We start from the raw sequence: 144,179 nt of genomic DNA, 5'->3' as shown, positions 1-144,179 counted from the left end.
AATTCCCTGGAGACCTCTTGCTGATCCGCACATTGCTGGGCTCCATTAACTGCTTATCTGGGATTCCCACAGAGTGCTCCATCTTCCCTAAACTCCGAGGCGACAGCAAATGCCAGCCGAGCCCCCTGAAACCTCTTCCTGCTTTGTTTCCTTCCTGTGGGATGTTTTTTCAGGGATCAGTGATATATATCTTTGCATACATCTTTAATTGGGCTTAGATTCAATCTGTCAGCAAAATATTACGTTTATCAAAATATATAGGTGAGAAAACTTTGCAGAATTAATGGAAGCACTCAACCTCTTCTAATTATACACCGCATTAAACTTTTATGAGAGGAAACAATACAAAAATGCTTTGCTTGGAGTATATTCTTAAGGCAACTGATTTAGTTTGGTCAGTTAACTGCTCAGCCTAATTGAACAATGCCAAAATAAATATTCATGGAAGGGTGAAATCCCACATTAATTTCTGAGCAAAACCAAAACAAAAGCTGATTAGTGGCTCCAAGAGGTAATAAAGAATATACTGCTATATCATAAAAAGGTCTTCTAATTCTAAAGCATAAGGGCACAACTAAGGCACTACTGCCAAGCATGCATGTCTTTTGCTCCTTTTATATATCTCTCTTTGATACATAAGTAAATGATAATGATTTTAACTTATATCTCTCCATTTTTTGATGCAGCCCCAACTCAGATCCTTGTTCATGCTGTGCAGTACAAGCACCTACATAAGAAACAATCAAATCTATTCCAGACAGCAAAGAGCTTGGGAGCTAAAGAGATGAGACAACAAAATTGCCAGAGAAAAGGAAGAATGCTCACTGCACAGGTGGGGAACTGAGACACAAGACGATACAGGGCATGACCATGCACGGCTAAGTCTGAGGGATGTTTCTCACAGATACCCCTATGGATAGGATTGCATTCTGCATGCTGTGCCCGAAGAGGTATGGAACACGTGTGGCAGAAGGGAGGACTGAGCCCCAATCTGCTGCGGGCCTCTCAGAGACGCTGCTACTTTCTTTGGCCATTATCAAGGAACAAAATACCTCTCAAAAGTATGAATACACACATTAAATATGCATTACATATAGTATATATTACACGTATTATCCACATTATATATCTATTATGCCATTTATAGTACAGTGTATGCGTAGCATATCATGTACTAGTTTTCCAGTGCTACTTGAACACACACAAACACTCAAACAAAAGAGCAGAGCACTGAACCTGAATTCAGAACACCTGAGCTCTGTAGCAAGCTGAGCTAAGAGCCTGAGAAGTGACTAACTTGTCCATGCCTTGGAGCCACCAGCCATAAAACAAGTAAAAGATAACTGCCTCATTGGTGATTCATCAGTGAAAAGTGTCATTTAAAAGCAGATACAGTATTATTAGCATTGCTACTAATTACATGACTTTCAATTTCTATTAATAACTAGAGTTTAAGCAACAAAACTTCAATCCAAACATTCACTTTGCAGATCAAATTTTGCCTAATATCAAGGCTTAAAATATCCTGAGCTTGAGATTTCAGGTGTGTATGGTAACAAACATATCATTTTTCTTTAAAGGTTGCTAATATTTTATTTTAAGATTGAAGCAACACTTCTTATTGTTTTAGCTAAAGTGGGCTAAATTTTCACTTCTAGCATTTCTGTGACTGTGGCCCATTCTTGTAGAACTTGCCAGTGCCTGGAACTGGAATTTAGAATACAGCAAAACATACTTCATAGAGAAATCAGTGGTAAAAGTAGACGAACTTGTTCTCAAGGGAGTTTTGGTATGTACCCTTCGAAAATTATATGCCCAACCATTTACAGCTGCAGTGAGTCAGAGATGAGAACTGGGCAAGGCAGAATCCTCAGATTGAAAAATGACTCACCAGAATCTGCTCAGACTGGAACTCCCTGGTCTTGCCTTCCTTGTAATAAGAAAGAAAAATACAAGAGATTTGGAGACGCTCGAATGAAGAAATATTTGCCCCAGTGTGCCCACTTTTTTCTGCTCCTTCATCATCCACTTTAGTTGGTAATTTCTTTTTCGTGTGTGGAATTTCAACATGAGAATTTCTGATCTCACCGAAAGGGTGAAAAGGGTTTTGTATTTAAAATGCATAGAAAGAAAATGCTGATAAAATGCATGGCAAAGTTCACTAATGCTATTAGAAACTGTTGCAATGTTATTAATAACCATATTAGCAATTACTCAATGGCCTGTATTAATGTTATTAGAGGGAACAGTTTCCAATATATGGCTGCCATTTCCATTAAGCAATGTGGTCCCTTGACTCAGAAATGCCAGCATCCTCCCCCACACAGTGTGCTGCAATCACAGATACACAGGGTTGATCTTAGGTTTCTGACCCCAACTCAGCAGAGATTACATGAAAAAGTTAACTTTGGAAGTATATGGTTTTTTCTACAGACTCACTCGAGGACAGGAGCACTTTAAAGCCCTTATCAAAGCACCCAGACTGAAGGAAGGACTTCACAGAATGGTCTTAGCACAATCAGAGAGGGACTGGGAGGTGGACCATTATGTAGAGAATCATTATCATTCCCTGCTCCATGAAGCAATGCACAGTAACGCCCATAAAATAATACCCCCAAATTTCACTATTCTATTCTTGGTGCAATCTCATTCATTCTAAATACTTTCCTTGCACCCCCAACTCTTTCTTTCCAGGGATTTTACCAGTGCTCCTTTACTATGCTCCTTCTTGATAACAGCAATCTGAGAGTAACTGGAGTGGGAGTAACTCTTCCATTTTATAAGAGGGACAAAGCAACACTATCACCCAGGTTAGCAGCTAAATTTTAGCGAGGTGCTTCCGTGGGCCCCTGAATTCTTGTTCTGCAATGAAATCCAATTTAATCTCATATGACCCCAGCCATCTTGAAAAATACTGCACATTTCAAACTGACACTCAGGCCTAGTTAAAATCCTTTCAAGACACATTTTTTTTTATAAATACTTTTTTTTAAGTAGTCAGAAATTATTTATGCATTGTTTGCAGGGTTGATAGGCAGTTTATTATATTATCAGTATTAATCAAGCCACTTCAGTTTCCTGTTGCTTAACAGCATCCTGACAGATTAAAAAAGGGAAAAGAGAACACCAAGTGCCCCTGCAGGAGACTGCCTGTCCTGAGTGACATTAATGGCAGAGATCTGCTGAATCTCAATAATTCTCTCAAAGAGGTTCACACAGACTATGCCTGAGGAGAGCAGAGCACGGAAATGACAAATAGTTCTCGGCTTTTACACTGTTTCGGTCAGCATTTCTCCCTTTGCTCAGAGATCCCAGTCACCTGTATATGATGCTTTTTGAAGTCACAATTAAAAATGGCTATCATTTATCAGCAAACACCCAAGCAGAAATTGTGAGTCAATGACAGAACTATGAATCTAAGGAAGACATGCTTTTTTTTAAAAAAAAAATATTTTCCCGGAATATATGCTGACCTTTACAACCTAATTGTTTGTCCCATCATTAAAAATGTAGACAAATATATCAACGAGTACAAATATGACACCTTAATTAAGCTACATACTATATTTATATTTACATACAAACTGTATTTATATTTACATATCATATTTCATTTTAACTCAAAGCAAGCCCTTAACAGTTGTTTTACATGTAAAAACATCAATGAGATACCAATAAGGTCTGGCAGAAAGTATTTTTCATGAGACAGTTTGAAGCAATCTTTTGTGTGTGTGTGTTATTTTAAGCAAGCTTCTAATAATTAACCAGAAACTTCTCATAGACACTATAGTCATTGATATTTATTTCTTATTTCTTTCACTATAATACTTAGGAAGCCCAGAAAAGCACCAGTGTCTCCATTATGCAAGGAGCTGTACGAACACAGTATCAAAAGCCCTCAAAGAGTCAACACCTGAACTACAGTCACTAGCTTAACCTGAACCAAAATCAGAACTGACAGGCAAGCAAATTTATATGAAGGACAGCTGTAGGCTTTAGACATAAGAAATTAGGTTGTTAGAGAATCAGATGTATTTGGAAAAGAAGTGCAACTTGAACTGATTTGGCCTCTTTCTGAGCCAATATCCTCCAACTGATTTTCCTGTTTTCTCAGCCTCCTGAAAGTGATGAGTAAATCACTTATTTTGCATTGCTGCCATGCAACAAATCTTTGCTCCCGTATCTCTACACCCCGCAGAGGCCATAGAGGAAGCTTTTAGCTAGTGCTGTGAAACTAACTGTTTATTTGGTAGCTGGAAAAAAAAAAAATGGAACACAGCCACCTGGAGTGCCTAGTCACTCTTTTCCTAGTTAAGCAAAGCAGGACACTGTAAACTGTTCTCCCACCTTGGAAGGGCTATTCTTTCTTGCTACTACAAGTAAATGTATTTACATGCAAATCGTTCTAAACTGGAAATCTGAAACAGTTAATGAAGAAAAAAAAAATCCAGCCTCTCTTCTTTCCTCTCTCCCAAGCTCACCATTTCTTTCTGGCAAATAAAATTCCAGTTGTTACCATTCACAGCCTGTCCAGAGTGGCCTATTCATATGCATACCTGCCAGAAATTAGGACTCATGTCCACATAGTTTATCCATTTGTTGTCAGGTCTCTAAAATAATGGTAGAAAAGTGAGGAAAAATAGCAACCAAGAAACAAAATAGTCCTGATGGGTATATTAATTCAGGGTCAAGGGTTGGAGCTGAGAGGTCCTAGGGAGCTCACTATGACGAGTTATTTTAAGTGGAAACAGATAAAGGATTCCCCTTTGTGCAAGAAGATGGAAAACTGCTTTGTTCACAGAAAGGGAGAAGTGTAAAATAAATGTATCCATGCCTTTTAACTATAAAACTGTTTCATGTTATTACTGTTTAACATTCAGTGGCAGGAGTGCCTCGTGGGATAAGTGCTCCCTGCTCTCCAGAAGGTGGGTGTTCCTGGCTGCGATCTGCCCATCCTCGCTAGCCTCGAGAGAGGATTGCGGGTGGATTCCAGACCTGTCACTCCAGGCCGAGTGTGATGAAGCAGATAACGGGACACCAGTCTTCATCACGATGAGAATTACAGTGTATACCAATAGCTCCTAGAGCAGCCCAAGGTTTAAAGGCCAAAGTGAAGTCCCCTTTCCGTTGCTTGCAGTACAAGAGACAGCGCGAGCAAGCAAATGCATTTAGGCACCATTTGAGATTTTCCTGAAATAGCACTGGGAATAGCTCCAGGAAGTCAATGAAATTACGTGAGGGATTCATCTGCTTGACAAGCAACAGCTCTGCAAGATTTAACATGGCAAACAGAAAGACACCCTCAGCAACAGTAAAAATCTATTTCTGAACAAAGCCCTAGTAAGAAAAATATTACTAGTGCCTCAAAAAAAAGAACATGAAACCTCAAAACTTATGCCCTTTGGAAGCTTTCAACTGTCCTCTGATATTAGGGCAAGTGGATTCACATTTTCAAACTTTTCTTCATGGCTGCTATGACTAGGAGTTTTATTTAATTAATGGCTAATACTCCCAGGCTATATCTAACTTAAATAGAAGACTTTATAGTCATGAGACCTCTGCAGTGATACCGGGGCATCTGTCTACTCCCCACGGCTGGGCTCACTTGCATTGAAGACGCAGCAGTGAGGAGAAACAGCAAACATAAGGTCTTAGCCCAACACAGAGCTCGGGCAGGCTCAGGATCCATGCACAGGCCCCTGAATTAGGAAGTTCTACTTGGTCTTCTCATTTAACTGTTGCTTCTAATAACAGTCTGAAAGCAATTCTGATTTCAATTGTAGGGATTAAATAGTTAATGTAGAGTGTAGGGAATGTAGGGGTTAAATAGTTAATGTAGAGTGTACTAATAAGCTAGTCGATACTTAGTCTCAGAGTGCAAGAATTCTTGATAAATGGCAAGACAGGTGGCTCTGCATGGAGGGGTTGCCTATCTGCAAGGACTCCTGATATATGGCAGGTCAGGACGTTCTGCATGAAGGGCTTGCCTGTCTACAAGGACTCCTGATATATGGCAAGACGGGATGATCTGCATGGAGGGGTTGCTTATCCAGAGGGGTCCCAGTCAGCAATAAAATATAGATAACATTGACATGAAAGAAGAACAGGAAAACGGGAGGGGGAACATTTTGGGGGTAAAAACAGTATAAAAAAGGGTCGACCGAAACAGTCGGGGTCCGTGGTGTGACCCTTGCATGGGAAAGCCCGAACCCCAGCTAGCTGGTAATACCTATTATCTTTCTCCTATTATTAAAAGCACAATATATTGATGGTGTTTGCCTCTTTCTCCGCCGATTCGAAAACCGGACCTAACACAATGTTACAAATTATTTGATTTGAAAATTCTGTATGATTAAAATTTCAGTCTGTTAATAGCTTAAGCACTGCTTGTGTACCCAGATTCTGCAAAATCCCCAGTTAAGGGCCAGGTAAGGTGTTACAAATTCTGCTTTCTTCACCTTTGAAATAAACTTAATTATATTGGCAAAGACAACCCAGTCTCTTGAATCGCCAACTTCCTAATCTATAGGTTGACACTGAATGTTGATATTTCCTTTAGCTTTCAAAGATAAATCAAAATCTAATGAAAATATGAAGACTACTTAAGCAAAAAGGAAATATATCTATCTATTGCCGCATGTTTTGCTGCTCTTGCAATATCCTAAAATATCAGCTTCTTGTCCTGAGTGTATGAGTAAGTTATCTGGTATTACAAAAGTTGAACAAAGGGTTGTCACAATTCACCCCTACTGATCAGAATCACAAGGATTTGCAAATGTCCAAAAAACCTGCATCAAATACTCCTAATCTGTATTCAATCCCATTGCTGTGATAAAAAATAATTTAAAAGGTGAAAAAAGGAAATTAAAAGGAGAGGAGAAATGTTTTTCTTCATTGTATTGTAAGCATTCCTCCTAAAGTTATTGCTGACCTCCAGCATTTCCTTTACATGAAACTGCATCACTGCAGCATGTGCTGAAGCTCAGCTCTAGTTTGGAGCAGCAGCAGCACCATGTACCACACTATTTTAGACTCACCACTCTAACATTTCTTTTTCCTATACCAAATATAGAAAACATGGCTACCTAACTCTATCTGTGAATTTTGGTTTCTATTCTCATCTTACTCTATGGAGGGAAAATGGACTGAGAGATTTTTTTTTTTCAGGTAGATTTTTTAAGTGCTACCAAGTATTAAAGCTAGAGAAGGTAAGTATATGAACTGCATGTTATATTTGGAATGGAGAAGGAGGCTTGTGTCAGTCTAATTTCTATGGGCATTTATTTCTGCGCTTGACTGGCCTGAAAAGCACCTGGCATCTGAATACAGCAGTTCTACCTCTAGAGACTTGCACTCTGCCAGGCAAAAAAAAGATAGTGCAGATGGGTTTTTTATCTTGAGGTTTTTGTTTGTCTTATAGATATATCATGGTAGATGTCGAACAACGGGACTAAAGCAGTGAGATAATTCAAAATGCAACGGGAATTTTAGCACAGATGGAGGGAAGCTCAGTATGGCCTGGTGGTCTGTGTGGCTGACCACAGTTCTCAGGACGCTCCGTACTGGACGTGCCCGAGGGCGGCAGCGTGTGTGCAGACTTGTTGCAACCCAGCACAAAAATGATAAAGGAGGCAAGAATTGATGCTGGATTAAGAGGGAGTCTTTTAGCTGCCCATTGATGGTGTTTACTCGCAGATGGAAATGCACACCTGGTTTGCTCAAGGATCACACTCTTCCATCACACAAAAAGCATGAACCAGCTACTTTCCTTTAGGGAGTACCCAAGAGAGCCTGTAGTTTGTTAGTCCACTAGTGTTGTCTCTCTTGGGAGTCCTACAACCTACGATATTCTTAGTTCCTGTCAATGTAAATGAGATCAGAATAAAATTCCCCTTTATATGTCAATGTATGTGAACATGGGATTGAATAAAGTGCTATGTACCACAATGCCAGTTATAGTTGTTCAGACCAACATCTACGAACTCTTTCCCCACCCTCCAAACGGCAAAGAGACACATAAGGGGAATAACATTTTAACCCTCCTGGTAGCAAAACAGCAACAGATGCACATGAAGTAGGAACAATATGTTTCACTTTGGTGGTGCAATGCCAATAACGCATCCTCCGTGCTGTGGAAGTAATGCTGCAAAGCCGGAACATTAGCAAGCTAGCACTGAAAAAACCCTGATATTTAGAATGGCAACAAGATGAACAAAATGTTCCATGTACTAAATGGCAAAAGCCCAGCCCAACTCTCTGTGAAGTCAACTGGAAAATTCCCATAACTAGATGTTCTGCAACCCTAGAAACAAGTTGCAACCATAGTAAAACTATTCTTAAGGAATAACTCATTTTCTGACATTGACTCTCTCTGAAAGAGAATAAAACACTACATGAAAATGAAAAATCCTATTTGAAATCAGGTCAGACAGCATAAAACTGCATTCATACACGCTGACAAGCTGATACGGCTTTCAACATCTTTTGTCAACTACAGTGGTAGCTAGACCAAAGGCATAAACACTTGCAGAAACCTCCTTACTTCAGCACACTGATTCTGTAAAAATGCTTTGGTGGCCAAAACAAAATCTAATTCTAGGCAGGTTAGCTTTACTGCATTTTAATCTGGTACTTGTCTTTTTCACAGAACTGGCAGTTCTTTAGGAGTCCATGCTGGTGACTCTCATATTCTCATCATTTATTGAAAAGCTGCTTGAAGGCTCAACTCACATGCATGACAGCAGCACTATTTATTTACCAGCATGTTTTACTCTGCTATTAGAATTGCAGCACTAGCAAAATCGAAACAATTTGCAGAGCAAATCAAGAGCCCCAGCAATCCCAAATAAAACATGACTGAAAGTAGGTAGCACAAATAGCTTATGACTCACTGGGAGATTTTCACAAAGTTGTGCCTCTACTACAATCCTTGGCTGGATAAAATCCCCCACACACTCTTTTCTTCCATTTCCCTGTTACTGGGTCTGCTCACAATCTATGGAAGTGTTTATATATTTCCCTCACCTCCCCATTTTCATGCATTGTCCTCCAAAGCAATCTGCAATTCGAAATTTCCAGATATTTCGCTTAATTTTCACGCCTTTCCTGTTCTATCCAGCTTCCATACGTTTTATTTTAATCAGCTAAGTTAGCAGTGTCATTGCACCACTTCAGGGCCTCAGCTGGGCCCAAAGAGCCTCCCACTCCCCAGCTAAATGAAGTCTTGGTTATCTTTCTATTAAATAAATGTGAGGACTGCCTGAATATTTTTATTAGTTAGACTTCTGTACCTGTTTCTTATTATACCTTGGTCACTACACTTTCTTTTCCTCTTTCATTGCTTGTTATCAATGAGATCAGGCCACAGTTTGGTCGGAATGCCAGTATGCTTCAGTCCTCATTCCCCTCCTGCTATTCTGTTGAGCAGTTAGACCTTCGCTCATTATTGAGAACACAGAAAGAAACGGACTGCATGGACAGCAAATTTAACACATCTAAACTGGAACTGGAGAAATATCTCTCCATTCAAACATTACTTTGCATTCTGTCAGAGACACGCAAAACATGTCTAAGAATTACTTTCCCTCTGGGAAAGGAAAATGTTATGTCCAAAATTTACTAAGGTCAGCTCTTTTGAACACTTTACTCAGCTTTGATTTTTTTTTTCTGAATACATTTTCAGTACAGGCACATAAAACACACACACACACACAAGGATTGAAATCTGCCATCATTACAAAGTCTAAATAAATATTTCATTTTCCTTCTTTTCCTCATTTCTTCATTTCCATCTTTCAGGTTCTCAGTATCTTCAAGGCAGATGCAGACATGGCTGCCGGGCGGAAAGTTATGAATTAGCAAGTTGTTAAGATTGAAGACTGGGATTTTAGCTCAGATAGATCCTTTCTCTGAAGGAGATCCACACACAGCATTGTCTTGTGAATGGCTACAAGCAGATACCACATGCTTGAAATCGCAAAGCATTGAAAATAACGACTCTCTCCAGGCAGCCTTCAGGCCTTTTACGTAATAAGAGACAATAGAAGATACTTATAAAATAACCAGAATGTCAACAGGCAAATAAAATAGCTACATTGGCTCTATTTTAATGATTTCTCATCATCATAATCTCTTCATCTTTTCCTAGTGCTCTTCTGCTTCTTTTCATTGTTGGCCAGTATCCGCCATTTCAAACATAAATATGGGTACAGAAGTGGCAGCACAGTGTAAATGGAAAGAAAGGTGTTTTTCTCTGGTAAGATCCTCAGTATGGAATGAAATTATTCTCCAAACATATTCTGCCTTACAGTAGTCATTACGTTTTCTTGTCAGGAGCTTTCTAGGTTATTAGGTTAACAAAACTTGAACTCAAATGCATAAAGCTTTCAAAAAGTAATTTCCATCGTTGTAGGATGTACACAGTACAAGTATATATTCCCGGATTTAATGGAAGAGTTTGAAAAATGCATGATGACCTGGAATTATTCATACAATAAAAAAGCTACCGGTTACTTGCTTTTTAAAAGCAAAAGCTCTTACTATGTTTGGAGGAAAAAAGGTTATATAACTACTAAAATGCAGCAAATTGCTTTTAAAAAAAGAAAGATACTTGATCTTTAATCTGCATTCAGTAAACAAATATTCTATCTATAGCTGAAATAAGTATATAACAAATAAACAATATTCACCAGTACCTATAAGAATTTAAAAGGACAGTGTCTGATAATGCACTCCATTTTTCTGATACGAGAAAAAGTAAGTTTTACCATCACGTTCCACTTTGTCCCAACTGCCACCCATGGACTAATCCAGAACCAAATACCAAATACAACTAGAGTAGGACTAGTTCCATGTCCTCCCAGAAAATGATCACTTTAGATCATTACTTCTTTGAGGTTTACATGCTATCCAAGTTGGTGGCTATGTTTTTGCTTTAGGCTCACTAATCTACTGGAAAACATTAGCAGACATTTAAAAAGAGTGTCTTCCTAGCCCAACTAAAAGCTGTGGCTATCAACACTTCAAGGCATTGTATGGGTAATCATCTTTGCTTTTGGTGATGACCAGTTATACAAATATTGGCACACTAACACAGAATATTCTTTGCCATTTTTAAAGGACTTTGCCTGCTCATGCGTTTTGCCGTAGGATTCATTTCATTCTAGTTCAGGAAAGCTTTGAGAGGCTTTCTCATATAAATGTAGCACTGAGAAGCCTGTCTGATGAGTTTTATGTGCTGTCCTTGATAAATGCAAAACCAAGGAAGCACACCTTTGTAAACACAGGTTTGGACATGACTAGATTACCTGCCAGAAGCTACCAACTTGAATGTTGTCCCTCTGCCTCTGTTATCCCAATTTTGGCATCTACCAAATTATTCAAATGTATCTGAATGATAAGAAACATCTAGAGTGCCAGACACTAGGAAATCACTGAACTAGACAGAATGAATAAAGAAGAGTTAGACAAAAAAAAAAAAAAAGAGCTACAGATGAAAAAATACATTGCTAACTTGAAAGTGTAGGTCGTTGAGACCTACTGTGTACACTGTACTGTGTACCTACTGAACAACTACTGAACAACTACAACTATTGTCTCAGATTTGTGACAGGAAAATGAGGGCATATCCAATCTAGCAGAACGGAAGGTAAATTCCCAGCTGATTGAACTATGTTTTCACACAAGGTGAAATTAAACTAAGGAACTCCCTGCAAGAGGTTGTCAGGTATTTAGTAATGCCCAGAAGTTAGATGGAAAGTATGCATTGCATAACTGGTAGCACAAAATTGATAGAGATTTCAGAAAGGACATTAGAGTTGCTATTTCACAGACTCGCCAGTTTCTAAACGGCTGAGATCAGAGGCCTCAGTGCAGGAGGGGACTGCCAAGCTCTTTGCCTTTCTCTAAAGGACTAGGCACTGTCTGTTTTGATGAAGAGTTAAGTGACATTGGGCCTAAGCCTGAGTGGCAACTCCTGTATTCTATCCAGATTTGCTAATTCTGCCCCTAGGACACACCCCAGAGACATGACTGCCAGCCACTCATAGCCTTCCCAGGAGAAATATTCTGGGACATGATCTTCATGACAAGTTCGATCTCTGCCATCCACCTGATGTGCTAGTACCAGGCTAAGCAATCACTTATCTGCATGAGCAGATCTTATTCAGAGCAATGTGGAGATCAGACCAAAAACTTTGAGAGAATGACTAAAGAATACATTCACTACACGAAGCTACTTTTAATTCTTTTGCAAAAATAGCTATAAGGACATTTAAATTCAGACTATTTATGTGTGGAAACACTTAAGAACTCCTGCAAAAACAGTTAAAACATTAAAATTGGTATGATTGCTTTTCCCATGTACATGTAGTGCAGGCTCCCTTATTTGAATATTTTGCTATTTTGGATAACAAACTATTCATCTCATTTGATGCTGATGATATTGAAAAATTGGCTAATGAAATTCAAAATGACATCTTTCCAGAGAACTGAAATAGAATAAGATTAATTACAGGCATTCAGCTAGGAGATCTCAGATTTAACAGCCTTCTTTTGTACTATTCTTAACGCCCACTTTCTGTCATTGCTGGTTTTGCTCCTTTTCTGTGCTTCTACGCATGACTCATTGTTGCTTGCAAGCTGAAGCATTTAATTTTAGACGATGTTTCTCTTCTGGGAATCAGTCATAAATGACTATAAGGAATTATAGTCTTTAAGCACAAATGTCACCTTCCATCAGAAACACTGGGCCAGATTCTCCACCCACTTAACCATGTATTACCCCATTTATTTCTGCAGTTAGTCTCAGTTTACATCAACCTCAGTGAAGAATCAATTCCTTATTCTTAAGACTCAGGAGAGACAGAACACTGCTTAGCTAGTAAGAATGGATCAAACTTATTTGTGCTGTAGTGTTGCTGTATTGCTATTTTAAATGTTATTTTAAGGCAACTTGCAACTCCTATGAGAGAAGTACTCTTGATTAAGAAATAGTAAATTGTAGACCAAAGAGACAAAGAAAAAAAATATCCAGCTTTAACATTTTAAGAATAGGGGGAAAAAAAGAAAAAGAAAAGCTTTAAATGTATTGGGTTGAATGGTCCAAATACTTGAGTATTTGCTTAGTAAACCATTTTAAATTAGTTTTCCATATCATTTTCTTTCCAGTGGCTTTCTGTTTTGTTTTGTTTTTTTTTTTTCCTATTTTGCTATCCAGCAAATAGCCAGCTAAGATACTACAGCTACTGTGGAGCCCCGCCAAATGAGTTGGCCCACACAGAAAAACTTGGGTCGGTGCTGTCATATGAAATGATCTTAATGGCTTTTTTTTAAAAAGTACATTTTTAATCACAGTGCGCAAGTGCTTCCTGATGATATATATGGTCAGGCTGAATACATACATGCTTGGAGAAGAAATAGAACTCCATGAATACTCAGATAATTATTTTAGATACTCTTCACACCAGCTCAATACAGATTAATCTGGCTGCTATAATATACATATATTTTATCCCTTAAGGATGTAGCAATATCCTCATAATCTTACCTACAACATAAGTAAAAACACCTATTCTACTATTCTGGTTCCTTCATCTACTCTGTGATTCCCTGGAAACATTCTGACCAACTGACTGTAATCTGTTAGTTAGGAGGATTGTCTGGAACAATCAGCTCAGGGAGTGAAACCTGATAAAAATGGTGAAGCACTCACATTCAATGCAAATATTTGGCTGTTATTGTTGTCTTGATGTTGTTTATTTTTCAGTAACAAAATGAAATGGTGACCTTTGGCTGTCCTGTGCTGCTCAGGTAAATTTTCCAAAAAGGAAAAAAGACAGGGATGGAAATGTGGTTGAAAAGCATACAGTTATCAAATCTTCAGTTTTGAAAATGCATGATGCAATCTAACTTTCTGCCTCCTGCATTATTAAGCATGTTTAGCATCCTCCCTGAATGACTAGACAGGTCTGCCCTGCTCCTTTGAACTCTTGCAGAACTCTTGCAGAGGATGCCAGAGTGCATCCTCTCACATTCTCTTTGTGATTGCTTTGCAGGATTTTATCACTGCGTTTCCTACAAGCCCCCACCAACTGTCTTAACAATGTAAAAGGGAAGAAATAGATGACCTGATTCTATATGCACCCTATGGCAACATTGTGAAGCAAAGCTGGCACAGTTACAGCTGCTAAGTTAATACATAGGCATGTATCTGATCTTCAGTGAAGGTGCTGAACAAAGACCCAGTCTTTGCCTACATGACTCTGTGTGCCTGCCAAAATGGTGCAACCTCTAGCTGGGGCATACAGACCTAACTGCAATGCAGATACTGTCAGGGGCAGTATTGTTAGGTCTTTGAGTAGAGCATGAGACAGCAGGTTTGATTTGAGCATGCTAAAACTTATTTCAAATTTCTTCCTCAAGCAACATCCATTTCATGCTGTGGTGGTAGCTCTGTACACGGCAGCTTGCAGGTCGTCTTACTAAGCAAGACTGAGAATCCTGAAAAGATGTTTAATCACCCAAACGTACGCATGGCACGGCTTGTGTGCACAGTCTCAAGTTGATGAGCTCACATGAGGGTGCAACAGGCTTTACCTAGTCCAGTTAGCCAGGCTGCATGCATAGCTGCTCTAATACTTTTTTCTCCTCTTCCTTCAAACCAGCATATCATGCTCTGTAAAGTTAGTCCGCTGAAGCAGGTGAGCTGGTCAATCCATTCTCAAAATGTCAGTGCTGCACTTGGGTCTCTGGAGGGAATAATCTAGGGGATATCATGGGAAAAATACCTTCTTGTTGCTTGTTACGGAACTATTGGTGGTGCAGAAGGGTATTTAGCAATAAGTGACTCGAGAATTGTGAGAACATCAATAAAGACATAAAATTTAGACTTGCAGTAAAACATTTCTGCTCTAACACTACCTTTCTGCTCTAACACACACCTGAAGAGCGCTACCAGATAGCTAAACATAGATGTACCTGTAGTGTTCAATATCACCAAGCCAGCAGCACTAAAGCTACAGTAATATAGGAATCACTCCAGAGGCCTGCGTATATATTGTAGCCAACAGAGAATGCTGAAAACTCCAGTTTTGTCACCCATATGGGCTAGATTAAAGTTATAAATGAGATGTCAATCAGTCTACAAATAACTTTGCTATAGTCAGCCCCACTAAGGGCAAACTCAGGCTCAAACTTCAAGTGTCTTTTCAGCCTAGTGGGATTCTTTCCATTGAATCCAGCAAGAGCTGAATAACATTGGACTGAAGATGACAAGGTTGGGTTATAGTGGAATATATTCTGACATTAAACTGAACTGCTATGAGATGTTAGACATGAACTTCCTGATATAATACTTTGAAGACAAAAATTATTGTACACATATTGATAAGGAAGAAGAGGAGAGAGTTTAATATTGTGCAGAATAACTGAAAGTTAGAGTTCTCCAAAAACTGCAGAAACCAAAATGTTATCTAGTCACAACCATATTTAGGTGTTTGGCAGCAGGTGAATCTTGAAGACTCGGCAAACGCAGTACGCAGGAACAGCCCACACAGCCATCTCCAGCACACTCACACAGCTATGCCAGGGAATAGCCAACTACTCTCAAGCGGAGAAATGAGAGCCCGATAAAAGCCTCTTCACATACTGTAGCTTAGAATAAAACCCATAAGTGCAGCTGTATTAACAGACTTAATATTCTAACGGGTGGGACTAGAAATAGTTCTAACAAATTTTAAGCACAGATTCATGCATGTTACCATTAAATGGAATCACTCTTAGTGAATTCAAATAAGCTTAGCTCTGACTTTTTTTTTTTTTTTTTTTTTAATATTTCAGGGCTAGACTGATCCCATGATCCCAACACCCATGAAAAGTATCCTTGCATCCTTTAGTCTGCTGGAACCAGAGCTGAGCTCTAATGAACATCTGGGCCCGTGAGCAGGGGCTGGAGGTGAGAGTCCAAGCTGAGTCCTATTAGAGCCCTCAGGACCAACAAGTTGGGTCTATGTTTGTTGATCAGCCAAAACCAATCCAAAGATTCACAGCACAGTTACAGTTCACATGTAATAAGCCTACATTAATATTTTTTAGAAATTTCTAGTCAAAGGGCTAAGAATAAGTACAACCACAGTCAGTAACAACTAAAAGAATTATCAGTATCAATTTAATTTTGATTTTAAAATGAGAGATTTAGGACCAACTTTGTGGCTATCATTAGCTTGCTTAGGAGGTTAAAATCCAAGCCATGTTTTACAAAGAAAGGTTATGTTCTCTCTTATCCATAAAACACTCTTACCTGATACATATGATAGAATTGCAGCTTTTACAATAAATGCCTTTGTTACATGTATACAGCTATTTCTTACGTCTGTATATTTATCTTTCACTACTTCAGCTGCCAGACTTATAAATTTTCTATGAAATTGTGATATTGCTGAAGTCAATAAGGATTATTATTATTCCCTTTTTTAAAGTTGGGTTTTCAGTTTTTCACTCCTCAACATTTTACTGGAAATCATCAGATAAAATAGGCAACTCTAACTACATTATAGATTCATTTGGCTTGGGGTTTCATTGAAATACTGTTACAATATTAGACAGATGGATTAACTTAGACCAAACATTAGCCCATATAAACTAGCCCTACAATCATGAAATAGTTGCCAGTGAAAGCTCTCTTTCACACATGCTACTATAAAGTCTTTGTTAATAGGAATTCCACTTCTTGGATACTCAAAATGAAATATTATTCATTGCCAGATGGCTCATATTAAATACAAGGAAACAAACACAACACAGTCATTCTTTGACATTTTAATGACTACAGACCAGCTCCTACTGGAGGCTGCTCTACTAGCTGATTACAATCAGTTAAAAATATAAACTTCATTTCTAGTCTAATTTCAGCTCCAATCCTCTTTGTGTAAATTTTGTGTTCAAATTTTGCCTTGGGAAAAGTTATTTGTATTATTGGTAGCCTTTAAATACCTCAGCTGAGATGATGACCCCATAGGCATTGTATAATTGGACTATATGAGAAAGTTCTTGAATAAATTAATTTAATTGATTAGGCAACAGAGAAAGAAAAAAATGCTGAAAATGAATGGAGATTTGAGAGCCTCCAGTTTAGGACAAGTTGTTTTCTGCTTTAAGGACAAATGTCCTTGTACCACCCAGAAAGTAAAGCTTGGTCCACACAGACTAAAGGAACACAGTAACTCAAGTCATGTGAAAATTGCTGCATGAGGTAAGAACAGTGACACCATCGCATTGCTGTTAATCACAGTATCAGAGTATGACTAGATGATCTCCCAGAGATCCCTTCAACCTCAACCGTTCTGTGATCCTGTGACTACCTTGCAGTAGAAGAGATGTCCTGTGTGATGAGGAAAAAAAAGGGGGGGGTGACACAGTCCAATTTTATGCGAAAGGGAAATAATAAACCTTGGTGTAGGCACAGACTGAGCTTGTTTATCACAGAGATAAGAGGCTGAGACTGCTAACATACCAATAGTCCTAATAGGGAAATCTATCCTTATCCTTCTCTATAATTCTGCATTCAGTGGTAAATATGTACCCTCCCTCTAAGGAAATGATTTTGACATTTTTTTTTTCCATAGAAGTCTTACATTATTTTTAAGTAAAACCAAGAAAATGCAAAAGATTACATCTTGTCTTCAGAAAACTTTCGAAAAGTTAAGTATATACCTCCAAAGAACACAATTACTTTCAGACAGTGACTTGTACAGGCATGAAATGTTAGTTAACTAGAGATGATGCAGTGAATGAACATTAAAAATGCAAGCTAGGTAAGAAACAGGCTAAATCGAATAAAACAAATGTTACTGAAAGAGGAACTACAGGGTTGGGGGAGATATTTCCAAGGATCATTTGAATGGATCTTCACCATCCACTTTAGTATGAGTCTTGCCTTACTGTTTTTCATTGATGACATAGACACAAAATTTTCATTAACTAATTAATGCTTGCTGATACTAAAAACTGGGAAGCAGTATCAGCCTGGGCAAGGACCAAAACACAAATTGCTGTTTGACTTTCAGGACTGAAATAAACAAAATTGGATACCCAAGATACACATTGGATACAACCGTGAAAAGACACACAAAATCCCATGTTTTTCCAGGAATTATTCCCAGCAAAGACAAAGAAGTACTAATGCCATCACATCAAGCATTTTTGATGCTACAGCAGAAATGCAGTCTACATTTACAACCATCTATGTTCAGAAAAGAAACTTTCAGGCTGAATCAGATGCAAGAAGTTTTGTGGGGTAATAAGGGCACAGAAAGATTCCCTTTCTTTCAAGGGGAGGGACTGGCCTGCTAACCCTGGGCAAGAAGAAAGTTATCCATATGACTGCACATCAAAAAAATGAGCACTAGCAGGGAAAGACCTCAGTCAGGTAGACATCAGTACTGGCACAAGAATAAATGGATTCATACGGGCCACAAATTAATCTAGGCCAGAATTAGGAAGAGATTTTTAGTGTTAGGAGAGGCTATTTGCTTCTTCCAAATAGTAAAGCAAACTTGAAAATAGCCTCTCCTGTCATCTAAATGACTTTGTATGTATCTTCTCTCCATCGTAGCACAGACTGTGACTAACTATATCAAAGATTTTAAATACTTGATGCAAAACAAAGAAAATGTAAGAATGATAGGACATCAATCCTGCAACACTGCTTTCATCCTACCACTCTCCTCTTGTTTATGCACCTAACAAATAAACCATAATAGTAACTGAAAAAATGACCTTTCTGTGGGGGAAAAAAAAAAAAAATCAGATCTTCAAAGCTTTACTACTTTCTAAATTACTGAAATGTTTCAAAACTGGTAGATACGTATATGGAATGTAAATGTCCCTAAGCCTAAACACAGAAAGAATGAAGAATGTACCCATAACAAACACATACGTCCATGGTTGCTGTATATCCTATCATACAGAAAACACTGTGAGACACACACGAGTGTATGAAAGAGTGGTTAATTTTCTGCCAGAGTTATTTATTGTTTAACTTGTGAGTAAAAGTTTGAGCAAAACAGAAAAAATAGGGTTTTTTAAGAAATTATTTTCTGTAGTAAAGCTTGTATTTTTTGCATTCTTTCTCTCCAAATATTTCCATCTTTTCTGTGATAACTGCAAAGCCTTCACAATTCCATGACAAGCAGGTATCTTCTACGTTTAAATAATGAAAACTAAGCTTATGAAGAGAGTTAAATGTTTATAAGCATAGCAAAATAACTCAGAAATGCTAGAAAAATTTATATGGAAAGTCAGGAAAATTAGCCTTGATATAGCTATAACTTGATATAGCCTGAGATTCTTTAAATGTAAGGAGTTTGCTCATCTAGAAAGCTATTAAATCAATCACTGCCTACACAAAAATGTCATTTCAAAGACCCAAGGAAGTCCCACAATGCTGCAAATGAACAGTATGGAAGGCAAACGCAGACAAGTAATATGCAAGTGTCCATCAGAAAGTAAAATATTGTTCTTACAGCAAATTACATAGTGTATTTTCAATAACCCAAACAAACAGCATGCATTTACATCCACACTCAGTAAATCATTGCAGGAGGGAGAAAGATTGCTTCAGATCAAATGTATTTTTATTTATATTCTCTGAAAAACTATGTATGATTCCTTGAGAGTCTTTATTAATACTGCATATCTCTGTATTAGTTTCCTTTAAAGGAAAATTGAACCACAAATACAATCCTGACTGTTTTAACAGCCCGGGAGATGAAGTTAGAACATTGCCTAAGTAAATCCATTATCAACCAAATAATTTCTCTCTTTAAAAATTATCTACTAATAGATAAGGAGGAGATACCAAAATATTATTAACTGAGATAAAAACACCAGTCTATGAACAACTTGGGCTTCAGACTGAAGTTTGAGGATTGGTAGAAGAGCTTTGAAGAAAAGAGACTGTTAATAAAAGAAAATCTTGGCTATAAAGCAGTTTACCACCATGGCTGTGCTAAAACAGTATAATTTTACAGCTTCTCGAGTAGATCAGTCTTTTACATAATGATTTAAAATACTTTTCATAGCACTGTTATTAGCAGGGCTCTTTTCTTGAAAATAAAAACCTTTAAAATGTTCCCTGAATAGCTCAGATTTTCCATTAAAAAATGAAAAGGCATTTTTAGTTTTTTTTTTTTCCTAATAGAAATTAATATTTTGTCCCTTGTCCATTTTTGGCAGGATGCAGTGAGCCCAAAAGCATTTCTTGCAGTAGAGAAACTACACAAGGAGATTGGTTCTCAAGATCTACAAACCCACATGGGTTGAGGTTCTTGAACACTTGAGGGAGTCACACACTGAAATTGCTTGTGCATCTTTCTGAAGAGTGGGGACATTGTGATTAAAATAAAAAGATTAGGGTTGACAGCACATTTCTGTGTTTGAGGTGACAACTCAGATTTCTTAACAAACTTTCCTTTTTCCTTTACCACCTCCCTTTCTTGTCCCCAAATATCTACAGAACACTTATTCTTACTTTGAAGTTAAGAATTAAGTTTATTGCCAAGGAAAAATCCTTCCAGCTCTGTAATTTGACCAAAATTACAAGGAGTATACATGAATTGTACATACCAAAAATAAGTATGGTAAAAAGGCATAGTATTGTCTTTTTTTTTTTTTTTTTGCCACTTCATAAAAATGGGAGGAGTTGGAAAAAGACAAAAAAAGAGCATTCATTCAGTTCACAGCACAAAGTTTATATCAGAAACACTATCCTGGCAATAACATCCTAGCATAACAGAACAAAAACACTTTGCCAGACGTCTCCAGCATCTATTACAATTGCTACCAAAGGAAATAATCCATCCTTCTCAACATCCTGAAAGAAGGACTGAAAAGGAGGATGGATTCAGTCTATACATATTTCCAGAATATTTTTACAAATACTATTATTTCAATTTGACCTTTAGTCATGAAGATTTTAAAAAAAATATATAGTTATTTGGGGAAAATGCTTTCTTACATATAATCTGTTACAGGTACAGAACACATTTTTATGAATTTAAATCTAATTTCTCCATTATGGTTCTGATACCATGGGACCTGAGAATACATTAAATTTCTGACATTAAATGCTGACCAGAAAACACAGGTACACAAACTTTTTGGAGAAATTGCCAATAACAATGAACTCTAAGAACATACTCTAAGAACATAGCCTATCATATGGTTTTGTTAAAAACACTGTAAAGATAATGTAAGTAAATTAAAGTCTTTGTTTCTGCAAGCCAGCAGCTGACTAGTTATCGTAAGCTAACATACTACAGTCTAGGTCTCGCCAGTGTGGAAAATATTTTATGTACTTCCGCCTTCCTACCTTTCAAATTGTCCTGGCTTGTTTTATGCAGAAGTATCACAACTGAAATATTGAAGGTATACAGTCAAATTTCCTGCTTTCTGAAGGCTGTCACAACATCTAGAAAAAACTATTCTTGGCTTAGTTTGCAAACAGGGAAGAAACACTGTCCATATCATCTTTGTACATGGTGCAATATTATCCAAGGAAGTTAGCCCAGATCCTTTCCTCACCCTGCCGTAGCACATGTGCTAGCTTATCCTCTGTTCTATTTTTTTTTTCTGTTGGTACTGTAGTTTTTCACTAAGTTAATACTGGCTTAAAGAAATGATGTTTAAGTAGTCTCAGAGAGTACCAGCCACCTTACTGGATCCATTCGTGTGCCTTAAGAAAGCAGATATTTGTCCAAAATTGTATAATAAGCAGTAGCTTTGCAGAGCAAGGAAAAGAATCCATCCTTTTGAAAGCGTCTTCATCTCTCTCTATACATAGACACACACATATATATCTCCAAATTTTTAGTATTTTTGTTTCCAAAATACTGTGTTATGCTAATACAGTTTATGGGGGTAGAAGACATATAAAAGAGTTACAGTTTGTCTGGGCCCCATTTGCTCTGCACAGATTGATGTGCTCTCCATGTCATATGACAGAGGAAACACTGTGCTGTTCAATAGCACCCTTATTCACATCCTGACTTCATCCAACCCTGATGTATAGCAGTTCTGAGTGAACAGATTGTTTTCATGACAGTTTTGAAACTCAGGAGGAGTCAGTTTGAAATACAATTTCATTTTTAACCATCCTACTAGTAACCTTTATAATCTAAATCACAACCATATCCAACATGATGCTAAGCACATCTATGCAAAAGTGCCAGTGTAAAGAAGCGCAGAGTTCTGAAAGGTTACGTTATAGACCTCATACAGCTTTAAAAGGCAAGCCATGACCCTGCAGACATTCGGAGGCCAAGAATTCAGTTAGCAAACAACCCTGGCATTTATTTCTTTTCAGTCCCCATCTTCTTGCTCTTGAGAATACCACGTAAAAATAGGAAATTTGCAAACTCCTCCAAAAACTGCATCAAGGACACTTGGGCAGCTTAAATCCTGTTTTTTGGATAATCAAGAACATAGTATGACTCAGAGGACACTATAAGCTTTCCAGTCATCAGTTCCACAAATGCAATTCAAGTACTTTTAAAACAATACCTCATGGGAGGGAGTGAAGAGGATGGGGCCAGCTTCTTTTCATTGGTGGCCACCAACAGAACTAGAGGTAATGGCCACAAGCTGAAGCACCAAAAGCTCCACAGGAACTTAAGGAAAAAAAATTTAACAGTGAGGGTGATGGAGCATTGAAACAGGCTGCCCAGAGAGGTTGTGGAGTCTCCTTCTCTGGAGATCTTCAAACCCGCTTGGACGCAGCCCTGTGCCACGTGCTCTAGGTGACCCTGCGTGTGCAGGGGGTTGGACTAGATGATCTCTAGAGGACCCTTCCAACCTTGACAATTCTATGCTTCTATGATTTTCCACTACAATCGCATGATCATTTTAGCACTTTGCACTTAATCTGTGAAATATTCCAATTAAACAAGACTAGTTATCCATATTCTTTTTGTACAGGATGACATTTATCTCAAGTGGTGTAAGTGGAGCTTTGGTTATGTGTACACTCTGCAATGCAGTGTAATACCAAGATACCCAAGCTAAGAGGAAAGAACATGATCATGATAATTATTCCAAGAGTGTATGAAAGGGAGGAGAACCTGGAGAAAAGCTCTCTTCCACAACAAAACCTTCTTTAGCTTCCACACTTGGACTCTTCTAAATGGCATAGTTTTATCACAAAATAAATCACAGTGCTATGCAATAACTGTTTTTGAGGGACAAAAAAAAATATTTATAACTCATTATAGGCTCCTATTACAGAAGCATTCCTTAAATCACCTGACTCTATGCACTTTCACTAGATAGAAGCTCAAGTTTCACAAAGTAACTGGCTACCTGATTACACAGTCTCCAGAATGAATACTGCCTGGATACTAATTATCCCATCAAGGTTTCCCCACCTTTCTTTGCTCATGATGGACCCCGAATAGAGTAGTTCATTTAAGGTGAGAGGAAACATTCCAGTTCAAAGGCAGTTGTAATTAACTTTCACTTTCCATTTTATCCTAGCTACTCTGAAAGGATTCTCCACTGAATTAAGACTTCTGTACAGTGTAATCCACCTTTCATTTGTGGAACCATTCAACAAAATCCAAATTTACTGTCACAATGGAACAGGAGTAGAGAAGAGAGTGAAAATAAATGAATTTCATGGAAATAAGTAACTGACTGTAAGTGCCAGATAACCGTGTCACTTACCTTTTTTTCCTTTTTTTTCCAGAAAGCATTTGGATTCATTCATCAGCTGTGCTGCATTCCATTAGAGCCACTATCACAGATGGAAAGATAAACCATTCTGGAGAACAATTTCTGAAAAACACAAGGAGTAAAGCAATTAGCTACAAATTGCTAATTTAATTAACGAAGAATATAAAGACAACAGTAATTAATCTTGGGATAATAGACTGATTTAAGAATCACTGATAAGTACGTAACCATTAATAGTTGGAAATGCTGCCAGTTCATACAGTAAGAGACTTACTATGTCATTTGCTCCAGAAAAAAATGATACTGTTAACTGGTTAATGTTCTTTTTAGCTTAAAAAATGTTAACTGTTTACCTGCTATTTCCATTACAGTAGTACGATTAAATCATCATGTTTTATTTTAAAGAAAGAAATACAAGCAATGCCTTTAGGTGTTCCACTCCCTAATTTTTCTCAAGCCAAAACTCTATATCAGGGCACATATGTGTGTGGTGGGGGGTGTTCTGTACTATGAGAAACCTTGCATCTCCATATCATACTACGCCTATAGTGCCTGCTAAGATTACCACAAATTCTACAGAAGGTTGCAACAACAGCTACCCACTACCCTGCTCTACAGGTGTTCTCATTATATTTGCAAATCTTAAAAATAGAGATCCTGCCTGCTTAAAGTTATGTTTCTGATGACTTCAAAGACTATTTTGCATAGATTATTAATTGAAAAATCAAGAAAATTCACACAGCTGGAACACAGGGATAGAAATAAAAAAGTATTAGTCATACCACAAAGCAAAACTACTATGGTGAATACCAGAGAGAATAGTTAAACAGGGGCTTGAAACAAAGCGTAACTCTCTTATTTTCTACAGAATGCTCACTTCTCAGATAATTGCCTGGAAAGGAGTTTCTGCTCCATTGGATCAATTCCAGCTCCAACTCCTATCTGAACTACCAGGCAAAATGTTTGTGTTCTCATTAGTTTTGGCTTAATTAGGAAGTAATACGTTGTAGTGTTTTCAGCCTTCTCATTTGCCTCTGGATATTTCACTCTTCCCCAAGGGATGTTTTATAAGAATACGGTCCATAATAATAAAAATTGTTGACATAGCGAAAACTTGATATGGCATTAAAAGGGCTAATCTGAAAAGAAAAAAAGGAAAAAAAAAAAAAAAAGGAGGACTTTTTTTTTTTAGGGAGTGATCAGACTCCTCAAATTGCTGAAACTACAAACTGTGCAGTAGATTCCATAAATCTAAACTATGAGTTTGGTCGTAAAGAAATCTGATCTAGAAATATGTCCAGTATACAGAATTCATATTGAACTGACAGCTGAGACCCTAACCTTACAGATCCAAACTATTCTAGGAAAACAGAATTTATTTTTAGGAGGTCTGACATTTTTGCTTAAATTCCAAGCTCTGTGCTGCGTCAGCACCCTGAGGGCTCAGCACATGGTCGATGACAGAGCACCTACAAGATACCAATTACTAAAAATCAGTATTGTTTAAATGCTGTATTTATGTGCTTAGACAGACGAACACATAATAGGATTTAGGTTTGGGATTTTGAACAGGTTGAATTAAAAAGTGAATATATTTCTGGAATGTATCTGAATTATCCACGATTCCCTTCTTTACTACTAATGTCCTGTTCATCCACTGAGTAGCACGAATAGTGATATTTAAGTTTCCAATAGTTCCAGAGTTTCCATAATTTCTATTTTCAAATTTTGTGTTCTGTTTTTCAGCACCCCCCCTTTCCTTACAAGAAATACTGCTATTCTTCTAAGCCAGCACCACACCTGTAACAAAAAAGAAGAAAAGACTTGCAGTTGTCATATTACTGAGTATATTTTCTAGGATGTAGGAAGCATAGGCGATCTAATGAGGCCCCTGCCTAGGTCTTTCCTCTTCTTTTTCAAAGGAAATTATAGATCTTTAATCTCTTCTAATATGTGATGAAGGAGAGGTAAGCAGGAAAGGCTGCAATTTGCAAGGGAAAAATACAAAAATTAAGCAGAAACAAGTAGGTATGTTGAGTTGCATTGTGGATTTTGAGGGCACTACAAAATGATAGATTTCTAAACAACTGAAAATCTCAAAGTCTTTCAAAGCTTTTTTTTTTAATTTTTTTTTTCAGTTGCATTTGCCAGAACCTGGAACCAGACATGAAGGGGTAAAAGAGCCTGAGAGCAAGTACAGCTGAGATCCTGCAACCTACCAGCCAAGGCTGATACCCATAAGAGGGTATTTACTTGAGAGAAGAATTACATCAGCTTCACCCTGGTCTGCACTGAGGTATCATAAAACTTTCTCCATAAGATTTTAGATTTAGGTACACTGCTGGATTTTTTTTTGTCCTGATAATGATAATTTTTTTTTTATTTTATTTTTTTTCATCTGCTGGATGTGTAATTTAATAAGGGGCTTTATTTGTGCTCTGTGAATGGTGGAGAGACAGAGACCTTCTCTGACAATAGCTGGTGTGATTATTCTGCTGAGAAGGCAGCAACTGTTGTGTTGCAAAGAGAGGTACTTGTTAGTTGCATTAAGATGATGCACTGGTTTAACTCCCCTATGAATGACAAGGAGAAAAAATGTTTTTAAGTGAGTAAGCTGAGCAGTAAGAACTGTGTTCTTATCTTGTGACTAAGCTGTTCTTAACCCTGGGGTAAGAATGGGGTTCTTGGTCAACGGTGAAGTTTCAGCCCTTTGGCTCCAGATATAGCACAAAAATACTTTCAAGTACTGAAGCCATCTTGCATATAGCATTCATAGATTTTTTGTTTTAGAGATTTAAACACAGAAAAAAAAATCTCTTTCTCTACTGCATTTGCTTTTTATGTCTATACCAAGGAAACTAGGTCTCACAGTTTTTCACCAGTCCAGCTTGAGGATTTTTCTTTTGATACTCTTAACAAGGTTTAAATTGATGACTAATTTGAAAGATAAGACACTGACTTTCACTTGGAAGACTGGCCTCTCGACCTGGAGAGCTGTATCTGAGTGATAGCCAGGTTGGATTTCTCTGCATGCATATAGTAGTGGTGTTTGGGGTGGGGTATTGTTGGGTTCTCTCTTTAAAGACAACTTGACCGGCTGGTACTATCACTAATACTGCCAATTCAGTAGCCTCTAGGAAGGGTCCTAAAACAACTTTCAAGCCAGAGGCAGATCTTGGGTATCTTTTGCCATCATACTATGAAAAACTTGCATCAGAGCTTGTATTCTGTTGATATTTAATTTGGTAGCTTAAAAAACTGGCACACTGCTGTGGGTAGCTGCCAAAAAGTCCTTTCAGTGTACTTGCAACACCCTAATCTCTGAGCTGTGGGTGTTTTTGCTTGTGAAAAACACCACCCAGCAAAGACAAGGGTTAACTTTGCTAAGTCTCTACAGCAAATGCTAAGGCTATTAAAGGCAAATCCTATTGTGAAAGGACAATATAATAGGTTTGGGGCCACTAACCTACTTTTATATAAATTTCAGTGCTGATTCTACAGCTAAGTTGCTTTTCCACATACACGCACATCTCTCTTCAAAAAGCTGCAGGCCCTAGAGGAATGAAGCTACGCAAGCTGGTGCTAGGCAATTCTTGTAGTGCACAGACAGACATACTGTGCCTGTAGCTTCCTAGTGGGATCAGAATAAGAATGAGGTTCCTGCACTAGAGGCTGCTGCAGCCCTGGTGACGAGGGGGTGGCAAGCCCAAGGCTTCCCCAGGGCTGCAGCGAGGCTGAAGGCCAGGCTTTGCCTCCTCCCTGCAGCACCTGAGCAGAGCAAGGCAGCTTCTCGCTCTGTGCAGAAACTTCCTTGGACACTGCCCCTGCTTTGGAGCAGGCTGCAGATGTGGGGAACAGAACTGTAAAGTCAAGAATACATTTGCAGCCCTGTCTTTAAGGTTTTACGCTGAATTCAGCCTTGAACTTCTGCTCCTTTTTTAATGTTTTGTGGTTGTCAAGGTCCATAGCAAAATGAAAGAACTGTTTCTTACAGATGCTGCTAACTAAAACTGGATTGTTCAACCTAAATCATATGCTATATCTGAGGATTTACCAAATCTCACAGCAGTAATTGCCACAGTACTTATTGTTTCAGACTGAAATTACAAATTACTACCTCTTGGGATGTTAAAATATAAAAAAGGATTTACTCAGCTCCTAAAGGAGTCTCGCCTGCCAGTTAGAGCCAGCAGTTCTCTAGCTCTCCTCTGATAATAGAAATAGAATCAATTCAACCATTCAGACCCTGAATAAAATGGAGAGTGGGAATTGCACTGAGTTGCTTGCCTCCTGACTCACTCCAGCTTGAGCAGAAAATGACTCAGAGACGCTATTACCTGCCCACTCCTCCCATCATCACTGTGGGGAGGGAGGCAGGCAGGGCATATGAACCAGATGAAACACTAGCATCTTCAGTCAATGCTTAGCAAATACATGTTGCTTCCTAATTTGTATTGATTGTCACCATGATTTCCAGTGACAGCAGAATGCAAGTTACCCCATGTGCTGGGAAGTCATCCCGCTGAAACAGCTGGGAAAATCAAAACTGTGAGGCCAGATGCACACTCTGCATCTAAGGTGTGCACTATTGTACCTATTAGTAAATATAAAAGACCTGGCAGTCTAATTTTGAAGTTACTAATGATAAAATAATACATGTAGGATTTGTTTTGCTGGTAGGCCTGTACATTAAATCTTCTTTTTTTTGAGTCTGCACAGCATCGACAGAAGAGCAACACAACTCAAAAACAAATCTCGTACTATGATAGGCTAGCTCAGAAAGTAATATCCTACTAGAAATAAAATTGGGGTAGGTTTACTAATCCAATAGTCCTATTCCCATTTGAGAAACAAAAATCCTTTTTAGACGTGTTTGTTATTAACAATCCCTCGTAGGGTCAGACTCTTCAGTGAAGACTTTGGGCTTTGTGGAAAACATATTCAGGTGAATGGAGCTTGATGGCTGCTTTCAATGTACTTAGTTCTGCTTCCTGGTAAACTAGGCGTCTGCCTAGTCTTCTGATAGACTATCGGCCATCTGTAAATCTAAACAAGTAGATATAGTAAATGATTTTACTTAAGTTACAGTTTTACAAAGTTACAGGACTAAGAAGCAATTTAAACATAGAATATCGTAGTTTTAGGGATCAGTGTTCCAATTACTAATTTATGTGACAGGAATGGCCTTCCTATATTTCAAATAGAGCCAAAAAAGAGGCTTTGGCTTGCAGTAAAACACTGCTGCCACCTCAAAAATGACAGCCAGTCCTAAATAAATAGTAGTTCTAAGTGCTGGATTACATCAGCCCCAAGCTGTGTTTACTTTTCTGTCAAGAGCAGTTATTACAAGGATCACTGAATCAATGCCAAACTAATACTAGCCACTAGCCTAAAATGAGTGAAAAGATATATATGCAACTCTGAAATGCTCACTGCAAAGACTCCTTCCCTTATTCCTCTCGAAATACCCACAACACGCAGAAATCTGAAAGGCTTCAGAATTTCCCAGGGACTGGGTTTCCTGCAGCACCTGATCCGTCTTCTCCCACAGTGACTCCTTCCTCCTCCTTCCTGGCGCTGCCGTGACTCAGCAGCAGCACCTCGGCCACCCTGCACAGCGCGGCCGCGAGCCCCGGCCACCACGGGCGAAGCTGCCGCAGCTCCAGTGCAGCTGCCCTGCTAACACCCCTAGCACCAGAGGGTCCCTGTGAACAGGGCTTTATTGGAGGTGTCCCCTGAGAAGGCTGCTGGTTTTGTAAGGCAACTCATTAAGAACCCAACCTTCACTGACGCTGCAGCTGTTCCAAGATAGCACAGTCTGGCTGTGCTTGCACAGTGCTCTCACAGTGCATGCTACAAGGGCCATGCTGACACACATGCGCTCACACCTCCTGACCCCCCTCCACAGACTGGGTACCTATCCCAGCACCACTCACAACAAGACTAGATAATGTGGAGGTAAGCAGACCATCTCGGAAAGGAGAGCTACTGAATGGCCATAGGACAACAATCTGGCTATCTGCGTATCTGGCTTATCTGTCTTAGTTCTTCAAACTTCTTTCTTTAGCTTTCTATTTATTTATCATAACAAGAATTTAAATGGCTCCCTCTTGTGGCTTGAGAAATGCAAAACTTGCTCATTTGAAGAGAGGTCTTGAACAGAAAGTAGAATTCCTCTATAAGCATTTATGTGTGTGTATATACATACATGTATGGTATACATCTGCCTAGAGCAATCTAGCTATCAGTCTATGGCAGTGACTGATGAGCACACACTTACCCCTTGCAGCTTATGTACTCTTGGAAGGACCCACTCAGGAATTTACTGACTGCCTTCAGCTGCGTATTCTTCGTAGGGGGATAGGAGAGAAAGGATCATGAATGATAGGTCGTGTCCCACTTAATTTTGTATGGCAGACTAACCTATATCTGTGTCCTGCAGATAATTTTGTCTTTAAACTCTTCTCTAAAGTGTGAGAACAGAATATCTGGATAGCACAACTTCCTTGGGTTTGATACCTCTTTTCCTAGGTGAGTAAATCCAAACTCTCAAACAGGTGAAGGAGGGTAACTGGAACTCTGAAGGAAAGCTGTGAGCATAAATGACTGATTTTGATAATCCTTCACCTCTTTCCTTCTTCCTGACATTCATTAGCTCCTAAAACTTTGGCTCAGACTTTTAAATCATAAGGGTTTTCTTCCCAATGTCTAATGGCTATAAAGTTACAAAATGAAGTGAGACTCTGCCGTAAAATAGTGGCATGCTCTAGCAACTTTGGATACTGAGTAATGATCTTGCAAACAGACTTGGGAGAGGAAAAGTCCTTGTATAAGACATACTGAGGTAATAGTGACCTCATTAGGCTAATTAAACATATACACAAGAAACCTCTACTAAAGCTTATGAGAAAGTACGTCTGAAAGGTTTTGGTCCAGGACTACTGATTCCAGTTCTGTGGCTTCTCACAAATGTTGTCAATTAATATTTATTTGTTTTCCTTTAATGTTTAGGCTTGCTATAGAGGACTAATAATGCAAAGGGCTTTATGGCTTGATAAACCTACTTTCTCAACTAATCTCTTCTCTGAGAATTAAGTTCTTACGGCTTACACTGATTCAGAAGTCTGATGGTGTATATTCAGGAGGCTTAAGCTCACCAGTCTGAAGGACGGGGCTTTTAAAAAATGCTGTATTGTAGGTCTTGATTTTGTCATTGTCCTTCTTTGTAACATGTTTTCTCTGTCACAGCCTTGTAGATTTTAACTGTAAGAATGGCAATATGGCTATCAGATTTTAAAAAGGTATTTTTTGATGCTAAAACTATTGAGAAATTATGGAATGACACTAAGACTAGTATTGAAAAGCATGCCCCAAGAAACCTCAGGTCAGTGCTCTGCATGCTTCATAGGAAGAAAATTAGATTCATGTTTCCTTAGTGATCTTTTATGCTTTGTTCCAGCTTAATTTGGGGCTATTAGGTATTTATGAAACATAATGCCTCTCAAATAAGGTTTAGACTTGGTATCTAACATTGCTTCCTAATGTGTGCAGGATTTTGGCAGGCAAAGTTTGATATGTATGTTGTCTTAATGCTTCCTCCTCCAGCTGAAGGAATTATTGTTTGTGTCACAGATTGTCCTACATCTGGAATGCCTGTCCTACACCTGGTATCTCTGCCTGATTTCCATGCAGTTCCTGCTACCAGATGTTCTTACAGACAGGAAGCAAAACCAGGAACATCACAGCTCCCTGTAACATAGTCTGCAATCCTTAATAAGGAATGTGGTAAAAGCAACTTCCACATTATGTCATAATCTACGGTCATTAAACAGAGAGAAAAAAAAAAAAAGTGGTGAAACCAAGATTAGTACTGCAACTCTAATCTGACCTCTCTCTAAAGGAGATCAAATTTTGTAACAGCCTTTCACACGCTATGAGAACTTAAAGGACTATGGAGTTATCAAGCTTTTCATAACCATGCATTGCTTTTAGCAATCTATCTTTGGCATATGTGGGTAAAAGTGACCAAGGCATATTCCTGGACTTGACCTTATAAACTGTACCATATAAAATAATTACAGCTTTAATAGGCTGCAAGATTAAAAATATTCAATTTACACCATACATATACATGTCTGAAGACAAAGAATTTCTGTGGTTAAATTATTACTTTGTGGTTCTAGAAAAAGAACCAATAACTTGAGTTTAGTGGGGTGGGGCGGGGGAGGGGGAATAAAAGCTTGTACATAACCAGCTTCCTACCACTTCCCTGTTTTGTGGTATTTTTTTAAGGTCTCTCCTCTGCTCAAAGTACTCTAGCAATATACTAAATGTGTGGCAGTTGCATAATGTAATTAAGCACTTTTCTGAAGAATGTGTTCTGCTTACTTTATGTTCAATCCCATTCACTTTCTTTTTTCACTGGAAAAGAAATTATTTGATAGTATTTTGGCATTACTGTTTTTTTGCCTTCTTTTAGGTATATGAAATTGTTGTTCCTTCTCTGATATGAATGTACATCTGAAGTGTTTACCTGAATCAAATGTAACTTTTTTCTTAGGGCTGGACATTGGCAGTGGGAGATTAACCTGCACTGCAGGACTGTGCACATACATACATGTAGACAGGACACAAAGCAGAAACCTGGAGCCTCAGAAACACAGAGGCAGTCCTGAGCTACAGGCTCCTGAAGAAGGAGAAGGGCTGCGGCCTTCTCAGCGGGTCTGTCTGGCATCGGGTGCATCCACAGACAGACCAGCAACAAAGGATTAAAGGCAGTCGTCACCTTCCCCTTCACTTGGCCCTCACCCTTCAGAAAAGCTTTGATTCTTGCTCTAACCTGACATTAAGACAACCTACGAGGTACCGTTGTCTGTCTTTCAACCTCGCCTAACCTACCGTTATGTCCTCCGACCTCGTCTAACCGCTCCCGCTCTGGCAGCCCGCGCCGGAGCAGACTGCCCCGGGGGCTGGCGCCGGAGGCCCGAAGCGCGTCCTGCGCTTCTAAACCCTCCCTGTCCCCAGTCCCGCCACCTCGTCTCGTCTCGCCTCGCCGCGAGGGCCCCGCCAGAACGGCGGTTTAACGGCCGCGCGCGGGGGGCGGGGCGAGGCACGCGCACAACGGCCGCCCCGCCCTCGCTGCGCGCTGACGTCGCGGGCGCGACGCGGGGAGCGCGCGCGCGCGCGGGCGGGCTGCGGCCCGCGGCAACATGACAGGTGGCGGGAAGCGGCGGCCCCGCGGCGGGGACGCGGGCCCGGAGCAGGTGGCCGTTGGCGCGCGCGCGGCGGGGGCGGGAGGGGGGCGCGCGGGGGCGGGGCCGCGCCCAACGGTCCCCGAGCGGCCGTTGGCGGCCCCGGAGGGTGAGGGGCCGCGGAGCACCCCCCGCCCCGGCTCCGTTGTGGTGCCGTTTGGAGCCTGCCGTTGTCCTGTCCTGGCAAGAACCGGGCCGCTTGTTCTGCTAAATTTGTGTGGCTTTCTGGCTTTTGGCTTTCGTTATGTTTTTATTATTGAGCCCATTTTTGTGATAGCTGAAGGGTGGGGTGTGTGGCTGGGTAGATGGCTTCCCCCCCTGCTTCAGGTAACGCCACAGTTTAGGATCCTTGCCAAGTGTTTTGCTGCTCAAAAATAGCCCAGTTCAGAGCAGAATGGTTGCTCCAAGGAGAGGTTGGGAGCATTCCTCAGGCATCATTTAATCAGACGTGACAAAATATTGTCCCTGCTCATTGGCCAGACTTCAAAGAGCCCGCAAAAACGTGAGATTCTTGCATGCCAGCTGCTGTGTGATTGGAAATGGTTGCCCTAAAGTAACCCAGAGCTTAGGTTAAACTTTGGGCTTGCTTAGTCCTTTGCTTGATCGGCGGGCAAGTGTTTCCACGGGCCCCCTTGGCTTATGAGCAGAGCAGTGCTCTGCTGTCTCCTGCCCTGCAGGAATGTGCCTCAGATAGCGCCCTGCTGAGAGGCTTTGCCCATACTGTAGGCAGAGATGCTGTGATCTGTGTATATGTCACTTTAAATAATGCGTTGTAGAGTTGATAGAAAGCAGTTCACGGAACATTTGTTTATCTGCAGTGTGAAAAAAACGGCGATGTCAAAAAGAGAAGGTCAAACCAGGCAGATATTCCTGATCTTCTTCGCCAAGAAGCAGAAGCCTGTTACCAGCTTAAGCTGCCTGAAGACTTCTACCAGTTCTGGAAGTTCTGTGAGGAGCTGGATTCTGAGAATCCAAGTGGTGGGTGTTTTGTGTGTGGGCGAGGGGACAGGGGGATGGGGACTAACTTCTTTTAACCATCAAGAACAGCCTGAAGTTAGCAAGCAGGAAGAGAAAATTTGTTCTAATGCTGCTTCAGTTTTCAGCTGAGATGCAGGATAACTTCCATGAGTGCAAACAAGAATTGTAGAGAGATTCATGCAGATGTTAATCAAGCTCAAGCTTTCTGAAATAGCTTTTTAAGTCATGTAATGCAGGGGGATTAAGTGTTCTTTAAAAATGTCCTTCTCGCAAGTATATTCAAAATAGCCAAAATAGAACTCAAGTTCAGCTATATCAACCCAAGCTTCGACTTTTCTGTAAAACTTACTTGGTCAATGTATTATATAAGATATCCCTGAAGCATGAAGTTCTGTTTCAAAGGAGAGTAGTATGTATAAAAAGCAGTTTATTTTCACATGAAAAGTTTAACAGCTTAACTCTTGCATGAAATTTACCTCAATTTTATTAAGGTAAAGACTTTCCTTTGCTGGTAAACAGTACGTTTGACTTCTTAGATCTATAGAGGCTTCTGATAATTGATAGATTCACATATAAAACTTATGGTCTTCTGCAGTAAGAAGACCATATGTACTTGCCAGAAGGTGAAATAGTTCATGCTTTGCTTTACAGATGCACTTGTGTCAAGTGTTGGACTTAAACTGGTTGGACCATATGATATTCTTGCTGGAAAACACAAAAAAGTAAAATCAACAAATGTGGATTTCAATCTTCACTGGAGATTTTTCTATGATCCCCCAGAATTCCAGACTATAATTGTTGAGGATGGCAAAACCCAGTATCACATGGGATATTTCAGGTATTTTAATTAAAACAGGCTTTTGCTCTGATGTAATTGTATGCATTTTTTCTCCTCCATATTTCTGATGAGACAGAATTTGAGCTGTGCACTATCATCTAGTGAGAATTTTTCCCTTCTGTAATGAGATATATTAATACATGTGGGTTGATGTCTTTATTAAACACAGTCGCAGCATTCAATACACTGCAGCTGAAGAGTAGATTTTTAGATACTTGTTGGCCTCCCCCTGCTCCAGGCATCTTAACTTATTCATCTTTAACTTTGAGAGGGGAGCAATGGGCCCAGCCTGACTATCTGTACGTACCTTTCCACAAACAGGGATGTGCCAGATGAGCTTCCAGTGTGGGTTGGTGCAAATGAAGCTAAGAAGAGCTGTGTGATTTCACAAGTTGGTGATAATGCATTTGCTGCAGTCAAGTAAGGTTCATTTTTACTTACTTGTAAAAAGTAGCATAGAAGAGAGAGATCAGTAGATGTGATGTGGGATAATACAACTGTTTTAGGAGTCTTCCTTTCTTGAGAAAGTCTTAACTTATTTCCTAATACTGCTAGCAAGCTTTAAAGTACTCTTTCACATTCAAGAAGCCTACAAAAGCTTTTTTGTAAAAGTGAAATAAACAACTGTTAATTATGCACTTCTGTACATAACTCTATATATCTGTTGAAAAGACTAGAAGAAAGAGTCTCTCAATATAAAATTCCTACCTGGTGTTTTGAAATACTTCTCCCCTTTTAACAGCACGGAACATAAAGATGTCAACAGAAACACATGTAAAAGACAAACATGGTGTTTCTTAGTGGTGGAACTAGGGAAAAGGCATCTCAAACAGTGGGGATTAAACGTGTTGCTAAATGAGTAACAGCTAGCTCTTGTTCTTGCCTCTATATAAATGCAGTTAACTAATATATGTAAAAATAATGTAAGGAAGTACCATTGCTGACCTGGGAGGATAGCACTTATGCAGACGTGTAAGTCAGAACGATCCATGAAGCCCTGCATGCACGTGTGTAATAAATATACACAGCAGAACTGGAGTTCTCTCATTTCATGATCTGTCGGTTAAAAAAATGAAAGCTTTCTAAGGATGGATGTGTGTTAGTAAGTGGAGAGCAGGCTGAGGAACCGCTCCTGCAAAGCACCTTGTCTAGAGCAGAATAGCCAAGAGTGTTTGTTTGGAAAGCAGTGTGGTGAACCAGATATATGTGTATAATGTGTGGAATAGATGACAAATGGTGAATGAGGCTCTCAAGCAGCAAACAAATTCTGAAGACAGAAAAATGTTCAGCTATTGAGTTCGTGAGAATCTTCAGCACCTGCAGGTTGCATAAGCTACGTGGTATTGCAAACACAGATAGAAATGCCTGCATACTGTCCTTGACACCTTTTTTTTTTTGCGGGGTGGCAGGGAGAGGAGATGGGGAGGGACTTGAATAGTTAAGCCGTCCGTGTGTATAAATAAACCTGTGATTACTAATCATCTTTGGAAGATTTGCGAGTTTAGTGATTAGAAGGCTCTATGTTTTGCTTTTGTTTTATGGTAAGCTCTTTTAAGAAATGTTTCTTCTGTTCACAGATTGTTTTTGTCAAAAAAACTTAAGGAAGTGACCGATAAAAAGAAAAATGCTGTTTTGAAAGACATAGATGAAAAGCTAACAAGAACAGCAAAAGAACTGGGTTATTCTCTTGAACAGAAAACCATGAAGATGAAACAGAGAGATAAGAAAGTATGACTCTTGATCCACTTAAAAGTCCTATACTTTTTTTAATTGACTTTGTCGTTTTTTCCCTTTCACTTTGCAAAGAAGTCTGCATGTAAGAATGTCCTGGAGCTACTCACCTATCTAGACAGAACTTCGGGAGAGAAAATATTAATATGTTTGTTTCAAATAAAGGGACTAAATCAAAACTTTTACTCTTGCAAACCATAACCTGGCAAATAAGGCATTGAACTAAAAAAGCAGGGCAAATAGTCTAAAATACGAGTTGTTGTGTGTCATATATCACTAACTTACAGTACTATTTTCTTGATTTAGGTAGTGACCAAAGCGTTTCATGGAGCAGGCCTAGTTGTTCCTGTAGACAAAAATGATGTTGGATATAGAGAACTTCCTGAAACAAATGGTAAAGATTTTATGTACTACATTTTATCTTAAGAAAATAAACTGCAGTCACATGTATGCTCTGGGAGGAAAAAAAAAACTGCACCAATATTTTTTTCCACTTGAAAAATATCGGCAGTGCTAAGTGAATAGCAAAAGTCTTAATCATCACACTTGAGCTCTGGGTATTTTCTTAAAATAAACTGGTTGAGAATCAACAGAAAACACTACATCTGAAATAATACTTCCTAAAGTAGTAATAAAGAAAACTCTTTCTATTGTCTTGGCAGAAGAGAGAGAGAGTTTCTGCAGCAATATGATAAATAGATCCAAAGAACTGAACTACATTCAGGGACTTGGGGGTGCACTGATTATTTTCTCCCTCTCTTCCTAGTTTTGTTCTAAGCTCAGTCAGTTCCTTGCTGCAGTTTGCCCCACGAGTGCTTGTTCCCACTGAGGGAACTGAGGTAGATAGGTGTGGACTAGGAATGAGCAGCAAGGGGAGAGGTTATTTCATCAGTTACTCGGGCAGTGTCTTTTTAATCTTCATGTAAGTGTGACACATGCAGTATATCTTTGTTTTAAAGTACACCTTTAGTGCAATATTAAATTTCTGTTACCTAAACACTTAAGTATTTCTGCTTTTGGTGTTGCAGCTAATCTTAAAAAAATTTGTAAAGCCATTGTTGATGCTCCTACTGATGATCAGAGACTAAAAGCTTTTGCACCCATTCAAGAAATGCTCACTTTTGTCCAGTTTGCTAATGATGAGTGTGATTATGGAATGGGATTTGAGCTGGGCATGGACCTGTTTTGCTATGGATCACATGTGAGTACTACAACACTCATACTTCATGATACATGTGTTATTTTTTGCATGGATTAGGAGTTGTTCTGTATATTGAAATTATTCCCAGCTCATCCAACTGTCATCACTAGGAATTCTCCTGTGATGGAGGACTACGAGAGTATTTATGGAAAACATTAATGACAATTGTATTTATGACACCATTCCATGTTTTAATTCTGTAATTGGAAGCAGTCCAGAAGCATTCAAGTAGTTTGTGATTTGGCACACATAAGACAGTGAGTTGTTACTAACTTGCTAAAGATACAGAGCATTTAGTGTGGATACAAGCAGTATGTGTAGCCTCCTTTCCGCTATCCTATTACTTGTACTGGCACAAGCACTCATGTATGTAACTACATCAGAAATCTGATCCATCCCTGAAACAGTCTGGAAGGGGGAAAATAATTGGTCGCTAGATTGGTTGCTTCTGTACCCTTCCTGTGGGGTGCTCGGAAAGGCTTCCCAGCGTTTGCAACTGCCTAAGTTTCTCTAATGGTTGTTCCATTTTAACACAGAGTAGCATGAGCTGCATGACTTGCTAGTGATTAATCACGTGTAAAGACACCATGGCCCTATTGCTGAAATGTCACGTCTGTAATAAATCTAAGGCTAGTAAATGCATTGAGAATAAAAGTTCCACTGTACATACAATACGGATGGCAGTGAAAACACTCAAGGAAAACCTCTCAGTAAAAATAGTATTGACTAAGGGACTCTCTGAACTTTAGCTCAAAAAAAACACCATTAAAATAATTACTCACTGAAATATGTAAAATTCAGTGCTCTGTCTGTCCCTGTTAAATTATTAATGTGTCATATTACCCTGCCCTCAGCTGTCCCCCAGCATCTTAGCATCTGTGATATATTATCCAAGGATAATACTCATAGGAACTTAAGGAAAAATTTCTTAACAGAAAGACAGAGCCCTGGAACAGGCTGCCCAGAGAGGTTGTGGAGTCTCCTTCTCTGGAGATCTTCAAACCCGCTTGGACGCAGTCCTGTGCCACGTGCTCTAGGTGACCCTGCGTGTGCAGGGGGTTGGACTAGATGATCTCTAGAGGTCCCTGCCAAGCTTATGGATTCTATGATTCTATGCTTGTGTGACAATACTGTTCCAGCTTCCTTGGTTCTTTCCCATGTCTGGCGAGGCAGTGAAGGAAATAGTTACCTCAAACTTGCTGAGTAGGGAGAGGTCAAAATCTTTCTTCACCCATACGGCAATGTGAGACTATTCATTGGAAGAGTGGCAGTGGCAAATTACATCCCTACAATATCGGGACATGGCCTTATCTGTACCCAACAACTCAGTTTTGAAATGGCTGTAACTTAGCAGCTACAACTTTCAGAAAATGGAAACCTTTGTTTTATATTTTAACAGACAGAAGCAGAAAACAATGTTTTTTGTATGCTAACAACACAATTATTTAGCGGAGTGATGTGGTGATCAGCAAAAATACTGGGACTACAAATTTACCAGCTGTAGATCCTTACAGCTGCCTTCCAGTTCTGACTAGATCCTAGCTATCCCCCTCCTTACGGAGAAAGAACAAATGCTACTATTCTAGCTGTAGCCCAAGAAACAGAAATGGGCTTAACCTCTCAATCCTCCTCCTGAGATGGTGGGCATATTTGTACAATAAGCATAACATGCTAAAAATGTTCTGGCTTAAATACATTCAATTTTTTTATATACTTTAAATGGTTACTTTTTCATAGGAAGAACTACTGTGGAATATGATGGAACTCTAGAATTTAGGCAACTGCTTGGCTTAGCCATGGCATCTTTTGTATGGCTGAAGTAGAAACAATATCCATCTCTTTCTACCCCAGTCCAGAAAAATACAGTACTGCTAAACATCCTTGTCAGGGTTTGTACCCTTCTTAGAAGAGAGGGAAATACACAGAGCTTGTCCTTACTGGATACAGGAAAAGGGGCTGCGTGTGTCTCCTTTCAGCTTCTCATGTGGACAGGATAGGCCAGGCTCCTCCACCGCAGAGCACAGAACTAGAGAACTGGTCCAAAGTGTTCAGCAGGGCTGTTCCTGTAAAAGCAACACGCTCCACATGGCAGTACAGGCCTTGGTATGCATGCAACTGTTACCTCCCTGCAAACTGAGCAGCACTTTACAAAAGGCAGTCTGTTTTACTGGGCCTACACAAGTGTAGTACAAGCCTCTACAGTGCTTTTTCAGGTGGGGTTGAGAAAGGAATTTAAATCCGGTAAAGCTTAAGGATTATGCCACTTTCTAACCCCACAAATGAGACCGCTGAGTGAGACAAGATTTTTCTTCTTTTTTTTTTTTTCCTCTTTCATTTTTTAGTACTTTCACAAGACTGCAGGTCAGCTGCTGCCTCTTGCTTACAACCTGCTGAAGAGAAACCTCTTTGCTGAGATTATCCAGTCGCACTTGGCAAACCGGAGAGAAGACAATGTGGACCAGCTTGCACTGTGAGCCGGAGAACATGTCTATAGGGCAGCCCAAGCACATGAACGTGGGTGTTTTGAATTGTTCAAGTGGGATTTTCCTTGTTTTGTTTCTGTGTTTTATATGGAAATGCATCCTGTGTGGTGAATAAAGCTTTTCTAAATAAGGAGACTCCTCCCCGTGCTTGCTCTGCCTCCTGTCCACACCTGCAGCAGGGGGCTGAGGGTGAGAGGCAGCCAGCACACATGCACATGGCTGGTGCAGAGGCTGGGCCACCTTCAATTAGCTCAGGGACAGTTTGGCTCTCCTTAACTGCCCTGGGCTGCCTCTGAAATAATCAAAAACTCAGCAGGACTAACAAAGCTCACCACAGTAGCTTGCAGTGGTGCTTTAGCATCACTGATGAAAAGCACTTTTAATACATATACTAAGCAACCCCTTTCTATATACCTACTAGAGGAATGTTACTCAGAACTGAACTTCCTATCTCTTGCTGGCATTAACAGTACACATTACCCAAACTGTGATGTACTGCTCCAGTGCTCTTTTCCTTCTTTATTGCAATATTTAGTTGTTAAAGCTACTGTTTGAAGTAACAGCCTGAGCAGTGATGGGGAAAAAACGCATTTTTTTCATATTCAACAAGCCAGCCACATGGTGACTTGACTACTGGAGTAATTTATGTGTCAGGACTAATGATCATCGTTGTTAGAAAGATCAGGGGACCCTGGGAGAAGGATCTAGCTTTAACAGGGGCCCTGCTCTTATCAAAAGCTTGTACTTGTACCTGTCTCTTCCTACAATTCTGTATGAATTTCAACGTTATGCTACATAAGTTGCATCAACTGGACCATCTTTTCTTTTCCACTACCGTAAGCATACAACAATTCCCTTTAGTCAGGCATGAAGAGAAGCCTACAGACTCATTCTCAGCCCAGCATTCTGCACTTCTGCACATTAAAAAAAAACAGAAACATCTCTTCGAGAATTCAGAGGGTCTCTTTCTTTTCCCATTTATTTTTAATCTTCCAACCAGACTTTCACATGACTGTTGATTCAGAGGACATTAATTGAAAAGTAGTCACTTTCAATAGCGTTGTTTAAGTACGAACTCAAATCTACAAGAATGAAGAGCTAAGTCTGGGTATTCTAACTTTCTTGATGAACATCTAAATGCCAATACTACCTGAAAAGAATGCTGATGTAAAGGATACGTTACGAGTATGTACATTATCAACATCTGTCGAACGTAACCCCACAATAATTTCTCTTTCCAAGTGGGTAAGATGCTAAAAGTACATTTGCCATCTGAAATGCAGAATTTACTGAAATGCCTCCTTTTTAATGTAATCACAAAGCTAAATACAGTAAGAGTTCAGTAAATTTTAAAAGAGTCAAAAAAAAAAAAAAAAAACCTAGTGCTGATGTGTTGGCTAACTAGATCAATCCTGCATTTCCCCTAAAATTCCATCTTTTTTTCTTCATTTCTTAGCCTATAGTCACACTATATATGAAATTCCTAGGTGTTAATCGTTCAAAGAAATAAATAAAGAGAAAACAACACAACTCTTTTTTTGAGGAAACATGGAATTAAAGTCAGAACAATAAATGATCATACAGAAATTTTTAATGTTTATGATTAAATCATTACAGTAAGGAGAACTTTTACTGTAATGATAGGCAGCTCTACCACACTATCATAAATAAAAACATTAAGATCAATATTAAATACAGCTCTAGGCAACATCACAGATTAACAAATTATGCATTCTTCATGAACCAGTAACTGAACAGTTGTAAAAAATGCTGACACTTTCCCCCTCCCATCCACATTTTTTCAAATTAGTAACTTGAGTAAGGCTCTGGAAGGTTTAACACTAGAAAAGAAAACTTTTGTTGAACAGCACAGGCACCTGTACACGAGTGAGAGAATTGCTAATGTATGATTACCAGAAGAGGTTTTAAATGTCAACGGGGAAAGCTTAGCAGCTCAGAACAGTAAACAGAGATGCACAATATCAATGCAGTACTTGGGTTCTCTACTGAAATTATAAAACACAGCACGAGTGTGAATTGTATTTCAAACCAGACACAAAGTCTGTAGAATATGGTGCAAATTCATACAATACACACACAACAGTGTTTTAGCAGGAGGAGGACAGCAGAAATGGCAGAGGTATCAAACTGATTTAAAGCAATTTGTATACGTGCAGCACACTGACAATCTTCCACTATAGAAACAAGCTTCAGCCAGTGGCAATCAGCATCACAACTTCCAGGGCTGCCTTCTCTAAGTGGGCCAAATGCTGTTCTTTGCAAAGTTTCCTCAAATTTACATGGTGTTACAGAACAAGTTTCAAAGCACTAGCCTTGACTTCACTTGGAAGAATAAAACTAATTTCGCAAACATTTTTGCAAAATTCGAGTTTTAACATTCTTCACTTCTCTGCTTCAGTTTCAAAACATTTTTTAAAAAATAAGGGGGCTGACCACAACAGGCCCACTGGGCACTCCATAGAAATGTTATGCTTCCTACTGTTGCAAGTTGGTGCAAGAGATGAAAAATAGGTCGCATTTTTATACTTCAAAAATAGGTATAAAGAACAGAGTACAGCTATTATTCTAGAGGTTGCCAGTAATCCCAGTAATTTGTGCACATTAGTTATACTTGGAGATGAACGCATGCCAAGTGCTCTGCCCAATAACAACCTTGGAGATTACTGTGATGAAAGCCTCAGAGATACCTGGAATTATACACAAACTGACCATTTATATTTGTGCAGTCCTATGGGCATATTTATCACTATAAGGAAATTTTATCTAAACCCACATTATCAAACGAGATTTTGGCAGCTGTATTTCTTATTTTTCTCCTCCCTGTTTTAGTTTCATGGTATAGCATGTAATCTTTTTCTTTGCATGTCTGGTGGTAGGTTTTTTGTGTGTACACGCGTGTGTGTGTATGAAAATATGAAACCAATTCATGTGGTGCTTGAAAGAGTAAGGATGTTAGGGATCTGTCAGTTACCCTGCCGAGGCATGTCTCGTTGCTGGATTTTGAAGTCCAGGCAAGGTTTCAAGTACTGGATTCCGTTCTGCCTTCCTGGCCATCTTTTGCGACAACCTAACTTTAACACGGCTACGTACCTGGGAGAAAAAATGACAACCAATCTAGTAATTCCAGTTACTATTCTTCCTATTTTATTTTTAAAATCCTGCAGTTTTTTTTTAAATAACATTTTAGTAGTACTGTTCCAGTTATCCATTAATAAAGAGGAAAAAAATAGAAAAAAAATAGTAGATTTTAAGGTAACGGCAGTGAAAGTTAGGTTTGAAGATGATCTTATTTGCATGTTGGATCATAAAGAAGCCATTTCTTTAAACCCTTCATTTAGTTGTAAACATTTGCCCAATCCTCCATTACTTGTAGAGGATTATGAATTATACTATAAAATCACATTAAAAAGGTAATTACTTATGCGAGATATTAACTGATTTGTATTTAATATTTTTTTAATCCATAAAAATATAAATAAAGAATGGTAAAACTTCAAGAAAAATCATATACATTTAGTGCAAGTTACATTTCTTCCTACTGTGTGTCAGCAGTGGAACATCTTTTGTGGAGGAAAAATAAAAACGAAAGTGACTGATCTCATATTTTATGGAGAAGAAGGTAAGAGGGATATCTCCAGTGTTGTAGCATGCAATTTTTACCAGATACACGTATACAGAATTGTTCCAGTTCTTAACTATTAGTGTAGCAGTATTTTTCCTTATACTGCACAACATTGGTATATATAATAGTGTTTTCAATCAGTACAAAAATTGCATAAGACCAGGTCACATTATTGATATTTTCTGCAGCAAAAACAGTATTTTTCTCTGAAACTCTAGTTTCACCTGTTTTTCTTGTATCACAGCACACAGGCTGAAAGATGCCTCGCACGGTTCTTGCAAAATATTACTTGTTCAACCTGTTTTTGTCGCAGTGGATCTGTACTGCCCCAAGCATTTCATGATGTACAGACTACATGTTTAATGGCACAAGGAAAACCTCCCTTCTTGTGATCAAATCTCAGTAACTCACAGTACGTCTCAATATGAGAAACTACTGCTTCAAAAGGGCACACCAATTTTAAAGATGCTTTGTTACGGCTCAGGAGAGAGAGAAATAAAGCTCTTCTGGAATGTAGAAAGGTGATGTGTAATAACTATACATTTCATGAGTTAACACAACAGTTTTCAATGGTAAAAAGGGCAAGACCTTTCAGTCTCCATAGGATGGCTCAATTCGGAATGATCCCTCCAGAAACAGGGACTAGTAACACATCTCTTCAATGCTGAAGTACCGGGCTGGGGCTGGAGAATTGCGCCTCCTCGCAGGGCTCCTCGCTGCACTATCATGGCAGACCTGACGTCTCGGGATCGCATCCAGTGCAGGAGAGCAGCTCTCCCTTCCCACGCTTCCTCCTCGCCACACGCTCCCCCAGACCGACTCCTGACTTCCAGCAGCACCGCGACGCAAAAACCCAGCTCTCGTTTCGGATTTTACAAGTATACCCCAGACTAAAGTGTTGTGCTATTCAACAAATGAACCTCCTCTTCCGTCTCCTCTCTCTCCTCAGCTATGGGCTTCAGTTGAACATTATTGAGGCGGGGTCTTGGTTTGCCGTCTGGGCCATATGCCGGAGGATATCTTTTTTTGTTATAATGCCAAGGAGGCGCCTGAAAAGGATAAGAACACAGGTATTAATCCATACAAGAAAACAACCAAACAGAACAAATCTGTAGCCAAGTCCTTTTTGTTGACAGGAGTACAGCAAAAGTAAACAGCCTGATTTTCTTACTTAAACAAAAACATTTTATTAATCAAAATATCGAGTAACCACCAGTTTGTTGAAAGACAGCAATGCTGAGACATCAGATAGGATCGTCTCGGACAGCTGTAATCCATTTTTAATGAAATACAAATAACATGAGTAGAATCCAGGACCATTTTTATTTAACTTTTTGTTTCTATAAAAATGAAATTTTCGTCAGTGTATGCCAACAAAAAAGTAACAAAGAGGGACAAAGAAAAAAAGAGGTATGAAGAAGTGATATTGATCCCATTTCATAAGGGAAGCCTGTTCCAACCTATCAGAAGGGACAAACCACTTGATGGCCCAAAATTTTAATATCAAATTGAACTCCCTTCCCGCCTTTTTTTTAAATGTAAAAATCTTTCCAAGGTCACACCACTGGATCAGACAGTATTTTCATAAGAGCACACTGTACTGACCATGCAACATATCCAAAATAATTTAGAGTTAACTAGGTTCTGAAGTTCACAGCTGTTATAAATGGTAACAAAGTTTTCATATTATAATTTAGATAGTGTGCTCTTATGTCAGGGACTTAGTTTTTGTTACAATTATAACTGTGCCATATCAAAAAGGAGTGAAGCTGTCCAAAAGGATAATATCACAGGAGAAGCAAAGAGCAGAACGAATGAGCTGCTGCCCTTGTTATTCTGGTTAGTACATTTTGTTTTCTCTTATTAAAGGAGGCATGAAATACTTGTGAAATATTAGCATAAAATGAGAACATAATTAGCATGTTTTGCACAAAAGCAGCTAAACTTGGTGGGTAGGTTTAGTAGTGATGTGGCTATTGCAGAGCAACCAGTGTCCGAATTAAGACAAAGTCTATCTTATAACTAAGGTTAGATCACAACATCTTGGTTAAAGCAACATCTAGATTCTAAAGTCAACAGTAAAAAAAATACTAACAGGGCAATATAGTGGCTAAAAATATCACTACACATTTTGTGTAGGGGTGCCTTAACTGCTGTAGGTAATAGCTGCATTGTAGGGCATTACAGTGCAGATCTAAAAAAATATTATTTTTAAAAAAGTATGGAGATAACAAGGCTAACAGGGAAGACCTAATATTGCCATACATTAAAAAAACATGCTTGGATTTGCTTGTCAAAAGATGCAACACTTACTTTGCTATTTAGCAGCTACTTAAAGCTGGCAAGATCAGAAAAAAAGAAGAAACTGGATTTATACAAAAATCAATCTGTACAAGGGGAAAAATATTCCTAGCTGTGTGCTTTCCCATCTGGCATAATACAAAAAGAACAGATGGACCTATGTGATATCGAGAACAAAATATCAGAAAGTTTATCATCTCTACCATTTACTTTCTTTTAATGTTGTGACTAACAGTGCACCTGTATTAACAGCTTAAAATCTACAAATGTATTTGGCACATTGTTTTGTGATACGATTTCTTGAATGCAAATTTTTAGTACAAAATATTTCATTGTTCAGCTGAAGTTATAAGAGCACTGAACAGTTCACAAGTTTCATGCTTCCTGACTTCTAATGTGTCTAATTATGAGATCTGATATATCTAATCACCAAGGGTTCGACGTGCTGCTTTAGTTGCTCGAGATGCTCTAATATGTTCTTCTTTGTGATGATCCCCAAGACAATCCTGAAACACATCATGTTATGCTAATAACTGTGTGTGAAATCAAATAAAAAAAAGTTCCAATAATAATGAGAAAGGTTTAGCATACAGCAAAACTAAAAAATAAAAAGACAAAAAAATGCCAGAAAGTTAATGAGACTGTTAAATGAAAAGTGATTGGAAAATCAGTACCATTCCCCAGCACTGACCTTTACGTTTTTAACACAGAACAGAACTCAACTTTGAACAATCCCAAAAGGGCAACTTGCTCATATGAAGTGCATATGAGGGGAAGGATACTTCACCCCTTCTTCCCATATCCACGTCTTTTCAGCTTTTAAAACCACTAAAATTGAGATATACTTAATTTCCCCTTTCATATGAAAGGATTGTCCATAATTTAACCTCCCTTAGTAGATGGACTTGGTAACAGCACAAAATCACAACAGTTGAACTGCACTACAGAGCAAGGTATCTGGTGTACCTAGGAACAAACATATTCAGAGACTTCTCACTCAGGACAGTACAAACCAAGAGCAACTCCTTGGAACTGATATTCTGGTATAATATAAAGAGTCAGGCTCTTTCTTTACATATCCCTACATCTGCCACCAGCATCATTTTTCTGCAAACTTCCAATTTCTAAAAGGATGTCAATACTCAGGCATAAAGTCAACGTATAAGTGTACATATCAGGATGTTTGAGCACATGGTCCACATGACCATATTCGCCCTAAGCATTTACTATTTGACCTTGTTGTAACGGATGGTGAATGCATGAAGAACATGTATTTAAGTTGCAGGACGACAACAAATATGAAAGTTAGCAAGCAACAGATTAAAGCCATACATACTTGCTGCTATTTTATCACAAAATAATAAAAACATACAGTAGGATTTGATATAATTTTTAACGGTTAATGTTTCTTTGGAGTCAATGTCATCGGTGTCGAAGTTTGTGTGCTCAACCACAATAGAAAAAACATAATAAAAACAAGATCAGATTAAATATTCCTTACTGCAGTTTTACCACCTCAAACTTCTCTCCTAAAACTATGAATAACTCCTTTCCTGCACTATCTTCTATAGGTCAGATAATGCTGCCTTTTTTAAAAGAAGCATTTATGCTTCTGAGAACCTCCAACTGCCATTCAGTATATGGTCAACTGACAGACGCAGTCAAGAGGGAAAAAAAAAAAAAAGCGAATTTAAAACACTTTTGATTTTAAAATACATCAGAATAAACAAACTTGCAAATCAGTGCAGTATTTAAATGTTTAAGACTTACAGCTGTCTACAGCAAAATAAAGCAAGTCCCACACGCATTTCAGGATTTTAGTATTTGTCTCATAGTCATTTATCCTAAATATGAGTCTGCAGAGAATAATTCATCCCTCATGCTCTAAAACCTATGCTAAAGGATTGCAAGATATTATATTATAATCTGTGGTAGTTAGACACCAAGTATTTCACAAAAGAGATAAAACGAAGGTTAAACAAAGGAACAGCTCCTCCAAAAGAGTTCTGGCAGGGGGGAAGGCTTCCCAAACTCAGACGTGTCAATAGCTTGGTGACAATTACAGTCACTGAACTCCAAAGGGGAGGTACTAAATAGGTCACTTTCTATCTTCTTTTGTGAGTGATATTTAATAGCTGATATCACATTGCCAGGGTATATTTAAGAACCAGGAAACACTGGGCTCATACTGCATGCTCCACAAGGCTAAATTTCTGTGGGGTCAGCTCTCTCTCCCCCAGGTGTGACTCACACACCTCAAACCAATGCTAAGTGAGGGCTAACTTTTAAAAGAACATCTTAAAATGACCGAGACCACTGCCTGTTAGGTAAGAGCACAAGAAGGAAGTGCAATTTGAGAGGGACACCACCACAGGATCCTCTTGTCCTACAGTTAGGGTCCTGAGTTGTAGCACCAAAACCACAGGCTCAAATCCCATCAAAGCTCTCATCCTGGATATGGAAGCTATTGTGTCTAAAAAGGGAGCTGTATTCCTGCTCTTCTACTCACCCGTTGTGTGTTACAAGGCACTGCCTCAGACCCAGCTTCCGGAAAATGTCCACCACGATTTCCATGGGTGTGTGGTCTGTCACGGTGAAGGGGCTCATATCAAGAATGCTTCTAAGCTTCAAGGGCCGAGGGCTCTCTGCTGGAAGCGATGGGGTATGCTGGGCAAAACAGACCCTGGAACTGCCCACAATGCCCTCCTGCTTCTTTCTAGCACTTTCTTCAAGAAGAAGAAAAAAAAAAAGGGAAAAAGAAAACAAACAAGAGATGAGACTTTACATTCTTGGATGACTTGCTTCAAATCGAAAATTCAAACAATACTATTAGGCTCTGTAGATGTCAATATTCTGACAGTCGATATTCTGATATTCAGATGCTATTCTGATTACTTCCATAACCATCACTTTGTCTGCCCCATGCAGCTTTAGCTATTACTGTTTTCCCTCCAATAACTAACTTAATAAATAAAAAGGAGGAAAGACTTCAGAATTAACAGACAGGAAGTAGCTAAACAGCTGCTGAAGGAATTGCCAAGGAAAACGCCAATCGCAAGTGACAGCTCCCACATAACTATGCCAATGAATACAAGGCAATGGCTGGTTTACAATGGCTTCTCATTCCTGATCCCTCTGAAAGTGCTTTTTTTCTTGTTCATATGAATTCATTAACTTTGACAGGATCATCTTTCCTTTTCATGCCATCCTCACTCTGCGACAGAAGTGCCCGTTCCCTGCACTACCTGTTTCTCAGAACGGCTCTCAGGCTAGTCAGGACCCCAAGCACTGTGCACTTTGAGTGGCTGAAACGAGTTTTACCTGTGAAGGTGTTGCACTAGAATAATGTTCTACTACCGCCCCACCTAATAGTAAGTAAAGGAAAATTTAACACAGTGCAATGCCTAACAATTTCCAAGTTTTGGACATTGATATATGTCCTGTAGTATACATGGGCTAGATTGCAAAGAAATCTTTTACTGACATAACCAGCATTTTTAAAACTTTTTTTTAAAATACATTTTTCAATACAGGAGTTTTTTGTCTACTTGTGTCTATTTCTCAAGACCACAAAGTGTCTCTGTTAAAGGAATACTTGTTATATACAATCTAATGAGTTATAATAAAATCAAGTAGTTTAATATACAACATCTATCATTCATTTCACGCACCCAATTATATTTTTGTAACAATTTCTTACATTTTTTTCCTTTGATTACAGTATACATTCCTACATCCCACTGAAAAAAATATGTCAGGATACAACAGCATTGTCACAGTATCATATTAATATCTACTCTAAGAGGGACAAAACAGGACTTATGTACTGATGTGCACAGGGCTGAACAGACAAATTAGAAAAATAAAATAATAATTCACTCACTATCTCTTCGTAATACGGTCTTTGTTATTTTAAAGACAATAAATTAAAAAAAAAAGTCCAAGTGGAACACAGTATCGATTTAAATTGAAAAATCATGTGGACAATAACTCCATCAGAATTTGGCCTGCTCTGAAGAAGGTTAATGCAATTTCACTTGAGAAAAATACCGGTACAAGCCATAAACACTATGTGCATGGCACATATAAAATGCACCTTCAGTTGTCCTGTTTTTCTTCTCAAGAATCCAGTACTAGACACACAAGAAAAACTAGACTAGATGATGTTCCAGCCTGCTTCAGTATGATAACCCTTATTTTTATGACAGAGATGGTCATTTTCTTCACACCAGAGACTACAATTGACAATAATCAATCTTCAGGAGAGGAACAGACATCAAGCAAGGTATCTGGACCTTAAAAACATGGCACAGTCTAGAATACATATATATAATTTCTGGTTTATAGTATCAATTACTTTAAAGTACAATATACAATCATATAATACTGGAAGATAATTACCTATTGCAATAGTTAAATCCCTTCTTAGAGCAAAGCCCACTAGTCTCTGTGATTCTTTTGACATAATGACAGGAAAACCATTATAGCTGGTTTCATTTATCAAGTTTTCTATATCTTCAACGGTCATATTATCCTGTGTCAGAACTGCCAAAGGTGGATCACTTCTTCGAGGTCTCATGACATCAGCAGCCAGCGTCGTGTGAGTAAATTCTTCCTTTGCATCCAAGAAAGGATATCCATTCAGTCGGATATGTGCCTCGTAGATGCCTTCCCGACCAAAGGCATCTCCTACCCACTTACTGGTCATGACTGCAGCCATTAGTGGCACAATGTACTCTAGCCCTCCTGTTAGTTCAAAAACAATAACTACCAGGGACACAGTCATCCTTGTCACCCCACCTGCAAGAAAAAACGGCAGTCAGTAACATGCTCCTATCGGGTAATACCAAATTCAGAATTTCCAGCCTTCCTGTTAAGAGCTACAAAGGTTGCTTTGCCAGCAAGGCTCACCTGGCAAACATTGCTCTGTATAACACAAGTAGGTGCAGACAGAGGGAAGCTTCAGAAGAAAGTGAGGGCTCCTAGAAAAAAATCTGAAGCTCAGAAAATATAGTAGTTTGACGGAAAAAGTATGGATATTTCACATACACTAAGAAAAATAGTATTTTTTTCTATGCCACTCCTTTCTTAAGTATTTTAAAATACTGAGAAATGCAAGGAAATCCAGGAAGATGATGATCTGGAAGAATGCAACTAATGTAGGTAAAGCATAAGTATTCAATAAGTGCACTGCCCAAAACGTTCAATGCTGATATTTAACTGCAAAACTTAAAAGGAATTCTGAACTGGCAAGTAGCACCTCTTCCTTGAGCAATAGGAGAAAACAAGGATATTGCTTTCGGTAGCATTCTGGACAATTTTTCTACCACCAGTTTCTGATGCTGTACCTTCATTTAATAAAACATATAGTCTTCCTTGTAATGCATTCAGAAATAATTAAATTCAACTATTCAGAAAAAAAACAAAAGCCCTCCAACACAAAAACTATAAATGTTCCACTAGTTTATTTTATCACTCAAATGCACTGAAACACTTCTTCCTTAAGCAAGCAGTCTGCTTTTCAGAGAAGCTGTGCTAAAAGTTTTCTATGTTTAATTTCCAAGGCAACTATCTAATAGGTTAGGAAGGGACCTTCGAAACCTCTTTTAGTGTAGGTGTCCAACCTGAACCTCCTTTCAAGAAGCTAACTTTTAACAATTCCTCTTGAAAATATCTCAAATAGGACTCTTGACAGATTTGTTCAGATTATTAAATTGCAGGAATAATTTTTGTAAGACATATGGAAGTGGCAGCAGATCATATCACCTCTTTTTGATAATTTCAATATACTAAAGCATACAAGTCCTCTGCTTTGTACATTTCAAGAAACCGATCATTTTGATTGATGGAGTAAGTAACGCCTCTCAGTAGCACTGTGAAGAAGCTAACAGAGCTATTAAACTCTTCTATTTCTCAGCAGCTACTCTGTTTATATTTCACATTTTATTCTTCAGATCATAAGGGTCTTATGATCTCATGTAGAGATAGAGGCATTTTCTTCTGAAGGGAGCACCACATAAAAAGGTGCTCCAATACTGTACATGTTTTCATCTTCCTTCATTTTTAATCACTACTTTGTGAAGGACCAAGAGATGAGACCCTGATTTACTTTGTTGCAGTTTAGTTACCTAAGCATGCAGCAGCACCAACCATGGCATAAAGGCCAGGCGTAATACAGTCAGCTCCAACTTCACACCACTCCTTGAAGATGAACCAGTCGTGATGGTAATAGGCCAGCTGCTCCACTGCAATCCCCACGATCCTTCCTGCTATCGCTCCGATTGCCATGCTAGGTATGAACAGCCCAGATGGAACCTGCAACAGAAACTGCTGTCAGGCTGAGAGAAATACACACAATGCATATTCTTAGAAATATTTAGAATGCTTAGCAGAATAAGAGTGATGCAAATACTCTGCCATGTTGTCAACATGTAAATTGGCATTGTAAAATTAGCAGAATTTTATGCAATGGCACTGATACTGCTGATCAACCCGGTTAGTTGAATTCAATTTTATGAGCATGTACAAGTCTTACTACAAAAAACTAGTAAGATTTTTACTTCTTATCTAAACATCTCTTCGCAAAATAATTTTATTAAAAAAATGTGTATCATTAGTGGAGTTAGACATTTTATTATGTATTCATTAACAACTCTGCAGCAATGAAATGCCAGCATTGTGCAATTCCAAACTACAGACTTTGCAAAGGAATAAAAAAGCAGGTGTAGAACTGTATTTTATAATCTATTAACATGATTATTATATTGTCAATATTTATTGTTGCAAAGATAATTTTAAAAGGCAGTGCAAAGACAAATTAATATAGCAAGATTCCTGTGCTTGAGAGCCAGAAAAATAATTTTCAGGGAAAAGGTTTAGACAAACGGTCCTTCTCACTCCAGAATTGTAAGCCCTAAAATCTAATGATAATTCTCTTTCAGTGTTGCTAGAGCTAACTATTCAATGCTGTCATTTTAGCGTATCCAGATTGTGCATTTATAACATACCACCATCAATTCCCACAATGTGTTCACAAACCTCCAAAGCTCCAAGTATTCCTTGAGTGAAATTCTTTTTGTGAACAGCATAATAGTATCTTCAAAAATGAATTGTTTCTGGTAGAATAACTGAATAAATATTTGAAACTTCCCCAGATTCTAACCTGCTTCAGCATTACACCACCCAACATTAAGCCTTCAAATGGAAACCAAGTCCAAATCGTTTCTTGCCCTTTAACGTAATTTTTCAGGCACTTCGCTCCTTTTCTTCTTTTCATTCTGTGCAAACCATGCTTACTAGTCTCGCCATGATTTAAAGCTGCCTCCTTTTACATAAACTTCCGAATCGCCTGTCATGAAGTGGAGAGGAACCTTCACAGAGACTGCACTCGGAAAAAAGACCCGGCCCTGTCCCAGCTCTGCATTCCCTCCCCCTGCGCAAGCCTGGTGGACTGACTTCAGAGGAGATTTACCCTGTACACCCTGCCACCCCTGTGGCATAGCACCTTCTTTGAAACCAGCAAGGAATCAGGACAAACTCTGTGTGTTTTTGATAATGCAGCTGCACAGAGGTTGGGTTCTGTGGCACAGCTGTAATCCCACTCCAAACTGTGGGTCATCAGCATTCTGGCATGATGATCCCATGGCAAGGGTTAGATTACACACATAACTCTACTCCCACTCCAGTAAATCCTTCCTTCATAAAACTAAAGCTTAAAGTATGAATCAATGTAATATTTAAGCGGCATCCCCTTCCCCAGATTCTGGCTGAGCTTAGTCAGCAATAAGCTTCAAGGCTTCAGATAAATGCATGTAGAAAATCCCATCCATGACAGCAGCATGAGTCCTTATCTACTTGCAATAAACATAATCTTACAACTTGTCACAAAAAAAATATCCCCAAATTGCAAGTGATAGAGCTACAAGGAAACAAAACTGAATCGAATGAAACCTGTAAGTCTGAATAGACAAAGTGTGATCCTGGGGTGATGCCTCTATGGAAAATCTTAAGTGCACAAACATGTAGTTCTATAACACTCAGAAGGGCAAAGCCCTTATAAATAAAATTCTATAAAACAGATCAAGTGATCCTGTTCTGATCTATGGAAAATGATCACTTAAAATACAAGTAACAGAGTTATCTTACCACCAACTGACATAATATAAATAATTTAAACAGACAAAAACCTTCTTCTAAAATAACATGCGAGGAATGCAACTAGGTATTTTTCTATCAGCTACACAGAACAGCAGTGTTGGCTATGAAAAAAATAGAGCCAGGAGAAATAGAAATCCTGCGTGGTGACGATTCTGTAGTCATGTTTATGCTAAGAAAGATGATAATGATCTAACTGCAAAAATGCATGAGGGGAACATGCCAAGACAGAATACAATGTAGGTGGAGTTACTATGTGTTATTTAGAAAATCACCACTGTTGAGAGAAGTTGAAGGGATCTCCTGAACTGATTTAAAGAGTGACAACAATTATGCCCTTTTTTTTTTTTTTAAATATCAGAGAAATTCCCAATACAATCATATGAATACTGCCCACCTTCTAGTCATGACATGCAATACTGAAAACTTCAAAAAACAAGCAATTGTCAAGATCGCCACTAGGCTCCTTATCAATTTGACTGTAGTAATCTGCATTCAGATGCATTTGTCTGACAAATGAGAGGGGAGAGAAAAGAGACGTAGTTCAAGAGGCACTGTATTTTTTTTCCATGTGACGGGACTAAGGAACATGATCAGCTACTTTGAACTCTGTTGAATTGAGCTTTTGGAAACCTTAGAAACATCATCACTGCTCAATCAGGCCCAAACAGCCATTCATGCAGTTTCTGCCCTCTATAAATTTTAAACACACATTTCAGCTGAATAGCAGAGAGTTTGTTTAAATTTAATTAAACTTAGCATGGTTCTCCACAAGACTTGTGTATTAATGAGAATCAAAGACATCCTTTTTAAACTACACTTAAAAAAAATAATAATAACTTATTAGCTCCAACATGATTGCTGGAGTGCTGGTTAGGGAGAGAAAAAAAGTAATTACATATTTACAGCAGGTGATGCATTCACACTTACCTTGATACCAAAAGTGAAGACTGTCATAATTATTTTGAATATGAGTGCTAAACACAACTGCCATATAGCTGAATAGACTCCAGTGCCTGCTGGACGGTCAGGAATATCATCTACTATTTTGCTTGCGTTCATATCATTTCTGTAGTCACAGAGGGAGGAGGATTCCAAGGGCCCGCAGTCTGTGAAGAGCTCTTTAATGAGCTCACTGGTGTTCAGCCTCGTGTAGGGATTTGGAAACGCAATGACGGCCGTTATAGCTGCAACAATAATAACCTCCAGGACAGGATACTTCCCAAATTTTGTAGATTTGCGTCGGCGGCACCATGCAATGTTTGCTCGGATGAAAAATGCTCCCCAGAGCCCACCAAATACTCCCAGAAGAATAAAAGGAAGCAGTTCAAAAAGGTACCAAGGAGTGTGGTATTCCACATAAAAAAGTACTAGACGGCTATTACCAAAAGGATTGATGGACCTCAGAACAAATGCAGCCACTAAAGCAGCAAAAAATGATCTCCACAAGGTTTTCAGTGGGAAATAATAACTGACCTGCAAAAGGCAATGTAAATTAGAATTATTAGTCACTCAGTTACAAATACAGGCAGACTACTTTCTGCATGTGTTAGAATACTGCTTAGCTCTTGGTATAAGCAGAAAAAAATACTGATAATACGAGAGTGTATTATTCCTCTCACTTGCAGCTCCAGCCCATAATTTTATGCTGTTTTTAGAGCCCTATGTAATTTAATTTTACATCATTAAACATCAACACTAAGGAAACACTGAAATCACTGCTTGCTTAAGCTTTTTAGGTAAAATGTGCAGTAATTCATGTTTAAAATATTCCCTAAGTATCTATGCATTTACAAGGATCAGACTGTGTACTAGCTGCTTTCTCAATCTCTTCCTAATAGTGTTCCATCCCCTGATGGCAGTACCAACATTGAAAAATTTCTGGCATAACCATACTTTCCAAAACCACAATTAAAAACTCAAAAACAAAAACAACTCTACTGAAGAGCACATAGGTTCTTAAGTCCCATGAAGCCCAATTTTCAAGTGTCTTTCACTCAGCATTTTTGGACTATTTGGCAACAACAGAAGTCCTCAAAATCCCCTAATGACACAGCAGAATTCTTCACAAAATTTTTATTTATATATATGTACATATAAATAAAATTAGAGATTTTTCTGAAGAACAATAAGATGTCAAATTTCTTTTAAAAAGTGTTACATGATCTAAATAGCATTTCCCATGTGTTTTGATAGCAATTAATGAAAACTGATGTAGTAAAGAATATACTCCATGGATAACAGATGGTATGATTACAGTGGGAGCCATTTTTTAAATTTATTATTAGTTACTAGTGTATTCAATTACATTTAGTGTCTACACTTTTTTTTAACTAACATTTACTAGTTCTGTGAAACTGTCAAATAAGTTTCTAAAGACACTTACAAAATGAAATACAAGTCCCTAAATTTTATTTTCTAGAATACATTCCCAGAGTGAAAAGCTGGTTTATCTCCTTCTGTATATACACGATATAGAGTATTAACTGACTATGCCTATAACTGAGAATAATGCAAAAGTGACAGTTATCCAAAATATATTTAATAATATTTGGGAGTCTGCCTCTGATAGGACTCACAGTTTTGAAATGTGCAAAGTAATTTCCAAAAATAATTTCCCTGCTAGGAAACCTTTGCAACTAAAAGGAGTCTGAGATTACTCATTTTAGAGCAGACTTTTAAGATATCTTTCTTTCAGGGCCATCTCTTGACATACCTCCTCCAGACTGAAAAGGACTCCACCAATTGGGGCACCAAAGGCCACAGACACTCCCGCTGCTGAGGCAGCTGACAACACCTAGAAGAGAACAACGGTATCATTATATTTTGCAGTCTGTGATTCACATTCTAAAAGTTAAAAATAAAATCTCATTGAGGTCTATCAGTTCCTTTAATGTTCCTACTGAGGAGACATGGCCTTGCTAAGAGCAAGCCATCCCGTGAGTCTAGCAGAAGGTATAAGACATGGCCAGCGCCCGTGGGCACCAGGCACCAGCCGTGATGAAGCCCAGGGGGGTGCTCAAAGCCTTCTTAGCAAAGCACCCAAAGGAGACCATGCTTCAGTATGAAACTGCTGGTACCTCTTTACGAAGAGACTGTAGTGAGCTTTTTCTCTCCCAGATGATGTGTGTGGCAGATAAGAGCCTTATGAAAAATATTGCTCAAGGGACACAAAAAAAAAAAAAAAATCCACCAAGAGACTACATAGTTTTTAAATCAAACCCAGAGATTCAGACTCAGCAACTTTTGACCACAAGCTTGCAGAAAGATTTTACACGAACTGAGCTAAGGGAAATTTAAGGGGAACTGAAACAGCAGCTGATTCTCCAGCATGACAGATAAATTAAAGTTTAACATACAAGGTTAGGGTACATAGTAAATATAACAGTATTAGACAAATCCCAGTAACATCACTGTTGCCTGTAACCCACATTCTGGTGGAAGATCACAAATAAATGCAAAGAAAATATTACACTAGTTTGTGATGAACAGCTAGTGACAGAGAAGTGATTTGCTCAAATACACCCAGCCTTGAAATTGCAAATTAAGTCATGCTTCCTGAGTTTTCAGAAGTAAAGAAGCTTAACCTGAGAACTACAGCACAGCTGGGATAACATCGTTTTTCTTTTACAGTATGGGAATTCTATTGAAAAGTGGAACAATGTTATAAAAAGAACATTAGATCTTGCTCTCCACTATCGCTATACTTGCTTTCATTAGCAGGGCACTAACTATCAACAAGACCAAAAACAGAGAAAAAACATTGTTGTCATGAAGACTTTCGTGGGAATAGTTTGTTGGTAAGTTCAAAAATAGGTCGTCTCCTCACAACTGAGGACACAAGCCAAAATTGTGCCCAAGAAGAACAGAAAGAGTTTAAGTTAAATCATATAGTCTCTGAATTAGGAGGGAGGTCAATGTGCTCCAAAATATCTAATTTACCTTGGAGAAAGCTAGTGTTAACACATTGTTCTTAATACCATGAATAACTGCAGATAATCCAAGCCTAAACACTAACTGAAAGCACAAATATTGTTTTTTAAGAAATCAGTATTTTGGCTAGTAAACATCCATAGCCAATATATTCTACAAAACCTCTGACAAGAACTTACCTCTCTTTTTTTAGCTTCATTTGTGCTGTACTTTGGAAAGAGGTAAGAAAAAATATTCCCACAGCAGCAGGCAACGTGCACCAAAGGACCCTCTTTTCCTAAGCTCAAACCTGACGCTACAGCCAAAACTAATGTGATGGTTTTTATCATCAAAGTCCACTTCCCCAAGTAACCTCTGATGATGAAGCCACTCAAAATGGTTTTTATCTGAAAGAAAAACAAATCTGTTACTTGGTTCTACTTACCTCAGGAAATAGGCAATTTTAAGTATTTTTTGATGCATAACTTAATAATAATAATAAAAGAGTTGCACTTCAAAACACTGCACTGTAAAACTTTTTGTTGTTGTTCAGGCTTCTGGACTAAGTCATTTGGTTGCCAAAAGCAACCAAAGCATTTTCACTTACTGTAAAAAGTTATGAAATGAACATACAACAACATTATCAATTATATTTAATAGAAACTGTATCTGCAGTAGCTTTTATGACTGCACTGGTTGATTTAGTAGATAAATTGTTAAATAAAATTCAGAAAACTCCCAAATAAAAAAATATGACTCCAAAAACTGCTTTGAAGATCACCTATAAGTTACTGGCAACAATCCCTCTTGCACCAATTCTGCACTTTTTTTTCTCCTCATATTTTACCATATCCACATAAAAATTGTAGTGTATTCCATAAGACTGCAAAGCTGAAAGATCAGCCTTTCATGGTACCATTTTCCTAGAGCATTACTTGGCCTAATAGTGTCATATTATTAGCCTGGAAAATATGCCCATATATAGGAAACAAAACAGTTATCAAAGCAAAAGACAACACCTTTACAAAAATGGATGCACAGAAAATACTGGCCAGCTATGTGTAGAAAGTAAAGGTTAGCTAAATAAATTTGGAGACCAATTTAGGATGAAACCTCCTCTGGGATAAAGGCCCAGAGCTACTCCGGGCTTATTCTTATTTACACTTCAACTCCTACAACACAAACGCATGTAGAAATGTTTAAAGAAAGACTGGAAAAGTGAGACTGAGCGGAATTTTAACTTTTTTTTTTTTTTTTTAAATCGTGTGTAGTTTCAGGCAAGCAACTGTAAATGAAACGATTTTTAAAGGTTATCAAACGTTTCACTTCACGCATTGACTGTATGCCAGTCTGTGTTAACTAAGAAAAAACCTACAGTAAAAGATCAGCTGTTCTATGAGAGAATCCTCTATTCTGCCCACGAACCTCTGTTCTCCTATAATCACAGGCCAAGTTGGGAGCGGGTGGGTGGGAAATCACTCTTCAGAAGTTTATACTCCAAAATAAATATTTCCAAGAATAGTCGCCCAAAGTACAGTGCCAAAATCTACAAACTCAGCATATACTCTGAAACCTCAAGTATTTTTTTTCAGCTATACATAACACAATCACATTACTTTCCTTTGAATACTTATATTCATGTATTTCATCAAATACAATTAATCAGATCACAGGATCTCTCCATCTAGACCATTAGGGTAGCAGAAATTTTCACATTAATATGAAACATCTACAATGCACATATTATTTAGACCTCACCTCAGGTATCCCGGAGCCACAGGCATAGGGAGCAAACACCTTCACCAGAGAAACTGCTAAGAAAGCAAAGCTCAAAGCCCAGAAAATGTACATAATGTAGTTCATTATGTATGAGCCTGGACCCTGAAAACAAAAACAAAATGCCCCAAATGTCAAAATATAAATTTGATGCATGAGCTTAATCACTACCTAAAAGTAACCTAAATGCACTCTTGTAATATACAAGTAAACTTGCACATACATGTCCTGCGAGAGTAAATCATTAACAAGTCAGAAGAGCGTTATGAGAAAGAATCAAGTCATGCTATTCATACCTCAGCAAAGACTGGGTTACACCAAAGTAGAAGTTCTCAATATTATATACATATTATAAAGCAAACTAAAACAATAGGACAGGCATGTTTATAGCTACTAGCTGCTAAAATGTACTGAATACCAAGTTAAATATTCTTTATTTAAAAGTTTTGCGGTAGAAAAATAATCTATTCTTAGTTATATGAAGATAACAAATGTATAATTATGAAGAATAAATATTTTCACATTCATTAACTGTCCTACAATCTCTTTGTTATTTCCTTACACTGCCAACACCCCGAGCTCTTCTGTAGGCATATAGATGTGCATTTTTTATGTTTTAACTGATTCATCAATCAAAATGCTGAAAAATGGAGCAGATCACCCCAATTTATTACCCTAAGATTGTCTTTTCTATAATCAATAGAGAGATGGAACAAAACCATCAACAAATGGTTATATACTTACTTCTGCTTGACCAATTATTAGTTCTGCCCATGTTTTCCATTGGGGACATTTGTCTCTCTCCTCAAACGTGGTCTCATTTGAGCCCCAACAACACTGTTCATGGTTAAACCACAAAGCACTAAGGCAAATGCCTTCCTTTAAGTCCGTCATCCAATCAGCAGCAATGTCTATTAATCCTGCCAACGCCCCTGGTGTATATACAAAATTGTATTAGTATTTTGGGAAGTAGTAATGACAAACACAGCTAAAATGAAGAAATGTAGTGACATTAATCAATCTGAAATTGCTGAAAATTTAAAGTATTAGTGATTTCCATGTATGTACTCAATCTGCAATGAGGCAAGATCAGTATATTCCTGCACAATATAGTACTGTGCATATTTCTGAGGTTAAATACGTCTCCCTCCAGCATCAATTTTCAGTAATTGAAATTAAGGACTTCATTAGCAAAATACAACAATTCTCTGGCTGTGAAAAAGACAATACACTTTCTGACAAACAAGCTGTATCATGCCTCAGAGAACTCTGAAACTGTTTTAAAAACGTATTTTGACAATTCTTACCCTGTCAAAAAGAGTTTCAGAAGATCATAAGCAAGACACCAGATAAACCTCTGATGACATTCAAAATAAACTCTTTGACTTAATTCTGAAACATGATAGGCACATAAAATTCCTACTGGAAGTTAGAGAATTAAGAACTTCTGCACTTCAGAGCTTTGGAATACTTTTATTGCTCTGCTTGCGAAGTGTCACTGTATCATAGTGGTGCCATACATCAGGATTCTATCGGCACAACCCACAAATCACTTTAACATCAACAGATAAAGTTGAAGGAAAGACAAACGGAATATTACTTGTCAAACCTAACACCTTTGGCCTAGCAGTCTCTACAAAGATGGACATAAACGCAGTTACGTTTTGCTCATGTATTTGCTTACACATGCTTTACAAGCATGTCTGTTTACTGAAACTACAGGTATACTGCAGTTAATTTACGAATCATGGGACAGACTCAGTAGTGTTCCTAGCAGGAAAAATTATTCCATACCAGTAAAAACACCAATTACTTTATAAGCATATTTTTGGAAAACAATCTTATCGTCAAAAAGTAAAATATAATGGACAAGGAAAACCACTACATAAATGATAAACTACCTATGTTCCTTAATCTTATCACGTGGAATTTCAGCACCTCATATCAACTCTTACTCCTTCCAGTGGGAAAAGTATTTGTTTTCCATTTGATTAGTAGTAAATCCTCCCCTCAATACTCTAAAAGTCTATAAATCAAGGCAGTCGCTCTTTTTTTTCCTCATGAAATATCATCAGTAGCCTGAACAAGTTCTCATTCAGTGTGTCAGATAATATATGAATGAAAATCACAGTAACTACAAATGCTAGTGAAGGAGAGAGATCGATCTCCATTTTTGTTTACCTGATGCCAGACCAGTCAGCGTAACTACTAGCCATCCTGACCATGCATCATACAAACTTTTGGTCATCTCCCATGCTGACTCCTTCTTCCTGCTGTTAATCTGCAAAGACAAATCATAATCCATGTTTGCATCATTCACGTAACACAAATAACAAATGTGGGATACAAACTGGATGATGCAAGCCGCGGACAAATATCTCCCACCTCTTCCCAGTGTTTACAGGGATGATTGCTTTACAAAAGTAATTCAGCTTCATTATTCAGACAGACTGACAGAGGACAGGGAAATGTGCTTAAAGAGAAGAAAAAAGTAACAAAAAAAATAGAGAATGTGTACTTTATATACTTTGCATACTTTTAAGATATGCATCTTAAAAAAATAATTGCACAGTATTTTTCTTCTTAAATGATTTTCTGTATGTAGAGAAAAAATACATGACCAAAAGGTTACTCTAGGCAACAAATGTTAAATATATAATAAAAAAGCCAGGCTGGAAACAAACCATTCCACCTAATTTGAATTCACAAATTTCTATTTCAAATATACTTACGTAAATATTCATCTATGTTTCAACCTAACAAAACTGGACAACTGCCTAATACTTCTAGTCAATTGTTACCAATGATTAAACAGTTCTGATAAATAAAACATTCATTCTTATTTTAGTGTTACTTTAGTTTCTGAGTATAGCTGAAATCTGTGAATAATTTGTTTTATGATTAAGCTTTCACTATAAAAATGTACCCTATTCTTGCAATATTTTCATTACATAAAAGAAGAAAATTTATACATCCGACATTTGCTTCCAGGAAGTTTATATTTGCCATTTCAAAGGATGACAAAAATATAATAGTTACCCAGCCAACTATACTATGTTGCACATGAAGCCCTCCACACAATCAATGCAGTATACTAAAGCTTGAGATTCAATATCTTTCACTTTTCACTATTCTTTTTCGCCAGTTAAAAAGACCTTGGGAGAACCATATCCTCACCTCTTTAGAAGTGTTTTTTCTTTTGAGATAAATTAATGTGAGCATTCAAAAAATTTAACAGTAAAGCTCACAAATAGCATAATCCCTCCTAAAATGCTATTAAGTCTCACGAATGACAGTATCTAGTATGACTGAATTACAGAACTAACACCCAGTTCAAGAAAGCACCCGCAGCAAAACAAAATGATAAAGGTGAATAGAGTCTGAACTTTAAAGGTCTTACGAATAAATCAACAGACTGGGAAAAAAAAAAAGTTCTGTGATAGGAAAATAGAAAGGATACTTCCCATACTTACTGAGACTACTTTGTTTTTTCCTTTAATGTATATACACAAGTATAAGTATCTATATAGTAGTTGTCTACATGTACACTCCTATTAGTATAAGAGAAAAAATATGCAAGAAAAGGTACCATAAAGATTATTGTACTACTCCAAACACATATACACTGGAAAACAGCCTGAAATATAACTGTATTTTAAAAAGTATTGTAAGGGCTTCCTTTTTAGGAAAGTAATTTAATCACATGGTATTATATTACTGTTTCCTTTCCAGATTATAATACTGTCACAAGACTGCAGGTAGCAATGAAACAGGCCTTCTTTTCTATAGCATTAGAGTAGTTCTATCTGATGCAAGTACTAACAAATCTTAAAGCATGCACATACGTATATGCTACTAAATCAGATCTTAATCCCAGTATCGACAAAAAAGCCCCTTTGAGTAGTGTTATTTATCTCAAGTACCCGTCTATGCCTTTCTCTGTCTTTGCACTTCTCTCGAACCCAGTCAATGGTATGGAAATCATCATACGTTCCTACTCCAGGAATCGGTTCATCCAGAAGGTCCAACAAATGTGTTGAACTGTTGATACTTCCTCCATTTGTCATTGTATAATGAGTTCCTGTGGCACAGAAAAGATAGGAAACAGATTCTATAATAAAATAATTAAGTATTCTAATGATCATAAGGTTATGGCACATAAAATTTTTATGAGTAATTAAGACACTTCCCATAACATGCATATGTTGAAATGTGTTGCTCAATCAGACCCCAATAACCCCAACACTACTTGTAGTAACTATTACTGTTCTTAAGTGTGTATCTCTGCCTTTGGGCTTTGACTCCTATGTTGTTACAGCATTTTTCAACTTGCCTCTTCTCTTCCAAGGCGCAAGATTATGCCCCGTTAAGGTTAATAATAATAATAAAAAAGAAGTTGACCACAACAGTCAACAATCCCGCTCAAAAAATGTACAACTTGTGTGTACTCCAACAGTGTTCAAGGACTCTACAACCCTGCAACTTGCTGCACTAAACAACAGCAATAACCCTGTTACGTACGTCAGCATTTGAGTTTAAGTAGCATGCTTTTAAAGCGAGCATCTCAGACTTTCCTACTCTGTGGTCAGGTCCACATCACTGAGCCCTGTAGGACACAAACTCAGTTCCCTCCAGACAAAGTTATATCAAAAAATATTTTCCAAATGCAAACAGGCATTCAGGCCCCAAAAAGTGATTAGAGCCAGTCCAAAGCAACATCCTCAAATAATTATAGGGTGAGGCTAGGTGCGAAATACCAGCTATTTCCCTCTACAAATCTATTCTTATAGACCCATGTTATTTGCTAATTTAGACATAGGATAACCTAAGAAACTTCAGAAAGGTTTTTTTTTTTTTTTTTTTTTTTTTTTTTTTTTAAGTGTGTCATATGGGCTATGAATATCATTATCAGCAGGAATTAAGAAATTAAAGGCTCTCAACATGGCACATGAGCATTTTTGTCACTGAGCCGTAGGTTAAAGCAGGTTAAATTTGTACATTACCGTACTTCACATTTCCATTGGTTAAATATGAATTAGCATACTAGCTAAACTGCTCTGCATGCAGACTCTTGAGAAATGTTAACAGAACACGGAAAAAGATAAGAAACTCTTGATGCAAGCTGTACTTACAATTTAGTTTATGAACTGCTATAGGAAAATTTGACTGTAAAAAGCTAAATTGGATGATTAGACACTGTGTTCACCTCTCGTACGATACCAGTTATTTCTAAATATTCATACCCTTGATTACCAATCTCTCTTACGTGCATACGCCAAACCTAAAAAGGTGATAGCAACAGAAGATGATGAGGTCAGCTAAAAAGCATCAGTAAGCCAGAGAAATACATTTTTCTCTCTTTTTCCCCAGGTAGCTCACGGAACACCCTTCAATCATGAAGGGTCAGATCCTGCATAAGGGAAATGCCTTGTGCTATTATTTCCTCACTAGCTGGCTCCTTCACAACCAGCTCACATAGCAACACCCACAACACTGTTTCTTTCAGTGATCAGACTAAGGAAGAAAAGCAAGAGAAGCATGGAAAACTTCTATGTCTTCACAAATGACGGAGAATGTTTTGTCTTTTGAAGCTTCAAGTGTCGTCACTTCTGTAACATTTTGTTTGCCAGCTTCTGCAGTAGCTTATTTACAGGCCACAAGTAAAATCTACAGGATGTCTGCCAAAATATATATAATGGTGGCATGAGTGTTTTCCACCCCATCCCCATCTACTTCTGCTGCAGTACTTGCTGCAAAGGAACATTTTATATTGAGGTGATACACACAATGCTTTAAAGAGCAGTCACTTTCTTGATTAACTAACATGATCATTAAGGCAATAGCATATGGCACACGACATTGAGCTCTATCCTTGAAGGTGCAGGCCCAGGTTGCCATCGAGCCCAGTACTTCCACTGGTTTAGACAGACATGAGAACACATTTCACTGGACTAACACCTAACCTGTCAGGCAGGGATGTATGTGGGAGGCAATCTTTATTTCACTTTTTGTTCTAAACTCATCTCCTTAGTGTTGTCAGGAGCATATGTCAAACCATCAAAAAGAAAAGGTGTAACTAATCTCCTCACCAGTGCCACACTCAGCATTTCCATGTTCACATTTTCCCCCGGAAACTGCCTCAGGTTCCCACACTGCCAGTATCTGCTGGGCGACGTGATGGATAAACACACATGGCACACCATATTACTGTATATTGGAACAGAAGCGTGATGGGAAGGAGCCACAGACCAGGACATAAGGCTGAAGAGATGATTCCTTTGAATACAGAGCCCTTTGAATGCCTTATCCTGCTGAGTAGATATTATACCAGGAAGAACGTGGTCGTAGCAACACCCCACATCAGTGGGTGGCAGAAAGGCTGCCCTAGAAAGGACCACAAACTGAACAGCTCTATAATACCTGATGCTCAATATGCAAAATATGCCAGGTAGCCAGCTGACAGCAATGACAGAGGATATTTTCCAGTTAGTACTATGATCTATACATACTGCACTTAACTGTTCTGGAAGAGGATTTAAAGAAATATACGAATGCACCAACATTTCTCTAAACTTTCACTTCTCTTCTATCTCTTGCACTTCAACACTCCAAGAAGCTCTTTCAGATATGATGTGATTCTCATCACATGCAATATACATATAGCTCTTACCATGTCATATTTAGAGGTGCATGCACATAAAACAGTGCCTTAACCCAAGCTGAGCGTGCAGCAGCTTACTCCCCTTTCTGACAGTAAGGTGCTGTCTCTCAGGATGGGACAGGACAGGACCACACTGCTGGCTTGGCCTGATGCAGCCACCCAGAGGGAAGGTCTCACTCCTCCTGTCTCACTCTTGCCCTTGCCCATCTGCTCTCACTCTCTGCCCTCCGGTAGCCCTGGCACTCACCTGGCTGCACACTGTGCCACTCGCACACACTGATGCAGCTAAGCAGACCAAAGCAACAAGCAACAAAAATCTCTGCCATCAGAGATGGCAGTTAGAGAACTGAAGTCAAGCTACCGAGCTGTCAAGACAACAGAATGAGTGCAAGAGCAGAACAGATAGAAGAAAAAGAAGTGGAAGGGCAAACGAGATCTCCCTTTCCACAGCAACAAACCATGCGACTAGGTCCTCTGAAATATATAAACATGCTCTTGTTAAAGTTTAATTATGTCCTTTTTCTGCAAGCAGCTCAGGCACTTTTACATAAATATTAATATCCAATTGGAATACAGCAATACTCATTTCACGAAGTGCAAAATTGCCTCAGAATGATATGTTTAAAATATTACAGAGCTGTATACTCCACAGCAAAAAACGTCACTAAAGGAATCTATGGTAGAACAAGAGCAGGACACAATTTCTCAAAGCTAACTTCTCTATGAGCTACTTGATACTACCTCTTATAGCTATAGTCCCGCACAGTTTGCCGCTGCACACACATCCTTTTCCAGACCACACACGGTTACACAGGATCCCACTTGGCTGATGTCTTCCTAGTTGAGAGCAGAGCATGCTGCTTTGTTTTTGCCACTGCAAGCAGCATGGAAGGGAGGGAAGGAGAAGGGCATTTCTGTGAGTAGAAGCCAAGCTAAGCAGTTTACACAGGAGGCTTGGATAAGCCCTTCCTGACACAACCACCCAAACCTGCTGAGTGCTAAAATCAGCAGGAGCTGGAGCCCTCCAGAGGGCAGACACTAATCCAAGGCTTTGCTTCACCCATGTGTCCTTGGGTATTAGGTGGCAACGGGAGCAGAGGCAGAGAAGCACCCTATACACACACCATTAGGATCATTTGCACTTGCAGCAAGAAATATTTGTATAAAGACATGTTAGTGTCTGAACTTATTTTTCTTATCCCTATTTTGATCTTTAAATAAACAGATGTCAAATGAAAAAAGGCAAAAAATAATTGCCAGTTTATGTCAGTTTGTCTGTAACCACTCAAGAACATAGCTATTAAAGTAGAAATAATTTTCAAGTTTCAAATTTGGAAGCAAACCATCCATGTGAGCACGCGTTATTCACCACTGCTGACAACGGGAGATTTAAGGCTTTGCGATCAAGCAATGCCCTCCCCTCGGTGCGCAGCTAAGAACTCAGCTCGGCTCTGAACTGCACGGCTTACAAGCTTGAACTTGCAAGGTTTACACCGACCGCTCAGCGCCACAGACAACGTTTATAGAGAATGACAGAAGCACATACGCATGTCCGTGTATACACACGCCCCCCAACTGAAAAATCAGTTAGCTAGTCTGATATGGTGGAGAACAGGAAGACTCAGAACAAGGTTTGTTGAAGAACAGGGAAAACAAAAAGCTCTACACAAAACCTTTCGTCACTTTCTTCTAACAAAAAATCTAGGTTCAAAAATAACCTTCAAAAAATAGGAGTTGATGGAGTAAAGGAGTGAAGAGGAATAAACGACAGCTGAATAGTGGCACTGCCATGTGAAACAAAGCCTCTGAAAGGCTCCCTTGCCAAAACACATTGGAATTTGAGGATAAGGCAAGGAAGAGGTCGAGCACAGCTCAATGTACATTGTACATAATAAAAGCAAGCATCAGTCATTTTTGCTTTTTGCTTTAGGTGGAACTACTACTTTTTGTCTATGCAATACAGAAAAAAATGCCGTTATCGTTACACAATTTTTTTTCTTGTAGTCTTAAAGTACACAGAAAAATGTCTATTTATTTAGCTATGTCTAAGTGAAGAATAGTGCGTGGTTCCCACATTACTAAATTTACAACTTAAACATAAAATGGACCGTACACAGACAGAGGAGATGAGAAAAAATATATAAAATATATCATTGAAAAATATATAAATATAATTGAAGAAATAATCTAGCATCTGACAAACAATGACTAGGCTTTACCAACAGAGTCAGGACAATGGAAATTAAGATAATCAGATTTCTAAGCACTGCTGCTGTGTGTACGTAAGAGGTATTTACTTATTCTTTGCTTTGGAGGGCAAAGACAGGATACAGCAGACATCATAATAATCCTAACAATATTATCCCAATCAGGCCCAACGAGAACAATCTTGGTTAGTTCATCAGCCTAATATCACCTATGCTATTATATCTCTAAATACTTGACAAGTTTGAAAAGTACATGCCTTACATAGAACCTTATCAGTCATGCAGCCTATGCAGACAGATAATTTATAGCTACCTAGAAAAGACTGCACTATATCCCACAGTATTTTCTGTTTATCAAACAAGTTTTTAAAAAAAAAAAAAAAAAAAAAAACACACTTTATTCCCTTTTTATATCAAGAACCATAGAACAAAGTGCTGCAGAAACAAAATGGCCTAAGAAAGCTACACAGATGCCCACAACATATAAAGCTCCATGTGGGGTGGCTCCAGGTAACACATTTTCAGAAAACATAATTTAAGGAACATTTATGGCTACATTCACCTTGGTTGCAATTTCTGGCCTGAACCTTGAAGCACAACACAGCCTGTAATTAGTCTAAAAATGAATTTTATTACTCTTCTTCCGCTACCAAGCGAGTCTTGAGGGTCAAACTCTATCTCTGAGCATGTATATGCATCTTTCAAAGTACTTCAAAGGTGAAAGATGAAAATTTCAATCTCTGAATGGCTTCCAGTTCCTATGCCAAATCTGAAACATGAGCAAAGTCATAAGGAGAAATAGCCTAAAACATAAAAGTAAAACTTCCACCTCTTTGAGGATCTGAAAATGCTTAGCATGCACATGATGCAACCTCTCTCCAGTGTAACATATTATTAAATATCCTCTGCCCCATAGCTTCTTGTAAAAGAGTAATCTGTGAGGGAAAGAGGGTTTCCCCACTGTTAAAGCATAATAAAAGACATGTGAACTGCACCTACATGCAATGATGAATCATCCTTTAAATATACACAGCTAATAAAATGGAAAGTTCTTTTGCCTCACGCAAAAATGGTTTACTAAAAGTAACTCACTGTTAAATCTGGTATGCCAGAAAAATGAATGCTCTTTCCACATGATTTTCACACCTCCTAGGCACCTACTCAGTCACAAGTTATTAATAAAATATATCATTTAATTAATTTCACTTGAGGTCCTGTGCACATAATAAATACAAGTGGGTCATGATCTGGTGCTTGCTGAAGTGGACGTTTTGCTACTGGTTTGGACAGCTATGCATGTGCTGCTGTCATTCAGATTTAAATTTAAAAAGAAAAAAGAATGGTAAAATTAATGCTAATTTAATAAAAAATAAAGAAAATCAGAGCCAGTGAATATATCTGTGATTGGTTGGAAGACAAGCAAGATAGGTATTTTAGAGCTATCAAATGGACTCAGATAGCAAAAACAGCACAAAAATAAACACAAGGCAAAAAGATGCACAACAGAAATGATCACCATTTGTTAACACAGTATATTCCTGTACCTAGTTTAGGATATAACAATTCTCCTGAAATGTATAATGTCAGTTACTTCCTAAACATGCACAGTCCTAAACCAGAACTTTAAAATCCCTGAAGGAAAGAAAAACACTCTTCTGATACCTGATAAGACAGCCAAGCAAACCACTCCTGTAGATTTATTTCACTGCATCAAAAAGGATAAGGCAGTCTGGAATTTTGAGATTTGAGAAGTATCAGGCCTGAGCAAGTCAAAAGACAAAGATAATATCTAAACTGTAATATCTGTATTTTTTCTAAGAGATGAGTAACAGCATTAATCTAATAAATATATATATTTGAAATCTTTTCAGTGTTTTACAGCCTATTTGGACTCAACAAATTAAAAACCTTCCTAATGAAAACCACTAGGTCAGACTTTTAATAAAAATATATAATACTTCATATCTTATTTCAGCAATTATTAGTAAAGGTCATTAATTAAAGCTTGATGACCTCAAATGAGTTAAATGGTTGTTTCATCGTTGCTGAGGTACAGCCATCCGGGTGAGCCAATGCAGCCAATTAGCACAAGGAAATCTTTAATGTTATAAAGTAGTTTTACAAAACATAGCCATTATGCTGCAAGACAGAACAAATGTTAATATGCGACTTTAACTAAGCTTCTTTTCTGTAAGTATTTTTATTCTTTTTTTTTCCCCCTCATTTGTTCTTATGATGCTCTGAAGTCTATATAGGAAAAACACTGAGCATCCTTTTTGAGATCCACAAATAACAGAAAGAAATATCAAGAAATTACTTTAAATTTCTAGTTTAGTCTGCCAGCATCTTAGCCTTATTTTGACATTGTGATGATCAGAACCTGGATTATTTTGGTCTAGTAAATGAGCAAGTTTTGATAAAACCTGTGGCACACACTTGACCACCTGGAGACTCAAATTTCTTATGAGTCATATACACTTGAGAAATTAAGCTCTGCAAGAGAGAATGGCAATATTAAAAAAAAAAAAATCTAAGCTCAAATCACCAGTGGCACTCTTTTGAAATATCTTATCAGAATATAGCAAATACAACCTTTAACAGAACTCAGTAAAACCTGGTGGGAAAAAAGAGTCAAGTCACACTTGGCAATTTCCTTGCTGGCTCCAACTGATGTCATCACGTCATGACTAGCTACCGGACTGTTTTCCTTACAGTACTTGTAAATTCTGTATTTAAAAGCAATGCTCTGACATGCCGGACACCGTTTCACAAGACAAGCATCTTCACTTTTGGTGTTTTATAATCAACTACAACGTGCAGTGAATTCAATTTCCATGACAAACTATTATTTGCAAAGTTAGAAGGTAAAGTAACACTGTTGGGTAGTACGCATCTTCAAGTTTTTCTGCAGATTACATTATCTCATTTCTGGTAATCAGGATGTAGATGTGCAGTCAACTTCTTTTCCCACACATTTGAAAAAGCAAAAGAGTAAAACAAACAAACAAACAAGCCATACCTTGCACACGCTCAAGAAAATGCTATCCTCAATTTATCAGAAGCCTTTTTTAAAATCTAACTCGGAAAACCAGCCTCCACCTGCTCCACAGTAATGATCTGGGCAGAGAACATTGGGGTCAAAAAGCACTGTATAGTATAGAACTTGCTTGCTTTAAAATACTCTAAGTCATACTATAACTTGTTGACGTTATTACCGTATACAGCTAAACACTAAGAATTAAGAAGACAACATGACTTGTTTATGCAATGAACTAAAGCAGAGATGAAAGTGCTAGATAAACAAAAATGATAACTACTTACTTAGAGAAATAAAACCTTGCAGGGAAAGGTGAAATGAATAAAGGAGTTTCATAGTGACCAGAGGGGGGGAAAACAACTACTCATTTAAATTAATTTTAAACCACTCCTGTCTAATGCAGTCATCAGCAGGCTTAAATGTGGATAACTCATTTTAGATTAGCCAACTTAAAACTCAATTGAGAAATTATACTATTTACCACTCTTAACAAGAAGGCTCAAGTCTAACAAGTCCAACAACAGTAAGGCAGGTCCTCGGAACAAGAAAGCATAATCTTAATTTATTTCTAAAAAACTGCTCTCATAGAAGACCGTACGTTTATGTAACATATTCCAAGTTTATGGCAAGAAATAATTAGCAACTTAAAAGAGATTTTTTAAATCAACACAGAGACCAGTAGGTTTTTTTGGTTTTTTTGACCTGCTTCCCTGCAAGCAGCAGCGTAAAGAGCCCATTCCAACGCTCTGATTTCTTAAGAGCTCACCAGTGCGGGCTTAACTAAACATTACAATTGCACAGAGTTTTTCCTTCATATCTCAGAGACATCGACAAGGAGCTAAGTCTAAGAACACGCATGGGAACCTCAGAGCTAGACAGAAACATTATTTCAGTCCGGGTCCCCGGGAGGTGCGAAACAGCTGCCTTGAGCAGGTGCCTGCGCGGCCACGCTCGGCCGCACGCGCCGCCCGGAGCCGGGGTGGGTTCACGAAGCAGAGGGGCGGCTGCCGCACCTCGAAGATGGAGTCAGGGGCTGATGCGGGCCGAGGGGGCCGGAGCTGCCCGCGCGCAGCCGCCAGCGGCAGCCGCCCCCGCCGCGGGGCGCCCCGCACGCCCGCGCTACCTCGCTTGTGCAGCTCCCGCAGCGGGATGCCGTCTCCGCCGCCGTCGTACGGCGAGTAGGGGTCCGCCGAGGCCTCCATGGCTGCGGCGCCGCTTACACAACGGCCGCGGACGCGGCGCCGCCGCCGCCGGGGGCCGCGGCCATGTTGGCGCGGGGCCGCGCTGCGCGCCGCCGCCTCGGCGCGGCCCCGCGTGACGTCACCAAAGGGGAGCCGCTGCCCAGCGGTTGCCGGGGCTACACTGTGGGGGGGGGGGAGGGGGGGCGCGCGCTCGCGGCGCCGCGGGGGCGCGCCCGGGGCCTGAGGGGGCAGCGCTCCTTGTTGCGGGCTGCCTGACCCGCGCAAAACGCACAAAATCCCGCATCGTTTTATTATAAACATCAAAATTATTAGCAAGGCACTAAGGAAGAAGAACACACCTCGCTAAGAGCTGCTCTCCTCCAAGTGCCCGCTTTCGCTTCCACATTCAAACACTGCTCTTCTACAGAAACACTCGTAGACAATTACTTTAGTTTTCAAAGACATCCAATTCTTAAATAATTTTCTGAGTATGTCCTTAAATAAGTTCCTTATTTGATATATCAACGACAACTCTGCAAACCGGGTGCTATTAAATGATTTTGTCGGTTACAGAGGAGGGCATAAAGTAAAACTAACTTAATTTCACTGACACGTTAGTAACTTAAAAATACAACACTCAAAATGCTGGTACGAGCTATACTTCTCAAGATAATAAAAATGGAAAACAAAGGAGACAAGGGAGAGACTTGTAGCAACCTAGGAAAAAAGCAAAAAACCAAAAACAGACAAACAAAAAAATTAAAGACCATCTTATCTCAAAAATGAGGGCAACCCTGCAGATGTTCAATTACAAAACACTGCTGCCTTCTACTGAGGCAGAAATATCTCCATTTGCTGTCAACTATAGATGGAAATGTTTTCTGATAAGAGGACTCCTACAATCACCTTCTCAACAAGTGCAATTTAATTCTCAAAGTTCTGAACGCCCCAAATCACTCTGATTTTCAGCACCACTATGCATTCTCACCACTCAGTTTTCCCTGCGAGAATCAAGTTAAGGATCTAATTTAACATCCCAAACAGTGAGACATTCCTAAATCAGTCTGCTCTAAAACACACACACACAAACACAAAACACCAGTGTCCTATGCCACCCCCATTGACAGCACTGCAACACTGGGAGGGAAGGAAACCCCTCCTGGCAAGCACATGAACTACCCCAAATTCCCACAGGATAACAGCCCACCTGAACTTTAAATTAGCCACACTAGTTAAAAGGGAAGCAGGACAGATATCCTTCAGTACTCTCAATTCCACATTTCAGTAGCACCTAGAAAGAAACTGTAATCTCATTATGAGGCTTTAAAGAAAAACTCATTCACAGCAGGAAGAAATATGGCAATAATTTTTCAAATCTCGAAATGATTAAAGAGTTAACTATTATTGTTATTAACATACAGTTATTACAGGATAAATGCAGTTTCAAATACAATAAATATAAGTTCCAAATAACAAGATAAATGCAATTCCAAATATGAGAAATTATGAAATAAAGGTCTTGAACAACTTAGGTAGCAGTCTTTAAGATTTCCATATGGATTCTCAAGTCCTGAAATCCCTGAAATTTGTTACAGCAAAGAAATGGTTATCTAATCCCTTAATCTCAGTTTGTTTACTGACTACAACATATGCAAAATTTCTACTGAAGTAGGACCCAGACTGCTTTCAAAGAGATCAGGTATAGAGCTAGCTGGAAGGCATATCTGATGAACTTCAGGTACGCAGGAAACACAATCACAGGAAGTTTGCAATGTAAAACACACAAAAACTTCATGTTCATTACATAAAATTTCAAGAACCGAGCCAATATTAGATTTCAACAGCTCCTCCTAGGTTACTGCTTGTAGACTGGCTGCCAAATAGCCCTTTCTTTGTGTAGCCTTAAGAAGGCGCACGGCTCATTTTTCCTCTCAATCACCAGCCGCCTGTGTGTTCTCCTTGCTCCTGGCCACCACACGCTCCTCTTCCTGCCTTGCAACACTTTGGCTTTGCTGCCCTCCCCTGTAATTCCCCTTTTTTTTTTTTCTTTTTTTAAATGAGAAAGACACTATATGCATGGTAACCTGACCTATGCCACTATTTTTTTTAAACCTTTAAGAATCTATAACTTAATGTTTCCAAACTACTTTTGTATTTTTTTTCCCCTTGTCTGGTTCAAAACAGCATCTGACTTGAATTCTGCTTGAGAATTTTGTATCTTCAAAAGATCGTCAGTTAGTTCTATTGTGTAAGTCTTGCAAATTCCAAAACTGCAGCTAGCGAAACTGTGTGTCTCGTTAAGCAGTAATTATGAACGCTTGCCATAAGGCGTTAGCCTAGATTTACAACATCCTTATTTTATACAACCAAAAGCCACTTAACATGGCTAATCTTTGTATTTAATGCATAAAATAGCTCATAAGTAAACATCAGGCTTATACAACAATTTGCTTTCAAGGCGTTTCATCAGCATGATCATACACTGAAGGCCTGAATCCCAGAAATCCTCCATGCTGAAGTAACTTTATACGTCTGAATAGCTCCATTGTTATCTAAAGGGGCACGCTGCCACTCACATGGCTCGGGTTCATATATCTTCATAGAAAAGGGCCTTAAATCCATTGTTCTGGAAATGTCAAAATGTATATGGGTGACACACCTTTAAACTACACAGAATGAAGAATCCTTAATCCTCCTCCACATCTTTTTTTCTTTTTTTTTCTTTTTAAGGGGAGGGAGAAGAAATGCATTTGAGATACAATACTTGAAAGAACAAGCCAGGGGTTAGACGAAACAGATGAGGGCTGAAGGCAGGAAGACCAAGGGAAAGCTGTTTTGAGGTGCTGCAGGGAGAGAACAAACCCAGGGAGAGGAAGGGCAGCGTCACAGAGGTGCTTGAGGCTGCTTATGCCAAGCTCCAAGAGAGAGGCTTAATTAGGAAACGCTCTTCCACCATTTCACATGTAAAAACTAGGTTTAAATAAGAGAGCCGAGCACTTTGTTCCATATAAAACAAACACATTCTCTCAGTACCCTCAATTACTCAGCTTACTCTGATCAGAGAATATATAATTTCACTGCACCATAATGAAAATTAAAATTTGGGACTGATATGAAATTCCAAATATAAAACTCAGGATGCTGAATTATCTCATTAAAGTAAAAACGTATGCCAAAAACTTGTCAGATAATTACAAATGATGAAGTGTGACTGATGTAAAAGATTTCAGTGACTCTTAACTGCCATTCTCTTTGGCATTAGTATTCAAAACTAAGGCTTCTCTTCTCTTCAAAATGCTACATAACACGGCTCTGAAAAAGGCTATCATCTCCAGCTGTTCTCTAAATAATTTAACCCACATTCACCCTCAGTTGAAGGTTGGATCTAGAAGCACTCACTCTCAACACAGCACCTCAAGGACACACTCTTCCAGAACCTCTAGTTTCATTCCAGCTTTGTTCACCTGCCCTTCCTCTCTAATCTCTTCCTCCATTTACACCCTTTTCTCAATCCAAGCAGCCAAACTAACTCCATACTAATCCCACCACCAGTTTGACCCCTCTTACTTGACTCATGTCTTGGTGCATTCATCTTGGAACCCCTCTGGTCTGACTTGGCCCACTCTGAATAAACTCGTGCAACTGCCTCATGTGGGTCACACAGGGCAAGCAGTGAAGATGACAAAGATGACACAAACACCCCTTCTGCCAGTTCTGAGCCCAGACCCGATCTGGGAAGAAATAACCTCTCAGATACAATGATAGAACAGTCAGTCACAGCTTCCAATCACAGAAAATATTTTTTTTTCCAAGATCTTAAACTAGGGGAGTCCAAAACTTAATACGTTCTGGAATAAGCATTATAGAAAAGTCTACTTACAACTCATTCTGTGGATTACCTTCAGGCAGATGGGGTGTTAACTAAGGAAGAGTATTGCCCCCCATCCAGAGGAACCTATTTAAACAGCAAGACAGGCAAAAAGCTTTTTTCTATTTGCATTTTATTGTACAGAAACATTTCTTCCCCTCAACAACTATAAGATTTTTTTTTTCTTTCATAATCATTTGTTCCTCCACAAACTTATTACTTAATACTACTCACAACAATTTCACCCAGCCAAGAACGCTACTTCAGGGTCCAGCCCAATATGCTTGCTTCTTCACTGGCCAACCTCAACATTTTGAATTATATTTTTATGATATTGTAGTAATTCTCATGGTTTCCTTTACCCATTGGCCACCAGACACAGAGGGTGACAATTGAGGTCAAACGCAGGCAGCAGCAATGTAGCAGGACAGGACATGGAGCCACAAGCTGGTTGTGCAATCAGCCCTGAGGCCGCCCCGCTTCCTCCCACAGGGTGCTTGAACCTTCTCTGCTCATCACTGAGAAGGGCAAGACTGCAGGGCAGGAGAAGCCAGAAACAGTCGGGAACACGGGAAATAATGAAAACATGGCGCAGCATAACAGGTAAAGCCAAAAAAGGAATCAAATAGAAACCCCAAACAAATACATAAAATGAAAGCTCTGTCACACTAGGTCTTTGGTCCCTAAGGTCTGTTTTAACATCCTAGCTCAAAAAACACAGTCAGGACTGCTCCCTTTGGGCTGCTCCCTCCTATCGCTTGTTTCTGAGGTTGGTCATCTTGCTCTTCTGGATCTATACACTGGTGATACTGGAATAAAATAAATTCTTGAGACTAGCTAGGACCATGCTATCAGTTCTGAAGGTTTGGGGGTTGTCCTTTTTACTTTTAAATGAGGCAGCTTTCATTCCCATTAAAATAAACTGGCTTTTATCATTCTAACATTGCAAGGATTTCTAAAGAGTAGCAGTTCTCTTGCCTGCATAGAAGGGGACAAGCTGTTTTCGCTGATTCACCAAGAGCCTCTTAACTGCTTCCTCTTTTTTTTCTCCTGCCTCTTACGGGGCAGGCTTTTACCCAGGAAACTCTGCTCAGTTCCACCTATTGGCTTGAGTAAGCATCCTTTCCTTCACCAGCTGCTGAAACTGCAATCATACCTTAACAGCACAAAAAAGGATTTGGCCTCCCTACCAGGAAGTGATCTTAGCTCACTCGGCAGCTTTGCTGAAATTTATTTCCCCCTCTTTGGCAGTATGGAGCTGCTAAGATCACTCTGTTCATCTTTTAAAAATCTATTTCCTTACAAATATATATTTATCTGCTAGATTGCCCATGTTCTCACCTCAGGGCTTTTTATTTTGGGCCAGAATTTCCAACTTCTCATTCAAAATACGTGCAGGAGGTAACATAGAGCACCAGAAGCTGTATAATCCATAGATATTGCTTTCCATCTTCAACATCAAGTCTTCCATATACATACTACCTGCTTGAACAGTGTCAACAGCAAATCTGAATTTTGTTAATATGTAGTAATAGAATATTCTAATACTATGTATTTGACTCTGGGAAAATACGAGCTCAATACTAGTAGCAGTCAGAATAAAATATATCTCATGTTAGAAATCTTTAATAAAGACAAGAAAAGCTTGCTGTTGTACTTCCACACTACACGCATATCTCAAATGTTGTGTGAATATCTGATCCCTCCTCAAGCTCAAATATAAATAAATAAACCTATGAAGAGGCTCAGAATGAGGCAGTAAACATGATCCAAAGCATGGCTGCAAGGTCCAAATCAGCAAACTAGAATTTCTTAATCTGGAAAGAGAGATAACGGAGCAAAAGCTTGGGAAAGTTCTAAGTAGTAGCAGAAATGATTCTTCACCATCTGCTCACACAAAGGGATGTCAGACAAAGACTGGTCTCTTATATGAGTTACTGTTTTATAGCACCAAGGCCACTGCAAAGGTAAAAGGAAAGGGTAACAAACCTTTGCTAAAAAGAGCATATGACGTATACAGATACAATGAAATATAAGCTATAAATAGTATAAATACTTCACACTGGTGATTAATAAGCTTACTTATCAATTTGCTCAAATTAAACAAAGCACAGCTCCTAAAGCAGTCTCTTTGGTGGGAAAGGCAGGATTTTAGTGGATGACTCTTCCCTCTCTCCTCTTAAGGCAGATTATCAGCTTTCATAGAGACAGTACTATGCTACCTATGCGTTGATCCTCTTTCGTTTCTACCTACACATAACCAATGCATGATAGGCCTTATCAGAATATGTGCATTTGGCAAGACAATCCAGTCATCCTAATTTGAGGTTATCCTATCCTGGTTTCACATCAGTAAGAGCTTCATTTCAATAAGCTCATATTACTCCCTAAAAACTCATATACCAGCAGAAGGCTTCTCCATGGCTGCAGCTATCTACAAAAAGAAGAGCTTAAGCGTTTACATTGTTATAAGGGTGAGTGATGAAGGCCTGGCAGTTTTTTGGCAAGGCTTTGGCTGTAACAGCTGTTCTCAGCAGTATTTATAACTGGGTATATGTTCCAAATAAACAAAAGGGGATGATTTTTCCACTCAAAACATGGCTAAGCTGTAGAAGGTTGCTAATGGATGTTGCGAATCTTAGAAACAGTTTCAAAAATAAGTCTGGGGAAAAAAAAAAACTGAGAAGGAAATAAATAAATAAATAAATAAATAAAAACAGAAAGCAGCACCCAGTTTAGAAAGGCCCTGAGCCACGGAAGTACTCAGAGGAACTACCTGCCTTGTACTTAGGCATTGATTTTTGATCATTGTCAAAGGCAGGATACTGAGCTAAATGAATCTGTGGGTTGGCTCCATATCGCTGCTCTTACATTCCCAGGGATGCAGCGATATTCTTTCCCATAACACTGCTTCCGTTCAATCCACACTGATGAGAAGCTTTCACTTGAAAATGGATTTATTAGCTGGTAAGCATGAACATTCTCAAAGATAGAAAGCAGAGTGCAGCCTCAACACCAGTTTGATTAAAATCAACCTATATCCTTTTGCTGATTTAACAGAACAAAGCAAAGGTAAGATAAATCAAGAGAAATATTGTTAAAGCTGTAGAGAAAATTCTTACGTAACACCAAACAATTCACAGCTCATATTAGACTAAGTGCATTTCGGCTTTGTGTTTCTACATATCTATATACACATCACCACATTTCCTCTGTTTTTATTCCTTCACCCTGCATTATTCACACAACATGTGTGGGAGAAGGGAAAACTGATGCTGCTGTTACCTCAGGCTGGCAAGTGCGTAACAACTCTCAGCAGCATCCGTTGACAAAGCCCTGCAAAGAGAGCTGCAAAACGAAACCGACAGCATTATATAATATCAGAAAGATGCAGAGAGTAAACTACTAGCACTATGATTCATCCTCTGCTGGAGCATCTGGCTGGCAGCATGTATGCTTCTGAGCTTTGGAAGATGACAAAAAACTAATTGGGTAAACATGACTTCTCTGGGAAGGACTGGTGAAATTATTCAAGGGCTGGCAGTAGATTTGAGTTCTAAAACCAAAGCAAATCTTGCATCCCATAAGCAAATCTTCAAGAACTGACCATGGCATTCATGAGAAACCTAAAACCGTCAATATTTGCTTAAAAATACTTATCAGAATAAAAAACTAGCTACTATAAACTTTACATACAAACAACCATAATTCCCGTCACTCAAAGCATAATGCTACACCAATCCAATTACAATCTGAAGGCCCAGACTAACTGCACTGTTAACTAATATAGCATCAACATCATGAATATACGGTAATTTACATTAAACATTATAATTCCCTTTTAAACTACTTTGACAAAAATCAGCAATCTAAAAATGACTCCATTCTGGAAGCTAGGCCAGACCACTTGTCTCTGACAACACACACCCCCCCAAGTATTTCTTTAGCTAACTGAAGTTGCTGCAAATACTGTTTTAGACACGACACCTTAAACTTTGCAGTTTGTCCAAAATGAAAATGCTATGATCTTGGGGAAAAAAAAAAAGACCACAGGATACCCTGTATTTCATAATCAATAACCTACTGTATTTCATAATCAATAACTTTATGGATCAACTGCTAGATGACATCCAGGTTCAAGAAAATAATCATCATAAAACAGGCAAGATGGAATAGATTTATTTCAAACACCTAAGACTCATTCTCACTCAATAATGTGAGGAGCACAACTAAGGTAAATATTTTCCCCATCAACCCCACATTCTTCCAAACAAATTGAGGCTCTGCCAGGAATTTTGAAATCCTGCAGGGAAGAACCTTAGCAATTAACCCAGTTCGCCATGTAAATGTAATGTGTAACAACTTGTGTTCCCAACAGATGGCAAAAAATAATTAATTACAAATAAATAAAGGAGAAAAAATTGTTTTTACTTTGTCAAATGTCATGTGTTCAGCTATATCAGTACTATGGAGCATAGACAAAATATCTGCAAGTCTAACCAAAATTCAGTACAGAAACAGTAAATCATTTTCCTGAACCTGACAATTTAATTATTCAAACAGACCAGCTGTGCCTCATGTTTCCTCTGTGATCTGGGCAATCACATTATTCCATTATTGCATTTTGAACCTATGCCTTACTGGAAAAAAGTAAAATAAGCCCTTTAATGCAATATTACTAACTTAAAGCAAATATTACTAACTTACAACTTAGGAAAGAGATCTGTCAAGCTGTCATAACATTTCCATAGCCAATCTTCTACATACCACTTTTTTAAAGTCAATGCCAAACCAAACTATTACATGATACACAGTTCGTTTGAACACTGTTCATATCAGCTGAAGCTAATAGGAAGAATCTGTTAGTTTAATCTTCCTGCATAAAGAACATAGGAGGAAGTTTGGACTTCTGGAGGAAATGCAAATTATTTTATTCTTCACTTTGTGTCTATATTCAAATTAGATACCTGCCTTTATAGACTGTAGTAACAAAATGAAAACAAGTATACACATGAAAGGACAGTCACATGCTGTTACAAAAGATAGCTAAAAACATCCAAATCTTTCTTGAGCAATTAAACTTATTTTTATGAGGTAAATATTTCTTCATTACACAGCAACACCTGCATTAACTGAAAACTACATTCTCTTCCTCAAATAATGCCATACTAGTTGATTATATATCTTTAGTGTTATTACTTCTCCTCCTTAGGGCTCTTGAAGTGGATTGTTTTGGTGTTTTCATCTCACTTTAGGTAAAGGCTCCCATACATGTGCAAAGCAAGGGCAGCCTAGGATAGCTGCAGTGTTTTGCACTCCCACCTGCTCTCATTCTTATTTTCAGCAGAGCTGCTACCAGTGCAAGGAAACACTAGCTGCTACTGCAGCAGCTCTTGAATTACCAATTTACAGACTGTCATACTAAGGTTAACCATCACCGAGGCTGTGTTAACATCATATGACAGCCTGTAAAGCGTCTCCTTTCTGAATGCACAGTATAAGCAACTGTGGTCCTCCTCCGAGGAGGAGGAAGGATCACTACAGGTATCAAAAAGAAAGCCAAGCTCATCCAGGAATCAGGCTCCCACAGAGGCAAAGCACATTTTGAGATGTAGACACAAGTGGTATTATTAGCAATAAAAATGATTTGCAAATAAATGAACTTTTCAGCTGATTTCAGTCAGTGCCTTAAAGAACTTGCAGATCGATAACATCATCAAAATTCACATCCTGCTGAGTTGCCTCCCTAAAGCAAAAAAAGGTGAAAATTGATGCAATTCTCTTGTACCTCATGTAAATGACCCTTAAATCTCAGCAAAATTATGGAAAAATCTCATGAGTTCTTTCATCTCCCAGCTTTGCCTTACCAGTTGGCTGAGACTAATTTTGGAGGAAAAACACAACATTAAAGATTTGCTACAAACCTCAGGTCCGGTTTGTAGTCAGGAACAGAACCTATTTAATTTAAGATACAGGCGATGTAAAGCCTACACTGCAGGGGCAGGTGGGGAAGATATGCAGCCTTCCAATTCACATCTATCAATTAAAAATACTAACTTGATAACACAATCCATTGTAGAAACTCCACTTCCATTTGGAATGCCCTTTTTTACTTTCTTTGTTAAAGTGAAGGAAAACAATAAGCTAATTAACTGTACTTTTTTTTTTCTTAACAGGTAGACCATATAAACTAGTATTTCCTGATTGACATTTTATCTGATCTAACTATTAAACAACAGGGAACTCCTCAGTGGTAAACATAACGTGTTTGATTTAGCAAAAAGCAGAGCAAATATTTTAAAACCAAACATATTGATAAATCATAATGAAAAGGATCAACACAGAACCCATATACCAAAGTACACTCTGTTAAGATATTCACCACCTACAAAGAGGCAGGTATTTCTACTTATCTGTTTAATGGGACCTTGAGTTCTCATTAAACAGCAGGTCAACAAGGGAGAGCATTAAATTGATTACTACAGGCACATTACCTTTCACAACCAACAAAAGCTAGTTTTGATCAAAGCAGACAGGCTTTCTAGGCAAGACTATGGTGCAAGCCATCCAAGACTACACCTTCACAGTATTGAAATTCTTTAGCATTTTAAAACACAGTAGGCTTAAAGAATAACTGCTGAAAGCCTGAAGCTTACGCATAGAAAAAAGCTATTAGAGAACATGATAAGCATATAAGAATATGCATAGTAATGAGTATACTGTACAATGATACTGTTCACTTCTATGTTCTTCTCAGCTGACAGCCTGAAGGACAGGCAATACACTTGCTTTCACATGGCATTAGGAGAAACAGGTTCTTCTACAGTATTTTTTAAAAAAAACGGAAAACTCTAAACACAAGTCAGAGGTGATAACAGAAAAGGACGCAACTCTACCAACCAGATATTAAAGACACCTAAGAGTTTAGGTAATAAGACTTTCTGAAGACTGATTCCCATTAACATTCTCATGTACCCTCACATACTTGAGGGTTCCTTTTCCATGTAAATCAAGCAACGTAGCTCTTTAGTATTCTTTCCTGTTGTTCAGCAGACTCCTTGGCTTTGTAAACCTCCGGGAAGTGTGTGTGTGTCGTGATGGCAATACCGTACAGGTTTTCTAGAAGCCTAGCCCTGTCTACTGCAATGAATAGACCTGGTCGGTTAACTAAAAGCCCTAAAAATGAGGAGGGAGATTACAACTACTTAGGAAATTAGTTAATGAAGTTTATGATTTATTTTTCATTAGCTAAAATGAAAAGGACTGTTTATTCCCATCATTCCTCCTCACTGCATGGATTTGGTTATTTTAAATCCATAATTCCACACCAGATAGCCATAAATTCTGACACTCCATTGTCAACAGTCTATCTAGCCTGGACACATTCATGTCTATGGTCTAAGTTCATCTGCGCTCCAAAGCTTACTTTCTGCAGCTACACTACTTTGAATTTCATTGCATTACTACCACATTTTAAGTTCAGATATTTAACAGTAACATACTGTTACATTGTGTGCGTTGCTAAGAAACCAAGCTCAAAATCTTCCAAACATAAAAGACTTAAAAACACACCTAGATTATTATGTTTAAATAGGGCTCTCAATTTTTGCAAGGTTCATCAGCTAAAGCACAGAGCTAGACAATGTAATTCTGTGCATTCATATAGCATTGAAAGTAATGATCTAAAGAGAATTTTGATTTCTGCCCCATATAAAAAGGACTTCTAATGGTCTTTATTTTTTTCAAGAATCCTGCTGCAGCTAAGAAATACCAGATGGTGGCAGAATAGCCATCCTTCTACTTAACAGGAAGTAAGGTAGCATCTGCCTCATCTGAGAGGTCACTCTGTTCAGCAAGCAGACTAGAAAATTCTCAGTCACTGTCAATTTCAAAGCATCTCTCTGAAGGGCAGATTTGTCAAAGAGAAGTTTTTATTAGAAAAAGGGTTGATGTTTTGTTCTTGACAACAATACAAATATCTCCCCGCCCAGCAAATTTTTATAAGCCCAAAACATGAAAATAGCATTAACATACCAACTGATGCATCACCGTCCAAGAGATTGTCATCTTCAGAGGTCTGGAAGTCCATAATGACACCTGCTCCATCTAAAAGCTCTTCATCACTGCTTGCACTAGTTATGCTATTGTAGCTGTTTCGATAGTAGCCTCTATGAAACAACTGCTCAGACTCCATTTAGCTGCTTTATAACCTAAAAAAAGAAATCTGAGTTATTTTCTATTTGAAAATGCAAAAAGATTGAGAAGCTCATCTCAAGAGTAAAAGCATGCAATCCTTTAATTTAATTAAAAAACCATATATTTACAATTTAAAACACACTCTTGAAATAAACTTCTTCCATTAAGAAGAATTTTAAAATAAGGAATAATCTTCTTCTTTTTAGGCACTGATAACTCCTTCTTAATGAAGGGTCAGGAAAGTGTCACATAGTCCTATGAAGAAGTATATCCTATTGGAAAATACATGCTTCTGCTTACATGCAGAAGCAATGGCTGTATCTCTATTTCAGACGCAATATACCAGATCATGATTTGTAGTTTATTCAGAAACTGTACATGGACATGTTCAACAGGTATAACTTGTGTAGAGTTTTTGGTATTCCTGAGTATCTGAATATCTAGTATCTACATCTGAACTGTGTATCTATAAAAAACATGTTCCCTCCTCCCCGATCCCACCAAGTCTGTCAACACACAGTTCAACGATTTTACTATTATGCTCCAGGAATGTCCTATTAACATCTCACTGCCTATAACAGTTGCTTTTATAAATGAAAGTCCCCAAAACCCAGCTAAAATAAGAAATCTGGGCTTCCTAGAATAACCTTGGTGTTTCCAGTCACTGTCTGTAGTGTTTGTCATCTTCCTCCACCTGTTGCATGCAACAAAAAAACTTGTCCCAGGCTTTAAGAGTAAGAATTAGTCCTCTTGCTTGAGGAAGAGCTATGTAACATTTACATTCATCTATTTTTTTTTTCCCTCAAAGCAGTAGCAAATTCAGGCCACAAGAGCGCTACTACTTTTGCTTCAAGCCCAGGCCTCCAGCCTCAAAATTCAAACTGCCAAAAGAACTCTTGGACAGCCTTTACATTTGTGTGCAAAATAAGCCTGCATCTCTTGTAATCTACAGACAAAACCAAAGCTACCAAAAGCAATTACTTGTGCTCAGTGGGAATTGATTCTGCAGTGTGATGAGATGCAAATCAAGGAGACATAAGCAGTGAATTCTACAATCAAGACTTCATTACGATGCATCTCGAGGGTGAGGCTAAAGCCCCCTTAACCTTTAAAGTATTATACCAAATTTGGAAGCCTTCTTGCAATTTTGAGGAGAAACATTTACTACAATATGATGATGGAACACTGTAAATATCTATTTAAAAAAATATCTGTATTATTTTCTTTACATTAAACTGTACAACTTTGGTATAGGCCTGCTAGGCTGAGTAAGAAATCTCCCTTTGGATATCCTTTTAAGAACATTAAATGAGAGACACCTGAGCAGTGAGTTACAGATATTAACTCTTCCAATAATTGACTGAACACTTTTGGCCTAATGGAAGAGAAACAAAGAACAAAAAATTAACCGGTCCATAAGGAAGTGATAGACAACACCTACAAACTTTATATAGCCAGATCAACCGTACTGTGAAGAACCTCTCCATCACCGCAGCACAAACATGACCCCATGAGCTGACTCCTCTGGTACTCATGTGCTTCCAGTTACGTGACACAATGTGATACTACAACATGCCTTCTGTTCTTGTTTTGAAACACTACCCGTCTCCTCCAGCAAAAGTATTGCTGCTGCCAGGTCACAGTGACTGAACACGAGCTGTACTGCTTGAGCTGTTCATTTTGAGGACCTGAACTAAGATTCTTAAGAATTAAATGGACATTAATACTCTGAGAATCCCAGAGAATCAAGTGCATCAACTGCTTCACATGCGACACGACGCTATGGGTTACCATCCTGCAGCAGCACACAGTAACAGCAGGAACGCAGGAAACAACAACAGCCTGTCAACCATGCAAGAAGCTTCAAATAAGACTAGAATTTTAGTCCTTAAGGACATGCCAATCACAGCTGAAAGAGGGAATATGGAGGAATTGTTTAATTCCAGTTGCCCTGCTAGCTTTATAACACCAAATTCCCTGCATTAGCAAAAGAGGTGCTAAGAGAACAGTGAGGACAGAGGAAGATTGGTCTGAAAAAGTTCAAAATATCGGAAAGATACTATCTGAGCACCAGCCAAACCAGATGTCCTGGGAGGGACAGAGAGATGGAGGGCAAAATCTAAGCAGCTGCTTGCTGCAGCAAGTTATTTCAGTAACAAACTTTTTCTCAGCTTGGATTACTGCACAAATCCAGAGAGATTGCAAAGGCTAGATAAGAACATGAAAAATGCTAGATTTTATGTTTCTAGCAAGTACCATAACTTTGACCCAGAGTCCAGTTCAGATACTTTTGCAGCAAACAGCCGCTCGAAAACCCTTTAGATGTTTTTTGAAAAAAAGGGAGGATGGTGAAGCAATGCACTGCAAGAATAAAGAAAGGAAATCTATAAAATAAGTGGGGATTTTTGGCACACAGAAGGACTTTGGCTCAATACATATACCCAGGTCTCCTATGAAGGGACTGCAGGTGCACCTAACCCTCCATGCTTTCACTACTGACTTATTTCCAGGACATTTTGGACCATCAAAACTCTTCTACGAAGCAGGTTAACAGAAAAGCCTGACACAATTACAACCAAAAACGCAGACAGCTAATTAAAACCAGATGTCTTCTCTGTTATAGCTGGGAACAAAGCAGTAAGCACACACACAAGCATACCAAATTGTGCAAAATCAAATACAAAGCAGGCCCTGCCTGTACTGCACTGACAACAGCACAGGAACAGCTACAGTTATAACAGAAGAGGTGTTTAAGGCTGTTACCGGTTTCTGCACAGTTTGGTACCCCAAGCATCTTCTGCTCCCAAATACAAGCCACCCTGCTCGTCTTTCAGGCTCTGAACGGCAGCTCAGAGAAGCGGGTCAGCTGAGGGAACCAGCTGAGGGGATCACGTCCAGTTCCATGCCCCTGCAGGCAGCAGCAGCAAAAAGGGCCTGACAACGTCCTGTACATCAGAGCTGAGCAGTTCATCAGTCTGCAATATGTGCTCTGTTGCCCTATGGAAATAGGAAAGGCCATGGAGCACAGTGTTGAAAATCTACCTTGTGAAAAGAAAAGCTTTTCTCTAAACCAAGAAGAGTGCTGACAGACACAAAAATTAACACTTTGTTTGGTATTCAAGACTAATATCCAAGAGCCAAAAGGCAGCCATCTGTCCTGCAACTTGCACATTTATTTCTGCAAAGCCTGCAAAAGGACAGTACCTATAATATTATGCAAATATTATAAAAAACACAGAGCCTATGAAATTCACCAAGCAACTCAGCATACTAGGATTTCCTAAAGCTGGCAATGCTAGCTTTGAACAGGAATGTGCTCTATATTAGAGCAGTGTAATGATAGCAGTAGAGGACTTATTTGCTGAAAAAAATCCAGGAAAAAAAAAAAGCCAGGATTGCAACGGTCTTAACTTGCGAGAACCTTAAAAAGCAATACTTGTTATAACACAGTTGGAAACTCTAATCGCGAGTCTTATTTTAACAAGCTATATAAAAACGCCATAGACTTTAAGAATAGACAAAGAATGACATGATAAAGACATTCCCCATACACGCACTTCAAAGGTTTACAAACACCCCATTTGTGAGTCAGAATTACCGTCTGAAAGAAGGCAGCAGTCAAGAACTTCCTTGAACTCTTAAATCCAAACTCGCTACAAGTGTTGTCAGCCTTTTTCTTTTTAATAAGCATGTCCTTCAAGAACTCCTCCTGCACTTAGGAATAAGCTTTTTACAAAACTCTTAATCCAAATGCCAAGTTTGTCTACTCTCATGGGGATTACATTCCCACTTTCATTCTGGATACGAAGAAAAGCAAAATCAATCATTCAGAACAGGTCTGCAGCTTCTTTTCCTGAATGAAGCTAGATAAAGCTCGATAAGCTAGATAAAGTTTTTGTCTATCCTATTTCCAAAGCTTCAATATTTCAGTTTAATTTAAAATCTTGTGCCTTGTAAGAAAGCACTTTTGAAGAAGGTGGGAAGGAAACAAAAAAAACAAAACCACACAACATCAAGACAACTTCCAATTTGAAAACACTGACACATTTGGTTTTCTTGATTGGATGAGTCAAATTTCAATATTGCCAAATCAAAACACTCTAGTATGTTGAATAGGTTTAGCTTTGTAAATGACTTTTACAGTCAAACATATCAGTTCTGTTATAAACTTCACCTGATGATTCCAAAAAAAAAGGCCTATATTAAGCACATGGATCTTTACCATGTCTCAACAACACTTTAAAAATAAAATGTCCCATCACTTGCGTAATGAAATCTATTATTTAATTTCAGCAGCAGAGGCACCTCAAGATCTTCTCCTCACATGCTGGCCAAATGGTATTCAGAAATTTTTATTACCATTAGACTTACTCACTTTACATTAAGATCGGTGCTGTTCAACAAAAACGAAAAAGTTTATAGAGAAGCATGACACTTGAAATAAAATGTCAAGATCATAAGAGGAAAAAAAAAAAAAAAAAAGCACATCTCACCTCCATTTACTTATTATGCCTACCACATGAAAATAGTTGAAAACATCTCTAATATCATTTACCTTCTAAACTTCAGATTAGGAAAAAGAAAGAATTAAGAGGAATTTCCCATTGTAATTTTTAGATCACTAAGACAGCATTTCTTCATAAAAAGGCCCCAAACCCTACAATTCTCATGTTACTTTGAAGACTAGGAAAGAGATGAGAGAAACAGCAGTTTCCCTCAATTTTCCCAAGGCAGACTAGCCCACCAAAATTAAAGATACTCAAGATAATCTGATGCAAACTAGGGAATACCTGTTTTAATCTCATGAAAACATAAGGATAAAATGATCCTTCTTTCTAACATCCAAGAAAAAAGAAAATCTTAAACTAACTTAATAGACCTCAGGATCAGAACTTCTATTATAGCTATTTAATGACCAAAGCACAAGGATATCAGTCCATTTTTATATCACATCTAAAATATACAGTATTGCCACAAAGGAGTACAGCCAGCTAACTGAAGTTACTTGAATTTAAAAACATAAATACCACCTAAGTGAGTTTATGTAGTAGGCACTCCGGGAATAGGAGAGGAAAAGCTGATTTCCAAAAATATATGTAAAGATCTACTGTATTTTCAATACACATATTCAAGCATTCTTCAGACAGAAAGAAAACAAGGACAAGTACATAAACACACAGTGAGACAAAACTATATGAAAAAATAATACTTGTAAAGCATATGGATATTCTCTTAATTTTAAACTGCAATTAGAAAAGAGTATTCAGACCTACTTTCTACATTCTACTGAATCCCATCATTCTCAGTTATGAGAGCTTAATATAGTAAAGGTGAAAAGTTCTCACTTTTCTTATACATACCAATACAGAATACCACCCACTCTATCTGGTCTTCACAAAAACAGAGTCAACACCACTCATTTGTGATACTTGATACTGCTTTCTTATGACCCAAACTTCAAAAAAAAAAAAAAACAATCAAAAAAAAAGAAAAACAGAGCTACCAGCCTAATTACAGAGTACTATGACTGAACTCATGCTTCTAGTCATATGACTTCAAACATGAGGGTTATTGACTCTAGCTTTCATGAAATATTTGAAGTTACATCAGCTCTGCTCTCTAAAATGCCTTAACCATTAAGGCAGTGCACAGTTGTGGCAGCAGAAGGGTTTTACATTCCCAACTTGGATTTGATTTTACTAAGATAATCTGACTCCTTGATGCATTAGAAATGGCACTGCTAGCAGTGTTAAAGAGGAGCCCTCCCACACAGGCAGAGCTGTAAGCAGCTGAATGAGGTGACTAAGATCTTTTAGATTTTGAAGTGGGGGCAGAGGCTGTAGAAACACCCCTCAAAACCAAAAAGCATAAACTGAGATTAAGTATAAAAACAAATATTAGCCAAAGGCTTAAGATTGATTGGTAAGCATTGATCCTTAGCTGAAACATGGTGAACAAACTGCACCCAGTGCTGCCACTTTAACGCTAATGGTCAATACATGTATAGCAGCAGTTTTTAAACTAATAGGTTAGCCACTACAGCTGCAAGGATTGTGTCCAGGAAAGAAAAGAGGGAGAGTTCCCGTAGCAAAAAATCAGCTTACAAAAAAACACTTCAGTTCCATTTGTGACCAGATTCAGAAAAGAACACCACAAATTCCTTAAGACAAACAAAAGGTAAAGCCCAAAGACTTTTTCTCAAGGATCAGAAGAGTTGATACTGTAGGTGCTATTGGAGATGGAAGTTCTTTGAAATACAGTACAAACTACCATTGCTTGTGATATCATGTGGGGTTCTCTGGTGGTTCCCATTTACTTAACTCTCTCTGGAAGCATGCCTTCCCCCACCACTAATTTTCAAACTTAAAAGCAGCGAAGACTATACCAACTAATGAGGGATCCATTCTCCATACTCTCATTAGAAATAGGAAATATTTAGTTACCCCCAAAAAGCATTGCTGTTCTTGGTATGCCCAGCAGATGCTATTTGTAGAGCTGTTCATACTTCAAGGCTGAGAAGCCCCAGCAATAGCCTCCCTGTCAATTCCCTTGGGCAGACACTTTAAGGCAACAATGCAAGGAAGGATTGAAGCAATCTGTAATTAATAGCTGGATATGGTGCTTGCCTCACCTTTGCCTTTAAGTAGCTACAAAGAGAGAAATAGCACCCCTGTTTCTGCAGGAATAGCATCTCCACATGCTACTGATTACCAATTTGGTCTGCTCCCAAGTTTGGGGGGGAGGAAAGCTGTGGAACTCATTAACAAATTGACAAATACAATTTAACACTGGTTCTGTTCTTTGTTTCCAGCTTAACAGGAGGTGGGCAAGAGAAGGGAAGGAAGGGGAATTAAAGCCCCAGGTATGCAGACACTTCCAAAAGTGAACTACGTACTGAAGCACAAGTGGTTTAACACTTTTGAATGCATTGTGCATTGCAACTTCCCTCATTTATATATTTTCCTGTCCATCTGTAAAAGGCTCACAAGCAAATACAACTTCTAAAATTGCGCCTACTTTGTCAGGCTTTAGAAATGGCACACAAACTTCTTACAGGGTATTTTAGGGGGGAAAAAATATGTTTCTTTTGAGATCTTTGGTTTTGAAAATTATGGAAAATTGATTAAATAATACTTTACTGTAAGGCTTCTCTCATTAACAGAGTACAAAAGTCAGTTATATTAAGCATATGTTATGCACCCACAAAGACCAGATCTGTTCACTTTTTTTTTTTTTTTAGTTAGAGAGGAATAAATGTTGAGATTTTTTGATAATAAACAACAGGAATATTCAGGGTTCAAATGGTTGAGTCTCAAGTATTCTGCAGACTTACAAGCATTGACAGGAATTTTAAGAGGATATTAAGTAGATCTGTAGGCTGATCTGTTTATGCCATTTGATTCCCCTGTTATACTAGCTCTCTTTGGAAATTTGCGGATTCCCATTTTCAGAACCAAAAAGTGATAAAGTTTGGGAACACATGAACTAGTTCATGGTCTTTTGGTGGTGGTAGTTTTTGGATGGTCTGGGGTAGCGGGAGGAGGAGAAAAGACATGCACACAGGAAAAATTAATAATGGAAATCACTGCAGAAGATCTGCAGTAGATTAAGAACTACAGATAAACATCAAAACTCAACAAATCTGACAGAGAATACTAATTTGGAAATAAAGGTGGAATGAACTGAAACACAAACTTATCTTTCAGATGAACAAGTATGTGAATTAACTCACAGAGTGTCAAAACATTAAGTCACCTCAGTAGCTTTATCTGCAACTTAAATGTATTGCTGAAGTGAACTTACATTTTTACCATCTCAACTGCCAAATGTTTCTTCATTATACTGTATTATGGTGTAAATACTCAATATGCAAGTACTTTTTCATTCATTAACTTTTAAAAAGATATTTATCAAAACCTACCAAGAAAGTAAGAAAAAAACAACAGTGCAAGTTTGAGATCTGTGCTTTAAGACAGAACTTATTTAACTTACTCATTCACTATTCTTCCTTTCCCTCTCAAAGTGAACATGGAATGTACATCTGTAACTAGAAAGCATAATAAAAAAGCAAACCAAAAAAGAAAAAGCTTGCCTAGCAAGTTTGAGGGGAAAGAATATATTAGATTCCCTGCCCATCGTTTAAAATAACAGTAGCAATAATGGCAACCTCCAACTATAAACTCTTATCTTCCTACTCATTTCCAGGCACACACATTCAGCATTTCCTACGTAATACAAATATGTAAGGATGCCCTATGCACAAGCAGATTTGCAGCTACTTCAAGTTCTCCAACTGGGATCCTTTCTATTATGAAGTAGCAGAAACAATCTGCCAACTTTGTCTCCTTTTGAGTGTTTTGGCCTTAAGGGCAGCCATTATCTCAAACTGTTACTTTGTTTTCCATGTTTTGACCTTTCAAAGCAGAATAGACCTCTTTAAAGCAGAACACTATGTACATTTCAGCCTGCTTTAGTCTCTTACCAGAATCTATTTACATGAGTGCTGTTTTTTGATAAACATGATTCTCACAGACTACCTTTTATAAAGGCTCCCAATACTCAAAAATAAGTTGCACATTAGCTACAGAAAATTTAGGTGTATGAAGTCTAGCATTCTGACTACCTTCATCACATGTTTTCAAATCCTGCTATACAAACAAGCACAAAGGAGCACAGCATCACTTAGTCCGGCGCTACAGTCTTCACACTCACGAGCACAGGCAAAGAGATGGCCTGATGTGTCCACAGCTTCAGGATGTCAGCCAACACGGAATCTGCCCTTTCAGGTTCCAACAAGAGATCGATGCAGGGAACACACATTTGGGAATCTGCATTCAGAGCACTCAGATATAAAGTATCTGGGGGAAGATGAGCAGGGAGAATGTACAGCAGGCTGATATGCACATGACTGCTGCCACTGCTAACCCAACTCAGAGATTACTTGGGTACTGTTGCAAGCAATGAGATAAAGACATAAACACAGAACTCTTAAAAGTATGAAGAACAGAGAAGACAAAAGAATTTATTCCATGAAAGAAAAGAACATATACTACATAGCCAGATCCAGCTGTTCACTGAGTTATCTCTTTCAGATTGCTGAAACAACAGTTCATGACAAATATTAGGCGTAGAAAAGAGCACAGGAGAAAGCACGAACTTGATTGTAGGAGCAGAGATTGACAAATCTGCAAAAACTTTCCTCACCGAAATCTGATTAACCTTGTCCTTATTACATGCCTTTTTTTTTAATAGTTTTATTGGGAAGAGACTTACTGCAGGATAACTTCTAACAAACACATATGACTGACAAAGTCAATGCCTTTTTAGAAACAATACAATTGTTACATTAATACACCTTATGCAGAGCGTTTGTTATCACTAGGTAAAGAATTTGTAGAAACGATATACCAACAGTAAACAGAAGCACACAAAATACAAACTCCATTTTGCCTAGTGCTATACAACTCGACGTTTTATATAGAAGATACAGAAAGATGAAAAGTCATTTGGCTTTAAAGTACAAATTCCACACTAACTCCAGTTGGACATGGTCCCAACTAGCCCAGGCACATGTCTTCCTAGAGCATTACTGTTTCCAAATGGGTTAGTTCAGACTGCAGAGCAAGATCACACCTATTTCCCAACCATAGGCTCAAGATACCACATTTAAAGCTGTTCACCGGTCTAATACATAGGAACATACTCTACTTTACACAGGTAACTGTCCTACAGAACATGAACAATTTTTGAAAATCTTATGTTAGAACATTCTTCTGTTTCTTCCAAAAAAACAAACAAACAAACAAAAATCCCACAGCGTTGATAACTATCTGCTTTCAAATCTGTCATATCAAGACTCTTCCCACTCAAGTAGCTGTTCTGCAAAAAGACCTCTATGTTGCCAAGGGATACAGAACAAAAAAGCCATAACATTTGTACTAAAAAGAAAGGCAAGCGAAAACAAAAAGCATCAATACATCTGATGTTTCAATAAGCATGAATTTATTTTGCCTTTACAAACTCTGTACCATGAATTCCAGAGGTCCCACAAGCTGATTAAGAACTTCTGAATACCAAACTGCAAATGATTATCAGATTGATATATATTTCCTGAAGTGTTTTACCTGTCTATTCTAACACAATTTAGCCCCTAAATTATTCCAAATTTTATTTTTAGGCTCTGTTTAGGCTCTGTTTTACCTAATTCCGCACTCTCAAGCGTGACACAGCAAATTTATTATTCAATACTGAATATTTCAGTACTAGCATTTGATATTAACCTTTTCCACTGACATACCTACAGCTGTTCATTAGCTGAGGAATGATATCTAGTTGTCCCATGAGCTTCCCTTTTTCTGGCTACCCAGATAGCTGAAAAAATACAAAATAGCCCAACCCATCTCTAGTTTTCACCTCAGATGACCTATACGTTCTTCATTTAACTGGGAGCCTCTAAGAACAACCCTCTCTCTTGCCTGCCTGAAACTTTAACAACCAAACCTGTGAGTCAGCACCAAACAAGCAGAATACTTTTAGCACTGCCTACGTGAGACCTACTCTGTGGCCCCTAAAGCTTTCTAAGACAGAGAACCACTACATTTTTTTCTGAGAGCAGAAAGCGACTGCTGCTTAACAAAAACTAAACGGGGTGGCAAGCCATTTTTAAAACCTTTTCTGGTAAGGACCGGGGATGCCTGAGAAGTAGTTTACAGACTTCCCACCCAGTCCCCTTACCAAGGCAGAATCTAAGCCATAGGAATAAAGAATTATAACCAGAAAAGCAAGCTCCAAATACCCTATTTAAGTTACTGGGGGCATTTTATGCACGCTCACTATGCGCTGTGTTTAAAAAAAAAAAAAAAAAAAAAAAAAAAAAAAAAGGAATGAAAATAGGAAACCTCCCCCTATCGCTGGGCGGTTCGGTGTGTGTTTGGGGCAGATAAGGCCTAGGGCGCGAACCGAGCGCCATGACCGCTCCCGGGGCCCGGTGCGGGCAGGACGTGCAGGCCCCCCGCGCCGCGGCCCGGCCCGGCCGCAGCGGGCAGGCCGGAGCGCAGGAGCGCGGCCCGCCGCGGCCCCCGCCGCCTCACCTGTGCGGGTGGCGCCGCCTGCTGCCCTCCGGGAGGCGCTCACGCATCGTCCCGCGGCGGCGCCGAGCGGGGCGGGACGCGCGGGCCCCGGCTCGGCCCCGGCCCAACGCTCGCCCCGGCACCGGCACCGCCCCCTCGGCCCTGAGGGCAAGGGCGGGGCTTCCTGCCACGCGCGCGCGTCGCCACTTCCGCTTCCGGCGGAGTGGCGGTTTCTCCCTTCCCCGCGCCGAGGGGAGCGGTTATGCGCGTGCCCCGCCGCAGTGGCGGGGCTTCCCGTCTCGGGAACGTGTTTGTGCGCAGCATGGCGGGCCCGCGTGAGTTCTGTCTTAATAAACTTATTTTGGTCCTAAGTTTCGTCCGTGGCCACCTCCGGAAATTCGTTCCGAAGGGGGGGAAAAAAAAAAAATCTGTGGAAGGGAACCACGAAAGGCAGGGCCCGCCGCCCAGTTACATTGAGCCACGAAGGCTCTCAGGACAGTTTCAGTTGTCGCCGCCGCCAGCCCCTACAGCACTCGTTAGCCCCCCGCAGCGCGTTGCCCTTTGCCGCCCTGCGTTAACGCGTTCCAACGGGAACCGGCCGCGCATGCGCGGAGCGCCCCCCGCGTTGCCAGGGTGAGGCGCCGCTACGCGCGCAGGGCGGTGCCTCGCCTCCCGCCGCGGACCAATAGGAGCCGCGCTGGGGAGGTGCTCTGAGCCAATGGGCGCGCGGAAGGGGCGGGCCCTGTGGCAGGCGTGAGGCTCCGGTTTGAGCGGGCGCCGCACCGGCGGGCGCGGCGCGAGGTGAGCGGGGGCGGGCGCGGGCCGTGGCGGGCGCTGCCGTCGCCGCCGTTCTGCGCAGCGCCAACGTGACGGTGGTGCTGCGGGGCGGTTCCTCGCAACTGATTCCCTGGTCGCGCCTCTCGCCCTGCTGCCGATCTGGCCGTGACGGGGGGCGGCCCGGCCCGGCTCGGCTCGGCCCGGCTGGGGGCAGCGCAGCGGCCTGGCCCCCTGTAACGGTCTGCGCCCGGCCTGGGGTTTTTCCCTAGCGCCGTGGCCTTCTCCTTACGCAGCGGTCGCCGTGCGCCGTGGGGGTGAATGGTGCCTCGGCGCACAAGTCTCCCTCATCCCCAGTTGGGGAAGCGACCTTCTCACCTAGGGCTTGGAAAGCCTCCGCCCTGGCAGCATTGAAGTCCTTTCTCCAGGCTCTTGTTTCGCGTGCCACAGGTAAAAATAAGCAGGCTCGCTAGGGCAAACCTGTATCTTTACTCTGACTTAGCTGTAGCCCAGCCACAGGCTCCTGGCTGATAGTTTATATTTGTGTGCAGCAGTCACCCCAAGTTACATTTAGGACTGCTGGTTTAGCTTTAGTACAGCACAGCTGGTTTGGTAAATGATAAAGCAGTAGCAAGGGAGCTTGATTCAAAGCACCCGAAGTGAGAATAAGATCCCAGCCGGTATGTTTTACTATTGCTCAAAAGGTAATATTGATGTTAATGTAAAATCCTTTTTTTCTGTCGTTTTAGTGGCAGCTTAACACGTCTACTGTTTTGATGTGTTTTCAAGAGAAAAACAAACTACAGTTCTATCTTACTTTTTTCTTTCCAAGTAGTTATGCCTAGTCATCTTTTACTCTCATCTTTTGTTCTGTGCAAAAGGTTACTTCAGCTCTCCTGGGCCTTCTTTTTGGTGTTTTGGTCTGCTTCCCATGGTATATAGGGCTTTTATGTTCTCGAGCATTTTCAGCAAAACTCCTTGTCTGTTGCTTGGTCATTTTTTTGACTGACAAAAAGATGATTCTAAAGCAGTGAGACAAGCCTTGCCTGAGGTGTGTGAGCATGAGGTAGTAAGGCCTTTTCCTGGAGAGAAGCAATGCACAGCAAAGAATGAGCACTGTTAGTACTCTTAAGTGAGGTTTGAGCTGAGAAGCTTTTAGTTTTTTTCAACTGAAAGTCCTCAGGAAATAAAAGTTTTTTCTGCTCTAGGAAAGATGACCTATTAACCCAGCAATGATTTTTTTCCTCTTTTTACGGCCAATTCTTTTCACTGTTTTAATGTTGACCTTTAGCTTTGAGTGATTTGCAAATCTGGGGAGAAAACTTTATTTATTTATTTACAGATCTTATTGCAATTTCCGTACGTTGATTATTTATATTTTTTCATTTACTTTACCAAATGCATAACTGAAACTTTTGTTTCATCAAGATAAAAAACGTCTGTCAAAAAAAGAGAAGAAATTAGTTTGATATAGTTTACTTATGTTAAATTCACTTCAGGTTTTGTCATACTCAGTATTTCCCTCAATGCTTGATTATTTCCTCTCTTAAGCTTTTTCTGGTCTCATATTACCAAGTTATTTATTAATATAGTACTTGAAACACAACCCGTGTTCAGCTAAGTAATGGTGCTTAATCTTAAAAACTTCTAGTCTAACTGGTCAGATAATGCAGTAGAAATACTGATTTTTCTCGATTTTGTAAAGACTACTTTCTGTGTGGTATGAAAAAAAAATCAGTAAAAATAGTCATGCCTTTTTGTGTTAAATAATAATTTTATAGTTGATTGGAAATTTCTTGACTTTAGTCTGATTTTTGGTTCATTAGAGTGACTGACTTTCAAAATCTAGTGCGCTTTAAGATCACCCTATTTAGTGTTTTTTAAGAATAGATATACAGATATAAAGTTGAATGAAAGATTACTAACCACATGCTGTTACTGTCAAGGTGAAAACTTTTTTTGCAGTGCAGTCGTTTTCTACATGAACTAAGACAACCGAACAAAAATAAAGATGAGATTAAGAGTAGATGATTTACAGAAAGGATACTAAGCAGGTAATGTAGTCAAAGAGATAAATGGGTTAACATTTTAAGATATTTTAAGACATTTAAATGTAACATGAACTGACAGGCTGAAAGACTAAGTACAGCTGACTATACTTGTTTTGTGTTTTCTATTAGTGCTCAAGTAAGAATGCCTTAAGCAGATAACTATGGATAAATATATTAAAGTGCGGAAGATTGGAGAAGGATCCTTTGGGAAAGCAATTCTGGTCAAAGCAAAAGAAAATGGCCAGCAGTATGTTATTAAAGAAATAAACATCTCTAAGGTGAGTGATTACTATCATTAAGTACTGGTCCTTTGGTTTGTTTGTTATTTGTTTGTATTTCTATTCTCAAAAAACACTGTTTTCCTTCTGAAGATGTCAAATAAGGAGAGAGAAGAATCAAGGCGAGAAGTTGCTGTATTGGCTAACATGAAACATCCAAATATAGTCCTGTATAGGGAGTCATTTGAAGGTAAGGTAATTAATACCATAGAACGTGAAATAATAGTAATAAAGGACTATCTCTGTTTTACTAATTACTAAAATAACTTATTTTTAAAATTTAAAATTAATTCAAATAATTCGTTTTAGATGATTATTTTTTTCTTTAATGATTTTCCCCTCCTTTTATTACTGTCCTCATTTCTTCCTGATTGTTTTTATTAGAAACATTCTTGTCTCTTCCTTGCATAATTTAATTTTGGTTGATGTCAAAGTGAAAGGGTTATCTTTCCTGTTTCTACACAGTATATGCCCCTTAAATTCTTTCATCTGTCCTAATCACTTGAATGGTCATGTATCTTAAGTATGAACATGATCTAAGTTCAGATGCTTATAAACAGCAACTGCAATCTCGTCTCAGAAGTTTGCCTTCTTGGATGTGGTCTTTAGTAATTAAAGAAATGACATAATTGTAAAAAGTAGAAGAATGGATTGCTGAAAGTGTCCTTTACCAAGTTATGAAAGGAGGAGCAATTTAATTCAAAACTGAAAGAGTTACTTAGAAAAAGATGTTTCGCTGGCATCTGTAGAAAGGAGCTGCTTAACCAGTGGTCCAGAGTTCTCTCCTGGTTATCATTTCTTTCAATGATAGTATGAAAGATGTGACAAGTAAAGAGTTTAGGAGAAAGATTTCACATCATTTTTTTTACAGTGAATATTGTGGGAAATAATCAGAAGAGATAAAAGCTCTGTTGTGTAAGATTAAAGACAGTATTTAAAAGCTTAAATATTATTTGAAATTCATGAAAGAACTTTTTCTTTTTTCTTCTTTCTGCTGACTTTTCATGCCTTTTGATTTTGGGTTTTTATTTTCTGCCCATTAAGTTAGAAGTATATGCTGTAAATCGGAAGACTGATTATTGCTTTTTATAAATCCACATGATCCACAAACCACTTTTCTTTAATTGAGGCCTGTTCTTTAAAACTGCTATACTTCATGAAGTAGATTATGTAATTCCTAGTTCATGAGACTTCATGCTGCATCTTGTTGAAGCACATTGACTTTGAACATACTGTTCTATTTCAAAGGTAGGTCTGCAAGAAATTCAGAGTTCTAGGATCATATTTCAAAATAATTCCAATTGTAAAGCGTAAGCAATGTACAAAGCACTCTAACCTCAAATGGAAAGTTATATTCTTGATGTTTTAGAAGGCAAATATCAGAAACATTTTGTGGAAATGACATTTAAGTGACTTAAAGGCTTTAATTATTTTTCACTCTTATTTTTGCTGTTATTACTAACCTTTCAGTTGTAGGGGGTGTTTGGGGGCTGTTCCTTTTGAGTGGCATTTGATTGTGTGTACTTATTCACCTCTTTTCAAAATGACACCTAGTCTGTGAATACTGCAGTTCTTCTATTTTACTAGCCTGTTTGAGTTACTATTCATAAAATATTAGAATTTTCATCAATATGCTTTTAATTTGCCATTCTCTTTTGCCTCATCTCTTTTCTCAACAGTATTTGAAAAGATTCTATTGGGGAGCAAAACGGTAACTTGGTATAAATGTGTTATGTGTGCTTACACTGGTTTTGGAGGTCTCTCCCCATTTCCTTCAAAATGAGAAAATTCTGAGTTCCATATGTTGTCACCTGCTGGAAGCTCTGTTGTTGTTCCTCAGTGTCTGGAATGAACTCTGGTGTGACAACCAATATTTGCCACGTTCTTGCACTATGTATGTGTATATTGTCCCAGTAAAACTGCAAGAATTAATTGGACAGGTGGATGCAATTACATGATTTAGAACTTCGTTATCTATTTTTAGGGTTAGGTGATCTATGTGTGTATAAAATAGCAAGTAGGGTGGAGAATGGATTTTACACTGCATTCATAAAAGTGACATCTTTAATTTCAGCGTGGTCTTGCACCTAATTCTGGGGCAATGGTTGAGTAGATGGCCCATGTTGAGGCAAACATTTTTAAGATACTCATAAAGATATTGTAGAGAAGTTTTTTTTTTATTATTTATTGGATTGTTTTTTGGCTTTGCTTTACAGAAAATGGCTGTCTCTACATAGTGATGGATTACTGTGAAGGAGGAGACCTGTTTAAAAAAATAAATGCTCAGAAAGGAATCTTATTTTCTGAGGATCAGGTAATAGCAAACCTCTGCCATAGTGTTTTGCAGCACATACTTTAAAGAATTTCTTGTTCGATTTGGCATGTACGGTTGCTTAAGAAGAAACATAGAATGTTTCTAAATTGTGATTCTTGTTGCTACTGGTAATGACTGGTATTAATTTAGTCATCACTGCAATAATAGCTAGAAACAGCCTGAAATTTAGGGTATTTTAATTGGGATTTTGTCTGTCCTTGGAGACTTCTTGCAAATTAAGCCAAATTTGATCAATAAAGAGTACTAATGGGAAGGATGTTATGGAGGAGTTTTGTTTTGTAATACTGCTTTTTAAAACCCTTGTTTCATTAGCTAGTTGATTATAAGAAGACTTTGCATGGCTTACAGCAAAAGTACAATCTTAAGGATACAAGTTCCAAGTCTTAAATATTTTAGCCAATAAGACTGATATTTCATACCTTTGTTGTCTTTATAGTGTGTGATTGAACCTAGTAATATCAGGTATTAAATAATACCTGAATAAGTTAATGTATATCTTCTGTTGATACTTATTGATTCTCTCAAAGGAGAATTTTGTGTTACAGTGATAGTAGTGCTACATTCTTAATGTTTCTAGGATATATGTGAAGGTAAGTTTGTGGGAAGAGGATAATAATTTGAAGTAAAATTGTAAGACTTATTTGATAAATTCCTGAGGAAAAATAACTGGAGAAGCTTTCAGATAAATTTATATATTGATGTTACCTAATCCCTTTTGTATTTAGATTCTGGATTGGTTTGTACAAATCTGTTTGGCACTAAAGCATATACATGATAGAAAAATATTGCATCGGGACATAAAGTCACAGGTATGCTGGTGTGTGCATGTTTTTTTGGGGTTTTTTTGTTTGTTTGTTTGTTTTTTTTTTCTTCCTTAATTTACTTCTGGGGTATTATGTCTTATCTTGATAGTGTCACCTCAGAAATTATGAAAAATATTTGGAGTATTTTTTTTATATATGTATATATAAGCTCTTGTAATTTTGCTAACACTTTTTTGTTTGTAGTTTTTCAGACCTAGTTTATTTGATATTTGTAACAGACACATGAGGCAAAGAAGCTGTTTTAATATTATTCATATGGCCTTTTTCCCACACCTACATAAGTATTTTAGAATTTATAGTGTTTTTTTGTTTGTTTTTGTTTTTCCTTTTCATGGTTTTGATAAAGTGGGACGAGATTAGGCCTATTATTTCCCAGTAGTCATTGCATAAATTAATGATAGAGACTTCAGAGTGACGAATGGTAGAAAGTTTTATTCCTTCCAAAACATATTGAGGGCAAAAAACTTGAAACTGTATGAATGTTTTAAATAACAGACTTTTAAAAATTTCTACACCAAGAACATATTTTTGACCAAAGACGGGACAGTACAGCTGGGAGACTTTGGAATCGCCAGAGTTCTTAACAGGTAACTCATTCTGCTTCTAGTTTCTCAGCATTAATCTACACAGCTTTGCTCTAGGGAAGCGTAATGCGTGCCCAATATGTAGCTTAACTAGTTAACCTTCCTCTTTTTTCATAGTACTGTAGAACTGGCTCGCACTTGCATTGGAACACCATACTACTTGTCACCTGAAATATGTCAGAATAAGCCTTACAACAATAAAAGGTACTGATAAGGATTTTATTAAGTATTTTAGGGAAGAAGGAGGGAGTGTGTGTTTTAAAAATCTGAAGCTCTTCTACTTGTATGATAGTAAATGGCCTGTAGCTCACATTTTATTCCTTGATAAGGATTGTTTTGCTGTACAGGTGGTATCTCAGCGTGTTGATGTAGTGCAGAGCAATGTGTTCAGGAGATTTTTTTGCTTAGTGCTTTGAGTTCTAGATCTAGCCATATTCTTGTTGTGGCTCTACTTTAGTTTTTCTCCACACTACTTGTGCTGCCTTAATTTATGCAGTACGAATATGAACGCATGTTAAGGATGAAAAAATCAGGAATATGCTAATTGGATTCTCTAAGCATATGTAGAGATATGTGTAGATTCATACACTGAAGAACAGCCTTCGAATACTTTGGTTATGTTTACTGCCTCTCTAAGTTGGCTGTATCTGGTAACAGTTTCCCAAATGTAACTAAAATGCTTGTTATCAAGTCATTTTTTTATGTTGCACTAGCATACTGAAGAATAGTCCTCATTGAAGGTGCGTTATATTTCCTTGAACCCCTTAAAAGTTAAAAATGATTACTCTTCCCTGCCCCTTAATCATCTCTCCTGCATGAGGTTTTTCATTCAATGGTATTCCAGCCAAATCTTGCCGTTCTGGAATGAGTGAGGGTAGGGTAAGGCCTTATTAAACAGGATAAATCTAAATGTTAGGATTTTAGGGAGAAAGGAGTAAATTGGAGGAAGTTTGTACATATTCAAAATGCAGCTTCTTTTCCTTTTCAGTGCTACAATACTTGATTATTAAGTTATTTGGCAGTGTCATGCCCAGAGTTAATTCTTAGTCCTTTTTCTTTGATTTAGTGATATCTGGGCCCTTGGTTGTGTTCTGTATGAGATGTGCACACTCAAGCATGCGGTGAGTAGAAACCTAGTGTTTCTTTAAAAGAATAATATCAAACAGTACTAGTAGTAGTTTTTTTTATTGTCAAAGGAACTGGAATAGCTCTCTGCTTCCTGACCTTATGCTGAAACATATGCATTCCTTTGGATTTGGCATGGAATGAATATGAATCTTTACAGCCTTTCACTAAAAATCATGTGACAGTTGAGTGTTTTAGGAAAGGGGAGAGAGCAATCTAGTACATATAATACCATACTTTATAATAATTTTTCCTTAATTGTATGTAACAACATATGACTGTCAGGCTAGATTTGAAAGGGGATAATTATTAGCAAAGATAGCATATTGTTTTCAGAATTTAAACTTTAGATCTCAGTAAGTAGTGTGATGCTATCAATAGGTAGCGGATTGTTTTAAAATGATGGTCTCAAATTTGATGTTTAGAAGCAAAGGAAATTTGGGGGGCTTTCTTGTTTGTTTGTTTTCCCTCTCCTCTACATGCAACCTTCTTTGTGGGCATTTAGTCATATGTCACAATTGTAAGTTTTTTGTTTTTATTTTTATTTTCTTATGATACAGTTTGAAGCTGGTAACATGAAAAACTTGGTACTGAAGATCATCTCTGGAACTTTTCCTCCTGTTTCTGCGCATTATTCCTACGACCTACGTAATCTGTTGTCGCAGTTATTTAAAATGAATCCTAAGGATAGACCGTCAGTCAACTCCATATTGGAGAAAAACTTCATAGCCAAACGCATTGAAAAATTTCTCACACCACAGGTATGGAGATGCTTTTCATTTTAATTTTGCCTGAAAACAGCACAGAACTTGGCTTATTTTTATTTTAATGTCAATATGCAACATAAAATTGCAGCTATAGTATTTACTAAAGCCTTATCCAGACATTATCAATTGTGAGGGACAAAAAAAGGCTCTTTGGATCTTGATAAGTTTACAATACTGATAAATGAAATACAAAAGAAAAAATTCACATTGTTTAAGTAACTATTGATAGTTTCATGAATCTAAATTGTCATATGCATTTTCGCGCAGGAGCACTGTTTTATTTCTTTCTATCTAGTGAGTCGAGTCCTGATTGGTTTAGATATGCATTGTTGCATACAATGGAACTGACGACTTCAGCATCATTCTTTGATGCTATTTCTTTCATCTGTAGTTTTATTCTTAATTTGGAATAATTTGCGAGTTTGTTCTGTAAAATATTGCTAAGTAAAGTAGTAGTTAAATTTCTTGAGGATTAAATACACCTCTGCATGCAAGCTAAAAGAAGCTGCTTGGTAGTCCGTGTTGGATCCGTTGGTGTCTACTGATGTCATTTTAATATAAATTTAGTTGAAAAGAGGGCAAGAATAACAAGTGGGCAATAGTACTGATGTTATGAGGGAAGTATGATGTTATGAGGGAATAGATAAAGGATATGGAAAATGGATGCAAAAGGAGAACTTGGGTATAAAGAATGCTAATGGAATATAGTTTATTATTAATTGAAAATCTTGCATATGCAGTTGAAATTCTGATTATATGCAGGCCCTTCTCTCCTAAATTTCTTTATCAGTGACTTAAAAGTTTATTTGAAAGGTAAGATTAAGAAATCCTTACAACTAAACTCATTGTCCTAACCTTTGCAACAGTAATTCCTTGATCTGATTTTTATTTCCGGCAGCTCAAATAGATATGATATTTTTGAGGTTATTCAGCATTTACTAATATTAATAATTAATAATTATGATAAACTAATAATTCATAATAAGATACCGCCAGATATTATTTTCTCCTTAATTGGATACAAATACTTAAACATAGTTTGTTCTTCTGGTTCACTGATACATGGCATCACTTCAAACTGAGTTTAAAGGGGGAAAAAAAAAAGTAGAAAACACCTATTACAAATTGTATTGATCACAGGTACAAACATATTTAGGTGAAAGTGATCTTTTTATGACATAACTGTAATGCTCTTTGCTTATTTTCTTTCACCCATGACTAATGTTCTTAGCTGGCTTTAGTCTGAGCTTCAGAGAGCTTCCCCAGAGATGTGTCATCATCAGCATGGCTTAACTACTGCAGAGATCCTGTCCTTAACTGACAGGAGATCAGTCCACCAGGATTATACGAATTCTTAATTTTTGTAGTTAATACGTCATGGTAAAGAGTATCTATAAATTGCAGAGCATCCTTGGAGGGAGAGGGGAAGAGCCTTGAAATGTGCTCAAGAGCTCTCTCTTCTATGAGCTGCTCTTATTATCAAAACACTGCATTTTGGTTGTTCCAGTCACAGCTCACCGACCAAGTAAACGCTTGAAGGCCATTGAAATATCAGTAGTAGAAGACTGTTCTCATCTTTTTGCTTTTGATAAAATACTATACAGAATAAAAAGTTTGTCTCTGCCATTGTGTGCAGTCTTAGAGACTGTCTGCTTTTGTTCTTTTAGGATTTTTTTTTGGTATGGACTTCTTATTTATTGGCTTTTGGTTGTTTGGGGAGGGCTGCAGGGGGAGCAGCAGGGGATTTGGGGAGGGTGAGATTTTGTGGGGTTTCAGAGTTTTTGGGTGTGTTTAGGAGCTCTCTTGGATTTTTATTTTTATTTATTTTTTTTTTAGGGGAAGTGGTTCTTAATTTTTTTTTTTTAAACTCCCCCAACATCTATTGTAGTTGGATGGTAATCTCTAAGCAAAGCAAAATCAATATTTCAAGATTCATATAAAAATATCCCTTTAAACGTTTAAGGCTTTGTGACTGAGCAAGCTGGCTTTGCTAGCAGTCACTGTCAGAACACTAACTGCCTTCCTGGCATGCTTGAGGACTTGAAAGATGGTTTGTAGTACAACCTTTAGCTTTTTGCATGTAGCTGTGCCACCTTAAAAATTCTTCTGCTGTTGAATTCCTTTGAATATTCTTTGAATGATTGGTAGAGTCAGTTGGTATGGTTGGATTTGCTAAGGAGTCTGAAAGCAAGAATTAAAACATGAGAACACTGTGACAGGTCAGCTAAAATGCACTCCAGCTCCTTATCCTGAGAGTCCTGAACAAATGCCTAGTGGAGAATATGAGAACCTGGCAAGCCTTCTTCTGTTGTAGCTGACTAGAAAAAGGACATTTTTAAATTTTATTGTACTCAGTGTGTCTAACAGAACTCAGTGTATGTTGCTTATAGAAGTGAGCACGTAGACTCATCTTCCCATTTTGCAAAGAATAGAGAAATGAAAATTCCAGCATTTCTGAAGGGCTTTTTTGAAACAAGCCTGTCTGAGAAATTAGAATAAAAAATGAAAGCTAACAGAAATCCAAAATAAACTGCACACAAAACCATGTTGATGTTTACATTAATTTCCTTGCACCTGAGATTAACTACTTTCATAAATGGGGTAGTAGGTGCCAGACTGCCCAGAAGTTAGACTAAAGGGTTTTTTTTTAAAGTAATGTGAATAGTTGTGCCAGAAATGTTAAAAAAAATAATGAGTACAACTTCATATTAATTTTAATAATAATGAATTCTCAACTGTATGCATTCAGTTTATTTATACTTAGGTTATGGTAAATGCCATTAGTAAGAAGCCTACTGAAAAAGGTGTGTTTATATGTATTTCTGAAAGGGAGTTCTCCTTTTTAATTTCAGATAAAAGTAAATATTGTTTGCTAATAATTCAACTTTTTGTTTAGCTTATGGCAGAAGAATTCAGTCGCAAAATGTTCCAAAAGTTGGGACTACATGCTGCACCAGGTAATTGTGTAAAAATAAATTTTATTTTGGGCTCTGATAAGATAATGTATGTATAAAGTTAGTACTGTTCTTAGGTTGTGTTGGGGGGGGGGGAGTGGGGAAGGTTGGGGATTCAGAATACTAGAAACCGTTTATATGTTGCTGTTGAGGAGATTTGCTACTTTCCCCCTCACCTAAAAATTCTTCCCTTATAGAATTTTAATTCCTTGTAATCATTTGAAGCTGTGGTAGGTGCTTTGTGTGATGGGTTTTTTGTTTGTTTTATTGTTTTGTGCAAGTATTTCACAGCTATTCTGTAGTGAAAGAACCCTGCTAGCACAGAGGCAAATTTACAAGTAGATACTGGCATGTTTTCAAGAACTTTACAGAGGAACCATATCCCCAAAGGCTATCGAAACAATAACTCTGTTAGAGTTCTTGTTCTTGCTGCCCTGTGTGTTGCAGGTTGCAGGCCTGTGTCTTTAGTGGAGGTCTGCCTCTGAATTCCATTTGGAAAGCTTTTCCCTGTGTCTGTAAGGAAGGCATGGTAAAGAATGGCAAAAAGTATGAGAAGTTCCAGTCCTTCAGAACTAAGTGATCAAACTGAGAAGCTTAGGGATTGTGTTCTTTTGTTTCTTATAAAATGTGAGGTTTAGGAAGGCCCTTTTGGACATTTTGCACCAGCTGCTCACAGTAAATAAAGGGTTAGGAGTTCACTTGTTCTCCTGCAGCCCTGTTTTCCCAAAAGCTGGGAAAGGGGAGATGTGGTATGTTTGCATGCCTGGATATCTTTGTAAAGGTGACTTCTCTTGTCTAGCAAAAAGGCCCCCTCATGGACAAAATCTGGCTTCAGTTGTACCATCTCAGAAAATTACCAAACCTGCTGCAAAATATAGAGTGCCTTTAATGAGCAAGAAGGCTGGTGATGTACCTAAAAAGATTCATGAGAAGAAGCCGTTGATCAAATGTGGGCAGGTAAAAACCTAAGTAATTTTTTTTGTTTGTACCTATTGAAATACTATGCATTCCTTTCCAAAATATCTTTTATATGGGCGCATGCAAAAATAATTTAAATGTTTGGCTTAATATATGCTCTCAGTTTCTTTGTTGGTGTTGATTGCTCTTAGAAAAATTGGAAGTCTGTCAGTTATAAACGTTATTTTAATATATTGTATGCGTATTGTTTTTGTATCTTTAGGTCTTTCTTATTTGTTCAAGAAGAACCTCCAGATTTCAAAGCTTAAAAAAGCTTTTTTATCTTATTTTCTAAAATCTCTAATCAGATTAGGTGTTTTGTAGACTTCATTCCATGAGTTAATAACAAAATGATGAAAACAGTGTACTTTTAATCTTTCCTGTGGTCTCCTTTCCCTATAAACACTATTTCATTTAAAAAAAAAACTATTTCTCCTGGTTGATTCATTTAATTACTTCATAGCCAAGATACGTTACATGATATAGCTAGGTCTGAAATATGTGCACATGCTACAGGCATGCAACTTCAACCTTTTTCCACTCTCAGCAGGAGAAGTAATTCAGATTTTCTTCTGAATTAGTGATTCTTTTTTTCCTTCTCGCCATGACACTTCTGCAAATGCAGTATTGATATCTCAAATTTTTGATAGAAATTATCTTAATTCTAAAATTATTCTAAAATTTTTGAAGACTTAGGGAAATTAGGGTTCTAAAATTATTGAAGAATTAGGGGGAAAATGTCAATGATAACCCAAATCTTGTTTCGCTAATATACGCAACTTTAAGAAGAGAACAAGGCAGAGGGAACACACAAACTGCACTGTGTCCTGATGAGACTGCGAGGCTTTTTTTTTTTTTTTTTTTCCCTTCTATTTTAAGACTTGGATATCTGCTAGTTTGCCCCTGCTTATAATCAGTTTCCCTAGCCAGCCCCAAACCAACCCATCACTGTGACAGGGTGGAGCCAGGGAGAATTCCTCATGCTGGAAGAAGTCAGGATATTTTCTTTATTCAAGTATGTTTTTGTGTGTTGTACACACAAGATGTAGCATAGAAAAAAGTGGCTGCAGTGTAATATAAATAATTTTCTCTTTGCAGCCGCTTCAGGGTAGTTTGATCTTGCAGCCATAAACTGTTTTTTCAAGGGAGCATGTAACAATCTCCTTTGTTTTACTGATGTTAATTCACTGCAATTGAAATACACTGGCTTAAGTTTCTAAAGGCTTCTGCTTCCTGAAGTATTTGATTTGAAGTACTAACCTCATCGGGTTTTTTGGTCATCAAAAATTATGAAGCTCTAAGTATCTATATTCTGCAGTCTAGCATGCTTTACTAGCAACCCATCATTTATGTGAGAGAAGATTAGAATAAATGCATAGCTTCATATTGCTACTTTTTTACTAGGTGTTCGATGGTGGTTTCTAGTAAATCTGTTTTCTAAATAAAAGTTTACCTTAATATCTAGGTATCCTAGAAAAAATAGGAACAGATTGTCATATGAAATTGTCAGAGAAAAGAATTAAAAACTGACTTAAAAATTTTTACTCAGCTTTCAAGAGAGAGATCTTAATAAAGAGATGATGAACAAGTACAGTAGCATTTACCCTAGAGTTTAGCAGTATTTTTAATTTAAAAGCTCCTGAATAATGTTCTCAACCCTGTTTACCCATGCCATGTTATGGGTTTAAGAATCTCTCTGCCAAGGTTCTTCCTGGTGTCAAACTATCTCACTTGAAGTTTCAGCCTTTGTCTAGAGCTTTCGAACTCCAATGAAGAAAATTAATCCAGGAAAAAGGAGGAAAATGTTTGAGGTATAATGAAATCACCTGTAAATTTTCAAATTATACAAAAGCGAGGTCCAGGACAAGGATGACAAAATCTTCAAACCTTTATTTCTTATTTCTTTTTTCCACTATTTAACATTATTTATTTGTCTTAATGGGCATACCTCAGTCATTGGAGCACTAATCAATTTTGGCAGACTTAAAAGAATGACTCAGTAACAAATAGCAAATTGTATGCTTATTTTTCAGGAAGGTGCAAAAAAGAAAAGATTAGAATTGCCTGAAAAACGCCAGCGAGATCAGGTAGACAAGGCACTCCAGCCTTTATTTTTATTTATTTTTTTTGTACCCACAGTAACTTCAGTAACTTTAATGAAATACTTTTCGTGTGTGTTGTGTTGTATGTTGCCTAGGAATACAGAATAGTTCAATTTGCCAGCTACTAAAAGTGTTTTGTTTTTGTTTTAATAAATAAATTGTATACCAGTTTGCTGAAGGCAGAGAAAATGAGAAGACTAGAAAAAGAAGGCATAAAATATGTTTAAAATGTGTTTTATTTAAAGTGTTTCCTTGAATTGTATTTTCCTTTATTGTTTTCTCCTTCAGATGGAGCAAGTAAACAGAGCCAGGGAACAAGGATGGAGGAATGTGCAAGGTTCTGGTGGAAGTGGTGATGTTAAGGTTGGCAGCAGATGCAGAAATGTGCTATAGCCTGTTTCCCTTCCTCATGCTTCCCCCACTATTGGTTGTCTGGCCTGGTCTTCTTTCAGAAGATCAACTCTTGGAGCTGTCCATGTTTAAACTATAGATAATTTAAGAGACATTGTATGGCAGACTTTCTTCCTTGGCTTTGTGGAGATCGCATGCAATTTTTTTCTTAAAACTACTTATATTTCAGAATCTCCTGTCTTTTGCCAGGTCTTCATACTCCCCTTCGTTTTTTTTCCACTCCTGCTTTTGCTACTTTTCCTGTGCCGAATCTATGCATGAACAGTTTTCTTTCATGTTCAAGCTTCTTAAAATTTTTGTTGCCAGGTTCTCACATTATAATAATAGACTATTTGCCCAGTATTTAAAATGTGCTTCTAAGCATTCTTCAGTGGTTTTTTTGTTTGTTTGTTTGTATGTTTTTTGTTTTTGTTTACCTACATAAATGGCAAATTCAGTGTAAATTGAGTTGGCTGTGAGGGGAAAAAATTCCACATAATATTTTAAGTAGTAAACTTCTTGGCCATTAACTTCTTGCAGGATTGTATCAAACTATTCAGTCTAATTCCAATGACATTTTCATTTTGGCTCTTTCTGTGTATCACAGTATCATGGAAACATAACTGTTCTGGGAACTAGTCAGTCACATGAAGGTACTTGAATTTTAACATTCTCTACTTCCATCAGAGAGAGCCAGTGCAGAATTAAGTATCATCATGGTGCAAATCTATCTGACAGAATAAACTGGATTGCTACCACAAATTGCTGTATTTTAGTGAGTCTTAGGAATATTTTGCTTTTGTTTAGCAGAGTTTTTGTGAACAAGCTCTAAATGAAGGGCAGAGTCCAGATAAGTAGAGGGTTTATTTTCTGTTCCATGTACAACAAGAATATGAAGATTGCAGTAGTTTGCTGTTTATGTGCTTTCAAAATAGAAATCATGTTTGCTTGTGTGACATATGTAGATAAAGTTTAAATATAAAAACAATCTTAAAGATGCCAGAACTAGGCACTTTCAGAACTAGAAGGTGGTGGTTGAATGGGGAATCAGAAGAAGCCTTTTCCTTTTTATATGTCTCTTCTTTCAAGTTAATGCCACCACCTGCAACACAAGCTTCTGTATAAGATGCCATAGCAGCACCACCACATTGTAATGAAAGCAAAGTATGTGTCCCTAAAGCAATTATGCCTCTAATATTGAGATTATCCTTACGAAACACTGAACTTTAAAAACCCGTGCAGATTTCTGTTGGAGCTAAATGCGCATTATCTTTCAGTACTCAGTCACCATGGGATATTTAGATTCAGTGGTTGTGTGTATTTTCACAAAGTGTCAATTATGTAAAATGTCATGGTAAAATTATGCTTTAAAGACATGTTAGATTTCTTCCCAAAGTATATTGGGTAGTTTTGTGTAAATCTTGTTGCAGTCTAGTAGGTTATCATCAGTGTAGGTTTCCATTTATTATCATGGTATCCTTGATTTATTTTTCATTTTTCTCCTGCCTGAAAACAGTGCATTCAGTGACTTGATGATGCTGTTAGCTTAAAATAGTAGCAGTGTTCAACTTTCCATTAATGTAGGCTTCATAGCTTCATGTGAAGGCACAGAAGGGTAACATACAGCATCATTTTCTTCTCCTGTCTTCTTTTTGGGAGACTGGATACTGGCACCTGTCTCTGAAAGGAAATAGGGAAGAAGATGGCAAGGAGCTGACTTTGGGGTTCTAGCAGGGGCTGCAACTGGTCCGGCGGCGCTTGACTAGCATCCACTCCAGAACATTTGCCTAGTGATTGACCATACTACCTCATTAGGTAAACCTTTGGAAAACTGAGCTCAAACAACTGTAGAGGTAACCTTGAATAGTGTCGAGAGCCGTGCTTTGTGTTTATTTTGTAGAACAGGGAGGCCATAGGTCCCATAGATTCACTATCATGGGCTGTTTGATCACTCCCACAGGTATAAAGTGGACATTTTTATGCATGTGCTGACAACCTTAACTTTATTTTGCCAATTTCACTTTTTCTGCATCCATCCTTGGCTACTACTGTTTCTTATTGCCTGCAACATTTTTGTTGTTGTTGTTTTCATGGGGAAATTCTTTAGGGATTTTAATTCTGTGGGAAGGGGAAATGTATTCTGTAATGGAGTAACTTGTGCTAGAGGTTCCCCTGATCTGAACATCAGATAGGAAGCTTCTCAATTTCGGATATTCAACCAAATTATAGGTTGGTAAAAATGGTATTTTAAAATTAATCTGCATTTGGAATAACAACTTAATGCCATTCAGCAATCTTCAAAGCATGCTTGAGTGTTTCCAGCTTTGTTTAAAAAATGTCTCTTTGGATACCAGTTACTCATTGGTACTTTGGTTAGCACTGCATTACTTTTAGCTTTTATGATAAAATGTGATTTATGCAGTGCAGAACATGAGCCGTCTCTGGTTGTGCTTCATAGGTATCTTTACCAATAATTTCCAAAACATGTAACGTATCCCACTGTTATGAGAGAGGGATAAATACTGTTTTGTTTTGATGTGCTAACTGAAAAGCACATTTCAGTCTTGTTTTTGGTGTATTGAAGTAGGAAAATTCTATCAATAAAAGCACTAGTGCCAAATCAGAATTGTTGCAGAACACAGTTCTGCATCTTCCATCCCCATCTGCTGGGGAGATGGAAATTGGAAGGGCTTGTTAAGACTGATATTTAAGATTCCTATTCTGATCCTTCTGATTTCCAGGCACCATACTATGTTGGCGGAGGTGGTGTTGGTCCTTTCCCTGTGTCTTCCAGAAGACAATATGAACACTATCATGCCATTTTCGATCAGATGCAGTTGCAAAAGGAAAACTTTAAAGTAGCTGAAGAGAAGGAAGCCAGATGGAGGACAAATGTACAGGGCCGTGAAGCTATTGGAAGGTATGGCTAGCTTCCATTGGGAGGTTGCACATAGTCTGATTTAGATGAAAATAATAAAAGTTACTGTACATATTTATCTACAGAGGAATTTCACCTGGAATACGTCCAGGAGTTCCTAAGGGGCCTGCAGGTCATCACCATTTACCTGATGCTGATGCAATTAGGAAAAAAATGAAAAGATTGAAGGAGGTGTCTAAACAAGCCAATGCAAACAGGTTGGACAATAACTCGTAAATTTGTCCCTACATGTTAGACTCTGTTCTGTGTCTTGTTTCATTTAGTAGTTTGAGATGTCTCAAAACCACTTTTATCCATTGGTACCGTGTTGTCTGTTTGTGTGTTGGTCCCTCACAGACCACAGTTTTTAGAACCAATGGATACCTTGTCTTTCCCTAACAGTAGAAAAAATCAATTGCTAACAAGTGTAACTGGGTTAGATTTCAGTCAAAATTCTTGGTTTAATCCAGTTACAGTCTAGATAACACTACAAGCCTCCTTTTCTTTTTTCATAGTTCTACTACTTGTGCTACTAGCCAAGATGCTTCCTCCACTTTCATTCTGACTTCCTTCTTGATATCTAAGTGCTTGATTTGCTAGCAGAGCTGTTAGAAGGCTCTCCTGTAGTTTGCTGCCACAGACCTTTTAGCTCTCCTGTGTATTGACCAGTGGAAAAAATGTAGTAGTTTTCTTCAAAAGCTGTGAATGAGTGGTATGCAACCTCTGCTTCTATGTTGCTTACTCTTGATAATTACTATAAAGTACATGTGCATTTCGTATACAAATATTTTCTTTAATGATTTCTCTCTTTAAGTATTCTTTTCAAAATTGTTTTACTTCAAATCTGTTAATGCTTATGTTTCTATGATTCTGTGATTCTATGAATGTTGCCCCAAAGACTGTCTGTGCAAGAGAGCACTAACTGGTGAAGTGTCATTTTCAGTAAGCCAGTGCTTGAGCATTAGTCACCCACTCAAGCTTGTCAGAGGGATAAAACTTCTCGTGCATTATATAAACTTCTGCAGATCCAAAAATAAGCTCCATGAACAGAAAGCTAGATGGAGGTAATGAGAGGAAAAGGAAATAGAGAAAACATTGTTCTTCTAAATTTAATTCTGTTCAGTTTATATATATATATATATATATATATATATATATGTATGTATGTATGCGTGGGTGGGTATTTGTGTATGTGTTGAATATAGATATATATATAGAGAGAGAAATTATATATACACATATATATATATAAACCTTTTTAGGCTTTCTGTCTTAAAAATTACACAAATAAAACTCATGTTAAACATGCTATATTATGGTCTTTCAAAAGAGAAGACTATAATATTCATATATGTATGTATACACTATATAAATTTATACTAGTATATATATATTCTGCTTTAAAATTCCCTCTGATACACCCCAGTACCAGAAAATTTATTTTTTCCCAACTGGCATAGGCATTTGTCCATTCTCTTGTGCTTATTTTCAATTCCACACACACTGCCACCATCTCCAAAATCATGTCTAAGTTAGGAAACATTCTTAATATTTGCTTCATACATTTAAGAATACTAAGTGCTATTTGATTACAAACAGGTAAGAATTTTTAGTGAAGAAGAAATATTGTAGAGATCTGCAAGATATCAGTAAAATGCAGATGAAGAGATCTGAAATCCACAAACCCAAAAGCACTCAATGAAAAATCCAGGCAGAAGTTTCAAAACAAATAGAGATTTTGTTTTCTGAATTAAGATGCTGTCTTCTAATACCTAAAATATGGTAAATATTGGTATTTTGTTTTCTAGAGAACCTTTTATTATCATAGCCAGCATAATAATATTCCTCTCCTGTGTTTTTCTGATTTAATTGAAGGTAAAGATACATGTTCAGGATATTTAGCTAAAACAAAGAACTAAAATAAATGGAACTTTCTTAAAGACAGGTAATATGTAGTGTATATTAAGGAAGGTGAGAAATTCTCAAGTTATCTATTTATATTGCCACATCTAACATAAAACTTAACACTTCTACAGTCTTTAAAAACTGTTTATTGGACAGAAGGGTAGTCCTGAAGAAAACTAATTGAAAGATATTTTCAAAGCTAAATGATTCATTTTGTTCAATAGGGAAAAAAAACAAGTTATCAATACAATTAGTTGGAATAAGTATTTGCTGTGTCTTTGGTTTGAGGTGGATGGTTTTCTGCTTGGAAAGCACTTCTCCATACTATAGGCTAAACTTCACCTGTATTACAGGTGTTTGGACGAATTTCGTTATCCACTTAGTGAGTAAATATGTAATGAGATGTTACAATAAAAATCTTGTAGTAAGTCAGATAATACATGTATGAAAAGATTATGAAGTGCTTTTGTGGACAATCTTGTGTTTTCAGAGCAGCTACAGGATGTGTTTTGTTGCGTCAAAGTACTTTGTTCTCTGTCTTAATGAACTACAGCAAATGGAAAGTTTCATTTCCTCTTTAATGGAGGGAGAAAGCCACAAGGATGCTAATTCATTTGTGGTTTATCAGCTATAGTTCCTGTACTCCAGAATGATTCCTCCTAAACTTTCAGATTGATGAATTATTCCAGCTCATTCCAATTTCCTCCAGCCTGTTGCTGGACCCCCATTATTTTTCACTCAGAAGAGGCTAAGGAGCAAGGGAAAAAGCATTTCCCCTTTATTCTGTTAGAATCCCTAACACAAGCCTGCATCTTCTTTTATGAAAAGCTCTCCTGTAAGTCCACTTCTAAGTAGTTCGTCAGAAACTGGATTCCTTATAGAATGACCATCTTTACAAGAAGGTTTACTCAGTTAGAGTAACTTAACATAGCCTTCTTATCCAGCCAAAGTGATATCTGACAGCGGGAGGAGCATGTGAAAAAGCATCCTGGTCTGGCTGCAGTAGGGAAAATTGTTTCCCTCTTCCTCCAAAAACAAATACAGATCCCTGCACAAAAGCAATTCCCTCGTAGCCTCAGAATACTAGTGCTGTGCTTATCCAAAGAGTAGAAGATCCTGCTGCAAGAATTGAAATACTTGTGCAGTATTTATCCTACAAACTGTGATGAGTTGAGTGATGTGTTCTTGCCCGTCTCTGAAGGAAAAGTTTGAAGGATGGTCAATGTTCTTACTCAGAAGTAAAAACACTAATGGAATGAGCTGAGACATTTCAGAAATAACTGCACTAACATTATTTTGCCTTGGATTCTTGTTTCTGTGACCAAAATATAGAAGTACAATAACATAGTTCGGGTTTTTTAATTGTTCTTTTAACCTAGTTCATTTTGTGACAGTCTGACCTGTTTTACCTGTAAAAACACATTTTTAAAAGAAGCCTTGCTCTTGGAAAGCTACCAGTTAATATGCAAATGCAGTTTTATTTTTTTTCCTTTCTGTTTGTTTATTTCGAGTGTCATATTCAGAGACTTTCATCTTGGTATGTGTTGCAATTATTCAGGCAAAAAGGATGGGTAGCTGCAGAAAGAGAAAAGCAAGTCGAAGAATTCTGGCAACGGAAGAGAGAAGCCATGCAAAACAAAGCTCGAGCTGAGGGACACATGGTATGGAATCTCATCTTCCTATGTGTGTTACCATTCCAGCATTCTTTTTGAACCTTTAAAATACCATTGTAGCCTTGAAATGCTGGCTAAGTATTTTCTTTAAATATTTTTTTTTTTAAAGTGAAAGGGAAGGGGATGCATGCTCTATTTGTGCATTTTACTCTCATGGTTTTATTAAATTCTAATAGAACTGTGTGATACATTTCATGTATCATGATTTAGTGTTGTAGGTTTTAGAATTGGTTTCCAGTTTTATTTGATTGCTAGCTTTAAAATTTGAGTTAAAATTAAACTGGAACTTAAAGTGAAGTTTGAACTGATAGTTTGTCTACAATAGGTTGACAATAACGCTACCTGTTAACAAGATACTGTAAAGCTGCATCCATTTTTCTCAAAATTGATGTTTCTGAAGCTCTTTTCTTTAGAAGCTGAAACTATTGAACAGTGGCACATTTTTTTTTTTTTCTTTTTCTTTATGCTTATAGTTCTATATTCCATGTTCCTTTAAGAAAACAATTTCACAGTCCAGGTCTTGGAAATGACTGATACTTGTGTGGTTTTACTATGTATTTCCAAAATATGGAGTTTTGCTTTTTCACATTATACCCTTAGAAGCTGGTAAACAGTATTGTTGTCTGCTAATTAAATTAAACCAATTGTTCTAACAGTGCAGTTAGGTAAGAGGGACTGCAGCTTTACAGTAGCATATCCATAGTTACATCTGAGTGTCAAATCGTGACTTAAAGGGAGCCTTTGTTCCAAGGATTATTTTAGTTACATGAAAGCAATTCTGAAGTACTCTGATTCACTGTCTTAATGTGACATTTCCTTAAATTAGCGTACTCATTCTAAAGCTTGAGATTATTACTTTAAAACAATGTTTCTGTTTTAAAGCATCCAAGATCAGTAAACCATTTTCATAAAATGGGATTCCTGTTTTGATAAAACTGCATCTTCATAGCTAAGATTGTAGTAGTGCCTGTATCCATTTTGTTCTTGACTCGGGCATTAATATAGGTGTATGAGATGATTTTAATAAAAGATACCCCAAGTATCCTATTTTTCAGGCTTCCGTTTGCAAGTTAGCTGTTCAGCTGAGCTCAAATGTTTTGCTGTGCTAATTAAATTGGGAGGTTACTGAACAGTGGTAAAAATAAATTTGAGATTCTAAATACATAGTAATAGCAAATCGGGGTTCCAGTTTCAGGTACATGGCAAATTTGCCATTGCTCAGCAACTTCCTTCTATTTGAGCAGGAAAACAACTGGAGTGTAGCTGTCCATAGTTCTCATACATCATGGTCTGGATGATCTGCCTGTCGCTAATCTGAGAGGGGAAAAAACAGTAGGAAGCGTCAGCTAATGCACAGCTTTTAACTGTAGATATTGATGGAAAATTTCAGGTGAGGGTCTAAAGTTTGATTCAGTAGTTGAGTCTATGGTATTTTACAGGTATCCCTTCTTCAAGGCAACTGCCTCTAATCTAATTTGCTGCTTCATTATAGCTGTATGGCATTGAAAACCTTGAGTCCTAGTAATTTTTAATATTAATATGTGTTCATCTAGGTAGGTTAATCAAATGTTAAGCATTAACAGTGTGCAGCGGCAATATCAGTTCTTAAAACTCTTGTTTACTTCTTGTTGAAAAAAATGAACATAAATCACTCTCAGTTTGGTGAGAAAGCCTGGGGTTAATCTGAGTGTTAGGATGGGAAGTGTTAAGTCTTAAAGTGCCATTGGGCTTTTGTAAAGCTCAGGAACGGGCATAAAGTAAGTTTGTGTTGTTGTTGTTGTTTTTGGTTTTGTTTGTTTTCAATGAAATGGTGAGTATGGAAAATCTTCCTGTCCTATTTCTTGAATCAGCACTTATGTTGAAACCACATTTTATGAAGTCCTGTCTTACGAATTTAGGCTAGTTAGTACCAGGATGTTTCTTTTAATTGGTTCTCTGACTCCCTCTAGTGACTAAGCCTCAGAAGTTTAGAAATATGTTCTTAATTGTTTTATTACGGTTTTTAGCCTTCTGTTGAAAGAATATTTTGACTTTCAAGTGATTCCCAGTACTCAGGCTTGAGAAAGCTGAAGCGCTGGTGTTACATAAGGCAGAAGGTGCACATAATCATCATATGTGTGTTTCTTATCCTTGTACAAATTTAAAAGTAAGCTATTAATTCTGAGTTAACAAATCAGCATGTTTTAGTCTATTCAACATATGTTACATCATACCTGAATTACTTTGGTCAGTAATGATTTTTTAAACCAAACAGGTAACCTTGAGTTAAATTGTTTTTGTACTGTCTTATTTTGGACCTCTGTCTTTATTCCTGTTACAGGTTGAGGTTGGGGTCTCTTTGGTGACAAATAGGACATTGATTATGTCACGCTAAACAAGAATAAACATTTTTAGTGCAAATGTGTTAGTTAACAATGTAAAAGACAAAATGTGTGTGTGTATATACACATATGGGGCGGGTGTGTGTATTTTATGAATGTTTGAGTTTGCTATTTTTAGGTTGTTTTTTTTTTAAAAAAAAAAAAAAAAAAAGTTAAATTTGCCCTGATGATGGATAATGCTTAATAAAAGAACATGCAGGGGTTTTATTCCTCTTTTAAGTTTGGCTCAACAGTAACAAATGCCAGCTCTATGCCAACATTTGTGTATAAACCAGATGTAGAAAAACTCATCAGAACTGTGCCTGTCAGAACTTTTTTTTCTTTTTTTTTCTTTTTTTTTTTTTTCTTTTAAAAACATAGCTGTAGAAGATCAAGAAAAAAGACAACTGTATTATTGAGTTTCTGGCCTCCTTGGCTACTCATGATATTAATTACTGATACATGTCGCTTGTAATTGAAAGGGATTGTCAGTTAACTTAAAGCAACTGCAGATTATGGATGATTCAGTTTCTTATAAGAAAGTTATTACTGGATAAAGGAGATAATTCTACAGCCCCAAACATCTTAAATTTGATCCTATTAAATGGCAAACAGGGTGCACTGCAAAATGCGGCAGATATCTATGGAGGCAGGCCCATTTCTGCGAGAGGAAGGAAATCCAGAAACAAGGAGGAAGAGGTATGCTTGCTGCATGCTCGCTGCTTTCATCACACAAATGCTGCCATTTCGACCTTGACCATGCCTAGCTTTCCTTCATGGTCCATCTGTGTAACAACATAAGAGCTCCATATTGTAGGAAATGATTTACTGCATAGCATCCCAGAGGTGTTTTTTTTTTATTTTTATTGTTTTTTATGCATAACGGCAAGATAATAGTTGCCTACAGCAGTCTTTCTCCGAGTTTCCTGAATGTGCATACACATAGACGTGACTTCATGTATCTTAAACCTTTTGCAATAAATACAATCACTCCTAACCCCCTTGATTTTATCCGGTGTAATGGTAGCCTAATACTGAGGAACATAGGTTCCAGTTTTCTTTATTTCCAATAGATGATCTTTTTTTTTTTTTTTTTTTTTTTTCCTGGAGGTTTAAAATGCTAATATAGACCATTTCTGACTAATTGTAGCTTGCTTCCTTTCTTTGCCTTAGGAATATTTGGCAAGATTAAGACAGATCCGACTACAAAACTTTAATGAACGTCAACAGATTAAAGCAAAGCTTCGTGGAGAAAAGGTTCGTTTGAGGAAAGGTATTCCATATCCTATGGGAAGCAGTGCACTAGGCAATTCTATAAAGTGACCATGTGTATTTCTACTCTTCTGTTTTTCTGTCTATTATTGTTGTCTCTTTTTTTTTCTCCTTTTTTTTGTCCTTTCTCTAGATGTGTTCATTCTTGCAAACAGATGTTGACCCTCCTAGATACAAATGTGGATATAAGAAAATTCAAAGAACCTGCCTCACAGAAACTAGGTTCTTTTCGTGATGTTTATTAGGAATTAAATAGTTAGTAGCTATGAGTAAATGAAGAACAATATAATGCCAATAACCTGCAAATATATCGCATATCACAGTCAAATGAAATGCACAATGTGCATACAATTTATGTAAGAGAGAAAGCAAAACACACAGAACAAAGTTCAGTTTTATTTTGAGGATCACTAAGTGTTAAGCCTTCCAGAGGAAAATATCTCTAAGTTAAAGATAAATTAAAAAAAAAATGTTCTGATGATCTGCAGGTAGGAGCTTCAGCACAGAGGTTCAGCTCTGTGTCAGGCCCAAATCTTTTCTGTTGTTGGAGATATTAAGTTGTTGATCAGTATAAAGACATCTATTGCTAGTATAATGCATTCTATTTTATGCGTGTTGGCTGTTTTCAATTACAGTGGCTTTCTGTCCTTTGGCCATGAAAAGTGCCATTTTTAAAAAAAAAGAAGGGGGTTTTTTGGTTTTTGTTTTTTTAATCTTAAGTGTGTTTTCATCTTTTTCCTTTTAGCCGACTGAAACTGAGTGTGATATTCTTTATTCTTACAAACAGCAAAAAAAAAAAAAAAAGCCCAGCATATACTTAACTTTTGCCTGTGTTCTGCCAACTTATTTTTATGCCACTCCACAGCCTGTTAATATGTACTGTAAAAGCCTATTAAATTACTTCAGATTAAATGAAAAAATTTTGCAAGTCAATCATAGGCAAAAATATGTTTCTATCTGACTTTTTTAATGCTCAATTTTGTCAGCCAGCCAAAGTACCAATTTGTTTGAGAACAGAGATTTCGGATGTCGACCCTGTATGTTCTTGCTGGCTTTCATTTTTCCTTCACCTGTTCACCCTTGCTCACAGTACTAAGTGAAGTGTGTACATGGAAGAAACTGAAATTCCTTTCTGAATTTCCTTAACCTTAGAATATGCAGCAGTCTTAAGGGATTTTGGGGAGAGCCCTGCAGGGAACATTCTTAGTTCAAGTTCCACTGTCTGAACAGCAACACAACCATCATTTTCTTACTGATAATAGCTTCATATCATAAAAAAGTAACCTTAAAATGCAGTTTAGTCTAAACAGACATTACATTTGAGTGAAGAGTTACTAAGTAAAACTGTGGTCTGTGTTAGTCATGCAATCAGTCTAGGTGATCCCACTAATCACTAGCACTCAGCTTTTAAATACATAAATTCATAATAATTCTTTAAGAACTCTTTTTGCAGAGTGAAGCTGGAAGTTCTTCCGATGGACAAGAATCAAGCGAGGAGGCAGAACTGAAACGCAAAAAGATAGAAGCACAGAAGGTAATTGTGAGAAGAGAGGATCTGGAATTTGTTATTAAAGATTTCCTTTGAAATCATAAGTATTATTTTTGTTTGTTTTTAAACATTTCATTTTGTTATCAATATTAAAATTTCATTTTGTTTTCCTTTGTTCACTACAAGAGGCTTTTGTCCTTTCTTAAGGACAATGTAGCCATGCATGTTTTTTCTGTTTTGAAGTGACAACTCTTTGTTCAACTCATTTGTTTCAGTATTTTTAAAATATATTAAGACTTAGGTCAACAAGCAAAATATTTTTCTTAGCTCTACTTTTGATTTTTTTTCTCTAGATTAGCTTTAGCCCTAGAAGCAGTTTAGCTTAATTCTGATATGGAAAAGGAAGAGAAAATATACCATAAATAGTTTGTATTTATTTTAGGTAGGCAAACCCTTTATGGATGCTGACAGGGCCTATGTGTAGATTGGAGGGTAGGCTGTACTTCCCTATCATGAAAGATATTTTTTGGTCTTGTAAAGCAAATGTTTAGATTCAGGGAAATCCAATGTTTAACTGGAGTTTTATTCCATGTGTTCTTCTTAACAAATAGTTGGGTTTTTTTGTTTTTTTAATATTATGTTCAAAGAGCAATGTAAAAGCAAGCTGACCTTAAGACCAACTTTCACTAAAGTAAAAGTGGAGGTGAAACAGTATGTGGAACTTTTTTCATTCATATAGAGCATAAACTGAATATTTAATATTCTGTGATTAATGCATTTAGCTTCAGAACTCATTTTAAGAGCTTCCAATTTTAGAGGACTCACTTCTAACATGACTTTGCACACTAAAAGTGTTACCTTTGTAATCAAGAATTGTAAGAAAATTCTGAGGGGCTGTTACTATTTTTGAGACAGGGGATCAGTTGTAGTGATGTTGTTCTGATGAATCTGGGTGAAATCCTCTCTTCACAGTCTATAAAATAAGTAGAGAAAGGGGGATGAAATGATCTAAGACTTTTTTTATTTTTGTAAACATTCCATGCAATTAAATGCTCTGCTTGTATGATTTTAAGGTGTGTGTGTGTGTGTGTGTGTGTGTGTTTGTGTTGGTTACAGGCCCAAGCAAATGCTCGAGCTGCAGTTCTGAAAGAGCAGTTAGAACGAAAGAGGAAGGAAGCCTATGAAAGAGAGAAAAGAGCTTGGGAAGAACACGTAAGCAAATCAAATATATTATATTCAGTCCAAGTATATAGTACTGTGTGACTAAAATCTGCTATTGTGATTTTCAAGCTTAGATAATTAGTTTGCCTTACGAACCTGGGAAGGTTATCTGTTGGTCAGAATTCTGATTAGAAGCCTAAAATTGGGTCTACTTGAATGAAAAAAATGGCTCAAGAAACCTGAAATGCCAAAACTGATAATAATGAGGATTGTATTAAGTATTTTTAAAATGATCCAAAACTTATGAAGGTGGACATAATCTTCTTTGGCTTCTGTGTGCTTTAAATTGGAAATAGTGCATGTGTGCACCAGGCTTTAATGCAATGAGAATTTTACATTTTTGTTCTTTCTTAAGATTACATGAGCCTATTTGGTAGTACTGCATGTAACATGTGAAATCATTAATAAATGAACAGCTGATTAGAAAGGTGTAATTTGACTAGTTTCTACTGATGTAGGAAACTGATATAAATTAGGATGCACATTAACAATTCTGTAGAAGGTTATCATAGTGATGGTTCATTAGATCTGTAAAACAAATTTGAACTGTTATGCTGAAAGCAGGCATGTATAACTAATTACTCAAAAACACCACCTTTATCCTACTGTAGACTTCTTGAAAGCCTGGTGTAACATGTAATAGTGCAAACTATTTTTTCCTAGTAGTAACAAGGAGAAGATTTCAAGCTGGTGCTTTCAAAGGGCTGGGTTTCTTTCTTACTGAAAGAGCTAGTTTTTAGGTAAATGTGGTCAAGTAAAATAGCAGCCAGGGAGAAGGAAGGTGGGGAGATGTTTGAGACATACTCAAATTGAATCTTCTGTATTATTGTCCCTTAATGCTGTTATTCCTCATCATGATTTAGAGGTAACGGTCTATTTTTCTATTTGTTCTTGCTGTGATTATTTATATAGCCTGAAACTACATTTAACTTTCCTTCTGTTTTTGAATTTAAAGTTACAATCGCTGATCTTGTAGAACATTTCTTTCCACCATTGTAGTAGCCCTTCCTTCTGAATTTTGTTCAGAGTTACGTATTTAGTGCGAAGTTCTTAAATTTCAACATATTTAATCTAACAATTCTCTAATGAAGATAATTACTAATAATACCTTGATTGAAAGAAGTTTTCATGAATCCTGCTTCAAATAGAATTAATTTAATTTAAGCTAGTTTATAGATGTAACTTTTTATATTACTTTATTTTTAACTACATACAGCTGATAGAAAAAGGAGTAAAGAATCCTAATGCCCCTTCCCACGGTGGGGCTGTAGGACACAGTCCTGCACATGGCCTACAGGAGCATGGAGCATCCCTTTCCAAGCCACAGCTTCCACTGAAGCCTGATCCACCAGTCATCTCCATGACTTCTGCTTTGAAGGAAGTGGGTGTGGTAAGTACTTGGCAAGAAGGTAAAAGAAATGGGGGGAGGCAAATATACTGATTTTTGAAAAGGAGTTTTAGAAGAATTTAGATAGGTAAAAGAATACTTGAAATGTTTAGGGATACTAGGTGTTTTTAAAAAAATAATTTTAAAAAACACTTAGAAACTGCTGAAATAGATGATGCATTGAAACTCCAAATAATTCAATCCATTTTGGACAAAACAGCTTACTTCTTATGAATCCTGAGCTTCAGCATCAGTTCTGATCAATGCAGTTATGACTGGTGGAAGAAGTCATTAACTACCAGGAGTTTTCATCTGGCTGCTGAAGTTAGGAGATACCAGGTGGAAGGGACAAAATAAATTTTGAATTATAAGACTGCTTTATTTTTGTTCTTGTTTCAGTGAGTTAAAAAGTGTGCACTGAATATAAGAAAAGTTTGAGACTAGCATCTGATAGTTCTGTCTTTTTTTTTGTCTCGATGTTAGTATTGATGTAAGTAACAGTTGTGAAGCTAAACATAATGCATGAGTGTGTGTGATTTCAGTTTTGAATACAATCTGCATTAATTTGACCATTAGCTTTGCTTTTTACCTAGGTTTGTTTCAACATAATGAGAAGTTATATACTGTGTACAACCCCAAAGGCTATGACTATAGAGATATGGTTAAATTTTGTATAAATGGTTTTGTGTATGATATACTACCCTAAAAGTCATCAGCTGACAGCTTAAAAATATGTACTAATACACAGAAATGTTTAAATCACAAGCACTTTTTGTTCTCATGTCAATGAGCTTGTCTTGCAGTAACACGAGGTGGTGAGTGTAATTGACTTTCTATGTAGTACATGAATAGTAAGCTTTCTGTGTAAAACAGAGTGAGCAATTTGGAAAGGCTGGTCTTGTATTCAAAGTGTTTTTTGTTGTTGTTGCTATTTCACAGAATGATTTTCAGAAATACTTCACATAATTGAATATTTGCTTTAGTATAATTATGTACCTACCTACTCTTCTCAGTCAGCTTGTTCTGGGCAGGTTTTCTAATGTTTTTTCAGATATAAAGGAACTGCTGTTTTACTCTTTACTGAATTGACATCATATATGCCGTTGTCACTAACTCCTTTCTGCTTTACTTTACAGACATTTCTTGACTCTGTCCTTGTCACTTTCCTCTTCCTTCTAGAATTACTCATTTCTAAAGTTGGAATTTGGTGGCATTTTGCTGCAGATATGGTGTCTGGCTTCATCTTCACCTGTGTTGCCCTCTGAGTTTTCATGTCTGCTAAAACTGAGTCTGATTCTCTTGCTCACCAATTTGATAGTGAAAAGCTCAGGACTGAAACTGTCTTTGAGGTTCAGTCTTTGGGAAGCAACATAAAAACAGAAGTATCATGCATGGTGTCTTTATCTACAGTTGTCAATGGAATGGACTTTTCTCTAGTACATCTTTTGATATTCTGAAGATTATTTTTCTGACATACTGTCCCACATTGTTTTTCATGCTTCTTGGATTTAAAGGAAGAAAATGTAACTCTTACCCAGGAAGCTGAAGAGGAAATAAAAAAGCCGGATTTGGCGGTGCAAGTATGTCTAGTCGTTTAGTTTAATCTAGTTTTCCTTTCCTTTCTGTTTGAAAAATGTATGATTTAAGGGATACATGTTGGTCCTTATTTCAGAATAAGCGAGATATACTGAGAAGATTGAATCAAAATCTTAAAGCCCAAGAAGATGAGAAAGGAAAAATGGATAGTAAAAATCCCTCTGAATCAGTTTTGTCTGAAGGCGATAAGGAACAGCGAGAAGACAACTATCCCCTTATAGGAGATCGCAAAAAATGGGAATCGGGGGCAGCTGAGTTGGTAGTTCCTCTAGCTCAGTTATCAATGGAAGATACACTCTCTGGAACAGACCGTAAGTGCTTTTCTGTTTTACTGTTATTTTAGTATATCAGTTTGCCATGCATACTGTGTGATTTTCAGAAAACATGTTCTCTATTTTTATCTGTGTTAGTAATTTTGTCGTCTGCTTCTAAACCGCATGGTTATGCTTTTCCTTGAATGAGGGGAACAAAGCATAGATTGAATAGGTAAATAAAAGGCCTGCTGGAGTTTAATTTTCCTTGTTTTCAACAAAGTTATCTATTTGAATATATGGTTATTTTCTTTGAGCTTAATTTTTAAATAGCCACTAAATGAAAAAAAAAGAATAGAAAGCACTTAACATACCTGCAAGCTTTGTAACTTTCTCCTTAAGTTCCTTCTGATGATGTTCAAGATATTTTATAGTAGATTTCAGTTACAAGATTCTGTTTTCCAGCATAAATCCATCGATTCTCTTAAAATTACAATGCAATGAAAAACAAACAAAGAAATAAAACAGGGAGAGATGATTTGTAATTTGTTTGTAATAGTCTGTTCTGCAGGGAAAATGATGATAAAATCTTAAATCTAAGTGCAAAATGGTGATGCTTATTTCCTCTCTTTAGTAAAATCCAGAAAGGATTATATAGAGTAGGCAATCTCACTCTGTCAAAACTGTTTGAGATCTGTGTCCCATGTTCCTGTGAATAGGCACGTGCTGCACAGGCAGACGTGCATCATTGGGTTGAGATTTACAGTACATGTCAAGTTGCTGGTAAAAGCTTAGACACTTTCTAATTTACATATATTAACCAAAAATGAAATTACTAGTTTCAGTTAACAGGTTAGAATGCTTTGAAAAGACAGGCTGATGTGACCTCCTGTGGGTAACCTGGAATTTGCACAGAATAAAGATCTCAACATTTGTAAAAGCTCACTGTAGAGTTAAATTAGAATTCTCCCTCTACTTAATGAATTTACTTAACTTAGAAATCCTGATGTCAGGAAGTCATAGACATATAGACAATCCTGACATCACAGAAATATGATGTGAAGAGAGCAATAAACCGAGTGTGGTGGGTGGATGTATTTTTTTAATAATTATTTTTGCTACTTTGATTTCCTTACACTATATTGTTTATTGAGTTTAGTTTGATGGGATATTTCAGAGGGAGGAGGGATAAAGTCTGTCTTTCAGATTTTCTGTCAGCTTTTCTTTGGTATTGTTGGGGAAAGACCTTGCGCTGGGTTTCCATGTGTCTTATTGGGCTTATTCACATAGCAGAGAGAGAAATGGTCATTGATGGAATGATGCACTTCATAGCTTAATAGTTTTATGACTTCGATATTTTGGGGAAATTGTTGGGTTTGTGTTTTTCCTTTATTATATACAAAGTGAACAAAAGCATAATAGGTTTGTGTTTGCATCCTTACAGGAGAAACTATGGAGGGAGTAATTAAATCAGTTACTGGCGAACCTCACAGAAAAGTCTGGGGCAAAAGCCCTACAGATTCAGTCCTGAAGATCCTAGGAGAAGCAGAGTTGCAGCTTCAGACTGAATTACTAGAGGAACTAGACGTTACCCATGGTGAGGACAAGTGCTAGTTATTTGTGCTGCCGAGGGAGAACTGACCTTGTATGATGTTTGCTTATTTTTTTTAATGAAAACAATTTGCTACTCTGCTACCTTTTTCTTTTTTTTTCTTCCCTTTTTTGCCCTCCTTCCAATGACTTTTTCAATATATAGCAATAGCTTTAAACAGCTGTGGTCCAGTATGTGTTGTGAGGTTTTCTTCTAAGGACAATTATGAAGTAAAACAGGCACATTCTGTCCTTACTGTTTCTTTACAATTCTGTGTATTGTCTCAGTTCTAAATGCTTAACGCAAATTGATACGGGAAGACCCCAAAATGTGAAACTCTGCCAACTGGTAAGACATTAGAAAAGGAGTACTGAAAGAAAGGATGCAAATTTCGTTTCCAACAACAGTGCAACTTATTCCAAGTGTAGACATGTACTAAATATATTATAGCAAGAGGGTCTGCTGTTACAGAAAACAAAAATGATATTTTTAGTACTTCTATTTCTCTTCATAATAGTTACAATGGAAACAAACCCTTTTTGTACTATGAATATAGTCTTTTTTTAAAAAAAAAAAAAAAAAAAAAAGAACTTTAGCTCACACTGTAGTTTACTGCTGAACTCTGTCAAAGCACTGTATGCTGTTTAATCTGTAGAATAATTTTGTGTTAGATGCTGCAGAAGTTATGGAAGGAGATAATCAGTCCTTAATCATGAAAGAGAATAATGAAGAGAAAGCTGTTTCTCCTGTGGGAGCTAAGTGTGCAGTGCCGGTTGGTATCGCTGCATCTGAAACTTCCGTGCCAGCAGATCCTCAGAGAGCTGAACCTACCCAGGTGCAGTACGAGCCTATTCAGCTGGATGGTGAGTCTTTTGCTTGGTAGCTCTAATTACAATTTATTTCAATTCTGTGATGAAAAAATGATGCTGTACAGCTTTATATTTTCCTCTAAGTAATGTTCAGCTTTGTGTTCTTAGTATTTTTAGGTAGGTCGAAGTATTTTCTATGCCTGTATTGTGTTGTGTCTTAGCAATTTATTATGCTCAATGCCAGAACCCTTTATGCACTTTAAAGAGCAGCCTCTAGGGAGGCTAATGGGGTTCTGAAGTGCTTCCTTATTTTGTTTGTTTCTCCCCATCACCTGTGCTGGGATCTCTTCCCATATACTCTCTAGGAGTACCTAGCTAATATCTGGCAGATGAGGTTTTTTAGAAGGCATAGTTCCTTGGAGCCCTTAGAATACTTCTACCACAGCCAAATCCTTAGTTCTGGGGTTACAAATTATTTCACTTGTTTGTGTGAAATACAGAGGAAAAAAGAAGCTCAAGGATTTAAGTTTAATATTAAGGTTAAAAAAAAAAAACACTTTGTAGTCTGTCACGCTTTGTTGTTTGTTTGGCATTTATTTTTAATGGGTTGCCTGATTTCACTATTTTTAGAGCCTGATGATTTAGAAGCAGAGATGTTGGAAGAAACAGAAGAAAATAAAAAGCACAAAACCAAGGAATTTCCCATCACTGTTAATGATGTGTGGGTAAAAGAGAAAGAGGATAAGTGAGTACTCTTCCTTTGATTATTTCAATTAAAAAAAAATTAAATTGATTGGATTTCAGTGGTTCCATTAAAATATTAAGTTTTAGCTAATGCTTCGTTATTTGTCTTAGTATTTTGACTGCACTCGGTGGCTGAGGGTATTTTTTTGCGATAAACTAGTGACTGTTTCCATGGACCATCCACCAATGGATATGGTGTTTGTAATAGGGCACAATGTGACGGAGGAAATGAGGTGGCTTCTGAGAAGGTAGCCCTGGACAAGGTGCAGCCACAAGAGGAAGCTCCAGGAGGTCAGTTGGGCACTTTCTTGTTCTTTCTAACTGACACTCTGAAGTATTTGTGAGTACATTTCTCACTTGAGCACTACATCTGAAAGAAGAGGTTTTCTGATGTTTTCCTGCTTTAGTTCATGCTTCTAATTTTGGATAGATTAAGAAGAGAGATTGTGGGTGCAGGGAATCTTACCCGATACAAAGCTATATCATGTATGCAAACAGGGAAGGAGTTTGTGTTTTGGTACTTGCAACTGAATATCAAGTTTCTGAATGCTACAGGCTTTGAAAACATCTATTTAAAATGTTACCAAAATTACTGGTTTTACTTGGTAAAAGTATTCCTTTGCTTATGTTGTCTTTTCTAATATTGAGCTGCAGTTAAGATCAAAGCTGCTATTTTAAATAGCTGCTAATGACAGCCTTATCTTTAATGCTTAGAATAATTGCTTGCTCTTAGTAGCCTTGAAAGTAATTTCAGAATCTATCTGCAATACTTTAAAGTATCACTGATAATGATTTGTGCTTTATGACACAGTCAGTATGTTTTACCTGTGGTATCTATTGTGTTGAAAATGTAATTCAGTAGGTGATGACAAACAACCTGAGAGCAGAAAAGGCTATATCTGAGGTCTATGTATTCTCAAAAAATCAAAAATAATGAGAGAACTTCACATTAGAATGTATTACTAAAAGAATATGTCAGATTAATATTTTATAGTGCTGTTTTCCATTTTAAGTGTACAGCTTAAGTTACAGTTTAGTTACCTTCAGTTTAAGAGTAGGGGCATTTAATCTATTTAGATTTATAACAGACTTTGTCTTGCCACCCCAGAAACTTCTTCTAGTGACTGCCTGCAACCCGAACCCTTATTCCAGAGGGTAATGCAGCCCCCAGTTATGCCGACTGCCTCACCAGTTCTTTCAGCTCAGTCTTCACAGGAGGAACCCTTGGTACCTCGTTCGCATTCCATATCACCAGCAAAAAATATAGGCAAAAGCTCTCTGTTGACGGGACTTTCTACAGGACTGTTTGATGCAAACAATCCAAAGGCAAGTTAAAGGGGGGAAAAAATCAAGAAATCAAAAAGAATACTTTTATTTCTATAGAAGTGTTCTTTTTGTTTTCTTATTTAGGCTTGCTCACCCTGAAAAACTTCATTGCCAGGACAGTTGGCATGGGTGGTTCAGCAGATGTTTGTATTTGTCTAATGTCTGCCATGCAGTATGTCTTCTCTGAGTTCATTCAGCAGGAGCCCCTCAGCATTGTGTGTGTTAGAATTCTGAATGGTGAAATCAGCAGTTCAAAATGTTTATGGAAGAATACCACTACTTCTCTGGGATGTAACTGAAGGAGTTGATGAGGAAATTCCTGATTTCTCCTGTTTTGCTTTCTGTCTTTCGTGTGACTTTTTTTTTTTCTTTTTTCTTTTTTCAACCTTACCACCACCTTACCAGCAGAAACATAAACGTTGAACAAATTGGTAAAGATATTTTGGTATTTATGACAAGGTGATAGATACAGTTACTGTAGAATTTGATCAGCTATCACAGGTGAAGTAGGAAGATGGAAGAGTAATAGAAGTAACTCTCTTGAAGCTATTTCTCGTCAGTCTACATGGGTAACTCAGTCTGCGAAATGGTCAGAGGATGGAGCTTGTAGATCAAACTGGCTTCTTTCCTAAAATTATATGAGTCACTTGCCCTCCTTCTAACATGCCAAGAATAAAAAGGAAGAGCTGCTTTTGGGGGAAGCGTTTGTGGCAAGGATTCTTTAGAAACTTGCACACCTGTGTTGCCTGCAGTTAGTGTGGAGTACAGGTGGGAGAGGAATGGCAGAGATGAACAAAATGTGCTTGGTTTGACACTCCACCTTGTTTCTGAGTGTGCCTACAGTAGCTGCACTGTTGAATGGTTAATCAAACATTGAGTAATCTCAATCGATTGCTGCATTGCTAAGGAGCATTACACAGATACAGCCTTTATCTCTGTGAAAATAAGGCTTCTTGGCAAACTGCAGGCAAATTTTCACAGATGCGTATGTTCACATAAAAATTTTATGGCTCTAATAGTGATTCATGGAGAGTTAGCCTACCATTACTTCCTTAATTTATGAAACTGTTTGTCTTGAAGCTGGATAATGTAAACCATTTCAATTATGTCATCTGTTATTACAAAATTGATGTGTGTTTTGGGTGTAAGCTTTTGTCACAGCAACAGATGTTTTGTTGTTAGTGCTGCGGTTGACTTGCTAGAAGACAAAGGAAAGCAGCAAATTCTCTTTTCTTTCTTCTCTTATGCTCGTTGCAACAGAATAAGTTCCAAATACTTCAGTCTCCATTAATATCTGCAAATGTAACTTTATGGAACCTCCCAAATTAACCTTTGCTCCTGCTCTTCTGTGGAATCTAAGAAAACACTCAGCAAAAAGTCAGGCAGAGTTAGTGTTCTAGCTGGAGGAAGGCTTGGGTGTTCAATATTTAGGCCATCTGTACTGCACACATCTTTATTTTTCAATTGACCCTCAAAAGAGGAAGCACAGAAAGTTGATTTGTAACCTTAGACTCTTTTTGTTACTAAACATGAAGCTTTCTTACTACCTTTGCAGATGTTGAGAACATGTTCACTCCCAGATCTTCACAAATTGTACAAAACTCTAGTTGATGTGCCTAGTGTAGCAGATGTACAGTGTCAAGATGATCTTGAAATAGATGATACAGAAGATGAACAAGCCAAAGAAGGACCCTCTGATTCTGAGGACATGTAAGTGTGATAAGTTTATTTAGCATTTCAAATGTTGTTTTATACCAACTATATTTTTCGTTAGACGCTAATAGTTATACACAGTTTAACAGCATGGGAGGGGTTAGCCACATATTAAAAACTCTATGTTGTTGTTTTCAGGAGGCATTTGTCTTATTTAGAGAACTAAGCAGATAATCTGATATGCTGTTTACTATATGAATTTCCACTCAGAATTCTATCTAAGATGCTTTTCTGTGGGTCTTTCCTTGCATTCCACTGAAACGCCTCAAAATTGACAGCTACCAACTCATACAGAAATAAATTGCTTGAATATTTCTCTTCTTTTTATGTTCTTGGCATTCCTGTTGTTATTAGGATATCCTTTAATTCCACCATTTTTTTTCAGGGGGCTTCAAAATTCTGGTGCAAACAGTTTTTGACTCTTTCCTATAGTTTGAGCAATCTGTAGGGATCAAATTATGTGTTAAGTTTGTTCTAAGATCTATATCTACATTTTTTTGTTCTGTATTTATTTTTGTTTGGATTTAAATCTTACTACATTTCAGCATTTCTCTACAATGTACAGATACCAGATCAAATCCATGACTGCTTCACCTCCCTCTCCTCCCATTTTTTTTGCTTGCTGCCTTTGGAAATCAAATTGAGCAATCTTCCCGATTGCTGTAATTTGGACCTTTAATGTCCTTGTATCCAAACAGTGTCTACGCTGGGAGGCTGTTTGTTCTTGTTTCCTTTGGTTTTTGTAGGATTATGTGTGTTAATCAGCTATGACAGTGGCTTCTTCTGTCTCCGGGGCTGAATAAGCCAACCAATTTCACAGCATCTTAGGACCAGTGATGTGATTAGGAAAAAAAAAAAAAATGACTTTATGCATCCAAAATATTTTTCAGCTATTCTAGTTGGCTTAGTAAAAGATAGGAGCTCTTCCTACAGAGGTTGTCTTATAGGGTTTTGATTACAGATTATTTTATCACTTTATTTTAGTATGTTTGGGGAGGCAGATACAGATTTGCAGGAACTCCGGGCCTCCATGGAACAATTACTTAGGGAACAACCTAGTGAGGAATGCAGTGAAGAGGAGGAATCAACTTTAAAGGCCAATGCCATAGAGTGCATAATAAACGGTACAGAGCTGGATGAAGAAGATGAAAATAACCCCAGCAGTGAAAGTGCACTTAATGAGGAATGGCAGTCAGGTATGTTCTCTACAATACCCATTTTTAATTAATAGCTTTTTTATGTAAAGCTTAGGAAAAATATTTACATTTTCTGAATGTCAAGGTGAACATCTAGGCAGCAATCAGTGTTGTAAATTAAATGTTGTCTGTTTGTTAGCCACTGATTTTATATATATATATTATTATATATATATATTATTTTATATATATATAAAATAGAATCACAGAATGCTTAAGGTTGGCAGGGACCTCTAGAGATCATCTAGTCCAGCCCCCTGCACACGCAGGGTCACCTAGAGCACGTGGCACAGGACTGCGTCCAAGCGGGTTTGAAGATCTCCAGAGAAGGAGACTCCACAACCTCTCTGGGCAGCCTGTTCCAGGGCTCTGTCAATGTGTGTGTGTGTTTTTTTTTTTTTTTTTTTTTTTTTTTTTGTGTCACCTAAAATGTGTCTTCAAGGAAGATCAAACACTTTTATTTTTTTCTTCTTTGAATAATTCATGACTGCAGTGTAAGAATGGAAAAATCCATAACAGTTGACATAACTGGAGTGTTTGGGATCCAGCTTCTGTTAGAATTAACTAATTAAAGGGCCACTGAAAAGGAACGTGAAGTTATTAACCTGGTCCTTCTCCCAAATAGCTACTAATGCAGTCAAACTAAAAACACTACAAAGCTACCATTGCTTTTAGAGTTTTGTGTTTGTAATACACAGTAGTATACTCAAGTGTCACTTCTGTTTATGAAATTCTGGTTGAGTTGTCAGTAATTTACTACTGTTTTAAAGCAGTGTATGTTATAGATATATGTATAAAAATGTATAAAATTAGTAATTACTATGTAGTTGTTATGACATTTTTGCCTTAAAGACAACTTTAAATTGAATATCTAAATTATTCCTGTAAAATAACATTCCTGCCTAGGTAACATATTCTAGTGAGTGTTTTAAAGTAAAGTCAACTTAAGTAATACCTGTGTGTGTAGCTTGGATATGCAGAAAGAATCTCTCATAATGCAAGTAACTACCGAGAAAGTATGTTTCTCAGACTCAGTTTGCAATTTATATCATTTTGGCTAGTAGGATTTTGCGTAAGGATTCTACCTTGTATTGTTACTTACAGCCACTGAACACTTCTTGGAGAAGATAGCTAAGTGCTTCCCATTTGGGAATCAGAATGTCTTGGCTCTGTCAAGAAATGGACTGTCCCTTTTTCATTTCGGGTTGTTTAGAACATCTGTCCTTTAACACTCCTGAGCTTAGCTGCCTTCATTAGATTTAGAGATCTGTGTAGATGTCAGATTTTGGTACATGGAAGCAACATAAGCACAATGTGGGAAAACTTTTTTTTTTTTTTTTTTTTTTTTTTTTTTAACTATTGCTCATTCTTTCTTTTTAGATAATAGTGATGGAGAGATTGCCAGTGAGTGTGAGGAATGCGATAGTCTCTTCAGCCATTTGGAAGAGTTGAGATATAACCTGGAACAGGAAATAGGCTTTGAGAAATTCATTGAAGTGTATGATAAAATAAAGGTTTGTGAAATAACCTCGTGGGAAATATTTTAAAGATGATGAACGTACTTAAGGTGTTTATTGCACTTGTAACTAATGTCACTGTGTGGCTAGAATTAGCACACGTTTCTTCAGTCTTTTACTTTGTTTCAACAAGCAAAAACATTAACACAGAATTCTATGCTAGTGGCTTAAAGAGGAAAGCTTGGGGTTTAACTGTGAATAGCATGGCGTAAATCAATGAACTCTTTTATTTTATACACACGTAAAATTTGGCCATACAGATTTTTCCTTCTCCTAGGCTATACATGAAGATGAAGATGAAAATATTGCTGCTTGTTCAACCATAGTTCAAACTATTCTGGGAAATGAACACAAACACCTGTATGCTAAAATACTTCACCTAGTAATGGCAGACGGAGCCTACCAGGAAGGTAATCAAGTTGTGGTAATTATGCATTATCTTTGTCATATGTTTGATGATATATAATAGGTCCTAATATACTTTTAAAACATCTCTGTGCTTTACTGTTATAGTGATTAATTAAATTGAGAAAGCTCACTTATTTCACAAAGGGTATTTTTATTGCTACAGCAAAGCATGGAAGACTTTTGATAGAGCACAGTTAAGATGTGATTTCAACTTAAGGTTAAGATGTGATTTCAACTTAAGGTTAAGATGTGATTTCAACTTAAGGTTAAGATGTGATTTCAACTTAAGGTGAAATATGATTGATTAATTTCCGGAAAACAGTCATTTAGATCCAAGTCTAGAATAAAAATTTCAGAGTTAAAGTAAATTTAAGGGTTAGTGATTTAAAAATAAACAAAAAACCCAAAATAATACTCTTCTTCCCAGAGCCGTTCTTTTAACAGGTTACAGTGTTATTTGAACTAGCATCACTACTTTTCTGAAAGGAAAGTTTCATTTATTTCTAATTGTATAGCTGACATATAGCCTAGAAGAACCTGGGATGGAAATATTGATCTATCTTGGTTTTCAGGCTGCTCCCTGCTGCATGCAGGTAATTTGTCTTGGAGGGACCCTCCCTAGATTAGCAGCTTGCTAAGCAAATGGGCAGTTACCTGGAGTCTTCAGAGAGTCACTGCAGGAGATGCCCCACAGCCCACTATCTAGAAACGCTGGTGCCAAGAAATAAATTGCAGTTTTGTAATTTTCCCTTTCTATTAGTAAAAGCCTTTGTGGGGAAAAAATAGAAATCTGAAATATCTCAAATTATTTTTATAGACACTAGAAACTTTAATATATAAATATATCCATCATTGTATTTAATGAATTATATAGTTAAAACTTTGAAATACATGTTATTCAATGTCTATTTTCTGCATATTTTGAATCCTTTTACGTATCTGTTGCAATAGCAAGTGAATAAAAAATCAGGGAAGATTATTCTAAATATGATTTTCTAAGGTTTTTGTATATGAATATTTTCTAGGAGGAAAATAGTTTTAAAAACACATTAATTTTTCATAAGAAAGGGAGATTCCCATTATATTTCCCATTTTTTCTTTGCCAGTGTTGCAGAACAGTGTTGCAGTCACTCAGAACACTCGTGCCATGTTGGTTTCATTCTGTGTTGCACGACAAAAAAAAGTGTCCCCAACAGTTTGTTTCAATTGATTGACTTAAAAGAATTGGAAAGATATATCGTGTTAGTCTTTCAAGCAAACGGGACAATATAGGACAGGGGAAAAAAGGGAGAGTTACCAGTTTATTTTTCTTTAATGCTTTGCCTTAAACATATTTTAAAATCAGTACTAAAGGCATAAAATGACAATTTGCTAAAAGTATTTGGCATACTTTTAAATTATAAGCTGTTGCCTGATTGAATCCTATTAGATGAGCTGACTTTGATCTTGCTAAATACTGATGAATAAATTGCTATTTTTCATAGCTTGAGCTTGATTTTACAAATATGTGGTAGCATATGAAAAAGGAAAAAAATACTATGTTTTTGAGATTTAGAGAAAAATAAAGCTTTAGAAGGTTAACAGAGAGCAAGTGACAATCAGGAGCATTTTCAGGAGCTTCTGTCCTAAATTTTATATCACTCAAGAAGAGCTGGAAAAAAACCTCTATAGAAAGTGAAGCAAGCAATTTGAGATGCAAGTACATTAAGAAATTCACTAATCCAATAGAGATGTTCATTGCTGTGAACTATTTGTGGCACTAGTGTTTTCAAGATAGGACTTTTCTGACTTAATGAATTCTTCTATTATTGTGTATTAAATTGTTTCTCTAACTTTTTATTTTCTTACTTTGGGCTGATCTTTATCCTTTGTCTCCTTTTCTCTCCTCTTCATCCTGCTTTTTACAGATAATGATGAATAAACCTGACTCAGGAAATTCCTTAACGCTGTACTATATAACAGTGTTTGGATTCTGCACAGTGGAATAACAATTTCAGCAGGAAACTGCATAATGGGGCAGGAAAAAGAACATGTAAGAAAAGCATGGTGATGGTATGAAAAAGGAGGGGTAAACATGCTTTTTAAATTGAATTTTTTATACCTTTCTTTTCTGTTCTTCCTTATGTACTCATTAACTATTACTTGCCCAAAATGAGGAAACATATATGTAATTTGTCTTTCAAATTCAAACTGAAGCACAGAGAAGAATGCCCAAAGATTGCCTGATACAAAATTGAGTGCCTGTCATACAATACAGAATCTTTGCCATTTCAGCAGTTGACTGTGGTAGGATGAGAAACCAATTGGAAAGACTGCAAGTGTTGTAGAAGTATCCACTCCTAGCTGTTCACTTGTGTGCTCTTTATTCCTACATACAGAAGCTGCTTCGTTTTTATGGACGCTCGCGGCTGTATGTAATAACATCTTAATCTAGTGGGTCAGTTTAAGTATTCCACCTTTTTTTTTTTCTTAGTAAAAATATTTTTTCCTTTGAAACTTAAGGCTTCCGTCACTTTTTAACCAGCGCCATCTGAAATACCTTGATGTTTCCAAAATTATATTTCCAAATTCAGGCAAAGTGATACTTGAATCATCATTGAAGTGTCTGTATTTTATTATTATTATTACTTGTTTCTAAATTCTTGCAGTTATACTCAGACCTGCAGCAGCCACAGGGATGAAAATACAATATTGCAGACACAAATGTTATACTAGGCTTGTAGGCTTTTGGCTCCTGTTTTGTAGCTTGATTTCTCTTCTTCCCTACCATGCTGGAAAAGCAAAGCAAGCAAACAAGAGAACAGATTTCTTTGGCCCACTTTGCACTGTTCACTCTAGCAGAGCATTAGGCACGTTGATTTCCAATTATTGCCTCTGGAAAAGCTTTACTAACTTTACACATACAGTAAGTCTCTTCCTATAGATGAAAGGAACTGTCAAACTTCCAGCTGCCCTTTTGGAAAAAGTAGGGTTTTTTTTCTCACCCACTGTGAAGTAACAGCCAGTCAGAATAATCTAAAGCTGTCTAAATCTAATCTAAAACACTTTCCACAGAGTGAAATATAGTGTGTATATTATTTATAACTGTCAAAATATGTACATGATTTTTGTATAATGGTTTTATTGTGTTGTTATTAAAATTTTGCCCACTGAAAAGTGGTTTGGTGGTTTTTTGTGTGTGTTGTTTATTTTTGCTTTTTTTAATGTATTACCCTTGAAGGTAGAGCAAATTCTAGTCCATTACAGCTGTATCCTGGGAATCTGCAATGAGAACTCTGAATAATTACTAGTAAATGCTTTTAATGTATTGGCTGCATTTGGATATTGGTATTTACTTGAGAACTAGTACCTATGGAGAAAGTATGTTAATTGTGGGGATCAGTGCATGTTCTGCTCCAGCTTCCTTTTCTCTCTCCTTCTGTTTATTTGTCTTTTTCTTTTTTAAGTTCCTTCAATTGTTGTTGCTTTTCACTGGACTTCTTTCCTTCTATTTTTCTTGCAATAGATTGCTCAACAGTTGAATGATCTTCATGAGCCGCATCATCCATGATATTTCGCATATACACTAAAGAGTTTAATGAAGAGTGATTCAACATTATTTTCTTTTTTAGCTTTTTTTGTTTTGTTTTGTTTTTAATCTCATCCACATTTGTGAAGGGGCAATCTAAACCTTTAGACTTGAGTATGAATTATGAGTATGAATTATATAGATTTTTTTTTAAAAGTAAGTTATGCTTCACCTGTACATCTGTTAATTTTCCTGAGGTGATAAAGTCTTCCTGAAGTCAGGAAGGGCTGTGTATGGTGGAGGTGGGGGGGAGGGTGTGATGATGTTAATTCTTTTAAAATTGAAATCGCAGCGTTACTGACATTCTTCATTTCTTATGCAGTGTGGTGGCTTGCTCCCAGTAGGAAATATATATGTCTGGACATTATCTGCAGGCTTCAAGCTTTACAGATACAAAGCTTTTTACCAATTAACGATTTGAAAAAATATGCAGATCCTGCACAGCTCTTTGAGGAGAATAATCTCCAAACCTGCCAACCAATACTGAGTATCCTTCAAATCCCTCAAGAGCTAATTTAAAACTGACACTGTAAATAAGTTTTTCTGCTCAAATAATATTCTTATGTCAAATATTAAAGCCCCATTAATGACAACTGTAATTACATCAAGGACTGTGACTTCTCAGGATGATTTACTAGTCTATATAGAATAATAAATAATTGAAGCTAGCTGTTAAGTATTTGGCTTGCATTCATAATATTCACTGTAAAGAATTTTCTGTTGTAAAACTAATGGTCAGTTGAGATAGAACAGTATTCTTGGCTCAAAATGTTCTCTGTAATCTACTTTACACAGGTGCCTGTCCTCATAGTCTTTAACTTAGTCTTTTATCTTTAACAAGTGAAGTTAAAAAGCTCTGTGCATGCCTGTATGTGTCGCCTTGCAGACATAATATGCCGGGATCTTTGGTTTTCATGCTGTTTATAGCTTCCTGACCTTCAAGCAATGAAGAGCAAGCAGCAGTGCAGAACTAAAAAATCTTTTCTTGATAGGCTATGGCAGGAAGACGGAGCCTTTACTGTCTCACCCTTTGTTTGCAGCTGAACAGGCAGAGTAACCTTACCCAGACTGATGGCTTGGGCCAAAATTCACCTTCATAGAGAAGAGCCTGAAGAGGTTTTGCTCTCCTGTTCCTTAACCTGGAGAGCATATTTGAAGCTATTGCTAGAAGATATTTCAGAGAAGTATATTACCTGGTTAGGCAACCTGAGTACTCAGAAAACTTCCATTTCTGTGGTATTTCTGCTAAGTGAATGGCTGATCAAAACAAAGCTCCCGAGTACAATACACTTGTCAAGATTTTATGTGCTCTCATCTACAACATTTATCAGTAATTCATATTTTAGCTTCTGGTGCATCAGCATCTTTTTTTTCGCTATGGGTTGTGCAGGAATGGTGTGTGTTCCTTCAAGGATGTTTTTAATATAGCTGCTTTCTGTTTTATACAGGCAAACATGTTACTGCAATATATTCAGGTCAAAGAACAGTTAAAATCTAAGTAATTTTGAAATACTGATGACTAAACTTAGGCTCTCAGTGTATTGCTTAGCTTACTCACACCCAGCTATGCGTTGCTATAGTCATCGTTATGATGATAAACAGTACCAGGCCTGTGGGGATGTCGCACCCATCTGGGCATTATACAGAACTGCACTGAGACGGTGAGGAGGCCTGTGGGCAGCAACAACCAGGAGGATGCAGACCACAGCTCTGTCTCTGAATCTTGCAAATTTACAAAATGCTGAAAAAACAAAAAACACTTAATGATATATTTGCATTAGAGCTAAAAAATGGAAGAAAAATTCCTTTAAAATAGTGCAGTTTTTAGAGAATGAGTTCTGAATATTTCATTTGATTAAGAACACCTCACTAACCTGGTATCAGACTGTCTTACGATCAAAAGATCGTCAAATAAATTGTATAATTTTAGTTGAAAGCTTTATTTCGGGTACATGTTCATCCTAATGTCAAACAAGCTTTTTACCTTTTTTTTTTTTTCCTTTTTTTTCCTTTTTAAACTATTTGCTGTCTTTGTATTCTTGAATAAGAGAGATATCTAATTGGCTTCTATAAAGGGCTGTTACTGAAATATTGGGATTAGGTTTACTTCCTGTCTTTAAAACAAAGCAGAAAAACTATCATGGAAGATAGTTTCTATCATCAGAGGATTAATATTAGAGGTCAAGATTAAAAGGCAAAAATACTCAACATTTAAAGGAGCTATGTTCTATGTAAAGGAGCTCTTTAAAGGAGTTATGTTCTCAAAGCACAATTTATAATACATCTAAAGATTTGTGAGGACACCACTTATCTGATTTAGATACTTCTTAAGCACTTCTACATGCATTCATCTGTAATACTAAATAGTTTACCTCTAAGGAATTAAAAATCAATTCAGTTGCTTATCTACTGTAATTTGCTTCTAATCTAGGTATGCCCCTGTGGTGAGGCTACAGTACAAATAACTTACTTTCTCTGCATTCCTATGTGAAGCATAGGAATTAATTGAAGTCAACAGAACTTAAGAAAATCTAAATATTGCTGATCTCTATTGAACGGGTGAATTCCAGAAGAACAAGTACTGTGTGTAAGCTGTAGTGTTCCACATACAGAAATTTTCCTGTTGCTCAACACAGTAGTAGATGCAAATTCTGCTGTAAAGTATCTGAAGTGAGGATGAGGCACTTAGGGACATGGTTTAGCAGGCATGGTGGTGGGTTTGCAGTTGGACTTGATGATCTCAAAGGTCTTTTCCAACCTTTATGATTCTATGACGATGATGATGATGTATTTTTGTAGAAACTCTTGTGTAGTTGTATTGAAGATTTTTTTTTTTTTTAAAAAGCCTCTTAGGGAGAGCAGGTCAAGCACTGAGCGGTAAGTGTTTTTCTCAGGTGCTGTGCTGTAGAGGCAGGAGGTGTGGATTTGAACTCCAGAGTCTGAGGAAGCCTTCTGAGCCCAAGTTCTGGGTGTGAGGCCCATGTCAGCTGTGTAACAGCAGAGAAAAGGTTGGAGGTACCATCACTTCCATAAGGTAAAGTCCAGAGTATGCAAAAAGTTGAATTTCGTGTGAATAGGGAAATCATTCTGATAGACATTTTAGCTCCTTTCCCCTTTAGGCAGCCATAAGATTCATAATGTTGTTTTTAGATGCCTGAATTTGTAAGTAGTCTCCCTTTAGACATCACCTTTTTCTTACAGATCTCACTATAGTTTTCCATATCAAAGTATAACTAGTCTCATTTTAATTTTTCACAGGGAGTATCATAGGCATTAAAAACTGACATACAGTTGGGCTTTTGTCACACCATAATGTGGAAGATGTAGAACTTCACATTCATTTCCTTTTCTGAAGCAAGAGAAATCCGTGTCCTGTTCTGGAAATGGCATGTATGCAGTTTCTACGTGCCTCTTCTGATCTCTTAAAAGTCACTGCCTTCTCCCCAGAAAATCTGCAGGTCCAACCCACCCCCTTTTTTATTTTATTTATTTTTTTTTTAGCAGCATTTACATCATATTTTCCCTCATAGGACACCAGGATGCTGCAGGGAGGATATTAAAGTTGGCAGATGATGAGTCTAATTCAGAGTGAAAAATCTTATGTTCCTGTAAATGATTTTATAAGTATTTCCCTGCACAGGCTGTGTTCTGAAAATCTTAAGCATGAGCAAAAATTTTCTATAAAAAAAGTTTTACTGACAAGTCACAGCTTGGCAAATCAAAAATATAGCAACATAGTTTAGAGATAAAAGACAGAAATGAGCCAGCTGGGTAACAAAAGCCTCTGGACAGACCGTTTCTACTAATAATGAAATCCCTGTGCTCCTTTTCTTGGGAGAAAGAATGGGGAAAATGGCATGGTTCCTCCAGCTTCCAGATGACCA

General features: G+C 37.7%; 3 protein-coding genes across 6 annotated transcripts; 2 read left to right on the top strand and 1 right to left on the bottom strand.

Moving 5' to 3' along the window:
* Nucleotides 1–32,915: 32,915 nt before the first annotated feature.
* HPF1 (histone PARylation factor 1) lies at nt 32,916–40,337 on the top strand. The gene is made up of 8 exons (XM_088528111.1): nt 32,916–32,987; nt 33,794–33,953; nt 34,605–34,791; nt 35,113–35,211; nt 36,369–36,519; nt 36,829–36,916; nt 37,551–37,723; nt 40,066–40,337. The coding sequence occupies exons 1-8, from the start codon at nt 32,934–32,936 to the stop codon at nt 40,195–40,197; spliced, it is 1,044 nt and encodes a 347-aa protein (XP_088384237.1). The 5' UTR covers nt 32,916–32,933; the 3' UTR covers nt 40,198–40,337.
* A 3,515-nt stretch (nt 40,338–43,852) lies between these two features.
* CLCN3 (Cl-/H+ antiporter 3) lies at nt 43,853–96,358 on the bottom strand. 4 transcript variants are annotated; one of them, XM_088528123.1, is made up of 14 exons: nt 96,233–96,358; nt 84,981–85,156; nt 63,916–64,073; nt 62,174–62,273; nt 60,737–60,924; nt 59,975–60,097; nt 58,417–58,623; nt 57,021–57,101; nt 55,235–55,780; nt 52,279–52,465; nt 50,552–50,950; nt 48,660–48,876; nt 46,581–46,656; nt 43,853–44,898 (listed from the first exon to the last, which is right to left on the bottom strand). In XM_088528123.1, the coding sequence occupies exons 2-14, from the start codon at nt 85,138–85,140 to the stop codon at nt 44,740–44,742; spliced, it is 2,601 nt and encodes an 866-aa protein (XP_088384249.1). In that variant the 5' UTR covers nt 85,141–85,156; nt 96,233–96,358; the 3' UTR covers nt 43,853–44,739. The 4 variants fall into 4 exon arrangements, with proteins under 4 accessions (XP_088384249.1, XP_088384251.1, XP_088384250.1 ...); XM_088528125.1 differs by lacking the exon at nt 46,581–46,656; XM_088528124.1 differs by lacking the exons at nt 84,981–85,156; nt 96,233–96,358 and adding an exon at nt 73,021–73,197.
* A 2,517-nt stretch (nt 96,359–98,875) lies between these two features.
* On the top strand, nt 98,876–138,818 carry NEK1 (NIMA related kinase 1). The gene is made up of 33 exons (XM_088528118.1): nt 98,876–98,931; nt 99,166–99,314; nt 99,408–99,504; nt 101,531–101,628; nt 102,375–102,458; nt 102,993–103,060; nt 103,175–103,261; nt 104,124–104,178; nt 104,743–104,943; nt 107,846–107,906; nt 108,703–108,860; nt 110,894–110,947; nt 111,251–111,325; nt 114,094–114,272; nt 114,356–114,487; nt 117,733–117,835; nt 120,823–120,906; nt 121,381–121,464; nt 122,933–123,013; nt 124,085–124,180; nt 125,406–125,579; nt 127,091–127,156; nt 127,249–127,483; nt 128,868–129,020; nt 129,686–129,877; nt 130,454–130,568; nt 130,776–130,858; nt 131,676–131,893; nt 133,449–133,603; nt 134,591–134,802; nt 136,183–136,316; nt 136,597–136,729; nt 138,635–138,818. The coding sequence occupies exons 2-33, from the start codon at nt 99,198–99,200 to the stop codon at nt 138,646–138,648; spliced, it is 3,798 nt and encodes a 1,265-aa protein (XP_088384244.1). The 5' UTR covers nt 98,876–98,931; nt 99,166–99,197; the 3' UTR covers nt 138,649–138,818.
* The last annotated feature ends 5,361 nt before the right edge of the window (nt 138,819–144,179 follow it).

The sequence above is a fragment of the Tinamus guttatus genome, unplaced genomic scaffold, assembly GCF_059628265.1.
Source record: "Tinamus guttatus ecotype Peru unplaced genomic scaffold, ASM5962826v1 Tinamus_guttatus_pri_ptg000301l, whole genome shotgun sequence".
In the NCBI taxonomy this organism is placed as follows: domain Eukaryota; kingdom Metazoa; phylum Chordata; class Aves; order Tinamiformes; family Tinamidae; genus Tinamus; species Tinamus guttatus.
This window is presented reverse-complemented; position numbering and strand designations above follow the sequence as displayed.

Coding starts and splice junctions, on each gene's coding strand:
- HPF1 (XM_088528111.1), top strand. CDS start 32,934: ATGACAGGTGGCGGGAAGCGGCGGCCCCGCGGCGGGGACGCGGGCCCG. Junction 33,954..34,604: donor GGATTCTGAGAATCCAAGTG/GTGGGTGTTTTG, acceptor TTTGCTTTACAG/ATGCACTTGTGTCAAGTGTT. Junction 36,520..36,828: donor TGAAACAGAGAGATAAGAAA/GTATGACTCTTG, acceptor TTCTTGATTTAG/GTAGTGACCAAAGCGTTTCA.
- CLCN3 (XM_088528123.1), bottom strand. CDS start 85,140: ATGGAGTCTGAGCAGTTGTTTCATAGAGGCTACTATCGAAACAGCTAC. Junction 60,925..62,173: donor GCTGACTGGTCTGGCATCAG/GTAAACAAAAAT, acceptor TATATACACCAG/GGGCGTTGGCAGGATTAATA. Junction 48,877..50,551: donor GGATTTAACTATTGCAATAG/GTAATTATCTTC, acceptor TTCTTCTTGAAG/AAAGTGCTAGAAAGAAGCAG.
- NEK1 (XM_088528118.1), top strand. CDS start 99,198: ATGGATAAATATATTAAAGTGCGGAAGATTGGAGAAGGATCCTTTGGG. Junction 103,061..103,174: donor ATCGCCAGAGTTCTTAACAG/GTAACTCATTCT, acceptor CTTTTTTCATAG/TACTGTAGAACTGGCTCGCA. Junction 120,907..121,380: donor CCAGAAACAAGGAGGAAGAG/GTATGCTTGCTG, acceptor TCTTTGCCTTAG/GAATATTTGGCAAGATTAAG.